At 43.9% G+C, this 141103-nt stretch overlaps 34 non-coding genes and 10 pseudogenes across 34 annotated transcripts; 9 read left to right on the top strand and 35 right to left on the bottom strand.

The window, feature by feature from the left end:
- The first annotated feature begins 1809 nt into the window (after window positions 1-1809).
- trnaf-gaa (transfer RNA phenylalanine (anticodon GAA)) lies at window positions 1810-1882 on the top strand. Its single transcript has one exon. It is a non-coding gene; the product is annotated as a tRNA-Phe (tRNA).
- Window positions 1883-11316: 9434 nt separating this feature from the next.
- Window positions 11317-11398, bottom strand: trnal-aag (transfer RNA leucine (anticodon AAG)). The gene has a single exon. It is a non-coding gene; the product is annotated as a tRNA-Leu (tRNA).
- A 23698-nt stretch (window positions 11399-35096) lies between these two features.
- On the bottom strand, window positions 35097-35205 carry LOC147264627 (5S ribosomal RNA; annotated as a pseudogene).
- Window positions 35206-35515: 310 nt separating this feature from the next.
- On the bottom strand, window positions 35516-35634 carry LOC147264626 (5S ribosomal RNA). The gene has a single exon (XR_015113587.1). It is a non-coding gene; the product is annotated as a 5S ribosomal RNA (ribosomal RNA).
- Window positions 35635-35943: 309 nt separating this feature from the next.
- On the bottom strand, window positions 35944-36062 carry LOC147264625 (5S ribosomal RNA). The gene has a single exon (XR_015114439.1). It is a non-coding gene; the product is annotated as a 5S ribosomal RNA (ribosomal RNA).
- Window positions 36063-36371: 309 nt separating this feature from the next.
- Window positions 36372-36490, bottom strand: LOC147264624 (5S ribosomal RNA). Its single transcript, XR_015113883.1, has one exon. It is a non-coding gene; the product is annotated as a 5S ribosomal RNA (ribosomal RNA).
- A 310-nt stretch (window positions 36491-36800) lies between these two features.
- Window positions 36801-36919, bottom strand: LOC147264623 (5S ribosomal RNA). Its single transcript, XR_015115521.1, has one exon. It is a non-coding gene; the product is annotated as a 5S ribosomal RNA (ribosomal RNA).
- Window positions 36920-37228: 309 nt separating this feature from the next.
- Window positions 37229-37347, bottom strand: LOC147264622 (5S ribosomal RNA). Its single transcript, XR_015113354.1, has one exon. It is a non-coding gene; the product is annotated as a 5S ribosomal RNA (ribosomal RNA).
- Window positions 37348-44319: 6972 nt separating this feature from the next.
- Window positions 44320-44438, bottom strand: LOC147264621 (5S ribosomal RNA; annotated as a pseudogene).
- A 310-nt stretch (window positions 44439-44748) lies between these two features.
- On the bottom strand, window positions 44749-44867 carry LOC147264620 (5S ribosomal RNA). Its single transcript, XR_015114505.1, has one exon. It is a non-coding gene; the product is annotated as a 5S ribosomal RNA (ribosomal RNA).
- Window positions 44868-45176: 309 nt separating this feature from the next.
- On the bottom strand, window positions 45177-45295 carry LOC147264619 (5S ribosomal RNA). The gene has a single exon (XR_015113882.1). It is a non-coding gene; the product is annotated as a 5S ribosomal RNA (ribosomal RNA).
- Window positions 45296-45605: 310 nt separating this feature from the next.
- On the bottom strand, window positions 45606-45724 carry LOC147264618 (5S ribosomal RNA). The gene has a single exon (XR_015112671.1). It is a non-coding gene; the product is annotated as a 5S ribosomal RNA (ribosomal RNA).
- Window positions 45725-46033: 309 nt separating this feature from the next.
- Window positions 46034-46152, bottom strand: LOC147264617 (5S ribosomal RNA). The gene has a single exon (XR_015113576.1). It is a non-coding gene; the product is annotated as a 5S ribosomal RNA (ribosomal RNA).
- A 309-nt stretch (window positions 46153-46461) lies between these two features.
- LOC147264616 (5S ribosomal RNA) lies at window positions 46462-46580 on the bottom strand (annotated as a pseudogene).
- A 310-nt stretch (window positions 46581-46890) lies between these two features.
- LOC147264615 (5S ribosomal RNA) lies at window positions 46891-47009 on the bottom strand. The gene has a single exon (XR_015114627.1). It is a non-coding gene; the product is annotated as a 5S ribosomal RNA (ribosomal RNA).
- A 310-nt stretch (window positions 47010-47319) lies between these two features.
- On the bottom strand, window positions 47320-47438 carry LOC147264614 (5S ribosomal RNA). The gene has a single exon (XR_015113565.1). It is a non-coding gene; the product is annotated as a 5S ribosomal RNA (ribosomal RNA).
- A 309-nt stretch (window positions 47439-47747) lies between these two features.
- On the bottom strand, window positions 47748-47866 carry LOC147264613 (5S ribosomal RNA). Its single transcript, XR_015114600.1, has one exon. It is a non-coding gene; the product is annotated as a 5S ribosomal RNA (ribosomal RNA).
- Window positions 47867-48175: 309 nt separating this feature from the next.
- Window positions 48176-48294, bottom strand: LOC147264612 (5S ribosomal RNA; annotated as a pseudogene).
- Window positions 48295-48604: 310 nt separating this feature from the next.
- Window positions 48605-48723, bottom strand: LOC147264611 (5S ribosomal RNA). Its single transcript, XR_015113280.1, has one exon. It is a non-coding gene; the product is annotated as a 5S ribosomal RNA (ribosomal RNA).
- Window positions 48724-49031: 308 nt separating this feature from the next.
- On the bottom strand, window positions 49032-49150 carry LOC147264610 (5S ribosomal RNA; annotated as a pseudogene).
- A 308-nt stretch (window positions 49151-49458) lies between these two features.
- LOC147264609 (5S ribosomal RNA) lies at window positions 49459-49577 on the bottom strand. Its single transcript, XR_015115651.1, has one exon. It is a non-coding gene; the product is annotated as a 5S ribosomal RNA (ribosomal RNA).
- Window positions 49578-49887: 310 nt separating this feature from the next.
- On the bottom strand, window positions 49888-50006 carry LOC147264608 (5S ribosomal RNA). Its single transcript, XR_015113593.1, has one exon. It is a non-coding gene; the product is annotated as a 5S ribosomal RNA (ribosomal RNA).
- Window positions 50007-50315: 309 nt separating this feature from the next.
- LOC147264607 (5S ribosomal RNA) lies at window positions 50316-50434 on the bottom strand (annotated as a pseudogene).
- A 309-nt stretch (window positions 50435-50743) lies between these two features.
- On the bottom strand, window positions 50744-50862 carry LOC147264606 (5S ribosomal RNA; annotated as a pseudogene).
- Window positions 50863-51171: 309 nt separating this feature from the next.
- LOC147264605 (5S ribosomal RNA) lies at window positions 51172-51290 on the bottom strand. The gene has a single exon (XR_015114854.1). It is a non-coding gene; the product is annotated as a 5S ribosomal RNA (ribosomal RNA).
- A 310-nt stretch (window positions 51291-51600) lies between these two features.
- Window positions 51601-51719, bottom strand: LOC147264604 (5S ribosomal RNA). The gene has a single exon (XR_015114703.1). It is a non-coding gene; the product is annotated as a 5S ribosomal RNA (ribosomal RNA).
- Window positions 51720-52028: 309 nt separating this feature from the next.
- On the bottom strand, window positions 52029-52147 carry LOC147264603 (5S ribosomal RNA; annotated as a pseudogene).
- A 310-nt stretch (window positions 52148-52457) lies between these two features.
- LOC147264602 (5S ribosomal RNA) lies at window positions 52458-52576 on the bottom strand. Its single transcript, XR_015114573.1, has one exon. It is a non-coding gene; the product is annotated as a 5S ribosomal RNA (ribosomal RNA).
- Window positions 52577-52885: 309 nt separating this feature from the next.
- Window positions 52886-53004, bottom strand: LOC147264601 (5S ribosomal RNA). Its single transcript, XR_015114897.1, has one exon. It is a non-coding gene; the product is annotated as a 5S ribosomal RNA (ribosomal RNA).
- Window positions 53005-53314: 310 nt separating this feature from the next.
- On the bottom strand, window positions 53315-53433 carry LOC147264600 (5S ribosomal RNA; annotated as a pseudogene).
- A 310-nt stretch (window positions 53434-53743) lies between these two features.
- Window positions 53744-53862, bottom strand: LOC147264599 (5S ribosomal RNA). Its single transcript, XR_015112847.1, has one exon. It is a non-coding gene; the product is annotated as a 5S ribosomal RNA (ribosomal RNA).
- Window positions 53863-54171: 309 nt separating this feature from the next.
- On the bottom strand, window positions 54172-54290 carry LOC147264598 (5S ribosomal RNA; annotated as a pseudogene).
- Window positions 54291-72098: 17808 nt separating this feature from the next.
- Window positions 72099-72171, bottom strand: trnak-uuu (transfer RNA lysine (anticodon UUU)). Its single transcript has one exon. It is a non-coding gene; the product is annotated as a tRNA-Lys (tRNA).
- Window positions 72172-72414: 243 nt separating this feature from the next.
- trnaf-gaa (transfer RNA phenylalanine (anticodon GAA)) lies at window positions 72415-72487 on the bottom strand. The gene has a single exon. It is a non-coding gene; the product is annotated as a tRNA-Phe (tRNA).
- Window positions 72488-76362: 3875 nt separating this feature from the next.
- Window positions 76363-76435, top strand: trnaf-gaa (transfer RNA phenylalanine (anticodon GAA)). Its single transcript has one exon. It is a non-coding gene; the product is annotated as a tRNA-Phe (tRNA).
- Window positions 76436-76678: 243 nt separating this feature from the next.
- trnak-uuu (transfer RNA lysine (anticodon UUU)) lies at window positions 76679-76751 on the top strand. The gene has a single exon. It is a non-coding gene; the product is annotated as a tRNA-Lys (tRNA).
- An 8721-nt stretch (window positions 76752-85472) lies between these two features.
- Window positions 85473-85554, bottom strand: trnas-aga (transfer RNA serine (anticodon AGA)). The gene has a single exon. It is a non-coding gene; the product is annotated as a tRNA-Ser (tRNA).
- A 19504-nt stretch (window positions 85555-105058) lies between these two features.
- LOC147264592 (5S ribosomal RNA) lies at window positions 105059-105177 on the top strand. The gene has a single exon (XR_015112849.1). It is a non-coding gene; the product is annotated as a 5S ribosomal RNA (ribosomal RNA).
- A 310-nt stretch (window positions 105178-105487) lies between these two features.
- LOC147264591 (5S ribosomal RNA) lies at window positions 105488-105606 on the top strand. Its single transcript, XR_015114852.1, has one exon. It is a non-coding gene; the product is annotated as a 5S ribosomal RNA (ribosomal RNA).
- Window positions 105607-105917: 311 nt separating this feature from the next.
- LOC147264590 (5S ribosomal RNA) lies at window positions 105918-106036 on the top strand. Its single transcript, XR_015114851.1, has one exon. It is a non-coding gene; the product is annotated as a 5S ribosomal RNA (ribosomal RNA).
- Window positions 106037-107061: 1025 nt separating this feature from the next.
- trnaf-gaa (transfer RNA phenylalanine (anticodon GAA)) lies at window positions 107062-107134 on the bottom strand. Its single transcript has one exon. It is a non-coding gene; the product is annotated as a tRNA-Phe (tRNA).
- Window positions 107135-110680: 3546 nt separating this feature from the next.
- trnas-gcu (transfer RNA serine (anticodon GCU)) lies at window positions 110681-110762 on the top strand. Its single transcript has one exon. It is a non-coding gene; the product is annotated as a tRNA-Ser (tRNA).
- Window positions 110763-132486: 21724 nt separating this feature from the next.
- trnaf-gaa (transfer RNA phenylalanine (anticodon GAA)) lies at window positions 132487-132559 on the top strand. Its single transcript has one exon. It is a non-coding gene; the product is annotated as a tRNA-Phe (tRNA).
- A 243-nt stretch (window positions 132560-132802) lies between these two features.
- Window positions 132803-132875, top strand: trnak-uuu (transfer RNA lysine (anticodon UUU)). Its single transcript has one exon. It is a non-coding gene; the product is annotated as a tRNA-Lys (tRNA).
- The last annotated feature ends 8228 nt before the right edge of the window (window positions 132876-141103 follow it).

Below are 141103 nucleotides of genomic sequence, written 5' to 3'. Positions count from 1 at the left end.
ACAGCAGCACGAGCCTCATTTCATACACATGCATCCACCACCTCACTACCAAAGGCCAGTTGGACCTCGACAGACAGGTGAGTTTCAAGTGTTAGACAAAGGTCTTTAAGATGTTCTAATTAATTCGATAACATTTGAGATTGAACTCTATGGAATTACAACCAACAAGTAGTCAAACACCTGATCAGATGCTCCTTCATGAGGCTGAGAAGAATCAATCTAAACTGGGATGAAGAAAATTAATTGAGAAGAGAAACCTACTGATTGGATGACATGGACCCACCTCATCCATGTCAGCCTTGTTGGAGCAGAAAGAGGTGGATCAGAGGAATCAGTGGATCAAGACTCAGGTGTCAGATGAAGAATCTCTTTATTCACAATGGAGTCAGAGAAATCTTCCAACGTGAGAGAACCTGACAGACCATTTTATACCAAAGACAGGCTGTGTGTGTGTGTGTGTGTGTGTGTGTGTGTGTGTGTGTGTGTGTGTGTGTGTGTGTGTGCGCGCGCGCGTGTGCGTGTGCGTGTGTGTCTGGTTGACTCACTAAATTCATAATTGAAGTGATTATTTAATTCATAAACAAAACATTTGTCTAAAAGTCATGATCAAATTAATGTGAAATCTGAGCAATGAGGGTTTGAAAATGTTCAAATGAGCCAAAACAATGTCCTGGGTTCCAACCAGGGACCTTTAGATCCACACCAAACTTCCCTGACCTCATAGAAACTGGAACATTTTAACAAATAAATTCAAATTCAACTCAGCAGCAACTCTAGAACAGTCAGAGCACTTGCTAATTCCCCTGTTAGCTCCAGATCAGACAATGCAGGCTCACCTTCACGCTTGGTTTTACAACCGTCACCAGTTGAATCTTCTCTGGTTCAACAAACTCTGGGGACTCAAGACACAAGTCAGCACCGGTGCAGGTCCAGATCCAGATGTTAGCTGATGGGGGCAATGGTTTAAGGGAGCTCCAGGTAACTGGTTTGAACTGGTCCCTCATCTCTGTGAGTAGAAACCATCTGAGGTGGAGGGTGAAGATCTGCTTTGTCCTCCTGATCTCCCAGTAAAGCCAGTATAGATGTTGAGCTTGGAGGAGTTGATGGCCTCCTTCATCTTCTTGTTGGAGATTTTTGCTAAACTCAGCACCACCATTGATCAGAGGAAAGTCCACTTGTCAGCTGGACACTGGAGTTTCTAGTGACCTGCAGGATCTTAGTTGTGGTGGCAGCAGGCCTGTTCTAAGAGCTTTGCTCACATTCATGATCAGGCTTCATAATGGTTCTGGACCACTGAGTGATAGAAACTGATCCTGGGGCAGCAGAAGACAAATATAGAGAAGAAAAGACAAAAGACAGAGAGAAAGGAGGGAGTGAATGACAAAAAGATGGGAACAAGATGAGGGTGAAAGACAAGCAGAGAAAAAGACAGAGGGACAGGGGGATGGAAGACAGACACACAACCAACAACAGCAACAGCAGCAATAATAGTATTGATATTGTCCTGTTATTGATGTTTTCATGTGAAAGTGGCATATTTAAGATAAAAGACACTGTTAGAACAGAAAGATCCAGAAAACCCACCAACCAGAGGTGTGTCTGGTACAGATGTGGAATTATTGGCTCACACAATGTTGAGGCAACTGGGAAGAAGACAAACAAAAAAAGGCTTGTGTGATTCAGACATTCATCAAAAATGGTCCTGTAGAACTGTTCAATGTGTCATGACTTCAGAAGCTCAAATCCTCTCTAAGTTCTAGTGAGAGTGGAAGAGATTATAAAATGAGAGAAGCAGGGCCCTCACTCAGAGCTGAAACAGCTCAGTTGGGAGAGCGTTAGACTGAAGATCTAAAGGTCCCTGGTCCGATCCCAGGTTTCAGCAGAGGAACAGCATTGACTTTACTTTCCAGTGGAGGAACTGCAGACATGAAGGAAACTACCATCTTGTCCTGTGCATTCTTATGACATTCAAGACATTTTTGGAGCCTCTTGTTGGATTTTGCCACAGAGAATCAGAGCCAATCAAAAGCATGGTGGACTTTAACATGGAGGATTGAACAAGTCAAGAAAGCAGCAGTTTGACCTTCACAGGTATTTCTTTTCCTGTCTAAATGCTGTAGAACGAGCCTGAGTAGCTCAGATGTTAGAAAATCAGACTTTTAATCTCAGGGTCCAGGGTTCAAGTCCCTGTTCAGGTGCTGTGGATGTTCCAGTGTTTGACAACATGGTACTGAATAAAGTTTGGTGTTGAACAAACTGTCAACGTGGAAGTGTTTTTGTCTTGCCACTGTGAGACTGTTGCTAGAAAAGTGACCAACAATAATTTCATGATGCATGCAATTAACAAAACACCTACATTAATGGTCGCAGGGGGGCTGGAGCCTATCCCAGCATCTACAGGTGAGAGGCAGGGTTCACCCTGGACAGGTCGCCAGTCCATCACAGGGCCAACAATACAGAGATGAAAAACCATTCACACTCACATTCATACCTACGGTCAATTTAGAGTGTCCAATCAGCCTCTTCCCAAATTAAATGTCTTTGGATGGTGGGAAGAAGCCGGAGTACCTGGAGAGAACCCACGAATGCATGGGGAGAACATGCAGACTCTACACAGAAAGATTCTGCACCCGAGCCTGGACTCAGAACCAGTGCACCATGGGAGATCCCCCAGAAACCCAGAACCTTCTTGCTGTGAGGCCGCAGTGCTAACCACTGCAACATCATGCCACCGTGGTCTTATATACTTTTCTCAATTGCGTTTCTTTCTTGTCCTCCTGAGATCAAAGACAGAATTCTAGTTACTGTCAAATCCCTGATGACATCATCAGGAATTCTGACTTTGATCTGGAGACTCTTGCTTTAATCTGAATTTGATCTGACTAAAGTTTTAGTTTAGGTTGCATGATACCGACCACCTCATTTCTCCTGATAAACTGGTGACCTGTCCAGGGTGAACCCTGCCTCTTGCCCAATGTCACCTGGGATCGCCCGCCCCCCCCCTGACCCTTAAAGGATAAGAATAGAAAGTGGATGGAGGGATGGAATCAGCTGATATGATCCACATTCTAATTGTTCCTTTCCCTCTTTAGAAGTCATGGAGAATAGTAGTGTATATAATAATGTATATACAACCTTGGAGTATCTTTCCAAAGCTTTTAGTATTTCATCTTGTTTCTACTTGTAGTTTTAGTGTCTGGATCTTTTCTTTTTATATCCTGCTGTCTGCTCTTTGCTTTTGGAGCTTCCTTCAACAACTACCAAGCCTCCTGGGTACTGTAGGAAACATGGTCAAGTTCTTCTTACTTTTGCAGTCACGTCCTGCTCACATTGGTCTGTCTTCATTTTGACTCCTCCCACTGCCACAATGACCAGCCTTTATACACTTGGTGACTGGGGCCCTGGTTGCTGCAGGCCTCAACACCAGCCTGTGGTTGTGAGCAGGGCAGAACAGAACTGACAGTATCTCACATGCAGGACCTGGGTCAGATCCTGGTGCCAGCTGGGGCACCGCTTTAACCTGGACCCCCTGGAAGATTTTCTCTAGGAACTCGCCTTTTTGGTTCCGTCAAGGCCTGTGAGGATGGCGAAGAGTGATCCACCACCAGGCAGCACAGTCAGCTGCAGCCATTTTTTTCCACTAGAATCAAGTATGATAGTGAAAGGCAAGGCAAGGCAATTTTATTTGTAGAGCCCGTTCTCACAAACAGTTTGTCTCAAAGGGCTTCACATGGCATCATAACAACATCCTCTGCACTTAGACCCTCACATCGACTGAGGAAAAACTCCATAGAAAACCCTTTTAACAGGGAAAAATCTGAGAAACCTCAGGGTGAGCAACAGAGGAGGGATCCCTCACCCAGGACGGACAGACGTGCAGTAGATGTTGCTACAGACAAGAAAACAGTTTACAATGCAAAATGTGGGAAACACGGAAATGTTAACAGTTGAAGAAGGAAGCTTCTGGAAGGGGAGGAAGGGAGAGCAAGCCAGCTTGATGGGGGACTGGATGGCAGACTGGTTCATGGAAGGGGAGCGCAGGCCGGTGTAACAGTAGGGAATAAAAGGGGGGGGTGGGGGGGCGATGCAGGCGGCGGTTGGAGCTCTGGTGGATCTGTGGAAACAGAGAGACTGCGAGACACCAAGGCCAAACTGCAAAGTGCAACAAGTAATGGAAATACAGTTCCAAAAATGTGCAGGGAGGAGAGGAGGAGAGAGGGGGAGAGGAGGAGAGGGGGGGGGAGAAGAGAGGAGAGGAGAGGAGAGGAGAGGAGGGAAGGGCTCCATGTAACCTGATGTGTCCCCCAGCAGTCTAAGCCTGTAGCAGCATAGCTATCAATGGTTCAGAGCTACCTGAACCAGTCCTAACTGAAGGCTCTGTCATAGAGGAAGGTCTTAAGCCTGGACTTAAACGTAGTTAAAGTGTCTGCCTCTCTGACCCATGGAGAGAGCTGGTTCCAAAGTAGAGGAGCCCGGTAACTAAAGGCTCTACCTCCCAGTCTGTTTTTATTGATACTGGGAATCACTAAAAGACCTGCATTCTGGGAGCGGAGTGCTCTGGTCGGACAGTAGGGACTAATGAGCTCTTTCAAATATGATGCAGCTTTATCATTAAGAGCCTTATAAGTCAGCAGAAGGATTTTGAAGTCGATTCTAGATCCTACAGGAAGCCAGTGGAGAGAAGCTAAAGTGGGAGAGATGTGTTCTCTCTTCTTAACTCCCGTCAAAACCCTTGCTGCAGCGTTCTGGACCAGCTGGAGACTCTTTAGAGAGTATTTAGGACATCCTGACAAGAGAGAGTTGCAGTAGTCCAGCCTAGAAGTGATAAATGCATGCACCAGTTTCTCAGCATCACTCTGGGAAAGGATATTCCTAATCTTAGCGATACTTCGCAGATGGAAGAAGGCGGTCCTGGTCACATGCTTTATGTGGGAGCTGAAGGAAAGGTCCTGGTCAAAAATGACCCCAAGGTTCCTTGCAGTTGTACTCGGGGTCAAGGTGATGCCATCGAGAGTAGTGATCTGATTAGAGAGTGTGTCCCTGAGGTGTTTAGGTCCAAAAGAAAGACTGGTGAGTACTTGCTAACTAACACTTCCTGTTTTTATTGCTATTCTTCCATGAATGTGCTCATGTTGGTTTGTCCCCAACCACAGTTTCAAAGCCATGATGACATCTTTCATTAACAATCAGATTTTTTCTCTATTTGGACAAATAAGGTTTCAACTGACATGGCTGGCCAACGTCCTGGAGTTAATTCAGTCTGTAGAACCAGGTTCTGGTTCCTTCTTTTACTAGGCAGGAACGGGCAGCAGATCCAAGATCAGTAGGTGCAGATGTCTGCTTTGACTGGTAGGAGGAAAGAGAGCAGGAGAGCTGGTCAGAGACAAAGACAGATAATGAAGAAGGACTGCTGTATTCTGCTAGCACATGCTAGTCACAGTCAGAGATAATGAGTCTCAGCAGGTAAAGATTCATCACTGATTTCAGAAGATAATTGGACGTTCACTGGAAGATTATGAATGTTTGTGGGTCAGAGGTGAAAAGAGTACAAGTGCACCTGTTGTGTGTGATGGGGCACCAACATGCAAGAAGTTGTCATCCATTTTGAATGAAACAGTGAAACTTCAAGTAAAGAATTGAAATTATTTAATTAACAATGAGGCCTCTGTCATAAAACAAAAGGAACAATGACTACATCACCATTTCCACCTCTTTTTAACAGATTCACATTTCAAAACAATCAGGTTTATTTTGCTCCTTTCTTTCAGCAGAGGATGGTTTTGTTCCATCAACCTCTGGGTTCTTGGCCCAGCACGCTTCCTCTGCTCCACTCTGCTCTACCATTTATTGAACAGGCCTTGATTTAGAAGAGCAGGATTGTGACAAGAACAGGAATGTGAGTGTTGAAGGTTTCACAATTTGCTCTGTAGCAGGCCTAAGCAGGTAAAGATTCATCTCTGATTTCAGAGGAGGATTTGAAGAATTTGTTGTTGCTGAACTGTTTATGTTTCAATTTCTGGACGTTCACTGGTGGAATGTTTGTGGGTCAGAGGTGAAAAGAGTACAACTGCACCTTTTTTGTGTGATGGGGCACCAACATGCAAGAAGTTGTCAAACATTTCCAGCAAAACAGCATGAAACTTCAAGTAAAGAATTAAAATTATTGAATTCAGTGTTTAACTACCAGGCCTCTGGAATAAAACACCAGGAACAACTGACTACCTCACCATTGACTTCACACTGATAACCAGGAGGTAACGTGGTAGTCAGAGCAGCGATGCTCAGGTCTGTGGACTCAGAGGAGGATTCTTCTTTTGGTCCTGGGTTTGAAGACATCAGCAGCCTTGTTTGAGTCAACTGGGATGTTCCTCTCAATAGACAGCAGCATGAAATCAGAGAGCCTGTCTTCTCCATGTCTCCTCCTGAGCTGGTCCTGGATCAGCTTCAGTTTGGAGAGTCTCCGTTATACTGAAGCAGAGTGTTACATATGCACTGACAGTCTTGTACATAGGAGGTGGCTGTCACTGCTTAGTAATAAGGAACAATGGCAGTTACAAAAGAAAGGTACTTTTATGTTGAAGTTCCATTAAGGAAGTGTGCTTTTGTTTTTTTGGTGTGTGTGGGTTGTAAGAGTGACTGGCAGAAGAAACTAAACGTTCGGTTGACGCTCCCGTCTCTCTCATTCATTTTCTGGACATAATATTGGCGACGAGGATGGCTGATTTTAGTATAAATTTACCCCCACCTGCGCCTTTCCTTGCACTGCCCGGCGACCCACCAGTTGCGTGGGGGAACTGGATGGAGAACTTTGCGGTGTATTTGGACGCTTTGGGCTGTGAAGGCATGCCTGACAGAAGGAAGTTGGCACTCCTGCGCCATTGTCTCGGCGTGGAGGGGCAGCGGATTTTTCGCACTCTGGGCTCGCCAGCGACGTATAATGAAGCTGTGGGTCTATTGACGGAACACTTCAGCGGCCAACAGAGAATCCTGCTTCGGCGCTATAAACTGAGAAAGCGACTACAGAGACCCGGTGAGTCGGTCCGAGATTACGTCACTAACCTGAGGGACATGGCCCGCTCGTGCGATTACGGCGCGCTGCTGGAACAAATAATCCGAGACCAGTTTATTGAGGGAGTGCTGTGTGAAAAGACGAGAGAGAAGCTGCTGCTTGAACCGGACAGTTTGACGCTGGACAGAACGGTGGAAATCGCGCTGCAAGTTGAGACGGCCGTTGAATGCACGGCGCTGCTGGCGAATGCGCGCCCCCTGGCGGACCGACCCGCGCAGCAGTTACAGCCGGCGTATTACGCTGACTACAGTGATCGCTCCGACGATGGCCAGCATCACTCGGAAGACAGTTTCCCGGTGCAACTTGCACGGAGGCAGAGTGGAAAGTGTGTCTGTGGCAACTGTGGCTCCACCTCACACAGTTCTGGGGCACAAAATTGCCCTGCCAGAGGGCAAAAGTGCAGAAACTGTTTAAAACAAAATCATTTTTCCAAGATGTGCCGCTCTTCCCCAGCACCTCTGCCAACCACCAGAGGGCCCGCCCTTGCTTACAACAGCCACACAGAGATTAGGAATGTGTCTACAGCGCGGGCTGCATTCAAAACGTGCTCAGTGCAATTGGCCGATGTGACGCTTCCGTTACTGATGGACACGGGCGCGGCTGCCTCTCTCCTTAATGCCTCCACTTATTACCGTTTCTTCTCACACCTACCACTGGAACAGCCTGCTGCCGCTCTGTGCGGCTACGACAGCTCCAGGATTGACGTCCTGGGTGTGCTTCGCATCCCAGTTCACTACGGCTCCAAGCACTTACCGTCCTTTCCCTTTCATATTGCCAAACGAGGGGCTAACCTCCTAGGTCTGGACCTGTTCACGGGCCTGGGATTCACACTGACGGATGACGCTGGCTCCCCCATTAACCACGTTGACTCCGCCTGGCAGCAGAAGTGGCCTGCCCTTTTCGACGGTCTGGGCTGTGCCACGGCTTTCACTCACAGGCCTCTGGTGAACCCGGATGTCTCACCAGTGGTCCAGCCCCTGCGCCGGATTCCTCTTGCTTTGAGAGATGATGTCACCCGGGAGCTGGAGTCCCTCCTGGAGTTGGGGATCATTGAACAAGTGAATGCCGCCCCATGGATCTCCAACCTCGTCATTGCAAGAAAGAAATCCGGAGGGATCAGGATTTGTGTGGACCTCCGTCTGGTGAATAAGGCCGTCATCCCTGACAGGTACCCGCTGCCAACTTCGGAAGAGCTCACAGCACTGTTCTACGGCTCTACAGTCTTCACGAAGCTCGACCTACGCCAGGGCTATCTGCAGGTGCCACTTCATCCAGCGAACAGAGACCTTACGGCTTTTGTCACGCACGCCGGGGTCTTCCGGTATACGAGGATGCCGTTTGGCCTGAGCTCTGCCCCAAGTTGCTTTCAGAAGGTCATGACCACCATCCTGGCAGGCATACCTGGGGTGGCCATCTTCCTTGACGACATCGTGGTCCATGCTGCGGACATGGACACGCAGAACAGACGCCTTCAGAGAGTGGCCCGGGCTCTCATGGAGAACCACCTGACGCTGAATGTGGAAAAGTGCTGTTTTGCTGCGCCGGCCATCGACTTTGTGGGGTTCAGTCTGTCAGCCAAAGGGATCTCTCCCCTCCAGTCCAATGTGGATGCCATCCACAAGATTCCGGAGCCAGTCTCAGCCTCCCAGGTCGCTTCATTTTTGGGCATGACTGCCTACTACCTCCGGTTCCTGCCACACTACTCTCAGACTACTGCTCCCCTACGCCAGCTGCTCAAGAAGGACGAACCATGGGACTGGACGGCTGCATGCTCGGAGGCGGTGCGGACGTTGAAGGAGCAGCTCACAACGCCCCCCGTTTTGACCCATTTCAGCCCGGACTGCCAGACGTTTGTCACTTGTGATGCTTCAGCTCGGGCCATCGGAGCGGTCTTGTTGCAGCTGCAGGGTGGGGTGGAGAGACCTGTCGCCTTTGCCTCCAGGGCTCTGACGCCAACAGAACAGCGCTACTCCGTGGGTGAACACGAGGCACTTGCGTGTGTTTGGGCTTCGGAACGGTGGCATCTCTACCTGTACGGGCGCCGCTACGTCCTTCGAACGGATCACCAGGCCCTGACCGCCCCGCTGATGACTTCGGGCTCAGGCCACAAGCCCCTGCGCCTGCACAGGTGGGCGGAACGTCTGAGGAAGTACGACTACGAGCCAAAGTTTACCCCAGGGAGGGACAACGTGGTCGCTGACCTGCTCTCACGGTCTATTGATGGCCCAGCGCCAGTCGTCTCGCAGGCTAACAACTCAGAACCGGACCTCGTCCAGATGCTTTACCCACCTCTCCAGCCAGCAGTGTCTCTGGAGGAGCTCCAGAAGGAGTCGGAGTGCGACCCGATGCTGACCACCCTACGCACGTACATACGCTCAGGATGGCCGGCTAAAGTCCCTGATGAGCTCACCCCATTTTCCAGGGTCCGTGACGAACTCTCCTGCTGGAGCGATGTGTGTGTGTCCAGGGGCCTTTGCACAGTGGTCCCCCTATCACTGCGTGGGCGTGTGCTGTCAATGGCGCATGAAGGACACCTCGGCATTGTGAAGCTCAAGCAGCGGTGCAGGGACCTGGTTTGGTGGCCTGGCATCGACCGTGACATAGAGGCGCTGGTTCGGGATTGTGCACCATGCCTGGTCAGCGGCAAGACCGGACCTCCAGCGCCAACGCCCCTACAACCAGTGCCATGTCCCTCCCGCCCGTGGGACCATCTTCAGCTTGACGTCTGCGGCGAGATCCATGGACGAGGGATCCCTCACCATCAGCGCTTCCTGGTGGTCCTGTACGACCTTCACTCAAAGTGGCCTGAGGTGTTCCCGACTGGCACCGTTACAACCCGGGTCGTCACAGATGTCTTGGAGGGACTTTTTGCACGCTGGGGTCGGCCTCGGGCCATCACGACGGACAACGGGCCCCAGTTTGTCTCCGCAGACTTCTCAGCGTTCCTCAGGGAGAGGGGGATAAAGCACATCCGCACTGCCTACTACAATCCCCAGGCAAATGGGGGCGTTGAACGCCTTAATCAAAGTCTGAAGAATGGCATTCGGGCACACATGGCCCAGGGGTGTGGTTTTCAGACTGCACTCACTCAGACCCTGATGCACTACCGGGCTAGCCAACACGCCACAACTGGAGCCTCTCCAGCATTCCTAATGCTGGGTCGAGAAATGCAGCTGCCGCTCGACAGACTCAGGGTGCAAGGCACAGCAACACCTGCAATTGGCCGCTCCCATGCGCAAATCAAAGCGTCCGTCAAAAGGTGCCAGCGTCAAATGCAGAAGCACTTCAACCAAAAGCGCAGAGTTAAAGGGACCGCTCTCCGAGTCGGTGACTGGGTCCGAGCTATGCGGCCCCACCGGTGCAACAAGATGGCGTCATACTGGTCTCAGCCTCTCCAAATCCGTCGCCAGCTGGGTCCAGCCACATTCATGCTCAGCGATGAGTCTCGCTGGCATGCGAAACGATTGAAGAAAGTGCCACGCCCAGGGGAAGGGGTTCACGACGCACATCCAGCAGTCCTGCCACCTGCGCCTCATATGGACACTTACCATCATCCTCCTGGTCCTCAGCCGGTGCTCAACGATGCTCCAGGACCAGCCCGGGTGGTTCCCCCGGCCATCTTTGAGAGGCCTCAGCCAGAGGTCGAAGAAGGCCGTCCAGTGAGGCACGGGGCTCGCCCTGTTTACTTGAAGGACTTTGTCACAGAATTCCATACATAAAACAGACTCTGTTGCTTTTAGTGTGAGCCGGTCAATTAGATGTTCTATGCTTTTGTTGTGGGGGGGGGAAATGTTACATATGCACTGACAGTCTTGTACATAGGAGGTGGCTGTCACTGCTTAGTAATAAGGAACAATGGCAGTTACAAAAGAAAGGTACTTTTATGTTGAAGTTCCATTAAGGAAGTGTGCTTTTGTTTTGTTGGTGTGTGTGGGTTGTAAGAGTGACTGGCAGAAGAAACTAAATGTTCGGTTGACGCTCCCGTCTCTCTCATTCATTTTCTGGACATAATACAGAGGTCACTGGCAGTGTTGCATATACTGGGAGGAGCCTGTGGCTCTGGTTACACTGTGCCCATGTTGTTGGCTTGAAGGCAGCTCAGCGTTACTGCACATTGTTGTTTTGGACAGTTCAAGATGAGGAGAACTCCTCAAGTTCAGGACATTTTCTTCCCACGAGTGATAAAAGCACCCAACCCCTCCAGCCCAGAGAGGCCTGCCACACCTCTCCAGTGACCTAGGATACGATGGCAGTGGTGGGATTTGAACCCACGCCTCCTCAGAGACTGGAGCCTTAATCCAGCGCCTTAGACCGCTCGGCCACACTACCTCACTGTGATATTTAGTGAGTTGGTCTGCTAAACGCATGTTGAAGAGGAAGTAACAATGATATAAAACTTATTCTGAAGGGGGACCCCTTTCCTCCCACGGTCACAGGAAGTGACGACAGCACCGCTAGACGCAGCTGGGAAAGAAATGGTAAAAGGACTCAATTTGTACAGCTCCTTTCTACCTCAGCACGCCACGCTAGCAAACCCCCTTTTGTTTGGTTTGGTTGTTGTTTAGTGACTGTGGATGAACACACAGGAGAAGTTGTGCATGAATTTGTGTTCCCTGTTCACTTGAATATGCAGGAGTATGAGGTGGAAATAATCCTGTTTATTTTTGTTCTTATTTCAGAACTGAGTATCTGGTTCCAGAACAGCTGATCTGAGTTGCTTCAATCAACTGTAAGTACGTTCACCTTGAGTTGCACACGTGCACAACCACGACAAAATGCCATCATCAGTGGAGCCCCGACACCACGAGTCACCATGACAACTACGAACAAAATAACAAGTTCTTTCACGCCAATTCATTGAAAGAAGACCTTCATGTATTTATGGATCCATCACAAATATGAGCCTTCCCAGTCTGTCAGGTGGTAGAATTCAGTCACCACCAATAACAGGAGAGTCAGAGTTTAGAAATCAAAGACAGACATTAAAGTCTCTCTGATAAAACAAAAATATTGTGAAGTATACTGGAAAAGAATATTGCAATATATTAAATATGATATTTCCATGGAGGGGCAGTTTTACATTTTTATTCTTGGATGCATTATATTTTAGAATCAGAAAGGCAGTTACAATGACATCATCAAGACAAAACCTGGTGCTGACAAAGGTGAGGAGAACAATTTTCACAATCAATCCCAAATTTAGGCCTGAAGATAGAAAATAATATTAGCTAGCTAGCAACGTTAGCTAGTTAACGTTAGCAAGCTGTCAATATTTAGCACCATCAAATAGTTCAAACAAGGTCAACAGCTGTTAGAATGATGGTCACATGATTTCACCTTCCTCCTGTGTGACCTGTTTGGAGGTTTTAAATGCATCAAAGAAGCACATCAATTTGTTTATTGCATCAAGGCTTTCTGACTTTGGCAGGAACCTCTAGTTCAACAAAATAAAACAAACAAATGTTTTTCACTGAACGATAAAATAGTGAGGGTCTGTCTGGACCCAGTGATCAAAATAAGATGATAAAGAAACAATTAGAGCCAAACCTGAAGTCAGAAGTGCACTGTCAGCAACCCACTGACAGCAGCTCCTCTCCCAGTCATGGGAGCTTCAGGGGATCCTAATTTGGCCTCGTTTTCCCATCGACCTGCACAACAACAAAACAAACAAAGACGGCCATGTCCAGTGTGGTCCTGGATATGACGACTGGACTGCAGGGTCCCAGTATCACTGTGACAATTCTTTTACCAGCTATGACCTTGGACAAGAACTTCTCAGGAGGAAACTTATCATGGTGGCACAGTGAAGAAAACTAGACCTGAGCTGCCTGCTGAAATCTTGCAGGTGAAGGACAGAGCTCCACCTCTTTGACAGACACCACCACTGTTGGCTCATGTTGTCAGTTTTTGACACACACGCATCTAAACACACACACATACACATGCATGTTCTTACACACAGAGACTTTTCCTCTGTTTTTCTTTTTTAATGGTTTTGAACCAGTAGTTGGTTTCTGTTGGTTTGATTTGCTTGACCGGTTGTTGTTTGTTTGACCTTGCAAATCCATATTTTGGGTTCTGGCCTGTTCTGCTTTTCATTTTGTGTTTGTATTAAAGTTCTGTTGCTGAAAAAGAGACTTTTTTCCTTTTTCTTGAAGTAAATATATGAGGGTGGAAACTGACCCATAACACCATGGATGTTACAATAGTTAATAATGTTAAAATGAAGAATAAATAAAACCAATCCATGTCAGAGATGTGTTCTAACACCCCTCAGTAATGGTCAGCAAACACAACAACCTTTTCTTTATATCTATGATTTTCTTGAGGTTCATTTTATCATTTTTTAACTGAAATCGAGGGTTTACTGACTAAAAAAAAGGTCCAGAGGCCCACAACAAAATATTCAAATCAATATTTCCATGATAAGGAAGCCTAACAAGGTAACCAAGAGATGGGAAACAACTTGGATGATAGAAAATTGTTTTAGTTTATTTGACAGCTGATTGAGGACGTGGGTCAAAACTGACCTGTTAACATCAGAGATGGGAACAGAAAGCTAACACAAGAGGAAGGTTGAAGCTATGAAAAAGGAGTTTGATAAAAATCTTGAACTGACAGTAGAAATATCCTTTTGTGTGTTTACCTTTGTTGACAGAAGTCACTTTAGCTTGGCAGCAGTGTTAATTTTGAAAGGAAAATTTTTCATTGACTACACTTTATTTAACTTAAATACTATACTATACTAATAAGTACTGACAACGAAAATTAAAACAAAATCACTGTTCACTATAAGCTGACGACTAAAAACGTGATGAAAAGGATGACGGCGGCCGGCCGGACTCTCAGGGTTACAACCATCCTTAATGCCTTGATTTCTTTTCTTTTGAACCAATAAATCATCTCAAAACAAATTTGACCTCTCAGTCTGACTTTTTGATTGGCGGCCCCGACCCCACACCCGCCCCGCCCTCCGCGGTGTGTCAGTGCACGTTGCAGAGACGCTGTGTAGACGAGCAGCAGACCTTCACCTGTGGCGGCAGCGTGGAAAGTTGGAAGAAAAAGACGAGCGGATTTATGGACGCATTTCTGTTATCATCCTGCTGAACAGAAGATGGAGTGTGTTGTTCCTGACAAGGATGGGGAGCGTTGTGGATCTTAGATTAGTGGAAAAAACACGACCAGTTTGAAAAGACACCTGAAGGCCCGCCATCCCGCAGCTGGAGCTTTACTCTTGTGGCTTGTCAGTCAAATACAGAAAATAAACAAGAACTTGCACTTTTTCTAACAGGCTTCTGACGTTTCATTATTATGATCATGATCCTTATTGACAAGAGCAATGTGCTTCAATCTCAGTTTAAATGACAGTTTCATGTTTGCTTTGTATGGAGTTTTATAGAACATCACATATCCGTTTGTAACATCTCAGGAAAATAAAACATTGCTTCAGACTAAAATGAGACTAAAACTTAAGACAAAAGACTAAATTTTAACTAAAACTGTTCTAAACTAAAAGGCTAAGATGGGAATTTAACTGAATCCAGTCTTCGATGACTGACGATAACTAAGACGAAAGTAAAAATTCTTGTCAAAAAGAATCTCTGCTAGCTTGACAAATAAGTGGCACAAACTGGGTTCAAGCTGGACTTTGGACACTGGTATCTGCAACAACTCCCATCAACTCCTAATCTAGCATCTCTGCTGTGGTCAAACTATTTTACAGAACATTTGACAGACCTGTGGAGCAGTGAGGACAGACATGAGTTGATCCACATGATCCACTGAAGCGCCATTTTACCCTGCCACTGAGGTCACCAACATGAGCTGGAGTTGGGAATCTTGAACTGAACCTGGTATCACAGCGACACCTACTGCTGCAAAATGGAACAACAACATTGAACCCAAGTACAGGATTGGAGGGAGACTGATGGTCGCTGTTTGGGTTTTTGAAGAACAAGGAGGGCGTTGGTTCAAGCTGGATTCTCAGAGACTGTTTCCCCAACCTCTACATTGGCATCTACACTGTCATCCAGTCATGTGACTGAAGTCATCCAGTCATGTGACTGAAGTCATCCAGTCATGTGACTGAAGTCATCCATTCATGTCAGTGATGTCACTTGGCAGGACTGTCATTGCCGTCTCATTCTAGAAAAGAATCCAGACTCCACATGTGGCTCCCATGATAACTGATGGACCTCTGGTTGGAGGCTGGACGATGATGTTTGGACTTGAAGGAAAACTCCTTGTCCAAATTCCATTGTGTTCAAATTTAAAGTCCCACAATAAGAAGTAGCTGAATCTGACAGGTGAAGGTTTGGAACTCCAAGATGGTTGATGTTTTCTTGACTTGATGCTCTGACTGTCAGGGTAGATGACAGCTTCTTTCTGCTGCTGCATCTGAGTGGCTATGATTGGAGGTTTTACCTCCCAAGTTTGTCTGGTTCCAGGGGAAATTTTAAAATTCCAGTCCCCAACCTTGGCTGTTCTGAAACTCTTCTCCTGAATCACTCCTGAGCTGCAGCAAGGAAAAAATACCAGTGCCCAACCAGATCAACTTCATGGCTGCTAACAGCCTCAGACACTTGATTTCCATCAATCTGGAGCCAAGAAGGCCCTCACCTGTGGTTCTCCTCCAGGAGGGTCCAGGTTCTGCCATTGTGGCTCCTTGTGCCACTGCCAGAGAGCCTCAGCTGCACACTGCAACATTTCAAAGGGAGATTTACATTCCTTCAAATGTCCTGACATCTTATTCCAATGGTTCTGTTCCATCTTTATATTTCAAAATAAATCACACAATGAAAGCTGCCACAGCTGGTTTAAGAGAGAGAACACGCTAAGAGATTTGAAACCAGTAAAATATGCTTTTCTGTGTGCAAACTAGTGAGGGGCATGGAAGGATATTTTACCACCAATACAGAACCCAAACTTTAGTCATGTGATGAGATGGTGACTCTGATTATGAAGTTAATGGACAAAATGTGAATTGAAAGAAAATGCATTTCTTCAGTAGACTTTGATCCAACATTTGTAGTTAGATTTTGGTGGCTGCTCCATGTTGGAGGAAACCAGGCCGATGTTGGAACGTCACAGGGAAACTCATTTGCCTCCTCTGCTGCCAGTTCAACCCACTTTGGCAGACGACCACTCACTCCCATCAGTGGAGAGCAGCTTCAACTTGGTTTGGAAGTTTCTATTGTGGATGCATAGGAATGTGGAGAAAACATCCTTTGTCAGAAGTGGGATTTGAACCCACGCCTCCAGGAGAGACTGCGACCTGAACGCAGCGCCTTAGACAGCTCGGCCATTCTGACAGAAACTTAGAGTTGCAGACTGCAATATGAAATTAATTAATTCATTGACAAAGTAGAATTTTTCCACAGGAGCTACTGGCTCCTGAGTTGTTGCATTTATTGTTAACATTAAACACACAGTCTGTGTTCATGGCAGTAAGAAATGAATTTCATTTTTCTAAAGGACAAGAAATGAACCAGAACATTAGAACCACATAATATCTCTTTATCAGTTTGTTCCATGGGACACATTCCAGAAAGGAAGGTCCCCCTGAGACTTGAACTCTGACCACTGAATCAGAGTCCAGAGTGCTCACCATTTCACCATGGAACCAAACACAAGGAGGAGTTTCCTCAAAATACAACTTGACATCACCTGCAATCCAAACTGTTGCTATTTGGAGGTTCATCTTGCTCTTGTTCCAGACTACATTGCCAAAAGGAACATGAACCACAAGGAAATCATGGAACTCCAGATTTATTCAGGACTTTCTAACGACATCGTATGACCTGTGAGCAAAGACTGGCCAGGCCTTCCTTAATTTATCAGCTAATTACTGCTTACTTACTTGACTGTGATGATCCCTGAGATCCAAGGAGGACAGAGGAAAGAAGGATCCCGTTGGAGATCTCCTACCTTCTTCCTACACTTCACTAACTACTTTGATGTCAGGAATATGATGTACTTTACTCAAATGACTTATGAGTATTCTGTTTGACAAGAAGGAAGTCAGAGGTTCATAACCTCCCTTGTTGGTGGTGCCCTCAACCTGCTGAGAGCATCACTTAGTTATCTACAGAGAAACATAGCAGCTCTTCTGAAGGCTGCAGGAAACCTGCTGGAACTGAGACTTGGACTCAGGTCACTGGATTCAAAGTCCAGGGTGCTAACAGGTCCACCATGGCATCTGGGCTTTACTTACCGTGTAAAAAGGACCACAGTGGTCGTCTGGTTTTAATTTTCACAAACAAATACGGTTTAAAACTTGTAGACAGTGACACAGGGCTCTTATTTGAAGGGCCATGGGATGTGAAATATCCCAAACCTCTGAGATCAGAGCGCTCACTTTGATCTCAGGGTCCTGACCTTGGGGGTTCTTCCTTTGGTCTTCAAATACTTGGTTGGTAATTGGTTGGTTTTTATTGGCATAACTTTCGACTTGCATGGAAAAAAGAGAATCACAGTCAATGTAAACCCAGCAGACAGTGTTTATTTCTAATGAATCAGACAATCGCACAAATGAGAATTAAAGGGAAAAAAATGGTTTAAAAAAATCATTCACCACTCTGAAGCTTTTGAAAGTTCATTTGAAGGTTTAAAGGCGGTGGTGAGGAGGACACCCTGATCCTCCCTGTCGTCACTGCCAGGATTCTTTCTTCTGGTGCTGTGGTTCTTCTGATGAAGGGCGGCATGATGTTTGCTGTCTCAGGCTCCACCAAATGTCCTCTTTAGGACGCCACAATGTGGCCTCTTCAGTGCTCCATCTTCCCTGCATCGGAGACACAAGGGTTTCTCCTGGTGCCGACCCTATCATCCTTCTACCGAATGGTGCGGCGATGGATCCTCAGAGGACGCTGGGATCCTTCTTCTCATCAGTGCCACAGTTTTTCATGGAGGGAACAACAGGAGCTTTTTAGTCATGTTTTGCTCTGTGTTTCCTGCTCAGAGCATCAGGATCTGTGACGCCATCTTGTGGTAGTGGGTCATCATCTTGTTGTGTGATAGTGGATTCATTCATCTGCTATTTCAACACATTCAAGTTCATTATCCCTACATGTCAAAATACATTTGGTGTGGAGTTTTACTTTCTGGCCTCAATCATAATGTGTGCATTTATTCTTCATGAACATTTCTCAGCTTTGTAAGTTTATGATATTTTGTCTTCCTCTGTTTTCTATTCCATTGTTGTTGATGATTCTATTGCAGGTTTGAGTTCCCTGTTGACTGAAGCAGAAACAGGAACAAAAAGCTGGAGGTGGTCAGAGCTCCAAGTTGGGACGCTGATATTAAAGTAGGAGATGAACACATCCAGGTTAGCCATCACTCTCAGAACCTGCTACTTTACCTCTTCAGAATGTAGCAGCATAGCATAGCTTCATCTCACCAGTTAGTGGCCCACTTTGATGTCTGGGATATGAGGTTAAAGGTTCTTTACAGCTCTGAATGAAGGGTTTATAAAGTGTTAACAATGCCATGAATAACACAAGCATTCAGTAATCCTTGATAAAAGGAGACTCACCATCAAGTTGGACCAGTTGAAGAACAAAAGGACTTCTCCACTATCACATTTATCCTCACTGGTCCATACTTGGGGACCTCTGTACAAAATGGAGAGTTGAGGAAATGGGCTTGTTGTGGCCCTGCGGTCCACAGACCTCCTGTACAGTCACCAAGCGCTGGCAGACACAATCGTAATGGAACCAATTATTTTACAATGACAGAAACAAGTAAGAAATAAGGCATTACAGCTTTGAAGGAACTTGTCCAGCACTGGTTTGTGAGTGGGTGTTGTCCTGTATTGGCAGGAAAAACTCCTTGAAATGTTTTCTCTTCAAAAGAAATGTGTCCTTCTCATGTTGAGCTGTGGACATCAGCTGACTGCTTTTCTTGCCACTGCCTTGCTGGCAGGAAAAGCCTGAGCAGAAATGAAGAGTGAGTTCAAGGCAGTAGATTTCACTCCATAGTTTAGGCCTTCATCCAGCAAGGAACCATAAATGATGATGTCAGCACTCCTCCAGCACTGCGATGCAGCTTAGAGAGGTCGGAGAATCACATGACTTCTCTCACTGGTTATTGATGTTTATCTGTGTCTATATATAATTTATGTCATGTATATATTTGTATATTAATGTTATTCATGTTACATAAAACATGTTAAACACGGAACGGCGTGGACACAACAAATGAGCTGGTTCAGAGACACGAGGCAAAAAAAGCTGGATGAACTCTTCTTCATTCCAAAAATGACTTCACCCTTGAACACTGACGTCAGGTCATTTTATAGGGTCCTCCATTTTTTCATTTATGTGACGTTGCATATTAGGAAATAATTAATTATAAAAAAAATAATATATTTTGATGAAAACTATATTTGATCAGGAAAACTACATTGGGTCAAATAAATCCATTGTTAGTGACGGTGTTACTAATTTTAACTTTAGTGCTCTGGTGCTGATTGCCTCATTAAGATCTTCATGAAGAAATAAACTGAGATTTGTAAAAATGATTTTTTTTACAGAGTTGGCAGTTTGAGCATTGAATCTTTCTTTGTGTTGAGAACAAACCCTCAAAGCCTTCATGTTTCAGTTTGCTTCACAGCTAACAGACAAACACCTCTTAGCCTGGTTCTGGTAGTCCAGGTTTAAACACCAACACAAGGATTTTATGCTGATTTCTTCACATGCAGCTGAAATCTAGACTTCAAGTGTTCATGTGAGGTTACAGCTTCACGCCTATTTAGTTTTCAACAAATATTAAGTCACTTTAATGCATTGAGCTTCCTGACGAACTTTAGTCTCAGTAGCTGAATCTGTTAGGGGGAAGGCAGTGTGGACCGGCAGGAGCCTCCTACAAAATGCAATGGAGAGAAGAAGAAATCCTGAGGAGTCGCTATGAGATTGAAGTGTTAAAGACGTGGCTCCTTTGGTGGTGATAGGATTTGAGCTATTGACTCTATTTTTAGTTTATTTCAATGTTATTGCAAACATCAGCTGCTCACTTATCAGCTAGCAAGTAAACAACAGTATTGTTCAGTGTGCTAGCTGAAGTAGACCGAGCGGTCAGTTGAGTCTTTATTTCCATGTGTGCTCATGGTAGCAGGGGTTTAGATTTCTAAATGTAACCCTTTTACTACCGGCTCCAATATTAAAACCCACCTTAGGCTTACAGGGAACACTTTAACTCATTTCAAATATCTTGTATGGTAAAAGTCCCATCTGGAATAATTAATATCAATCTAGGGCAATGTATTATTCTCACTCTTAAATATTCAAATGGAGGCTATGGGGAGAACACTTGACCTTTAAACTCTGCTGTAAAGCTTCAGTAACAACACACAAATTCAATGAAACCAACACAAGATTTCAGTTTAGAAAATGTATTAAAAGCTTGCAGAAAAACACATTCAAACCTTGAATAAACAAGACTATAGAAAATAAAAAGAACCCCGGGGTATATTGTTTGTCTTTCTTTCAACTGTCTAATTTTATTTCGAGTGCACTCATGTTTACTTTCGTTGGCCCGCTTTAGTTGGAGCTCATGATGGAAACCTTTTCCAGATCCCCCCCCCCCCCCCCCCCGTGTGTAGGTGACGTCAACAATACCGGACCGCAGCCGATGAATCCCTCGCTCGTTGAGGCAGCAGCGGCACATCCTCCGTTAACGACTCTCTCCCGAGGCGACTATCCCAAGCTCCTGTCCCGTCCGTGCAGCGGCGTCTCCCTTCAGCGTGGACAGCGTTAGCCTAGCTCCCGCTAGCTTCTGTAACTGGACTTGCCTGGTGCTCAACAAAACACAATCGGTGGCGGAGAATCCGACTCACGCACTCCGATCACGTCGGTCAATTACAGTTCACAGTCCGTTACCGATAAAAACTCCTCTCCGACGACACACAGTCTCCAAACTCCGATAACGTTACGCCATTAACACGATGCTCCTTCTTCCTCGCGCGCGTTTCTCCCGGAAGTGTAAACACTAAAGGTCATGAACTCACGCACGTAACCTAACGTAATAGAATTACTTTAACATTTTTGAAAGACATTCACACCCCATGAAATGATGTTTTTTTTTAAAGTTACTAATTTTAAACACATTTTATACATTTTAATATCTTCTTCATAACAAATACTAATTTATGTAAATTTTAGCTTAACCATGAACTGGCATTTTATTCTTAACTTATTCCTATGAAAATCATGAAATAAATACCACTGATTTATCGGAGTATTACATAAACCTAGGATTAAATTAAAGCTGCAGTCAGCGTTGTTTGGGCCTGAGCCTCCTCCCGCCCACCGGGGCCGAGCAGCAGGGGTCGCCCTGAATCCAGTGATGAATTTTATGAAAGTCTTGGGACTTGTACACTGCAAGCAATTGCTGTATGTTGGCCCTGCGATGGACTGTCGAACTGTCCAGGGTGAACCCCGCCTCTCGCCCGTTGATGCTGGGATAGTCTCCAGCCCCCCCGCGACCCTTAATAGTAAGGAATAAGCGGAAGACAACGATGGACGATAAAGCCTTAAGTAGCGAGTAAGGCGATTGTTAAAGGTACCTGAAGCTGGTAGACTTTAGCTGAAGTTAATGCTAATGCTACCTGACATTCTTGCTAGTTTATGAACTTTAATGGCAGGAGAATAAAGGGAACTATGTTCTTTTTCTGTACTGCATCAAACATGGAGGTGAGTTTAGTGTCATTTTGTGTATAAAATACTATCACAACATACAGACACAAGGTTTGATGAAACTTCACTATTTGAGGACATTTTTTTAAATATATTTTTTCTTTTTTTTGGGGGGGGGGGGTGAATGTCCTGTATTATTTTGTTTAATTTGTGCTTTTCTTTTCCTGATAGTTCATGGTAGCATTATCAGCTTTAGTCAGTAGAGGGCAGTATGCCCCCTATTGTTGTTTAGTTTGATGTGTCAAATTAATTTGACCTTGTCTGCTGCCTCTTGCAGGTTTCAACTTGAATGAGAAAGTTTTTTATTATCCACCAGTAGCGGCTGGCTCATAGGGGGCGCTGGGGCGCCGCCCCACCAGATGTGGAGAGGAAAATCTCTACATGTATTTATACATATATATGTGCATATGTTTACAATTATTAGCGTCAATGTCAGCCTTACTTAATTGTGCGTGTCTACATGCAATATGGGTCATTTAAACAACATTTACGCCAACTGACTCATTCAATTAATAGTGAATTTACTCTGATAGACTGTATAATTTGTCTTTAGGGGCGCTCGTCAAAGCGCCCCAGACCTGCAATTAATTAGCCAATCCTGTATGGTTGCTCGGGAAAAATAATGAATAATTGGTCAATCAACATCGCCAAATTTAACGGCGTAGGGGCGCCCCTACGCCAACGTGAAGTGCGTGAAGGTTTGGATTGCTAAAGCTAGCTGAGGAGCCCGCGATATTCTTTTTGCGTAGTGAGATTCCCAGATTTCCGATGCCCTACGAAAAAAAATACCGCGAGAAGTGAGTGACAGAGAAAATGGCGACAACAACGATCGAAGTTCAAGAGCAGCAGTTTCCACCGATTTCGGTGAGATCCCTTTTAAATTTCCCTTTTGCGAGGAGGACCATGGCGGAAAAAATCCGCATTAAGGAGCTGGGACCGGACAAGCCTGAAATCAACATCCAGCAGCAGTCCAAGGAAAAGGCTAAATCCTACAACAGGACTTTTTGCCGGAGCTGGTTTCAGCGCAAGCCGTGGCTGACGGGTTGTGGTGCAGCCAACGCACTTTTTTGCTTCCCCTGCATCCCTTTCAGGAGTGACCGGTGTGATTCAGCATGGACACAGACAGGAATCACTGACCTGAAGCACCTCTCCGAGCGGATTAAGAAACACGAAAGAGCAAAAATTCACATGGAAAACTGCGTGAAGCTAGCGGTTCTTGGGAAGATTAGCATAGCAACGCAGCTCGATGACAGTCACCGCATCGCTGTCAGGAAGCACAATGATGACGTAGATAAGAACCGTAACATCTTATCTAAGATAATTAACTGTTAAATTCTGTGGTGCTTTTGAACTGGCTCTGCGGGGACATGACGAAAGTGATACCTCTGACAACGCTGGAATATTCAGAGGTCCAGTTGACTTGATGGCATCCATTGATCGGTACTTGAGGGAGCACCTTGAAAATGCAACCGTTTTTAAAGGCACCTCGAAGACAGTACAGAACGAGCTCCTGGACTGTATGCTGGCAGTTTTGAGAGAACAGATCCTGGATGAAGTTAAATCGGCAGACTTTTTAGCGATCCAGGCTGATGAAACTACTGACGTTTCAACACAGTGTCAGTTAGTCTTAGTTCTGAGATACATTGACGACCGCCACAATATTCAAGAGCGGTTCTTTGAATTTTTGAAACTGCCCAACACCTGTGCGGATGCAATAGCCAGTGCTTTATTGGAGAGGCTGCACAGCATCCTTTCTGAGGGACAAGAAAAGAAGCTGATTGCCCAGGCCTGTGATGGGGCAGCTGTGATGAGGGGTGCCAAAGGAGGAGTGCAGCGAAAGGTACAAGACATCTATCCAAACGCTCACTATGTTCACTGCTATGCCCATCAGTTAAACCTGATACTGCAGCAAGCAACCTCCCACATCCCTCAGATCAGTCACTTTTTTTCTGACATGGGGGGATTTGCTTCTCTTTTCTCTAAGCCAAGCAAGAGAACTGCAGTGCTTGATGAGAAGTTTGCGCACCGACTTCCAAGTGCATCATCAACACGTTGGAACTTCAACAGTGGTGTTAACACAGTTTATGAGCACAAGAAGGATCTGGTGAATTGCTTTCAGGCTATCCGGAACAGTGAAGGGTTTGATAGCCAGACAAAGAGAGAAGCTGGTGGCTATGTGAGAATGCTGGAAGATGAAACTTTTTGTTTTTTACTGGCCCTGTTCCACAAAATCATGCCACATGTGGACATCCTTTACAACCAGCTGCAGAAGAGAAACATTGATGCTGTCTACATGGCAGGAGTCACCCAGACATTCACTGACCACATGCAGGCTATCAGGTATGCTAAATTAATTAATTTGTAGCCTAACCTAAATTTCTCTGTATATGTAGACTTAAATGCTTATATATCATCTTATTTAAAGAATTGATTTATCTGTATAATATAATTGACAGTAATGACATCCACCTTTGGTTTTGTTAATGTATCCCTAACCAGTTTTTAGAACTTACTCATGAAACTTATGTGTTGGGTCAGGGAGGATGTGCCTACTCTGGCTGAGGATGAGGAGTTCAGGGGACCTGCTCAGGAGCCACCCGCAAAGAGACGCAGAACCTTGGGAGAAGACACACTGCACCATTTGGCACTGGAGGTAAGAACTTGCTTCTTAGTGTGATTTGAATCACATTATTAAATAAAATCAAAATAAGATGTTGGCCATATGATACAGTGGTCCAGACTTAAATGTATATTCTTTTATGATGATATGAATCATTACAGTATGTTTATTACATAATATAGGCTAGCTCATCAGGTCAATGTATGAAGACAAGTGAAGATGCAATAATTCCTATTTTGTATAATTATATCATTGCATAGGTATGTGACACCATTGTGAGCCATGCCAAGGAGAGATTTAGTTTCACCAAGCATCTTGTCAGCGCCACACTCCTGCAAGGAGACCTGTTCCCACAGCACAGCCGAAAGTTCCCAGATTCAGCACTGAAAACCACAGTGGAAGCCTATCCCTCATTGGACAAGGCCAGACTTCAAACAGAGCTGTCTCTGATCTACGGGAACGAAGAGTTTCAGAGTCGCAGTGGTGCACTGGCTCTCTATCAGGTTTTGATGGAAAATAACCTTCAAGACACGTTCACTGAAACTGTAAGTCTGCTCAACATCCTCATCACCACACCAATGACAACGTCAGAATCTGAGAGGTGCTTCTCGACTTTGAAGAGGATAAAAACTTTTCTTACAAATACCATGGCACAAGATCGGCTCAACGCTCTGGCTATGCTCTCCATTGAGAAAAAACTGACACGAAACATTCCTGGTTTCAACACCAGGGTCATTGAGAAATTTGCCTCCCAGAAAGAGAGACGAGCAAAGTTCCTGTACAAATAACTGCTGAATTCAAACACACACCCAGAAAGACTGAAACAAATAGACAGAGAGACAGAGGGAGAGAGACAGGTAGACGAAGAGAGAAAGAGAGACGGACACAAAGAGAGAGAGACAGAGAGAGACACACACACTAAGAGACAAACAAACAGAGATAGAGACACAGAGAAAAGGACACAAAGACGGAGACACAGAGAAGGAGACAGAGACAGACACAGATGAACAAAGAGAGAGACAGAGAGAGAGAGACACACACATTGTTGATTTGTATTGTATAGATTAAGCTCAAATCACCTTCTGTAAAGTTAACATCATTGTATAATATTTGATCTCATAAAATTGACTGTAGTTGTAAATTGTTGTTGTTTTTTTTGTCTTTGAAACTGTCGATTTTAAGAAGGAAAGTAAATACTATTTTAAAACATTTAATAATTGTCCGGCTGCTCTTTTTGAATGATTATACTAGACTAGGCACGGAAATGTTTTTGGCACACCAGCCCCACCAAGAATTTTTTTCACCAGCCACCACTGGCTTCTGTCATTTAGTTTCCAGGAAATGTTGATGATACACTGGGATTTCTTGTTCTCCTGCTGTCACTGTCAAGTGCCAGCTTAACATGTGAGAGGTAGCAGGATCCATGCATGTGTTCATGTTTACAGCTGACAAGGAGGAAACCTTGGAGGATTTCAGGGACTTTTAGCAGTGGTTCACACTTCAGGTGTGAAAGCTTCTGAGTATAAAATTTTAAGTGAGCGAGCCAGGAGTTGAACCTAGAATCTTCTGACAGTAGTCAGTCATGCTATCCATTGCACCACCAGCCCTGTGAAAACCTCTTCATGTTCATGTGTACTTGATTTTATAGACAATCCAAACGATCTGGTGGAATTTTCAGGGGACACAATGGTGCAGTGGTCAGCACTGTGGCCTCACAGCAAGAAGGTTCCAGATTCGAGCCCCAGCTGTGTGGAGTCTGCATGTTCTCCCTGTGTCTGTGTGGGTTCTCTCTGGTACTCCAGCTTCCTCCCACAGTCCAAAGACATCAAGAGGGGACGAGGCTGATTGATACTCTAAATTGACCGTAGGTGTGACTGTGAGTGTGAATGGTTGTCTGTCTCTATGTGTTGGCCCTGTGATGGACTGGTGACATGTCCAGGATGAACCCCGCCTCTTGTCCGAAGGCTGCTTGGATAGGCTCCACCCCCACACACAAACCTTGACATATAATCAGTGGAGAAAAGGAAATTTATCTACACTCATGACTTCATCTGTTTTGAGGACTGAACTGGATATAAACTCTGAGAATTCAGAGTAAGGACCAGGAGGGTGGGACACAATAATAGACAGGAGTAAATGTGGAGTCTGGGTTCTTTTCTAGAATGTGATGGCAATGACAGTCCTGCCAAGTGACATCACTGACATGAATGGATGACTTCAGTCACATGACTGGATGACTTCAGTCACATGACTGGATGACTTCAGTCACATGACTGGATGACAGTGTAGATGCCAATGTAGAGGTTGGGGAAATAGTCTCTGAGAATCCAGCTTGAACCAAAGCCCTCCTTGTTCTTCAAAAACCCAAACAGCGACCATCAGTCTCCCTCCAATCCTGTACTTGGGTTCAATGTTGCTGTTCCATTTTGCAGCAGTAGGTGTCGCTGTGATACCAGGTTCAGTTCAAGAGTCCCAACTCCAGCTCATGTTGGTGACCTCAGTGGCAGGGTAAAATGGTGCTTCAGTGGATCATGTGGATCAACTCATGTCTGTCCTCACTGCTCCACAGGTCTGTCAAATGTTCTGTAAAATAGTTTGACCACAGCAGAGATGCTAGATTAGGAGTTGATGGGAGTTGTTGCAGATACCAGTGTCCAAAGTCCAGCTTGAACCCAGTTTGTGCCACTTATTTGTCAAGCTAGCAGAGATTCTTTTTGACAAGAATTTTTCCTTTCGTTTTAGTTATCGTCAGTCATCGAAGACTGGATTCAGTTAAATTCCCATCTTAGCCTTTTAGTTTAGAACAGTTTTAGTTAAAATTTAGTCTTTTGTCTTAAGTTTTAGTCTCATTTTAGTCTGAAGCAATGTTTTATTTTCCTGAGATGTTGCAAAGGGATATGTGATGTTCTATAAAACTCCATACAAAGCAAACATGAAACTGTCATTTAAACTGAGATTGAAGCACATTGCTCTTGTCAATAAGGATCATGATCATAATAATGAAACGTCAGAAGCCTGTTAGAAAAAGTGCAAGTTCTTGTTTATTTTCTGTATTTGACTGACAAGCCACAAGAGTAAAGCTCCAGCTGCGGGATGGCGGGCCTTCAGGTGTCTTTTCAAACTGGTCGTGTTTTTTCCACTAATCTAAGATCCACAACGCTCCCCATCCTTGTCAGGAACAACACACTCCGTCTTCTGTTCAGCAGGATGATAACAGAAATACGTCCATAAATCCGCTCGTCTTTTTCTTCCAACTTTCCACGCTGCCGCCACAGGTGAAGGTCTGCTGCTCGTCTACACAGCGTCTCTGCAACGTGCACTGACACACCGCGGAGGGCGGGGCGGGTGTGGGGTCGGGGCCGCCAATCAAAAAGTCAGACTGAGAGGTCAAATTTGTTATGAGATGATTTATTGGTTCAAAAGAAAAGAAATCAAGGCATTAAGGATGGTTGTAACCCTGAGAGTCCGGCCGGCCGCCGTCATCCTTTTCATCACGTTTTTACTCGTCAGCTTATAGTGAACAGCGATTTTGTTTTAATTTTCGTTGTCAGTACTTATTAGTCTAGTATAGTATTTAAGTTAAATAAAGTGTAGTCAATGAAAAATTTTCCTTTCAAAATTAACACTGCTGCCAAGCTAAAGTGACTTCTGTCAACAAAGGTAAACACACAAAAGGATATTTCTACTGTCAGTTCAAGATTTTTATCAAACTCCTTTTTCATAGCTTGAACCTTCCTCTTGTGTTAGCTTTCTGTTCCCATCTCTTATGTTAACAGGTCAGTTTTGACCCAAGTCTTCAATCAGCTGTCAAATAAACTAAAACAATTTTCTATCATCCAAGTTGTTTCCCATCTCTTGGTTACCTTGTTAGGCTTCCTTATCATGGAAATATTGATTTGAATATTTTGTTGTGGGCCTCTGGACCTTTTTTTTAGTCAGTAAACCCTCGATTTCAGTTAAAAAATGATAAAATGAACCTCAAGAAAATCATAGATATAAAGAAAAGGTTGTTGTGTTTCCTGACCATTACTGAGGGGTGTTAGAACACATCTCTGACATGGATTGGTTTTATTTATTCTTCATTTTAACATTATTAACTATTGTAACATCCATGGTGTTATGGGTCAGTTTCGACCCTCATATATTTACTTCAACAAAAAGGCAAAAAATTCTCTTTTTTTTCAGCAATAGAACTTTAATACAAACACAAAATGAAAAGCAGAAATGGAGTGACTGCAGGAACAGGAGCTCCATGGAGCTCAAAGGAGTGATCACTCTCAACTTTGAGCAGTCCTGTTCAGAGTTTTCCAACAGGGCTTTGAGAGACCAAGAGTTCCCCAGAGCTGCAAGGAGGAACAAGAAGGAGACTTGGAAAAAGAAGGGAGGGAAACCTGCTGATGTGTTATGAACTTAAGTCACATAAAGTTCTCCATTTATTGAGTTTGTATTTTAAAACTTAAATGTGCAGTTCAGTGTTGAACAATAAAGAATGTGTTTATTGGTGATAAAGCATTTCAAGCTTTAAGTAGGAGGAATTGCTTTCTTGATCACCCCTTGACTAAAAACACCTACAAAATAAAACACACCACTGCTGTGGGCACCCACCTCATGGGAGTCAGGCCCCTGGTGGTCATGGCCCCCAGGAGCCGTGGTGGGCGTCCCTGATTTTCATTTCTAAAAGGTGGCAACCTGACAGCAAACAAACCCATCCTCTGAACCAGGAGTCTCAGTTGAGGCTGCATCTGAAACCAAAGACTGTGTATGAATAACTGTCAACCCACATTCTTTGTCTGGACTAAAAGTTAATTAGTTAACAGTTGGCTAAGCTACCTGTGGTCAACTACTGATTTAAAAAAGGTCCAGAGGCCCACAACAAAATTTTCAAATCATCCAGTCATGTGACTGAAGTCATCCAGTCACGTGACGAAAGCCATCCAGTCACGTGACTGAAGCCATCCATTCATGTGACTGAAGTCATCCATTCATGTGACTGAAGTCATCCATTCATGTCAGTGATGTCACTTGGCAGGACTGTCATTGCCGTCACATTCTAGAAAAGAATCCAGACTCCACATGTGGCTCCCATGATAACTGATGGACCTCTGGTTGGAGGCTGGACGATGATGTTCTGACTTGAAGGAAAACTCCTTGTCCAAATTCCATTGTGTTCAAATTTAAAGTCCCACAATAAGAAGTAGCTGAATCTGACAGGTGAAGGTTTGGAACTACAAGATGGTTGATGTTTTCTTGACTTGATGCTCTGACTGTCAGGGTAGATGACAGCTTCTTTCTGCTGCTGCATCTGAGTGGCTATGATTGGAGGTTTTACCTCCCAAGGTTGTCTGGTTCCAGGGGAAATTTGAAAATTCCAGTCCCAACCTTGGCTGTTCTGAAACTCTTCTCCTGAATCACTCCTGAGCTGCAGCAAGAAAAAATACCAGTGCCCAACCAGATCAACTTCATGGCTGCTAACAGCCTCAGACACTTGATTTCCATCAATCTGGAGCCAAGAAGGCCCTCACCTGTGGTTCTCCTCCAGGAGGGTCCAGGTTCTGCCATTGTGGCTCCTTGTGCCACTGCCAGAGAGCCTCAGCTGCACACTGCAACATTTCAACAGGAGATTTACATTCCTTCAAATGTCCTGACATCTTATTCCAATGGTTCTGTTCTATCTTTATATTTTAAAATCAATCACACAATGAAAGCTGCCACAGCTGGTTTAAGAGAGAGAACACACTAAGAGATTTGAAACCAGTAAAATATGCTTTTCTGTGTGCAAACTAGTGAGGGGCATGGAAGGATATTTTACCACCAATACAGAACCCAAACTTTAGTCATGTGATGAGATGGCGACTGTGAAGAGTGATTATGAAGTTAATGGACAAAATGTGAATTGAAAGAAAATACATTAAAAAATACTAAATAAACAAATAAATAAAAGAAGGAGCACAAATGACATTTTTCTGCACAAATTTACTGGTATTAGACTGCATTTTTGGTTCATGAGTAGATGAAAGAGTATCACATATATATTATATACATGTGATACATGCACGTGGCTTTGGACGAAAGCTGAAAGAAATTGTAGAATTATTTAAACGTACCAAGTGGACTGTTTCAGGTTTCTTGAAGATGCTTCAGCTCTCATCCAAGAGGCGTCTTCAGTTTTCTTCACTGATGGGAGGATTTATAGCTCTGTGGGGGCGGGACCTTCTACAGAGGTGATTGACACATGTGAGCTCTGGGTGTCTGAGTTGTTTTGGTCAGGTTGTGAAAGGGAAGTTGACTCAACTGGTATCTGTGTCAGTTAAAAGCCTCACAGTAATTCCATAATGTTGGAGTAGAAACCAGAGTCGCTCACAATGAGGATGGGATTCAAACCCACGCGTGCAGAGCACAATGGATTAGCAGTCCATCGCCTTAACCACTCGGCCACCTCGTGTGCTGACAGCAACCCTGAGCTTTTAAACACCTGAACTCTTTGGAGCCTATTTGTCAGAAATGGACCCAGCAGGAGCCACTGAACACAACTCTGACATAATCAGGCTTCTTCCCAGCAGCATCGTGCTACAGAAGGCAGAATACAGACCATCGATACATCATCAGAGTGAACACCAGCTGATGTTTACAAGTTTAATTCACCTTTTACTACAAAATGACATCCAAGCTCAGATTCTCTTGTCCTGATTGAACAAGTAAATGTTTAAGAAGATGAGAGTACCAGACTTTTTCATCCAAGGAAACAAGCATCCTATCACTGTCCTATGCAGAGTTTCTTTAAAAAAAAAAAGTGAGACAACCTCAAGATTTTCTGTTTCCTCTTGTTGGATTTTGCCACAGAGAATCAGAGACAATCAAAAGCTTGTTGGACTTTAACGTTGGAGGACTGAACAAGTCATGACATCATCAGTTTTACCTTCACAGGTGCTTCATTTACTTTACTTTCAATTTTACAGAGGTAGAACCTGAAATCAAAGCTGTCCATCAAAAGAAGTGAAAGCTTCCCAGGCTGTGATGTTCTTGTCTACAAACTGTCTTGTATGGAGCTTCAATCTTTAATAAAAAGAATAAAAAGAAGATAACACTTGTTGTGATTTGGCGCTTTAAAAATAAAACTTACGACTTACATGGAAACTGTCTGGGGGGGGGGGGGTGGAGCCTCCATCAGGTATGTGTTTGATGTCTGAATTCTTTCTCTGATGTCTGAATTCTGTCTTTGATCTCTGGGTTCTGAGCATTGATCTCCTGCTTCAGTCTTTGATCTCTGACTGATCCTAAACTAATCAAAGGATCACATCAGCATATTGGTCCAGTCTACAGATGGTGATTTTACCTATTTGAAGCCTTATTTTGTGTTTGATGGACATTTTTAAAATCATTAATGACTTTTTGACTGAACATCCTGGACACTGTGGTGCCTGATGAGGAGACAACTTGGGTACAAAGTTGAAGAGGAGGGTTTTTGGAGAGGGGATATTTTTGCAGTGTTCCAAGTCAATAATAACTGTGGCAAATATCATCATTTTTCAAAATGTCCTCACGAAGATGGTTTGAAATTCTGTCTCTCCCTCATCCTCAGCTGCTGCAGCACTTTAAAGAAAACCTTTGACTCGTGGATCTAAAAAGATCAGATGTTGTCTCCTCCAGAACATCAACACTTTAACGTTGTTGGCAGGACTCCAACCTGAGCAGGGAGACCCCAATGGATTTCTAGTCCATCGCCTTCACCACTCGGCCACAACAACCACATTCACACACACATTTGTAAAAGATTCACATTGACACAACTCTTTAAAATTGTGTCACAAGCCCATTTGTGTGAGGTCCTATTTTCTCTTTTTCCGCATTCCTTTGTTTCCAGGTCTCTAATAAGTGCAGAATTACAAAGACAAGCAAGCTGGATCCATCCTGGGCAGGTGATAGGAGCCATTGACCACTGGCCAGAGACCCTGGCACAGACTTTGGGGAGTGGTGAGAGAGAGCATTTCTACAATTATATTATACATTTATAGAATTCTACAATCCTACAATTTCATTGAGCAGACGCTTTTGTCCAAAGCCACTTGCATATTTTTTCGGTGAGTTTGGCTCCTGAGCTCAAGACAGTTGTGACTCAAAAAGGACAGCTTCAAATGCAGCTGTGAAGCCTCATTGTCAGCTGGGAGGAACGACAGGTGTCTCCCTCTAGTGGCTCCTCACAGCAACACGAGCCTCATTTCATTCACATGCATCCACCACCTCACGACCAAAGGCCAGTTGGGCCTCCACAGACAGGTGAGTTTCAAGTGTTGGACAAAGGTCTTTAAGATGTTCTTATTAATTCTATAACATCTGAGATTAAAATCTATGGAATTACAACCAACAAGCAGTCAAACACCTGATCAGATGCTCCTTCATGAGGCTGAGAAGAATCAATCTAAACTGGGATGAAGAAAATTAATTGAGAAGAGAAACCTACTGATTGGATGACATGGACCCACCTGATCCATGTCAGCCTTGTTGGAGCAGAAAGAGGTGGATCAGAGGAATCAGTGGATCAAGACTCAGGTGTCAGATGAAGAATCTCTTTATTCACAATTGAGTCAGAGAAATCTTCCAACGTGAACGTGACAGACCATTTTATACCAAAGACAGGCTGTGTGTGTGTGTGTGTGTGTGTGTGTGTGTGTGTGTGTGTGTGCGTGTGTCCCTACTGACTGGAAACTGAATAATAACCAGACTTATTTTTGTTATTGACCAAGTCTGGGTGACTCACTAAATTCATAACTGAAGTGATTATTTAATTAATAAACAAGACATTTGTCCAAAAGTCATGATCAAATTCATGTAAAATCTGAGCAACGAGGGTTTGAAAATGTTCAAATGAGCCAAAACAATGTCCTGGGATCCAACCAGGGACCTTTAGATCCACACCAATCTTCCCTGACCTCATAGAAACTGGAACATTTCAACAAATAAATTCAAATTCAACTAAGCAGCAACTCGAGAACAGTCAGAGCACTTGCTAATTCCCCTGTTAGCTCCAGATCAGACAATGCAGGCTCACCTTCACACTTGGTTGTACGACCGTCACCAGTTGAAGCTTCTCTGGTTCAACAAACTCTGGGGACTCAAGACACAAATCAGCACCGGTGCAGGTCCAGATCCAGATGCTAGCTGATGGGGACAATGGCTTAAGGGAGCTCCAGGTAGCTGGTTTGAACTGGTCCCTCATCTCTGTGAGTAGAAACCATCTGAGGTGGAGGGTGAAGATCTGCTTTGACCTCCTGATCTCCCAGTAAAGCCAGTATAGATGTTGAGCTTGGAGGAGTTGATGGCCTCCTTCATCTTCTTGTTGGAGATGTTTGCTAAACTCAGCACCACCACAGATCAGAGGAAAGTCCACTTGTCAGCTGGACACTGGAGTTTCTAGTGACCTGCAGGATCTTAGTTGTGGTGGCAGCAGGCCTGTTCTAAGAGCTTTGCTCACATTCATGATCAGGCTTCATAATGGTTCTGGACCACTGTGTGATAGGAGCTGATCCTGGAGCAGCAGAAGACAAATATAGAGAAGAAAAGACAAAAGACAGAGAGAAATGAGGGAGAGAATGACAAAAAGATGGGAACAAGATGAGGGTGAAAGACAAGCAGAGAGAAAGACAGGGGGACAGGGGGATGGAAGACAGACACACAACCAACAACAGCAACAGCAGCAATAATAGTTTTGATATTGTCCTGTTATTGATGTTTTCATGTGAAAGTGGCATATTTAAGATAAAAGACACTGTTAGAACAGAAAGATCCATAAAACCCACCAACCAGAGGTGTGTCTGGTACAGATGTGGAATTATTGGCTCACACAATGTTGAGGCAACTGGGAAGAAGACAAACAAAAGAGGCTTGTTTGATTCAGACATTCATCAAAAATGGTCCTGTCGAACTGTTCAATGTGTCATGACTTCAGAAGCTCAAATTTTTCAAATTTTATTTATATTGCACCAAATCACAACAAAACTTATCTCATGACACTTTACAGGTAGAGCAGGTCCAGTACCAAACTGCTTCAATGAATCTACACCCAACAATTCTCCATCAGCAAGCACATCCTGCAAAAGCGGCGACAAAAACCTTCCTTTTAACAGGCAGGAACATCGAGCAGATCCAGGCTCAATGGGGACGGCCTTCTGCTTTGACCGATTGGGGGAAAAGAGAACAGGAACAAAACAGATAATGGAGGAAGACGGATATGTAGAAGGAAAGAGAGGGACAGAGATAAAGAGAGAGAGAGACTGATGGAAAGACGGTGATGTGAGTAGGTGGAGCTACGGGTGGCAGCTTGAGCCTCTTCAGCTCTGCAGCCTCCTCCAGCAGCACCCAGATCTGGAATGAGAGGAGCCAAAAAGGCTCCAGAAAAGGAGACAAGTTAGTAATACCTATGAGTATAATTAATGTATGACACATATAGGAGGAGAGAGAGGAGTAGAGAGAAGCCCAGTACACTGCATCTGCCATCTTTCTACTTCAAATTAAATAGGTGTCCTGTCAATAAAAGAAAAGAAAGTTGATGTCATCGAGAGAAAAGTACTGCATCTGCCATCTGTCTACTTCAAATTAACCACTGCATGACATTCCATTCCAAAGCTGCAGAGGGCGCTTCAAGAAAAGGTGTGTGAGGGAAGCTCGCTCATGCTGGTCCCCAAAGACTCAAAGCTGCCCTTTCCTCACAAAGAAACAAAAAAGCTTACAGCACCAGGTATTCCCAGGCGGTCTCCCATCCAAGTACTAACCAGGCCCGACCCTGCTTAGCTTCCGAGATCAGACGAGTTCAGAATGGTATGGCCGTAAGCCCCTGACTCTCACACACATGGGCTCTATATCCATTTCACTCACTTTACAACCTCAGAAAAAAAGTGACGTGCAAAAGCCTCACGGTCTTTTCAAACGCCAAATAGGTGTCCTGTCAATACAAAGAAAAGAATGTTGATGTCATCTAGAGAAAAGTACTGCATCTGCAATCTGTCTACTTCAAATTACACACTGCATGACATTCCATTCGAAAGCTGTGGAGGGCGCTTCAAGAAAAGGTGTGTGAGGGAAGTTCGCTCATGCTGGTCCCCAAACACTCAAAGCTGCCCTTTCCTCACAATGAAACAAAAAAGCTTACAGCACCTGGTATTCCCAGGCGGTCTCCCATCCAAGTACTAACCAGGCCCGACCCTGCTTAGCTTCCGAGATCAGACGAGATCGGGCGTGTTCAGAGTGGTATGGCCGTAAGCCCTTGACTCTTACACACATGGGCTCTATATCCATTTCACTCACTTTACAACCTCAGAAAAAAAGTGAAGCGCAAAAGCCTCAGGGTCTTTTCACACGCCAAATAGGTGTCCTGTCAATAAAAAAAAAGAATGTTGATGTCATCTAGAGAAAAGTACTGCATCTGCCATCTGTCTACTTCAAATTAACCACTGCATGACATTCCATTCCAAAGCTGTGGAGGGCGCTTCAAGAAAAGGTGTGTGAGGGAAGCTCGCTCATGCTGGTCCCCAAAGACTCAAAGCTGCCCTTTCCTCACAAAGAAATAAAAAAGCTTACAGCACCTGGTATTCCCAGGCAGTCTTCCATCCAAGTACTAACCAGGCCCAACCCTGCTTAGCTTCCGAGATCAGACAAGATCGGGCGTGTTCAGAGTGGTATGGCCGTAAGCCCTTGACTCTGACACACATGGGCTCTATATCCATTTCACACAATTTACAACCTCAGAAAAAAAGTGATGCGCAACAGCCTCAGGGTCTTTTCACACGCCAAATACGTGTCCTGTCAATAAAAGAAAAGAATGTTGATGTCATCGAGAGAAAAGTACTGCATCTGCCATCTGTCTTCTTCAAATTAACCACTGCATGAAATTCCATTCCAAAGCTGCAGACGGCGCTTCAAGAAAAGGTGTGTGAGGGAAGCTCGCTCATGCTGGTCCCCAAAGTCTCAAAGCGGCCCTTTCCTCACAATGAAACAAAAAAGCTTACAGCACCTGGTATTCCCAGGCGGTCTTCCATCCAAGTACTAACCAGGCCCGACCCTGCTAAGCTTCCGAGATCAGACGAGATCGGGCGTGTTCAGAGTGGTATGGCCGTAAGCCCTTGACTCTCACACACATGGGCTCTATATCCATTTCACTCACTTTACAACCTCAAAAAAAATGTGATGTGCAACAGCCTCACGGCCTTTTTACACACCAAATAGTTGTCCTGTCAATACAAAGAAAAAAATGTTGATGTCATCTAGAGAAAAGTACTGCATCTGCAATCTGTCTACTTCAAATTAACCACTGCATGACATTCCATTCGAAAGCTGTGGAGGGCGCTTCAAGAAAATGTGTGTGAGGGAAGCTCGCTCATACTGGTCCCCAAACACTCAAAGCTGCCCTTTCCTCACAATGAAACAAAAAAGCTTACAGCACCTGGTATTCCCAGGCGGTCTCCCATCCAAGTACTAACCAGGCCCAACCCTGCTTAGCTTCCGAGATCAGACGAGATCGGGCGTGTTCAGAGTGGTATGGCCGTAAGCTCTTGACTCTCACACACATGGGCTCTATATCCAATTCACACACTTTACAACCTCAGAAAAAAAGTGATGCGCAACAGCCTCAGGGTCTTTTCACACGCCAAATCGGTGTCCTGTCAATAAAACAAAAGAATGTTGATGTCATCTAGAGAAAAGTACTGCATCTGCAATCTGTCTACTTCAAATTACACACTGCATGACATTCCATTCGAAAGCTGTGGAGGGCGCTTCAAGAAAAGGTGTGTGAGGGAAGCTCGCTCATGCTGGTACCCAAACACTCAAAGCTGCCCTTTCCTCACAATGAAACAAAAAAGCTTACAGCACCTGGTATTCCCAGGCGGTCTCCCATCCAAGTACTAACCAGACCCGACCCTGCTTAGCTTCCGAGATCAGACGAGACCGGGCGTGTTCAGAGTGGTATGGCCGTAAGCCCTTGACTCTGACACACATGGGCTCTATATCCATTTCACACAATTTACAACCTCAGAAAAAAAGTGATGCGCAACAGCCTCAGGGTCTTTTAACACGCCAAATACGTGTCCTGTCAATAAAAGAAAAGAATGTTGATGTCATCGAGAGAAAAGTACTGCATCTGCCATCTGTCTTCTTCAAATTAACCACTGCATGACATTCCATTCCAAAGCTGCGGAGGGCGCTTCAAGAAAAGGTGTGTGAGGGAAGCTCGCTCATGCTGGTCCCCAAACACTCAAAGCGGCCCTTTCCTCACAAAGAAACAAAAAAGCTTACAGCATCTGGTATTCCCAGGCGGTCTTCCATCCAAGTACTAACCAGTCCGGACCCTGCTTAGCTTCTGAGATCAGAAGAGATCGGGCGTGTTTTTTTTTTTTTTTTTTTTTTTTTTTGTCTTTTATTATCAAAAATACATCATACATTTTTACCAACTGTACATTCTTATTTACATGACAAAATTTAACAATTATATAAAAAATAAATTCCTTCAGGAAAGAAATCTTACCAAAAAAAAACCCCCACCCTTGATACACCTCGAACTTGATGACAACACCATCAGAGTTTTTTTTTTTTTTTTTTTAATTAAGTTAAATTTAGACAAATAAACCAACACTATGTGCCTACAGCCACTGGAGCAATGCAGGTCATTCCAAAAAAAAATAAATAAAAATTAAAGAGAGACAAAAAAAAACTCATGGGACTAAAAAGAACAAATTCCTGTCGTGAAGTGTCACACACACAATTTTTTTTTTTTTTTTTATAAATGAAATTTTATCAAAATGAAATGTTAAACACACCAAAAACATAAACCACCCAATTTGCTCACCCCTTTATTAAATTTGAAAAATACTTTGCTTTATAAAAAAAAGAGACTACTTAGCTGGGAATTTGAAGAGAAAACATACCATTGTCAATCTTGTTTATTTCAATTTTGCCATTTGCTATGTTGAAAAATGTGTTTTTCCTGCAGAAAGTGTTTTCAAAAATATCCTTGTCCATGTCATGTAAGATTTGTAGGTGCGTCAAGAGTGTTGTGTAAAAAACCCCAAATATGTTTATTTTCTTCTTTTCATAGAGAGCGTAGTTTCTAGTTGTCCATATTGATTTTTTTGCAAAAGTGAGTATGGTATTTATGAGAGTCCTGTTCTGATCCTTTTGTTTCAGTGTTGTACCAAAGAGAAGAGTCCATGTCCATAGTGTTTCATCTGTCAAACTGAAATTGCAGTGCTCTTGCTCTATGCATTCCTGAATTTATCCGATTCCTTGCAGTTGATGAATAGATGCTCCTGGTCTTCCGGTTCTTTATTGCAGATTTGGCATGTCCTACTGTAGTTTTCCTTATTAATCTGGTGTAATTTGATTACTGTGAAAATTCTCCTGTGTCTGATATTGAATTCTAGCTTGAAAGTATTGCTGTCCATGTAAGGTATGTTAAGGTTTTGCCAGATTTTTCCTATCGGTATTCCCTTGAATAATTGTGCCCAGTGTTTTTCTGCTTTTGGAGTGCGTTTCATTGAGTTAATCCCTATGGTGTACCAGTCCTTTGTTTTCACCTGTGACAGCTCTTTCCCTGTGTACTGTGTGACAAGCTCAAGCGGTGGGAGTTCGGGGTCTGCTCTCGATTTGTCCGTGATGATTAAGTTTCTCCACAGTGAGGTTATGTTTCTGTTGATTTTGTTACCTAGTCCATTTAGGTAATCCTTTCTGCACGGTGTCCCTGTTTTTTTGAGTTGGGTTGTGACTTTCCTGAGACTGAACAGACCCCTTTCCCCCACCACTTGACCGACCCTTGTTATATTATGTTGCTGAAGTGCCCTGCATTTAAGTGTCCTACCATTGTGTGTGAAAAAGGTGCTTTCGAGAAAAGGTAACTGCAGCACATGACTTTTCTGACTGCACTTAGGCCTGAGGTGGGGCAGGAATTTGCCCCATGCCTCTAGCACCTCCTGGTAGAACATCGGTAGCGAGCCATGGCTTTTCCCAGGAAGGAGGTGATAAAGAGGGAGTTTCTCCCCCTCCCCGTACTCAGCCAGGTAGCCCGCCATTGTGTCCTCCCAGGGGTACTGCCTGTTCGAATCGAGAAAATTTCTAACTAATTTGGCCCTGAGTGCATCTTTTTTTGCACTGATGTCAATTAGTCCTAATCCCCCCTCCCTTTTATTAGCAATTATCACCCGATGAGCGATCGAATTTCCCTTTCCCCTCCAAAGGAAGGAGGAGATCGCTTCATTTAGCGAATTTAGTGCCCACTGCGGTAGCTCACAGGCCCCCAAAACATGATTAATTTTTGACAGTATTAAGGCATTGATGACAATTACCTTTCCTCTCAGGCTTAAACCCCTACTTCTCCATAAATTAAGTGTATTTTCTACCTTTTTTACAAGTTCTCTCCACCCTAAGTCCCTGGCTTCCCCTTCATTTTTACCAATGTATACACCCAGTATTTTCCTGTATTCTTTAGTGCTAAAACCCCAATTATTTTTTAAACTATTTTTACCAAATTCCATCATTTCTGACTTATTTCTGTTAACCTTAGCTCCTGATGCTTTTTCATATCTTTCTAGATGTTTTATAATATAATTTAAATTTTCTTCATTTTTAAACATTATATTGATATCATCCGCAAATTGTGCTATTTTAACGACTTTGTCTCTATATGTTTTTATACCTATAATATTCTTATCATTCATTATACTTAAGGCTAGTGGCTCAGCAACAATACTGTATAAAAGAGCTGAAAGCGGGCATCCTTGCCTTACCGATCTTTTTAATTTGATCTTTTCTGTTAGTTGTCCATTTATCTTTATTTGACTGTATGCGTTATCGTATAATAATTTAATCCATCTAATAAAGCCTTCACCGTATCCAAATCTTTTTAAAGTTTTATATAAGAAAAGATGTTCTACTCTGTCGAATGCTTTCTCCAAATCAATTCCGAGCAGATACCCCCCCTGTGCTGCCATTGTCCTGACGGTATCCTTTATTGTAAGGATCGTATCTATGATGTCTCTATCTGGTATGCCGTATGCCTGTGTATTACCAATAATGGTTCCTATTGTAAGTTTAAGCCTGTTTGCCAGTGTTTTGGTCAGTATCTTGTAATCTGTATTGAGTAAACTTATTGGTCTATAGTTTGTTATATCCTGTTTTGAACCTTTATTTTTGTAGATAAGTGAAATTATTCCTGCAGTGAATGTATTGGATGTTCTCTGTTCCCGTTCCATTGAGTGGTACAATGACAGCAACAGGGGAGCTATCTGCTCTTTGAAACAAATATAAAATTCTGCTGTTAAACCATCTACCCCTGGACTTTTGTTTTTATTTAAGCTATCTATTGCCGTCTTTATCTCATTAATAGTAATTTGTGCATCAGACCATTCCTTATCCTCCACTGAAATACTAGTTTGGATATTTGATAACAACTTGTCTACCTCTTCGCTATTGCTATATCCATTATCAAATAATTCTTTATAAAACTCTGTAGTTACTCTTAGTATATTTTCTTGATCGTCATATTCTTTTCCAGTTATATCATTGATTTTTTCTATTATAGTTTTGTTTTGTTTTTGCTTTTCGAGCCCCAAAAAATATGCGGTGCATTTTTCTCCTTCTACTAAATTTTTAACTCTGCTTCTTATCATTGCACCTCTGCATTTTATTTTTTCTATGTTTCCTAGTTTTGCTTTATATAATTCATAGTTTTCTGTGTTTCTGTTAGGTTCTTTATCAAATAATGCTATTTCATGATTGATTAATTTTCTTAGTCGATTTTCTTCCAGCTCCTCTCTCCACTTTTTCTCTTTACTATAATTTATACTACTTCTTTTAATTCTTTGCTTTAGAATTTCCCACTTTTCTATAAAATTATTTTCTATTTTCATTTCAATTTTTGCATAATCAAGCAGTTTTGTGATTTTTTTAACGTAAGTTGAATCTGCCAGGAGGCTGGAGTTGAGGCACCAGGTACCTCCCCCCCTGAAACCTCCTGCAGCACCCAAGTAACACTCAATTGTTGCGTGATCACTCCATGCGTTATAATTATATTGTATTTTATTGATCTGTTTTGTTGCTTCAGGGGCCGCTAGACATAAATCTATTCTGGCTTGTTTCATTTTTCCCTGCACAACCTGTCTTCTGGAGTACTCTTTCTTGAATGGGTTGTGAATTCTCCATACATCTGTCAAATTGTGAATATTCATTAAATTATATAGCTCAGTTCTGCTTGTGTCATTCTTGTATACATTGTTAATTGATATATCATCCTTAGTTAATGCGATATTGAAATCTCCTATTATTATGGTTCTATGATCTATCCATCTGCTTATACTATTTAGAAACATTTTCCTTTCCTTTTCACAGTTACTGGCATATATGTTAACAATTCTGTATGTTCTATTGTTTATGCAAACATCTATAATAAGTATTCTACCTTTCTTGTCATGATATATTAACTTGCTATTGGTACTTATAGTCTTTTTTACTAAAATAGCTACGCCACAAGATTTACTTGTGCCGTTGCTAAAAAAGACATCTCCTTCCCACATTTTGCTTGCTGCCACCACGCTATCCCCTTCCCACCTTGTCTCCTGTAAGCAGAGAATGTCACACTTGCTTTTAAGTAAGATGGCGGTCATCCTGCCATAAGTGCGGAGTCCATTGACATTAAGGGAGTGCAGCAGAAACATGGTCAGACCAAAAAAACCTTTAAACAGCCAATTTTCCCTCAAGACTTTTTACCTCTCCCTCCTTCTTTCTTCTGTTTTTTCTTCATCGCAGCATCTTTTATTGAGGTGTGCTTTTTCCGAATATTTTTGATTGTGGCAAAGTCCATTTCCGAGTCACTGTTTGATCTACTCTGAGGAGGGAAGGTGGAGGGCACATTTAAGGTAGGTACCCTGGTGGATGTGGCTGCCGCCGGCTGCAATTCTCTTGGGGTATCCCCCACCTCCATTGATTCCAGGAGTTGAGAAGGCTCCGGCTCCTTTTCGGACCCGTTTCCTCCTCCATCCTTTCCTCTCTGCTGTGGGCCTGAGTCAGTGCTCATGTCATTCAGACTTGAACCAAGCCTTGTGCCTGGGCTCTGCACCACTTTAGGAGGGCTCTGGGTTCTCTGAGGGGCGTAACCCTCACCGGCAGCCTGCTTGGCGGCGCCACTACCCACCTCGTCATCTTCCTCCTCATCCTCCGTTCCTCCCTCACTTAAACCTTCCATCTCACTGTACAGCTCCTCAGATCCAGATTCCACCACAATATCCTCATCACTATAATTACAATTACATTCATCAATTTTGTTCCAACACACCTCACATTTCTGTATCTTATTAGGTTTCCTGTTGCACTCCCTTGCATAATGCCCCTGGACACCACACTTATGGCAGGAGAACTCAGGACAGTCCCTTAGGATGTGCCCCGGCTGGAGGCACATCCTACACACCCTAGCCTGCCTATCATGTATGACCCTGAAATATTCCGGTCCCATTGCTGTGTCAAACCGTGCTGAATAAGGCAGAGATTGGACTTTATCTGTAAACTTTACTTTGAGAAACCGCGTCCCATCAGCAATTTGCGTACCCGGCCACATCCTCCTCCTTATAGTTGATGCAGCTGAGACTCCCCACCCTTCTAGCTTTTGAAAAATTTCCTCATCTCTGATGTAAGCTGGTAAGCTTAAAAAAGAAACCATGAGTTCATCATTACACAGATCTTTGACATGCACTGTGTTGTCCCCAATTTTGAAACCATCTAGGATTCTCTCTTTCCCTTTGATGTGTGACATGGTAATTTCATATTTCTGCGGCCCTGTCGCCCTACAGGCTATTAAACCTCCACACAGTGCTCTTATGCATCTCATTAATTCGAGAACTGGGACTTCATCCTGCCCAGTTACCTCGACACTGACCGTCAGTTCTCTGTCATACTTGTGGTCGCCACCCGCAGATTTCGCCGCTCCATGTCGCTGCTGCAGCTGCCTTTCCCCACCAGACGCCGCATCTCTTTCCGCCGCCAATTCTCTCTCACTCTCCGTCGCCTCTCCAGTAGCTCCTCGCTGCCCAGGTCTTCTCGGAACCACGTCTTCAGCTGTGTTCTTCAGGCCACCAGCTCTCGTTGCCTGTGGACCGGCTCCAGCGCTCATCTCCTCTGAATCAGCCGCTGCTCGCCGTCTTTCCCCCGCTGTCGCTGCGGAAGCCGCTCTCGCATTTCCCTCCGGCAGTTTTCCTTCCGACTTCTTCATGTTTCGTTTCTGATTGTTTCTTTTAACAAGCAACCATTTTTCATTTTCTTCACCTGTTTGTGCGTTTTTGTCAAGTCCGTTTTCCATGCTCGTAATCTGAAATCCGTTTGCAGAGTTCAAATCCATTTGGTCCGTCCGAAAGTTTTCCATTAGGAAAAAAAGAAAAAAAAACTCAAATTGACCTCCCCCGATCAGTATAAAAACTGTCGGGGGGAAAAAATGTTCACTCTAAAAACGAACCAAAAATGCACGGAAAATAAGGAAGAACAATGAAAAAGGCTGAAAAAAACGAAAGAAATGGGAAAAGCGGAGTCCGCGACCTCCGTGTGTGGTGCTGTCAGCGTACCGTCTGATTGGCGCATGCGTGTTCAGAGTGGTATGGCCGTAAGCCCTTGACTCTCACACACATGGGCTCTATATCCATTTCACACACTTTACAACCTCAAAAAAAATGTGATGTGCAACAGCCTCACGGTCTTTTCACACGCCAAATACGTGTCCTGTCAATAAAAGAAAAGAATGTTGATGTCATCGAGACAAAAGTACTGCATCTGCCATCTGTCTACTTCAAATTACACGCTGCATGACATTCAATTTCAAAGCTGCAGAAAGGCGCTTCAAGAAAAGGTGTGTGAGGGAAGCTCGCTCATGCTGGTCCCCAAAGTCTCAAAGCGCCCCTTTCCTCACAATGAAACAAAAAATCTTACAGGACCTGGTATTCCCAGGCGGTCTTCCATCCAAGTACTAACCAGGCCCGACCCTGCTAAGCTTCCGAGATCAGACGAGATCGGGCGTGTTCAGAGTGGTACGGCCGTAAGCCCTTGACTCTCACACACATGGGCTCTATATCCATTTCACTCACTTTACAACCTCAAAAAAAATGTGATGTGCAACAGCCTCACGGTCTTTTTACACACCAAATAGTTGTCCTGTCAATACAAAGAAAAGAATGTTGATGTCATCCAGAGAAAAGTACTGCATCTGCAATCTGTCTACTTCAAATTACACACTGCATGACATTCCATTCGAAAGCTGTGGAGGGCGCTTCAAGAAAAGGTGTGTGAGGGAAGCTCGCTCATGCTGGTCCCCAAACACTCAAAGCTGCCCTTTCCTCACAATGAAACAAAAAAGCTTACAGCACCTGGTATTCCCAGGCGGTCTCCCATCCAAGTACTAACCAGGCCTGACCCTGCTTAGCTTCCGAGATCAGAAGAGATCGGGCGTGTTCAGAGTGGGATGGCCGTAAGCCCTTGACTCTCACACACATGGGCTCTATATCCATTTCACACACTTTACAACCTCAGAAAAAAAGTGATGCGCAAAAGCCTCAGGGTCTTTTCACACGCCAAATACGTGTCCTGTCAATAAAAGAAAAGAATGTTGATGTCATCGAGACAAAAGTACTGCATCTGCCATCTGTCTTCTTCAAATTAACCACTGCATGAAATTCCATTCCAAAGCTGCAGAGGGCGCTTCAAGAAAAGGTGTGTGAGGGAAGCTCGCTCATGCTGGTCCCCAAAGACTCAAAGCGGCCCTTTCCTCACAATGAAACAAAAAAGCTTACAGCACCTGGTATTCCCAGGCGGTCTTCCATCCAAGTACTAACCAGGCCCGACCCTGCTAAGCTTCCGAGATCAGACGAGATCGGGCGTGTTCAGAGTGGTATGGCCGTAAGCCCTTGACTCTCACACACATGGGCTCTATATCCATTTCACTCACTTTACAACCTCAAAAAAAATGTGATGTGCAACAGCCTCACGGTCTTTTTACACACCAAATAGTTGTCCTGTCAATACAAAGAAAAGAATGTTGATGTCATCTAGAGAAAAGTACTGCATCTGCAATCTGTCTACTTCAAATTACACACTGCATGACATTCCATTCGAAAGCTGTGGAGGGCGCTTCAAGAAAAGGTGTGTGAGGGAAGCTCGCTCATGCTGGTCCCCAAAGACTCAAAGCTGCCCTTTCCTCACAATGAAACAAAAAAGCTTACAGCACCTGGTATTCCCAGGCGGTCTTCCATCCAAGTACTAACCAGGCCCGACCCTGCTTAGCTTCCGAGATCAGACGAGATCGGGCGTGTTCAGAGTGGTATGGCCGTAAGCCCTTGACTCTCACACACATGGGCTCTATATCCATTTCACACACTTTAACCCCTTAGAAAAAAAGTGATGCGCAAAAGCCTCAGGGTCTTTTCACACGCCAAATCGGTGTCCTGTCAATAAAACAAAAGAATGTTGATGTCATCGAGAGAAAAGAACTGCATCTGCCATCTGTCTTCTTTAAATTAACCACTGCATGAAATTCCATTCGAAAGCTGTGGAGGGCGCTTCAAGAAAAGGTGTGTGAGGGAAGCTCGCTCATGCTGGTCCCCAAACACTCAAAGCTGCCCTTTCCTCACAATGAAACAAAAAAGCTTACAGCACCTGGTATTCCCAGGCGGTCTCCCATCCAAGTACTAACCAGGCCCGACCCTGCTTAGCTTCCGAGATCAGACGAGATCGGGCGTGTTCAGAGTGGTATGGCCGTAAGCCCTTGACTCTCACACACATGGGCTCTATATCCATTTCACACACTTTACAACCTCAGAAAAAAAGTGATGCGCAAAAGCCTCAGGGTCTTTTCACACGCCAAATCGGTGTCCTGTCAATAAAAGAAAAGAATGTTGATGTCATCGAGAGAAAAGAACTGCATCTGCCATCTGTCTTCTTCAAATTAACCACTGCATGAAATTCCATTCCAAAGCTGCAGAGGGCGCTTCAAGAAAAGGTGTGTGAGGGAAGCTCGCTCATGCTGGTCCCCAAAGTCTCAAAGCGCCCCTTTCCTCACAATGAAACAAAAAAGCTTACAGGACCTGGTATTCCCAGGCGGTCTTCCATCCAAGTACGAACCAGGCCCGACCCTGCTAAGCTTCCGAGATCAGACGAGATCGGGCGTGTTCAGAGTGGTATGGCCGTAAGCCCTTGACTCTCACACACATGGGCTCTATATCCATTTCACTCACTTTACAACCTCAAAAAAAATGTGATGTGCAACAGCCTCACGGTCTTTTTACACACCAAATAGTTGTCCTGTCAATACAAAGAAAAGAATGTTGATGTCATCCAGAGAAAAGTACTGCATCTGCAATCTGTCTACTTCAAATTACACACTGCATGACATTCCATTCGAAAGCTGTGGAGGGCGCTTCAAGAAAAGGTGTGTGAGGGAAGCTCGCTCATGCTGGTCCCCAAAGACTCAAAGCTGCCCTTTCCTCACAATGAAACAAAAAAGCTTACAGCACCTGGTATTCCCAGGCGGTCTTCCATCCAAGTACTAACCAGTCCCGACCCTGCTTAGCTTCCGAGATCAGAAGAGATCGGGCGTGTTCAGAGTGGTATGGCCGTAAGCCCTTGACTCTGACACACATGGGCTCTATATCCATTTCACTCACTTTACAACCTCAAAAAAAATGTGATGTGCAACAGCCTCACGGTCTTTTTACACACCAAATAGTTGTCCTGTCAATACAAAGAAAAGAATGTTGATGTCATCTAGAGAAAAGTACTGCATCTGCGATCTGTCTACTTCAAATTACACACTGCATGACATTCCTTTCGAAAGCTGTGGAGGGCGCTTCAAGAAAAGGTGTGTGAGGGAAGCTCGCTCATGCTGGTCCCCAAACACTCAAAGCTGCCCTTTCCTCACAATGAAACAAAAAAGCTTACAGCACCTGGTATTCCCAGGCGGTCTCCCATCCAAGTACTAACCAGGCCCGACCCTGCTTAGCTTCCGAGATCAGACGAGATCGGGCGTGTTCAGAGTGGTATGGCCGTAAGCCCTTGACTCTCACACACATGGGCTCTATATCCATTTCACACACTTTAACCCCTTAGAAAAAAAGTGATGCGCAAAAGCCTCAGGGTCTTTTCACACGCCAAATCGGTGTCCTGTCAATAAAACAAAAGAATGTTGATGTCATCGAGAGAAAAGAACTGCATCTGCCATCTGTCTTCTTTAAATTAACCACTGCATGAAATTCCATTCCAAAGCTGCAGAGGGCGCTTCAAGAAAAGGTGTGTGAGGGAAGCTCGCTCATGCTGGTCCCCAAAGACTCAAAGCGGCCCTTTCCTCACAAAGAAACAAAAAAGCTTACAGCATCTGGTATTCCCAGGCGGTCTTCCATCCAAGTACTAACCAGTCCCGACCCTGCTTAGCTTCCGAGATCAGAAGAGATCGGGCGTGTTCAGAGTGGTATGGCCGTAAGCCCTTGACTCTCACACACATGGGCTCTATATCCATTTCACACACTTTACAACCTCAGAAAAAAAGTGATGCGCAAAAGCCTCAGGGTCTTTTCACACGCCAAATCGGTGTCCTGTCAATAAAACAAAAGAATGTTGATGTCATCGAGAGAAAAGAACTGCATCTGCCATCTGTCTTCTTCAAATTAACCACTGCATGAAATTCCATTCCAAAGCTGCAGAGGGCGCTTCAAGAAAAGGTGTGTGAGGGAAGCTCGCTCATGCTGGTCCCCAAAGTCTCAAAGCGCCCCTTTCCTCACAATGAAACAAAAAAGCTTACAGGACCTGGTATTCCCAGGCGGTCTTCCATCCAAGTACTAACCAGGCCCGACCCTGCTAAGATTCCGAGATCAGACGAGATCGGGCGTGTTCAGAGTGGTACGGCCGTAAGCCCTTGACTCTCACACACATGGGCTCTATATCCATTTCACTCACTTTACAACCTCAAAAAAAATGTGATGTGCAACAGCCTCACGGTCTTTTTACACACCAAATAGTTGTCCTGTCAATACAAAGAAAAGAATGTTGATGTCATCCAGAGAAAAGTACTGCATCTGCAATCTATCTACTTCAAATTACACACTGCATGACATTCCATTCGAAAGCTGTGGAGGGCGCTTCAAGAAAAGGTGTGTGAGGGAAGCTCGCTCATGCTGGTCCCCAAAGACTCAAAGCTGCCCTTTCCTCACAATGAAACAAAAAAGCTTACAGCACCTGGTATTCCCAGGCGGTCTCCCATCCAAGTACTAACCACGCCCGACCCTGCTTAGCTTCCGAGATCAGACGAGATCGGGCGTGTTCAGAGTGGTATGGCCGTAAGCCCTTGACTCTGACACACATGGGCTCTATATCCATTTCACACACTTTACAACCTCAGAAAAAAAGTGATGCGCAAAAGCCTCAGGGTCTTTTCACACGCCAAATACGTGTCCTGTCAATAAAAGAAAAGAATGTTGATGTCATCGAGAAAAAGGAATGCATCTGCCATCTGTCTTCTTCAAATTAACCACTGCATGAAATTCCATTCCAAAGCTGCGGAGGGCGCTTCAAGAAAAGGTGTGTGAGGGAAGCTCGCTCATGCTGGTCCCCAAAGTCTCAAAGCGCCCCTTTCCTCACAATGAAACAAAAAAGCTTACAGGACCTGGTATTCCCAGGCGGTCTTCCATCCAAGTACTAACCAGTCCCGACCCTGCTTAGCTTCCGAGATCAGAAGAGATCGGGCGTGTTCAGAGTGGTATGGCCGTAAGCCCTTGACTCTGACACACATGGGCTCTATATCCATTTCACACACTTTACAACCTCAGAAAAAAAGTGATGCGCAAAAGCCTCAGGGTCTTTTCACACGCCAAATACGTGTCCTGTCAATAAAAGAAAAGAATGTTGATGTCATCGAGAAAAAGGAATGCATCTGCCATCTGTCTTCTTCAAATTAACCACTGCATGAAATTCCATTCCAAAGCTGCAGAGGGCGCTTCAAGAAGAGGTGTGTGAGGGAAGCTCGCTCATGCTGGTCCCCAAAGACTCAAAGCGGCCCTTTCCTCACAATGAAACAAAAAAGCTTACAGCACCTGGTATTCCCAGGCGGTCTTCCATCCAAGTACTAACCAGGCCCGACCCTGCTTAGCTTCCGAGATCAGACGAGATCGGGCGTGTTCAGAGTGGTATGGCCGTAAGCCCTTGACTCTCACACACATGGGCTCTATATCCATTTCACTCACTTTACAACCTCAAAAAAAATGTGATGTGCAACAGCCTCACGGTCTTTTTACACACCAAATAGTTGTCCTGTCAATACAAAGAAAAGAATGTTGATGTCATCCAGAGAAAAGTACTGCATCTGCAATCTATCTACTTCAAATTACACACTGCATGACATTCCATTCGAAAGCTGTGGAGGGCGCTTCAAGAAAAGGTGTGTGAGGGAAGCTCGCTCATGCTGGTCCCCAAAGACTCAAAGCTGCCCTTTCCTCACAATGAAACAAAAAAGCTTACAGCACCTGGTATTCCCAGGCGGTCTCCCATCCAAGTACTAACCACGCCCGACCCTGCTTAGCTTCCGAGATCAGACGAGATCGGGCGTGTTCAGAGTGGTATGGCCGTAAACCCCTTACTCTTACACACATGGGCTCTATATCCATTTCACACACTTTACAACCTCAGAAAAAAAGTGATGCGCAACAGCCTCAGGGTCTTTTCACACGCCAAATACGTGTCCTGTCAATAAAAGAAAAGAATGTTGATGTCATCGAGAGAAAAGTACTGCATCTGCCATCTGTCTTCTTCAAATTAACCACTGCATGACATTCCATTCCAAAGCTGCGGAGGGCGCTTCAAGAAAAGGTGTGTGAGGGAAGCTCGCTCATGCTGGTCCCCAAAGTCTCAAAGCGCCCCTTTCCTCACAATGAAACAAAAAAGCTTACAGGACCTGGTATTCCCAGGCGGTCTTCCATCCAAGTACTCACCAGTCCCGACCCTGCTAAGCTTCCGAGATCAGAAGAGATCGGGCGTGTTCAGAGTGGTATGGCCGTAAGCCCTTGACTCTGACACACATGGGCTCTATATCCATTTCACACACTTTACAACCTCAGAAAAAAAGTGATGCGCAAAAGCCTCAGGGTCTTTTCACACGCCAAATACGTGTCCTGTAAATAAAAGAAAAGAATGTTGATGTCATCGAGAGAAAAGTACTGCATCTGCCATCTGTCTTCTTCAAATTAACCACTGCATGACATTCCATTCCAAAGCTGCGGAGGGCGCTTCAAGAAAAGGTGTGTGAGGGAAGCTCGCTCATGCTGGTCCCCAAAGACTCAAAGCGGCCCTTTCCTCACAAAGAAAAAAAAAAGCTTACAGCATCTGGTATTCCCAGGCGGTCTTCCATCCAAGTACTAACCAGTCTCGACCCTGCTTAGCTTCCGAGATCAGAAGAGATCGGGGGTGTTCAGAGTGGTATGGCCGTAAGCCCTTGACTCTGACACACATGGGCTCTATATCCATTTCACACACTTTACAACCTCAGAAAAAAAGTGATGCGCAAAAGCCTCAGGGTCTTTTCACACGCCAAATACGTGTCCTGTCAATAAAAGAAAAGAATGTTGATGTCATCGAGAGAAAAGTACTGCATCTGCCATCTGTCTTCTTCAAATTAACCACTGCATGAAATTCCATTCCAAAGCTGCAGAGGGCGCTTCAAGAAAAGGTGTGTGAGGGAAGCTCGCTCATGCTGGTCCCCAAAGACTCAAAGCGGCCCTTTCCTCACAATGAAACAAAAAAGCTTACAGCACCTGGTATTCCCAGGCGGTCTTCCATCCAAGTACGAACCAGGCCCGACCCTGCTAAGCTTCCGAGATCAGACGAGATCGGGCGTGTTCAGAGTGGTATGGCCGTAAGCCCTTGACTCTCACACACATGGGCTCTATATCCATTTCACTCACTTTACAACCTCAAAAAAAATGTGATGTGCAACAGCCTCACGGTCTTTTTACACACCAAATAGTTGTCCTGTCAATACAAAGAAAAGAATGTTGATGTCATCCAGAGAAAAGTACTGCATCTGCAATCTGTCTACTTCAAATTACACACTGCATTACATTCCATTCGAAAGCTGTGGAGGGCGCTTCAAGAAAAGGTGTGTGAGGGAAGCTCGCTCATGCTGGTCCCCAAACACTCAAAGCTGCCCTTTCCTCACAATGAAACAAAAAAGCTTACAGCACCTGGTATTCCCAGGCGGTCTCCCATCCAAGTACTAACCAGTCCCGACCCTGCTTAGCTTCCGAGATCAGAAGAGATCGGGCGTGTTAAGAGTGGTATGGCCGTAAGCCCTTGACTCTCACACACATGGGCTCTATATCCATTTCACACACTTTACAACCTCAGAAAAAAAGTGATGCGCAAAAGCCTCAGGGTCTTTTCACACGCCAAATCGGTGTCCTGTCAATAAAACAAAAGAATGTTGATGTCATCGAGAGAAAAGAACTGCATCTGCCATCTGTCTTCTTCAAATTAACCACTGCATGAAATTCCATTCCAAAGCTGCTGAGGGCGCTTCAAGAAAAGGTGTGTGAGGGAAGCTCGCTCATGCTGGTCCCCAAAGTCTCAAAGCGCCCCTTTCCTCACAATGAAACAAAAAAGCTTACAGGACCTGGTATTCCCAGGCGGTCTTCCATCCAAGTACTAACCAGGCCCGACCCTGCTAAGCTTCCGAGATCAGACGAGATCGGGCGTGTTCAGAGTGGTACGGCCGTAAGCCCTTGACTCTCACACACATGGGCTCTATATCCATTTCACACACTTTACAACCTCAAAAAAAATGTGATGTGCAACAGCCTCACGGTCTTTTTACACACCAAATAGTTGTCCTGTCAATACAAAGAAAAGAATGTTGATGTCATCCAGAGAAAAGTACTGAATCTGCAATCTGTCTACTTCAAATTACACACTGCATGACATTCCATTCGAAAGCTGTGGAGGGCGCTTCAAGAAAAGGTGTGTGAGGGAAGCTCGTTCATGATGGTCCCCAAACACTCAAAGCTGCCCTTTACTCACAATGAAACAAAAAAGCTTACAGCACCTGGTATTCCCAGGCGGTCTCCCATCCAAGTACTAACCAGGCCCGACCCTGCTTAGCTTCCGAGATCAGAAGAGATCTGGCGTGTTCAGAGTGGGATGGCCGTAAGCCCTTGACTCTGACACACATGGGCTCTATATCCATTTCACACACTTTACAACCTCAGAAAAAAAGTGATGCGCAACAGCCTCAGGGTCTTTTCACACGCCAAATACGTGTCCTGTCAATAAAAGAAAAGAATGTTGATGTCATCGAGAGAAAAGTACTGCATCTGCCATCTGTCTTCTTCACATTAACCACTGCATGACATTCCATTCCAAAGCTGCGGAGGGCGCTTCAAGAAAAGGTGTGTGAGGGAAGCTCGCTCATGCTGGTCCCCAAAGACTCAAAGCGGCCCTTTCCTCACAAAGAAACAAAAAAGCTTACAGCATCTGGTATTCCCAGGCGGTCTTCCATCCAAGTACTAACCAGTCCCGACCCTGCTTAGCTTCCGAGATCAGAAGAGATCGGGGGTGTTCAGAGTGGTATGGCCGTAAGCCCTTGACTCTCACACACATGGGCTCTATATCCATTTCACACACTTTACAACCTCAGAAAAAAAGTGATGCGCAAAAGCCTCAGGGTCTTTTCACACGCCAAATACGTGTCCTGTCAATAAAAGAAAAGAATGTTGATGTCATCGAGACAAAAGTACTGCATCTGCCATCTGTCTACTTCAAATTACACGCTGCATGACATTCAATTTCAAAGCTGCAGAAAGGCGCTTCAAGAAAAGGTGTGTGAGGGAAGCTCGCTCATGCTGGTCCCCAAAGTCTCAAAGCGCCCCTTTCCTCACAATGAAACAAAAAAGCTTACAGGACCTGGTATTCCCAGGCGGTCTTCCATCCAAGTACTAACCAGGCCCGACCCTGCTAAGCTTCCGAGATCAGACGAGATCGGGCGTGTTCAGAGTGGTACGGCCGTAAGCCCTTGACTCTCACACACATGGGCTCTATATCCATTTCACTCACTTTACAACCTCAAAAAAAATGTGATGTGCAACAGCCTCACGGTCTTTTTACACACCAAATAGTTGTCCTGTCAATACAAAGAAAAGAATGTTGATGTCATCCAGAGAAAATTACTGCATCTGCAATCTGTCTACTTCAAATTACACCCTGCATGACATTCCATTCGAAAGCTGTGGAGGGCGCTTCAAGAAAAGGTGTGTGAGGGAAGCTCGCTCATGCTGGTCCCCAAACACTCAAAGCTGCCCTTTCCTCACAATGAAACAAAAAAGCTTACAGCACCTGGTATTCTCCGGCGGTCTCCCATCCAAGTACTAACCAGGCCCGACCCTGCTTAGCTTCCGAGATCAGACGAGATCGGGCGTGTTCAGAGTGGTATGGCCGTAAGCCCTTTACACTTACACACATGGGCTCTATATCCATTTCACACACTTTACAACCTCAGAAAAAAAGTGATGCGCAACAGCCTCAGGGTCTTTTCACACGCCAAATACGTGTCCTGTCAATAAAAGAAAAGAATGTTGATGTCATCGAGAGAAAAGTACTGCATCTGCCATCTGTCTACTTCAAATTACACGCTGCATGACATTCCATTCCAAAGCTGCGGAGGGCGCTTCAAGAAAAGGTGTGTGAGGGAAGCTCGCTCATGCTGGTCCCCAAAGACTCAAAGCGGCCCTTTCCTCACAAAGAAACAAAAAAGCTTACAGCATCTGGTATTCCCAGGCGGTCTTCCATCCATGTACTAACCAGTCCCGACCCTGCTTAGCTTCCGAGATCAGAAGAGATCCGGCGTGTTCAGAGTGGTAAGGCCGTAAGCCCTTGACTCTGACATACATGGGCTCTATATCCATTTCACTCACTTTACAACCTCAGAAAAAACGTGATGCGCAACAGCCTCAGGGACTTTTCACACGCCGAATAGGTGTCCTGTCAATATAAAGAAAAGAATGTTGATGTCATCTAGAGAAAAGTACTGCATCTGCCATCTGTCTTCTTCAAATTACACGCTGCATGACATTCAATTTCAAAGCTGCGGAAAGGCGCTTCAAGAAGAAGTGCGTGAGGGAAGCTCGCTCATGCTGGTCCCCAAAGACTCAAAGCTGCCCTTTCCTCAAGCTGAAGTTAAAAGAATTGCAAATTAATCCTTCACAGGTACTTGTTCACAGAGATGGATGAAATAAAAATTGAATATATTCTAGTATTATAAAAATACAATGAACTAAATTATTAACAATGAGTAAGAGGATTTTCAAAACAAAACAAACAGTGTCTTTCTTGGTTCTGAACTTTCGTTTCACTGAAAATAAAAATCTTTTTTAGTTGGATAGTTTCACATGAAATACCCTCAAGTCATCCTTTACACCTCAATTGTAAGGAAAAAAAGTTTCCTCTACAAAAGATAACCCTTTTGTTTTTTAAAAATATACATCATATTTAATCCCTTTCAGAATCCTTAAGTTACCTTCTAAACCGGTATTCTTTAATTTACAACAACTAAAACTCAATATTTTACCTGTGGGCACACACACATTCATATGAAACACCTTAAATTTAATTTTTACCTGTTTCAGGCCTGTTTATTGAAGCTCGTGTGCGGTCGGGGCTTCACAACTGTAATGGCCGCTTCACTCGCAGCTGAGCACACAATAAAAGCAAGTGCATGTGTTTGTTAGTCCTCACAAATCCAGGGTTTTATTAGAAGGGGGAGAACGGGAATGGAGGATGAGAGTCTGAATGGTAATGGCAATGGCGGTGGAAGTCACAATCCAAACACTCACACGCAATGGCGGGACAGCGAAAGTCACGAAGAAGAAAACACAGCAGGACAGGGCACAGCAGAACAGCAGAGCCATCGGATGGAAACCCGTCTCTCTCTCTCCAATGTCCGTCTCCTTCAAGCATATTATCTTAATTTAGCCACAATTATCAAACATTATCTCGTGTCGAATTCGCATTACCTTTACTTTCGCTCCAAACATATTACAACGCTAAAGCTACGATCTGCAGGCACATTAGCACGGAATGCTATCCCTAGCTAGCACGTCGCTAACCATGTACACATCCAGTCTCTTTTCACTATAACAGTTAGATAAAGCGCAAATACAGGCATAAATATTCACCTCTCGAAGGTCACACAGAAGTTTATATCAGGACCACCAGTCGTCGACCTCCAAAATAAACTTAAATGCTCTCCACACAAACGATGCGTCCCCTCTCAACTCTCTGATCATTGCCTCTGTTTCTCTCCCCATGCGCGCTAACTACTCACCTCACAAACCTGCGCCACTAGTCCCACCCCTTACACAGGAACTTTCCTCTCATTGGCTTTTGCGGTCTTAATACACCCAAAGATAAGACAGGAATGAAATGATTGACAGGTAACAATTGAGGTTACATATAAACACGGCTTCTTCCCCTCTCCTTATTCTCAGATCACTGATCTTTTACAGACTCAGAGAACTTAAAGACCTGCATATGAATTTATTTTTTAACTGTAAATAGTTTTTCTTTTTAAATGTTACATATTATATTTATGCTTTTAACCTGCTCACATTATAACCAATTTTAAAGATCATGAACTCTATTTATTTTTGAACTTTTTAACACATCTCTTTATGCTTTTTATGCGATGTAATTTATTTGATTTTTGTACAGGGCTACGTGTTGTATGATAACAAGAGTGTATATTGTTTACAATGTGTTACAGTCAATGGGTGGCACGGTGGTACCGTTGTTAACAGTGTCGCCTCAAAGCAAGTTCAAGTCCTGGCTCGAGCACAGGTTCTTTCTGTGTGGTGTGTGCATGTTCTCTCCGTGCCTGCGTGGGTATTCTGTCTGCAATGGACTGGCTACCTGTCCAGGGTGAAACCTGCCTCTCACCTGAAAGCCACTGGGAAAGGCTCCAGCCTCCCCCTGCAACCCTTAACAGAAATAAGCTGGGATGCATGGAAGTATAGAAAGCGGATACAATGAAGCGCATACAAATTTTTCGAATGCATGAAAAAGTCTCACCTTTTGTTTTTTTCATATTGGTTAGTTTGGAAGCATGGAATTTCTGACAAAGCCTAAGTTTGTATTGTTTATTCACTGATTTTTCTGACAATTTACAAACAAAGCTCTCAAAACTGAGAGGACAAGCAGTGGTGTTTAAGATCAACACCCAACATGGGGCTTGAACCAACAACCCTGAGACTAAGAGTCTCATGCTCGACTGACTGAGCTAATCAGGTTACGTCAGTGTAAGTCCCATAGCATGAAGCGGTCAGAGTGAGAGACTCACAGTCCTGTGAGTGATCACCCACCCACCCATCCATCCATCCATCCATCCATCCATCCGTCCATCCATCCATCCATCCATCCATTTTTCCGCTTATCCTGTTAAGTGTCACAGGGTGGGGCTGGAGCCTATCCCAGAGGGGACATTACCTTGGACAGGTCAGTGGTCCATCGCAGTCCACCGCAGCCAACAAATATTGACAGACAACCATTCACACTCACAGCCATACCTACGGTCAATTTAGAGTTGCATTTCCATTTGCATGTCTTTGGACTGTGGAAGGAAGCTGGAGTGCCTGGAGAGAACCAGCACAGGGAAAACATGCAGACACTCTCAGGATTTATTCCAATGAAGCGCCTAAAAAAGGAGTGTTGGAACTCACTCAGATGAATGAGACATTATAAGCCATCAAATATATACATGTAGATATAGTGTTGGAGATCCAAAAAAACAGGGAGAAAAGAGAAGAGAAGAAGAAGAAGAAAAAAACAGCTTCTTTGACCAGATAACATAGTTGTCTATTTCAATGTTTGAGGTCTGAAAAAATAACTGATTAACTGTGAAATGTGATGGACAGGCAAGTACTTACTAGGATCAGGGCAGCTGGAAAATAGGCTCCTGCATCTGTAGGCAATATCAGAGACAAAGAAAAATCAACACAAATGAGCAGGCACTTGAACGATGCTAAAACCACTCTTTTTTAAACAAATACAACCACAGCTCCTGATCTATGGCCTTAAGTACACTGTAATCATGCCATCAGACAGACTCATGCCAGAGCAGTAGCCTAGCACAAGATGGAGGAACGTAATTGCATGTAAACACAGTCAGTGTGCACTCATCTTAATATGAACCGACTTAACTGTTGTGTGACACGTATATTGTGTGTACTGTAAAATGGTTCAGACTATCAGAAAGCTTCATGAATTCACAGGCAAAATACAGATGTCGCACACATTAATTTGTGGAGGCTCGAGATGTAAAAAGTAAAGTCAACTCTCTGTGTTTTTTGGACTAATTTGCAAGCATTTTCAACATTTTGGCTAGCTGCTAAATCTGGCTAGCATGATGTGCACCGAGTGTAATTATCAATGCAAATGTGGCAGGATGAGAGGTCCCATCCTAGCAGTGAGACTGGTTGGTGATGCCTGACTTGGCTTGTACCATCATTAGCCAACCAGTGTGAGGCGCTGCTCTATAAATAGGGGCAGCATCTACCTGGTCAATCTCTTGCTCTTGGGGTCCGCGGTCCTCCCACTTCCTGGTCACCTCGCTTCCGCCTCTGATCGCCTCACGTCTGCCTTCTCGCCACCGTCTGTGCTGGTATGTAGCAGTAGCTCCCTGTAGCTCGTGTTGCATGCTGATCATGCACGTTTTTCATATTCACGTGTTTAATTGTAGGCGTCCGGCTTTTGGGACACGGTCCCTTAATCGCCGCTAGTGGGGAAACACCCCCCCCCCCCCCCCCCCGCCGATCTGACGTGCAGAGGCTGTTTGCCACAGCATACTAGCTGTGAAACCCTTTGCTCTGCATGCGTGCGATCTACACCTGATTGGCACAGCTGGTGAGCCGTGACACTGAGGAAGAACTAGCTGCTGCTTTGCTACCGGGCGCTGTCTTGCCAGACTATCCTGCTTTGCTAGATGCTCCTGCTTTGCTCTGGCTGCTGTTTTGTTAGACTACCCTGCTTTGCTCTGGCTGCTGTTTTGCTGCAGACTACCCTGCTTTGCTCTGGCTGCTGTTTTGCTACAGACTACCCTGCTTTGCTCTGGCTGCTGTTTTGCTACAGACTACCCTGCTTTGCTCTGGCTGCTGTTTTGCTACAGACTACCCTGCTTTGCTCTGGCTGTTTGGCTACAGACTACCCAGCTTTGTTACAGGCTCCTGCTCTATTAGCCTGCTCTGCTACTAGCCTGTTCTGCGACCTACTGGCCATCTACACATGTTTTGCTTGTTTGTTTGTTCACTGTTTACTGTGTTCACTGGAGTGCTCTGCTTCTGTGTTAATGAATTGGAATCCGCTGTGTTGAACTGGAGGTTGTTGCAGTAATTCACCTTGTTTAACCAGGGTCTGCCAGATCCTGATGTCCACCGTGTGGCGCCACTGAACTCTACTTCATGGTGCTCTGAAGGTTTGGATCTGCATTGTTTCCCATTCCTCCGCTTGGGCTTCAGGGTGTAGCAAGCTGCTGGACGGCTATCCGTTAGCTCCCTGGTCTAGCAATGGAGAAATGAACTTGTTTCTGGTTATTTTGGGTTGTATTATTTTTCCTTGCTAATTTGTTTTTAATAATTAAATCTTGTTTCTCGAATTAATTTTTAAATTGTGGTTTGAGTTTGGTTCTGGTTTGTGTTTTTTTTTTTTTTAGTTTTGGTGTTAAATTATAATTCTTGTCATTTCGTTTCAGGTACTGGGAGCTCACGGTCCTGGCGTCGCTTTTCCTCTTGTGTGCTGTGCACCCCTGTTTTGCTTTAATCATGTGTTTTTAAATGTGATGTCCCAATTGATCAGGGTGTCTTCTGCCTTGGGATCCCTCCCCCCCACTGGTAAGCTCCAGACTTGTTTAGATTCATTCTTGTTCTCTTTTTAATCTGCTGGCCTGTTTACAATAAAATATTTTTGTCATGGAACCACGTCTCCTGCCAATTAGTAAATGAACCTGTGAGTGCGTTTTGGTCAGTACGTTAACTATTTCCTTGGGCGAAATTCCCAAGGTGGCGTTGTCCGGCTTTGGTCACTATTATATTTTAATAAGTGCACCCCCCACTCGTGTGTGTCGCCACACAAACTGGAAACTTCACTTAGCCTCCACTGGCCTACAGACTTTGCGCCAATGTCTACAATAAATGCAATCGCTACTCACCAAATGACTGTGATTGAGATGGATGATAACCAAGGCTCTGGCCTCACGTGCAGATCAGGAGATTCTCCTTGCGTCCATCAGGCAAAGATACTGCATGATACTGTTTTATTTACAGTGAAGTACTGTATTTTAGCATTACAGCATAGTTCTGTTAAACAGTCATGGGGTGTAATTTAACAGATTCCTATTAGAATTAACAGCAAAGTACTGTATTTTTATAAACAGGGTGATACTGTTGAAATCTTGTAGTACACTGCAAGCAATTGCTGTAAATGTACAAGTCCCACCGCTTTCATAAAATTCATCACTGGATTCAGGACGACCCCTGCTACTCGGCTGCGGTGGGCGGGAGGAGGCTCAGGCCCAAACAACACTGACTGCAGCTTTAATTTAATCCGAGGTTGATGTAATACTCTGAGAAATCAGTGGTATTTATTTCATGATTTTCATAGGAATAAGTTAAGAATAAAATGCCAGTTCATGGTTAAGCTAAAATTTACATTAGTATTATGAAGAAGATATTAAAATAATATTGGTTTAAAATTTAACTTTCAAAAAAACATCATTTCATGGGGTGTGAATGTCTTTCAAAAATGTTAAAGTAATTCTATTACGTTAGGTTACGTGCGTGAGTTCATGACCTTTAGTGTTTACACTTCCGGGAGAAACGAGCGCGAGGAAGGAGCATCGTGTGAATGGCGTAACGTTATCGGAGTTTGGAGACTGTGTGTCGTCGGAGAGGAGTTTTTATCGGTAACGGACTGTGAACTGTAATTGACCGACGTGATCGGAGTGCGTGAGTCGGATTCTCCGCCACCGATTGTGTTTTGAGCACCAGGCAAGTCCAGTTACAGAAGCTAGCGGGAGCTAGGCTAACGCTGTCCACGCTGAATGGAGACGCCGCTGCACGGACGGGACAGGAGCTTCGGATAGTCGCCTCGGGAGAGAGTCGTTAATGGAGGACGCGTCACTGCTGCCGAAGGAGCCGGAGGATGTGCCGCTGCTGCCGAATCACGGAGGTCTGTTGCTGCGGGCTGCTGCGAGCGGGACGGTTGCTGCCACAACGAGCGAGGGATTCATCGGCTGCGGTCCGGTATTGTTGACTTCACCGACACACGGGGGGATCTGGTAAAGGTTTCCATCATGAGCTCCAATTAAAGCGGGCCAACGAAAGTAAACAAGAGTGCACTCGAAATAAAATTAGACAGTTGAAAAAAAGACAAACAATATACCCCGGGGTTCTTTTTATTTTCTATAGTCTTGTTTATTCAAGGTTTGAATGTGTTTTTCTGCAAGCTTTTAATACATTTTCTAAACTGAAATCTTGTGTTGGTTTCATTGAATTTGTGTGTTGTTACTGAAGCTTTTCAGCAGAGTTTAAAGGTCAAGTGTACTCCCCATAGCCTCCATTTGAATATTTAAGAGTGAGAATCATACATTGCCATAGATTGATATTAATTATTCCAGATGGGACTTTTACCATACAAGATATTTGAAATGAGTTAAAGTGTTCCCTGTAAGCCTAAGGTGGGTTTTAATATTGGAGCCGGTGGTAAAAGGGTTACATTTAGAAATCTAAACCCCTGCTACCATGAGCACACATGGAAATAAAGACTCAACTGACCGCTCGGTCTACTTCAGCTAGCACACTGAACAATACTGTTGTTTACTTGCTAGCTGATAAGTGAGCAGCTGATGTTTGCAATAACATTGAAATAAACTAAAAATAGAGTCAATAACTCAAATCCTATCACCACCAAAGGAGCCACGTCTTTAACACTTCAATCTCATAGCGACTCCTCAGGATTTCTTCTTCTCTCCATTGCATTTTGTAGGAGGCTCCTGCCGGTCCACACTGCCTTCCCCCTAACAGATTCAGCTACTGAGACTAAAGTTCGTTAGTAAGCTCAATGCATAAAAGTGACTTAATATTTGTTGAAAACTAAATAGGCGTGAAGCTGTAACCTCACATGAACACTTGAAGTCTAGATTTCAGCTGCATGTGAAGAAATGAGCATAAAATCCTTGTGTTGGTGTTTAAACCTGGACTACCAGAACCAGGCTAAGAGGTGTTTGTCTGTTAGCTGTGAAGCAAACTGAAACATGAAGGCTTTGAGGGTTTGTTCTCAACACAAAGAAAGATTCAATGCTCAAACTGCCAACTCTGTAAAAAAAAACATTTTTACAAATCTCAGTTTATTTCTTCATGAAGATCTTAATGAGGCAATCAGCACCAGAGCACTAAAGTTAAAATTAGTAACACCGTCACTAACGATGGATTTATTTGACCCGATGTAGTTTTCCTGATCAAATATAGTTTTCATCAAAATATATTATTTTTTTTATAATTAATTATTTCCCAATATGCAACGTCACATAAATGAAAAAATGGAGGACCCTATAAAATGACCTGACGTCAGTGTTCAAGGGTGAAGTCATTTTTGGAATGAAGAAGAGTTCATCCAGCTTTTTTTGCCTCGTGTCTCTGAACCAGCTCATTTGTTGTGTCCACGCCGTTCCGTGTTTAACATGTTTTATGTAACATGAATAACATATTAATATACAAATATATACATGACATAAATTATATATAGACACAGATAAACATCAATAACCAGTGAGAGAAGTCATGTGATTCTCCGACCTCTCTAAGCTGCATCGCAGTGCTGGAGGAGTGCTGACATCATCATTTATGGTTCCTTGCTGGATGAAGGCCTAAACTATGGAGTGAAATCTACTGCCTTGAACTCACTCTTCATTTCTGCTCAGGCTTTTCCTGCCAGCAAGGCAGTGGCAAGAAAAGCAGTCAGCTGATGTCCACAGCTCAACATGAGAAGGACACATTTCTTTTGAAGAAAAAACATTTCAAGGAGTTTTTCCTGCCAATACAGGACAACACCCACTCACAAACCAGTGCTGGACAAGTTCCTTCAAAGCTGTCATGCCTTATTTCTTACTTGTTTCTGTCATTGTAAAATAATTGGTTCCATTACGATTGTTTCTGCCAGCACTTGGTGACTGTACAGGAGGTCTGGGGACCGCAGGGCCACAACAAGCCCATTTCCTCAACTCTCCATTTAGTACAGAGGCCCCCAAGTATGGACCAGTGAGGATAAATGTGATAGTGGAGAAGTCCTTTTGTTCTTCAACTGGTCCAACTTGATGGTGAGTCTCCTTTTATCAAGGATTACTGAATGCTTGTGTTATTCATGGCATTGTTAACACTTTATAAACCCTTCATTCAGAGCTGTAAAGAACCTTTAACCTCATATCCCAGACATCAAAGTGGGCCACTAACTGGTGAGATGAAGCTATGCTATGCTGCTACATTCTGAAGAGGTAAAGTAGCAGGTTCTGAGAGTGATGGCTAACCTGGATGTGTTCATCTCCTACTTTAATATCAGCGTCCCAACTTGGAGCTCTGACCACCTCCAGCTTTTTGTTCCTGTTTCTGCTTCAGTCAACAGGGAACTCAAACCTGCAATAGAATCATCAACAACAATGGAACAGAAAACAGAGGAAGACAAAATATCATAAACTTACAAAGCTGAGAAATGTTCATGAAGAATAAATGCACACATTATGATTGAGGCCAGAAAGTAAAACTCCACACCAAATGTATTTTGACATGTAGGGATAATGAACTTGAATGTGTTGAAATAGCAGATGAATGAATCCACTATCACACAACAAGATGATGACCCACTACCACAAGATGGCGTCACAGATCCTGATGCTCTGAGCAGGAAACACCGAGCAAAACATGACTAAAAAGCTCCTGTTGTTCCCTCCATGAAAAACTGTGGCACTGATGAGAAGAAGGATCCCAGCGTCCTCTGAGGATCCATCGCCTCACCATTCGGTAGAAGGATGATGGGGTCGGCACCAGGAGAAACCCTTGTGTCTCCGATGCAGGGAAGATGGAGCACTGAAGAGGACATTTGGTGGAGCCTGAGACAGCAAACATCATGCCGCCCTTCATCAGAAGAACCACAGCACCAGAAGAAAGAATCCTGGCAGTGACGACAGGGAGGATCAGGGTGTCCTCCTCACCACCGCCTTTAAACCTTCAAATGAACTTTCAAAAGCTTCAGAGTGGTGAATGATTTTTTTAAACCATTTTTTTCCCTTTAATTCTCATTTGTGCGATTGTCTGATTCATTAGAAATAAACACTGTCTGCTGGGTTTACATTGGCTGTGATTCTCTTTTTTCCATGCAAGTCGAAAGTTATGCCAATAAAAACCACAAGTATTTGAAGACCAAAGGAAGAACCCCCAAGGTCAGGACCCTGAGATCAAAGTGAGCGCTCTGATCTCAGAGGTTTGGGATATTTCACATCCCATGGCCCTTCAAATAAGAGCCCTGTGTCACTGTCTACAAGTTTTAAACCGTATTTGTTTGTGAAAATTAAAACCAGACGACCACTGTGGTCCTTTTTACACGGTAAGTAAAGCCCAGATGCCATGGTGGACCTGTTAGCACCCTGGACTTTGAATCCAGTGACCTGAGTCCAAGTCTCAGTTCCAGCAGGTTTCCTGCAGCCTTCAGAAGAGCTGCTATGTTTCTCTGTAGTTAACTAAGTGATGCTCTCAGCAGGTTGAGGGCACCACCAACAAGTGAGGTTATGAACCTCTGACTTGTAGGAAGAAGGTAGGAGATCTCCAACAGGATCCTTCTTTCCTCTGTCCTCCTTGGATCTCATGGATCATCACAGTCAAGTGGAGACCCAAGCTCCTGGATGGATGTGGCACTCAGGAATTGCTGAGTTTTCCAGTGGATTTTGTTCCACCCATGGTTCAGGAGCAGGATTCCTCCTGGTTAACCTTGTATCTGTGGACCCCAACTGTGTGGTTTTGGAGAATTTTTCATGTCATGTCAAGAAATCAGGCTGGTGGGTTTTTCAATGAGAGAAATTCAGGTAACTTAATTATGTGGCATGTTTGTTGAAGCAGTAATTAACTGATAAATTAAGGAAGGCCTGGCCAGTCTTTGCTCACAGGTCATACGATGTCGTTAGAAGGTCCTGAATAAATCTGGAGTTCCATGATTTCCTTGTGGTTCATGTTCCTTTTGGCAATGTAGTCTGGAACAAGAGCAAGATGAACCTCCAAATATCAACAGTTTGGATTGCAGGTGATGTCAAGTTGTATTTTGAGGAAACTCCTCCTTGTGTTTGGTTCCATGGTGAAATGGTGAGCACTCTGGACTCTGAATCAGTGATCAGAGTTCAAGTCTCAGGGGGACCTTCCTGTCTGGAATGTGTCCCATGGAACAAACTGATAAAGAGATATTATGTGGTTCTAATGTTCTGGTTCATTTCTTGTCCTTTAGAAAAATGAAATTCATTTCTTACTGCCATGAACACAGACTGTGTGTTTAATGTTAACAATAAATGCAACAACTCAGGAGCCAGTCGCTCCTGTGGAAAAATTCTACTTTGTCAATGAATTAATTCATTTCATATTGCAGTCTGCAACTTTAAGTTTCTGTCAGAATGGCCGAGCGGTCTAAGGCGCTGCGTTCAGGTCGCAGTCTCTCCTGGAGGTGTGGGTTCAAATCCCACTTTTAACAAAGGATGTTTTCTCCACATTCCTATGTATCCACAATAGAAACTTCCAAACCAAGTTGAAGCTGCTCTCCACTGATGGGAGTGAGTGGTCGTCTGCCAAAGTTGGTTGAACTGGCAGCAGAGGAGGCAAACGAGTTTCCCTGTGACGTTCCAACATCGGCCTGGTTTCCTCCAACATGGAGCAGCCACCAAAATCTAACTACAAATGTTGGATCAAAGTCTACTGAAGAAATGCATTTTCTTTCAATTCACATTTTGTCCATTAACTTCATAATCAGAGTCACCATCTCATCACATGACTAAAGTTTGGGTTCTGTATTGGTGGTAAAATATCCTTCCATGCCCCTCACTAGTTTGCACACAGAAAAGCATATTTTACTGGTTTCAAATCTCTTAGTGTGTTCTCTCACTTAAACCAGCTGTGGCAGCTTTCATTGTGTGATTGATTTTAAAATATAAAGATGGAACAGAACCATTGGAATAAGATGTCAGGACATTTGAAGGAATGTAAATCTCCTGTTGAAATGTTGCAGTGTGCAGCTGAGGCTCTCTGGCAGTGGCACAAGGAGCCACAATGGCAGAACCTGGACCCTCCTGGAGGAGAACCACAGGTGAGGGCCTTCTTGGCTCCAGATTGATGGAAATCATGTGTCTGAGGCTGTTAGCAGCCATTAAGTTGATCTGGTTGGGCACTGGTATTTTTTCTTGCTGCAGCTCAGGAGTGATTCAGGAGAAGAGTTTCAGAACAGCCAAGGTTGGGGACTGGAATTTTCAAATTTCCCCTGGAACCAGACAACCTTGGGAGGTAAAACCTCCCATCATAGCCACTCAGATGCAGCAGCAGAAAGAAGCTGTCATCTACCCTGACAGTCAGGGCATCAAGTGAAGAAAACATCAACCATCTTGTAGTTCCAAACCTTCACCTGTCAGATTCAGCTACTTCTTATTGTGGGACTTTAAATTTGAACACAATGGAATTTGGACAAGGAGTTTTCCTTCAAGTCCAAACATCATCGTCCAGCCTCCAACCAGAGGTCCATCAGTTATCATGGGAGCCACATGTGGAGTCTGGATTCTTTTCTAGAATGTGACAGCAATGACAGTCCTGCCAAGTGACATCACTGACATGAATGGATGACTTCAGTCACATGACTGGATGACTTCAGTCACATGACTGGATGACAGTGTAGATGCCAATGTAGAGGTTTGGGAAATAGTCTCTGAGAATCCAGCTTGAACCAACACCCTCCTTGTTCTTCAAAAACCCAAACAGCGACCATCAGTCTCCCTCCAATCCTGTACTTGGGTTCAATGTTGCTGTTCCATTTTGCAGCAGTAGGTGTCGCTGTGATACCAGGTTCAGTTCAAGAGTCCCAACTCCAGCTCATGTTGGTGACCTCAGTGGCAGGGTAAAATGGTGCTTCAGTGGATCATGTGGATCAACTCATGTCTGTCCTCACTGCTCCACAGGTCTGTCAAATGTTCTGTAAAATAGTTTGACCACAGCAGAGGTGCTAGATTAGGAGTTGATGGGAGTTGTTGCAGATACCAGTGTCCAAAGTCCAGCTTGAACCCAGTTTGTGCACTTATTTGTCAAGCTAGCAGAGATTCTTTTCACTGTGTGTTAATTTTGACAAGAATTTTTCCTTTTGTTTTAGTTATCGTCAGTCATCAAAGACTGGATTCAGTTAAATTCCCATCTTAGCCTTTTAGTTTAGAACAGTTTTAGTTTAAATTTAGTCTTTTGTCTTAAGTTTTAGTCTCATTTTAGTCTGAAGCAATGTTTCATTTTCCTGAGATGTTGCAAAGGGATATGTGATGTTCTATAAAACTCCATACAAAGCAAACATGAAACTGTCATTTAAACTGAGATTGAAGCACATTGCTCTTGTCAATAAGGATCATGATCATAATAATGAAACGTCAGAAGCCTGTTAGAAAAAGTGCAAGTTCTTGTTTATTTTCTGTATTTGACTGACAAGCCAAAAGAGTAAAGCTCCAGCTGCGGGATGGCGGGCCTTCAAGTGTCTTTTCAAACTGGTCGTGTTTTTTCCACTAATCTAAGATCCACAACGCTCCCCATCCTTGTCAGGAACAACACACTCCATCTTCTGTTCAGCAGGATGATAACAGAAATGCATCCATAAATCCGCTCGTCTTTTTCTTCCAACTTTCCACGCTGCCGCCACAGGTGAAGGTCTGCTGCTCGTCTACACAGCGTCTCTGCAACGTGCACTGACACACCGCGGAGGGCGGGGCGAGTGTGGGGTCGGGGCCCGCCAATCAAAAAGTCAGACTGAGAGGTCAAATTTGTTTTGAGATGATTTATTGGTTCCAAAGAAAAGAAATCAAGGCATTAAGGATGGTTGTAACCCTGAGAGTCCGGCCGGCCGCCGTCATCCTTTTCATCACGTTTTTACTCGTCAGCTTATAGTGAACAGCGATTTTGTTTTAATTTTCATTGTCAGTACTTATTAGTATAGTATAGTCCATCCACTGTCATCTTCCACTTATTCCTACACATTAAGGGTAGCGGGGGGGCTGGAGCCTATCCCAGCGTCAACGGGCGAGAGGCGGGGTTCACCCTGGACAGGTCGCCAGTCCATCGCAGGGCCAACATAGAGAGACCTTTTTTTAGTCAGTAAACCCTCGATTTCAGTTAAAAAAATGATCAAATGAACCTCAAGAAAATCATAGAAATAAACAAAAGGTTGTTGTGTTTCCTGACCATTACTGAGGGGTGTTAGAACACATCTCTGACATGGATTGGTTTGATTTATTATTCATTTTAATATTATTAACTATTGTAACATCCATGGTGTTATGGGTCAGTTTCCACCCACATATATTTACTTCAAGAAAAAGGAAAAAAGTCTCTTTTTCAGCAAATGAACTTTAATACAAACACAAAATGAAAAGCAGAACAAGCCAGAACCCAAAATATGGATTTGCAAGTTCAAACAAACAACAACCAGTCAAGCAAATCAAACCAACAGAAACCAACGACTGGTTCAAAACCAGTAAAAAACAAAAACAGAGGAAAAGTCTCTGTGTGAAAGAACATGCATGTGGATGTGTGTGTGTCAAAAACTGACACACTTCATTTTTTGACAACATGAGCCAACAGTGGTGGTGTCTGTCAAAGAGGTGGAGCTCTGTCCTTCACCTGCAAGATTTCAGCAGGCAGCTCAGGTCTAGTTTTCTTCACTGTGCCACCATGATAAGTTTCCTCCTGAGAAGTTCTTGTCCAAGGTCATAGCTGGTAAAAGAATTGTCACAGTGATACTGGGACCCTGCAGTCCAGTCGTCATATCCAGGACCACACTGGACATGGCCGTCTTTGTTTGTTTTGTTGTTGTGCAGGTCGATGGGAAAACGAGGCCAAATGAGAATCCCCTGAAGCTCCCATGACTGGGAGAGGAGCTGCTGTCAGTGGGTTGCTGACAGTGCACTTCTGACTTCAGGTTTGGCTCTAATTGTTGCTTTGTGGTCTTATTTTGATCACTGGGTAAAAACCGATACTTACTCTTTTATAATTTAGTGACAAAAATGTTTTTGCTTTATTTTGTTGAACTGGAGGTTCCTGACAAAGTCAAAAAGCAATAAACAAATTGATGTGCTTCTTTGATGCATTTAAAACCTCCAAACAGGTCACACAGGAGGAAGGTGAAATCATGTGACCATCATTCTAACAGCTGTTGACCTTGTTTGAACTATTTGATGGTGCTAAATATTGACAGCTTGCTAACGTTAACTAGCTAACGTTGCTAGCTAGCTAATATTATTTTCTAACTTGAGGCCTAAATTTGGGATTGATTGTGAAAATTGTTCACCTCACCTTTGTCAGCACCAGGTTTAGTCTTGATGATGTCATTGTAACTGCCTTTCTGATTCTAAAATATAATGCATCCAAGAATAAAAATGTAAAACTGCCCCTCCATGGAAATATCATATTTAATATATTGCAATATTCTTTTCCAGTATACTTCACTATATTTTTGTTTTATCAGACAGACTTTAATGTCTGTCTTTGGTTTCTAAACTCTGACTCTCCTGTTATTGGTGCTGACTGAATACTACCACCTGACAGAATGGGAAGGCTCATATTTGTGATGGATCCATAAATATATGAAGGTCTTGTTTCAATGAATTGGTGTGAAATAACTTGTTATTTTGTTCGTGGTTGTCATGGTGACTCGTGGTGTCGGGGCTCCACTGATGTTGGCATTTTGTCGTGGTTGTGCACGTGTGCAACTCAAGGTGAACGTACTCACAGTTGATGGAAGCAACTCAGATCAGCTGTTCTGGAACCAGATACTCAGAGTTTCCCATCTCAGAGTGTCAACTCAGGAGTGATTGAGGAGAAGAGTTTCAGAACAGCCACAGTTGGGGGACTTCCATCCAGCCATCCATTTTCTATCCCTGTAAGGGAGTTCAGGGATCTGGAGCTGCTTCGTTCAGGTGGATCCAGAACACAAGATGGGTGTCAGTCAGGACACCAGAAGGAGACCAGCATCTGGAAGGTGAAGTGCTTTAATCTGACACTGTTGTGTCAACAGTTCTGAAATAAGAACAAAAATAAACAGTATTATTTCCACCTCATACTCCTGCATATATTCAAGTGAACAGGGAACACCAATTCATGCACAACTTCTCCTGTGTGTTCATCCACAGTCACTGAACAACAACCAAACCAAACAAAAGGGGGTTTGCTAGCGTGGCCTGCTGAGGTAGAAAGGAGCTGTACAAATTGAGTCCTTTTACCATTTCTTTCCTGGGTGCTTCTGGCAGTGCTGTCGTCACTTCCTGTGACCGTGGGAGGAAAGGGGTCCCCCTTCAGAATAAGTTTAATATCATTATGTTACTTCCTCTTCAACATGCCTTTAGCAGACCAACTCCCTGAATAGCACAGTGAGGTAGTGTGGCCGAGCGGTTTAAGGTGCTGGATGAAGACTCCAGTCTCTGAGGAGACAAAACTTCTTGCATGTTGGTGCCCCATCACACACAACAGGTGCACTTGTACTCTTTTCACCTCTGATCCACAAACATTCCACCAGTGAACGTCCAGAAATTGAAGCATAAACAGTTCAGCAACAATGAATTCTTCAAATCCTCCTCTGAAATAAGAGATGAATCTTTACCTGCTGAGGCCTGCTTCAGAGAAAATTATGAAACCTTCAACACTCACATTCCTGTTCTTGTCACAATCCTGCTCTCCTCAATCAAGGCCTGTTCAATAAATGGTAGAGCAGAGTGGAGCAGAGGAAGCGTGCTGGGCCAAGAACCCAGAGGTTGATGGAACAAAACCATTCTCTGCTGAAAGAAAGGAGCAAAATAAACCTGATTGTTTTGAAATGTGAGTCTGTTAAAAAGAGGTAGAAATGGTGATGTAGTCAGTTGTCCCTTTTGTTTTATTACAGAGACCTCATTGTTAATTAAATAATTTTAATTCTTTACTTGAAGTTTCATGCTGTTTCGACTGAAAAAGGCGAGTTCCTGGAGAAGATCTTCCAGGGCGTCCAGGTTAAAGCAGTGCCCCAGCTGGCACCAGGATCTGACCCAGGTCCTGCATGTGAGATACTGTCAGTTCTGTTCTGCCCTGCTCACAACCACAGGCTGGTGTTGAGGCCTGCAGCAACCAGGGCCCCAGTCACCAAGTGTATAAAGGCTGGTCATTGTGGCAGTGGGAGGAGTCAAAATGAAGACAGACCAATGTGAGCAGGACGTGACTGCAAAAGTAAGAAGAACTTGACCATGTTTCCTACAGTACCCAGGAGGCTTGGTAGTTGTTGAGGGAAGCTCCAAAAGCAAAGAGCAGACAGCAGGATATAAAAAGAAAAGATCCAGACACTAAAACTACAAGTAGAAACAAGATTAAATACTAAAAGCTTTGGAAAGATACTACAAGGTTGTATATACATTATTATATACACTACTATTCTCATTGACTCCTAAAGAGGGAAAGGAACAATTAGAATGTGGATCAGATCAGCTGATTTTAATGTTAAGTCCATCCCTCCATCCACTTTCTATTCTTATCCTTTAAGGGTCACGAGGGGGGGGGGGGGGTCCCAGGTGACATTGGGCAAGAGGCAGGGTTCACCCTGGACAGGTCACCAGTCCATCAGGAGAAATGAGGTGGTCAGTATCATGCAACCTAAACTAAAACATTAGTCAGATCAAATTCAGGTTAAAGCAAGAGTCTCCAGATCAAAGTCAGAATTCCTGATGATGTCATCAGGGCTTTGACAGTACCTAGAATTCTGTCTTTGATCTCAGGTGGACATGAAAGAAACACAATTGAGGAAAGTATAAGAGAGCACATTCAGCTTCATTAGAAACTCTTGAACTGTTGAACAGTAGAATTTGTTTGAAACAGTTTACAACACTGAGTGACAGGATTGAAGAGGGAAGACTTTTCTACTTCAAATTTAATTCTAACTTCAAAGTCAAGTCAAGTCAATTTTATTTATAAATGCCAAATCACAACAGAAGTTATCTCATGACACTACAAGTTTATCTCATGAGATCGGTACCCTGGAAGGTATCACCTTGATGCTTGATGTTCCTGCCTGTTAAAAGGCTTTGTCACCACTGTTGCAGGATGTGCTTGCTGATGGAGAATTGTTGGGTGTGGATTCATTGAAGGAGTTTGGTACTGGACGTGCTCTACCTGTAAAGTGTCATGAGATAACTTTTGTTGTGATTTGGTGCAATATAAATAAAATTAACTTGACCAGTGTTATTTGTGGTCTTTCGTTAATTGCATGCCACATGAAATTATTATTGGTCACTTTTCTTGCGACAGTCTCACAGTGGCAAGACAGGAACACTTCTACTTCTGATGATGACAGTTTGTTCAACACTGAACTTCATCCAGTACCATGTTGTCAAACACTGGAACATCCACAGCACCTGAACAGGGACTTGAACCCTGGACCCTCAGATTAAAAGTCTGATGCTCTACCGTCTGAGCTACTCAGGCTCTTTCTACAGCATTTAGACAGGAAAAGAAACACCTGTGAAGGTCAAACTGCTGCTTTCTTGACTTATTCAATCCTCCATGTTAAAGTCCAACATGCTTTTGATTGGCTCTGATTCTCTGTGGCAAAATCCAACAAGAGGCTCCAAAAATGTCTTGAATGTCATAAGAATGCACAGGACAAGATGGTAGTTTCCTTCATGTCTGCAGTTCCTCCACTGGAAAGTAAAGTCAATGCTGTTCCTCTGCTGAAACCTGGGATCAGACCAGGGACCTTTAGATCTTCAGTCTAACACTCTCCCAACTGAGCTATTTCAGCTCTGAGGGAGGGCCCTGCTTCTCTCATTTTATAATCTCTTCCACTCTCACTAGAACTTAGAGAGGATTTGAGCTTCTGAAGTCATGACACATTGAACAGTTCTACAGGACCATTTTTGATGAATGTCTGAATCACACAAGCCTTTTTTGTTTGTCTTCTGCCCAGTTGCCTCAACACTGTGAGAGCCAATAATTCCACATCTGTACCAGACACACCTCTGGTTGGTGGGTTTTATGGATCTTTCTGTTCTAACAGTGTCTTTTATCTTAAATATGCCACTTTCACATGAAAACATCAATAACAGGACAATATCAATACTATTATTGCTGCTGTTGCTGTTGTTGGTTGTCTGTCTGTCTTCCATCCCCCTGTCTTTCTCTCTGCTTGTCTTTCACCCTCATCTTGTTCCCATCTTTTTGTCATTCTCTCCCTCCTTTCTCTCTGTCTTTTGTCTTTTCTTCTCTATATTTGTCTTCTGCTGCCCCAGGATCAGCTTCTATCACTCAGTGGTCCAGAACCATTCTGAAGCCTGATCATGAATGTGAGCAAAGCTCTTGGAACAGGCCTGCTGCCACCACAACTAAGATCCTGCAGGTCACTAGAAACTCCAGTGTCCAGCTGACAAGTGGACTTTCCTCTGATCTGTGGTGGCGCTGAGTTTAGCAAACATCTCCAACAAGAAGATGAAGGAGGCCATCAACTCCTCCAAGCTCAACATCTATACTGGCTTTACTGGGAGATCAGGAGGTCAAAGCAGATCTCCACCCTCCACCTCAGATGGTTTCTACTCACAGAGATGAGGGACCAGTTCAAACCAGTTACCTGGAGCTCCCTTAAGCCATTGTCCCGTCTCCCCCCCCCCCCCCCCCCCCACACACACACACACAGCCTGTCTTTGGTATAAAATGGTCTGTCAGGTTCTCTCACGTTGGAAGATTTCTCTGACTCCATTGTGAATAAAGAGATTCTTCATCTGACACCTGAGTCTTGATCCACTGATTCCTCTGATCCACCTCTTTCTGCTCCAACAAGGCTGACATGGATCAGGTGGGTCCATGTCATCCAATCAGTAGGTTTCTCTTCTCAATTAATTTTCTTCATCCCAGTTTAGATTGATTCTTCTCAGCCTCATGAAGGAGCATCTGATCAGGTGTTTGACTGCTTGTTGGTTGTAATTCCATAGATTTTAATCTCAGGTTTTATAGAATTAATAAGAACATCTTAAAGACCTTTGTCCAACACTTGAAACTCACCTGTCTGTCGAGGCCCAACTGGCCTTTGGTAGTGAGGTGGTGGATGCATGTGAATGAAATGAGGCTCGTGTTGTTGTGAGGAGCCACTAGAGGGAGACACCTGTCGTTCCTCCCAGCTGACAATGAGGCTTCACAGCTGCATTTGAAGCTGTCCTTTATTAGTCACAACTGTCTTGAGCTCAGGAGCCAAACTCACCAAAAACACTTCATCTTGGTCATGTGGTCTGTTTGTCAGGAGATTCCAAATCCAAAATTGTTGACACACAAGAGAAGAAAACACGTCAAAGTTTGTTCATTTTTATGAATCAAACTGAAAATGAACAGAAGAGTGACAATGAAAATGGATTCAAAAATAATAAATAACAATAAATAATGAATAAATACTCAGAATTTACTGGCATTTGACTGCATTTTGTGGTTAATACCTAGATAAAAGAGTAACATATATATTCTATACATGTGAGAAACGTACATGGCTTTGGACAAAAGCATTTGCTCAATGAAATTGTAGGATTGTAGAATTCTATAAATGTATAATATAATTGTAGAAATGCTCTCTATCACCACCCCAACGTCTGTGCCAGGGTCTCTGGCCAGTTGTCAATGGCTCCTATCACCTGCCCAGGATGGATCAAGCTTGCTTGTCTTTGAAATTCTGCACTTATTAGAGACCTGGAAACAAAGGAATGCTGAAAAAGAGAAAATAGGACCTCACACAAATGGGCTTGTGACACAATTTTAAAGAATTGTGTCAATGTGAATCTTTTACAAATGTGTGTGTGAATGTGGTTGTTGTGGCCGAGTGGTGAAGGCGATGGACTAGAAATCCATTGGGGTCTCCCTGCTCAGGTTGGAGTCCTGCCAACAACGTTAAAGTGTTGATGTTCTGGAGGAGACAACATCTGATCTTTGTTAGATCCACGAGTCAAAGGTTTTCTTTAAAGTGCTGCAGCAGCTGAGGATGAGGGAGAGACAGAATTTCAAACCATCTTATGGAGGACATTTTGAAAAATGATTCCAAATCCGAAGTTGTTGATACACAAGAGAAGAAAACACGTCAAAGTTTGTTCATTTTTATGAGTCACACTGAAAATGAACAGAAGAGTGACAGTGAAAATGGATTCAAAAATAATAAATTATCATAAATAATGAATAAATACTCAGAATTTACTGGCATTTGACTGAATTTTGTGGTTAATCAGTAGATAAAAGAGTAACATATATATTCTATACATGTGAGAAACGTACATGGCTTTGGACAAAAGCGTCTGCTCAATGAAATTGTAGGATTGTAGAATTCTATAAATGTAGAATATAATTGTATAAATGCTCTCTATCACCACCCCAACGTCTGTGCCAGGGTCTCTGGCCAGTGGTCAATGGGCTCCTATCACCTGCCCAGGATGGATCAAGCTTGCTTGTCTTTGTAATTCTGCACTTATTAGAGACCTGGAAACAAAGGAATGCTGAAAAAGAGAAAATAGGACCTCACACAAATGGGCTTGTGACAGAAACTAAGATAATTTTGTGAATATCCATCCTCTACAAATGTGTGTCAATGTGATTGTTGTGGCTGAGTGGTGAAGGCGATGGACTAGAAATCCATTGGGGTTTCCCTGCTCAGGTTGGAGTCCTGCCAACAATGTTAAGCTGTTGATGTTCTATGTCAGGGTGAACGTCATACCTGTGCCTGATTCAGTGTGGTGGCTCATACCTGAATTTATCCAAACCAGCTAACTTCTTAACGCCAATCTACACAGTTTCAATCATACAAACCTCAAACTGCAGTAAGAAATTTTCAATTCTCTCATCCACCAACAATCCTCATCAATAAAATCTGGAAGAAGGAACCGCAGAAAGTCTGCGGGAGAACGTAGACGAGTGCTGCCACCGACCCGTCATGGGGAAGACCGGTAACGTGGCTAAACATCAGGAGTCATGAGTTTGCTCAAAAATAATGACTTGGAGTGAGTTCAATGAGTTCATAGCCAACAATTCTCCATCAGCAAGCACATCCTGCAAAAGCAATGATGACAATTTTCCTTTTAAAAAGCAGGAACGTTGCACAGATCCAGGATCAGTGGGAACGGCTGTTTGCTTTAAACGGTTGGGGGGGAAGAGTCGATTTATTGTCGAGTCAATGTTATTTATATTGTGCCAAATCACAAAAAAAGTTATCTCAAGACACTTGACAGGTAAAGCAGGTCTAGAACCACACTCCTTCAATGAATTCATGTATGTGAAGATGTTCAACTTATGTGACAAATTCTCATGACAATGACTCCAGAGAGCCTGTCAGCGTTGACATTCCCCTGGTGTCAGTGAAGTCATGTCAACGAACCTGGGGCCTGTAGTTGGTGTCCATCCTTGATATCCTCCAAACAGGTCATCAAACTTGGTCCTCGTCAGCTTGAAGGACAGCTGGAAACGGCCTTCGTCCAGGCACAGTTTTTGGAGAAAGCGAGTTAAGAAGTTTAGAGTTCCAAGAAGCTTCTTCAGTTCGTTCAGTTTGGTCCTGTAGAACTGTTCAATGTGTCATGACTTCAGAAGCTCAAATCCTCTCTAAGTTCTAGTGAGAGTGGAAGAGATTATAAAATGAGAGAAGCAGGGCCCTCACTCAGAGCTGAAATAGCTCAGTTGGGAGAGCGTTAGACTGAAGATCTAAAGGTCCCTGGTCCGATCCCAGGTTTCAGCAGAGGAACAGCATTGACTTTACTTTCCAGTGGAGGAACTGCAGACATGAAGGAAACTAACATCTTGTCCTGTGTATTCTTATGACATTCAAGACATTTTTGGAGCCTCTTGTTGGATTTTGCCACAGAGAATCAGAGCCAATCAAAAGCATGGTGGACTTTAACATGGAGGATTGAACAAGTCAAGAAAGCATCAGTTTGACCTTCACAGGTGTTTCTTTTCCTGTCTAAATAGTGTAGAAAGAGCCTGAGTAGCTCAGACGGTAGAGCATCAGACTTTTAATCTGAGGGTCCAGGGTTCAAGTCCCTGTTCAGGTGCTGTGGATGTTCCACTTCAGAATTCAGAGTAAGGACCAGGAGGGTGGGACACAATAATAGATAGGAGTAAATGTGGAGTCTGGGTTCTTTTCTAGAATGTGTGGCCAAGTGACATCACTGACATGACTGGATGACTTCAGTCACATGACTGGATGACAGTGTAGATTCCAATGTAGAGGTTGGAGAAATAGTCTCTGAGAATCCAGCTTGAACCAACGCCCTCTTTTTTCTTCAAAAACCCAAACAGCGACCATCAGTCTCCCTCCAATCCTGTACTTGGGTTCAATGTTGCTGTTCCATTTTGCAGCAGTAGGTGTCGCTGTGATACCAGGTTCAGTTCAAGATTCCCAACTCCAGCTCATGTTGGTGACCTCAGTGGCAGGGGAAAATGGCGCTTCAGTGGATCATGTGGATCAACTCATGTCTGTCCTCACTGCTCCACAGGTCTGTCAAATGTTCTGTAAAATAGTTTGACCACAGCAGAGATGCTAGATTAGGAGTTGATGGGAGTTGTTGCAGATACCAGTGTCCAAAGTCCAGCTTGAACCCAGTTTGTGCACTTATTTGTCAAGCTAGCTGAGATTCTTTTCACTGCCAAGCTAAAGTGACTTCTGTCAACAAAGGTAAACATACAAAAGGATATTTCTACTGTCAGTTCAAGATTTTTATCAAACTCCTTTTTCATAGCTTCAACCTTCCTCTTGTGTTAGCTTTCTGTTCCCATCTCTTAAGTTAACGGGTCAGTTTTGACCCACGTCTTCAATCAGCTGTCAAATAAACTAAAAACAATTTTCTATCATCCAAGTTTTTTCCCAAGTTTTTTCAGTTAAAAAATGATCAAATGAACCTCAAGAAAATAATAGAAATATACAAATGTTGTTGTGTTTGCTGACCATTACTGAGGGGTGTTAGAACACATCTCTGACATGGATTGGTTTTATTTATTGTTTCATTTTAATATTATTAACTATTGTGACATCCATGGTGTTATGGGTCAGTTTAGACCCACATATATTTACTTCAACAAAAAGGAAAAAAAGTGTCTTTTTCAGCAACAGAATTTTAATACAAACACAAAATGAAAAGCAGAACAGGCCAGAACCCAAAATATGGATTTGCAAGGTCAAACAAACAACAACCAGTCAAGCAAATCAAACCAACAGAAACCAACTACTGGTTCAAAACCAGTAAAAAACAAAAACAGAGGAAAAGTCTCTGTGTGTAAGAACATGCATGTGTATGTGTGTGTGTTTAGATGCGTGTGTGTCAAAACCTGACACACTTTTTTTTGGACAACATGAGCCAACAGTGGTGGTGTCTATCAAAGAGGTGGAGCTCTGTCCTTCACCTGCAAGATTTCAGCAGGCAGCTCAGGTCTAGTTTTCTTCACTGTGCCACCATGAAAAGTTTCCTCCTGAGAAGTCCTTGTCCAAGGTCATAGCTGGTAAAAGAATTGTCACCAGTGACATTGGGACCCTGCAGGGGGGGGGGGGGGCCCTGGGCTCTGGTGCCGGGGATTCGCGCCGGTCCCCCGGTGGGGTCCTGCGGTGGGGTCCTGCGGTGGGGGGGCTGTGGTCGCCAGGTCACCGGGCACTGGCGGGGCGTGCTGGGGCCTGCCCTGGCGGCTGGGGCATATTTGCCCCCAGACGATGGGAGGAGGGTGGGGAAGGAAGGTTAGGTGGGGTTTGACTGGGAGGGGGGTCGGGGGGGAGGGGGAGGGGGGTCGGGAGGGAGGGAGGTAAGGGGCTGGAGAGTGAGGTAGAGGTGGATTGCCTGGCGCCTGGGACTTGCTGGCCTGGGGCCCTGCCGCTCCCCCGTGGGGGGGGGGGGGGTCGCACCCACATTTGGGAGGGGTTTGCTAACCTCGGCCCATCCTCGGGCGGGCTGGGCCCTGGCGCGGTGTCCTGGACTGCCGCCACTCCGGACAAAGGGAGGATGCTGGGGGACATCTGAGGGATGGGGGCTGACCTCCTTGATGCTGATCGAACTGGGGGCCCTGACCACGGGCTGCTGGCTGGGGGTTCAGCTGTGCACTGGGGGCCTGGGCCCTCCCTGCCCTTGCACTGCACGGTGGTGGGCCCTCTGCCCGGATCTCCGGACAGTGCCCCTTGGTGCTCCTATCTGACCCCTGGACCAGGGAGGCTAGACTCCCTTTCGGCTGGTTGCAGTGGTGACGGGGTGGTCAGCGGGGCCAGTCTGGAAGTTGGCCCCCTGCAGGTCTGGCCCATTCCTCAGCTCCTCTCATTGCCTCTCTGTCCCATCACATCATATCTTATGTATCACTAGGCCTTGAGGGGCTGGACCCCCCAATTTTAATCACATCGTAGACATTTAGGGCTTGGGGGAGTGCATGAGGATGTACTGGGAAACTCTGCCGTCTGCAACCGGCGGGACTCCCATGCCCTGGGTGCCTCCGCCAATTTTAACTACATTCTAGTCATCCACATCATCACATCTACATTCCCATGCACAACACGCACCCTGCACCATGTTGGGATGGGGGGGCAGCTGGGGCAGGGAGTGGGTCCAGTGCTGCCTCCTTTGCTAACTGCACCATTGCAGGCCTGGGGGCCTGGCCGGGGCTCTTTGGGGGAGGTGGTCCTCTGTTCGGAGGCGGTGGGCCTGGTCGTTGTGGTGGGCTGTGGCTGCCCCGCCTGGGTGTGGGGTGTGGGTGGGTGTCGGCCTCGCCGCTGGCGGACCTCTTGGGGGGCTCTGGTCGGGTCTCGGGCCAGAGGGGCCCTGTGCCCCTGGGCTCTGCTCATGCTGTGTGTGTGTGTGTGTGGGGGGGGTGCCCGGCGGGAACAGGGTCATCTCTGCCCCGTCTCTCTGTGGGTTGCTTCTGAGTGGGGGTTGCTGCTCCTATGCTTTCCTATGGGTCCTGGCATGGGTTGGGCCTGTGGCTGTTTCATGGGGAAGGGGTGGCCGGGGGCTCCCCATGTTCTGGGGGTTTCTGGGTGCTCTGGTGACCTGGTCCTGACCTACCTGCTATCCTGGACTGGGGGTGCGAATGTCCTGGCCCCTCACATCAGCTACAGCCAGCTACGCACAGCATCCAAGACAAACCGTAGCACACACACATACACATACACACGCGTATACACACGCGTATACACACATACATGCATGGAGCGCACAACTGACCCATAAACACACACTCAGAAATTTATCTTAAAATTATATTAAACCAAATGGTTTGTTTGTTTGTTTTGTGTTTTTTATTGTTGTTTCTGCTATTGCTGTTGTTGTTTTTGTCTCCCCCCTCCCCCTTGTCTTCGCTGTCCTGTCCCTGTTCTCTCTTCCTGTCCACTCCTGAGCCTCAGTCCGGTAGCTTTATCAATGAACCAATACCATTCCTAATAAAATTAAACATAAATGGCGATAGGAGGAGTTTATCAGATTCCTCCTATGCAGAATAAAACTGCTTCAGTACAACAAGGCACCAGGAACACTGATGCTGCTTGCCTCAGCTACTGAACAGGACAGGTTAAAAAAAAAATAAAAAAATAAAAAATAAACAGTATTATTTCCACCTCATACTCCTGCATATATTCAAGTGAACAGGGAACACAAATTCATGCTCAACATCTCCTGTGTATTCATCCACAGTCACTGAACAACAACCAAACCAAACAAAAGGGGGTTTGCTAGCATGGCGTGCTGAGGTAGAAAGGAGCTGTACAAACTGAGTCCTTTTACCATTTCTTTCCTGGGTGCTTCTAGCGGCGCTGTCGTCACTTCCTGTGACCGCGGGAGGAACGGGGTCCCCCTTCAGAGTAAGTTTTATATCATTATGTTACTTCCTCTTCAACATGCCTTTCACAGACCAACTCACTAACTAGCAAATTGAGGTAGTGTGGCCGAGCGGTTTAAGGGGCTGGATTAAGGCTCCAGTGTCTGAGGAGGTGTGAGTTCAAATCCCACCACTGCCATCATATCCCAGGTTACTGGAGAGGTGTGGCAGGTCTCTCACAGCCTCTCTGTGGGGGAGGTGTTGGCTGCTATATTCACTCGTGGGAAGAAAATATCCTGAACTGGAAGAGTTCTCTTCATCTTGAACTCTCCAAAACAACAATGTGCAGTAATGCTGAGCTACCTTCAAGCCAACAACATGGGCACATCCTCCCAATTTATGTAACACTGCCAGTGACCTCTGCTTCAGTGTAACGGTGACTCTCCAAACTGAAGCTGATCCAGGAGGAGACATGGAGCAGACAGGCTCTCTGATTTAATGCTGCTGTCTATTGAGAGGAACATCCCAGTTGACTCAAACAAGGCTGCTGATGTCTTCAAACCCAGGACCAGAAGAAGAATCCTCCTCTGAGTCCACAGATCTGAGCATCACTGCTCTGACAACCACGTTACCTCCTGGTTATCAGTGTGAAGTCAATGGTGAGGTAGTCAGTTGTTCCTGGTGTTTTATTCCAGAGGCCTGGTAGTTAAACACTGAATTCAATAATTTTAATTCTTTACTTGAAGTTTCATGCTGTTATGCTGGAAATGTTTGACAACTTCTTGCATGTTGGTGCCCCATCACACACAACAGGTGCACTTGTACTCTTTTCACCTCTGACCCACAAACATTCATAGTCTTCCAGTGAACGTCCAATTATCTTCTGAAATAAATGATGAATCTTTACCTGCTGAGACTCATTATCTCTGACTGTGACTAGCATGTGCTAGCAGAATACAGCAGTCCTTCTTCATTATCTGTCTTTGTCTCTGACCAGCTCTCCTGCTCTCTTTCCTCCTACCAGTCAAAGCAGACATCTGCACCTACTGATCTTGGATCTGCTGCCTGTTCCTGCCTGGTAAAAGAAGGAACCAGCACCTGGTTCTACAGGCTGAATTAACTCCAGGACGTTGGCCAGCCGTGTCAGTTGAAACCTATTTGTCCAAATAGAGAAAAAATAAGTCTGATTGTTAATGAAAGATGTCATCATGGCTTTGAAACTGTGGTTGGGGACAAGCCAACAAGAGCACATTCATGGAAGAATAGCAATAAAAACAGGAAGTGTTAGTTAGCAAGCACTCACCAGTCTTGCACTATCATATTTGGGTCTAGTGGAACAAAATGGCTGCTGCTGACTGTGCTGCCTGGTGGTGGATCACTCTTCACCATCCTCACAGGCCTTGATGGAACCAGGAACCAGGATCTTCCTGGAGAAGATCTTCTAGGGGGTCCAGGTTAAAGCGGTGCCCCAGCTGGCACCAGGATCTGACCCAGGTCCTGCATGTGAGATACTGTCAGTTCTGTTCTGCCCTGCTCACAACCACAGGCTGGTGTTGAGGCCTGCAGCAACCAGGGCCCCAGTCACCAAGTGTATAAAGGCTTGTCATTGTGGCAGTGGGAGGAGTCAAAATGAAGACAGACCAATGTGAGCAGGACGTTACTGAAAAGTAAGAAGAACCTGACCATGTTTCCTACAGTACCCAGGAGGCTTGGTAGTTGTTGAAGGAAGCTCCAAAAGCAAGAATTAGCCCCGCTCTCCTGCTCTCTTTCCCCCCAACCGGTCAAAGCAGAAGGCCGTCCCCATTGAGCCTGGATCTGCTCGATGTTCCTGCCTGTTAAAAGGAAGGTTTTTGTCGCCGCTGTTGCAGGATGTGCTTGCTGATGGAGAATTGTTGGGTGTAGATTCATTGAAGGAGTTTGGTACTGGACCTGCTCTACCTGTAAAGTGTCATGAGATAAGTTTTGTTGTGATTTGGTGCAAAATAAATAAAATTAACTTGACCAGTGTTATTTGTGGTCTTTTGTTAATTGCATGCCACATGAAATTATTTATGGTCACTTTTCTAGTGACAGTCTCACAGTGGCAAGACAAGAAAACTTTTACTTTTGATGATGACAGTTTGTTCAACACTAAACTTAATCCAGTACCATGTTGTCAAACACTGGAACATCCACAGCACCTGAACAGGGACTTGAACCCTGGACTCTCAGATTAAAAGTCTGACGCTCTACCGTCTGAGATACTCAGGTTCTTTCTGCAGCACTTAGACAGGAAAAGAAACACCTGTGAAGGTCAAACTGCTGCTTTCTTGACTTGTTCAATCCTCCATGTTAAAGTCCACCATGCTTTTGATTGGCTCTGATTCTCTGTGGCAAAATCCAACAAGAGGCTCCAAAAATGTCTTGAATGTCATAAGAATGCACAGGACAAGATGGTAGTTTCCTTCATGTCTGCAGTTCCTCCACTGGAAAGTAAAGTCAATGCTGTTCCTCTGCTGAAACCTGGGATCGGACCAGGGACCTTTAGATCTTCAGTCTAACGCTCTCCCAACTGAGCTGTTTCAGCTCTGAGGGAGGGCCCTGCTTCTCTCATTTTATAATCTCTTCCACTCTCACTAGAACTTAGAGAGGATTTGAGCTTCTGAAGTCATGACACATTGAACAGTTCTACAGGACCATTTTTGATGAATGTCTGAATCACACAAGCCTTTTTTGTTTGTCTTCTTCCCAGATGCCTCAACATTGTGTGAGCCAATAATTCCACATCTGTACCAGACACACCTCTTGTTGGTGGGTTTTCTGGATCTTTCTGTTCTAACAGTGTCTTTTGTCTTAATCATGCCACCTTCACATGATACAAACACAAAATGAAAAGCAGAACAAGCCAGAACCCAAAATATGGATTTGCAAGGTCAAACAAACAACAACCAGTCAAGCAAATCAAACCAACAGAAACCAACTACTGGTTCCAAAACCAGTAAAAAACAAAAACAGAGGAAAAGGCTCTGTGTGCAAGAACATGCATGTGTATGTGTGTGTGTTCAGATTCGTGTGTGTCAAAAACTGACAACATGAGCCAACAGTGGTGGTGTCTGTCAAAGAGGTGGAGCTCTGTCCTTCACCTGCAAGATTTCAGCAGGCAGCTCAGGTCCAGTTTTCTTCACTGTGCCACCATGATAAGTTTCCTCCTGAGAAGTTCTTGTCCAAGGTCATAGCTGGTAAAAGAATTGTCAGTGATACTGGGACCCTGCAGTCCAGTCGTCATATCCAGGACCACACTGGACATGGCCGTCTTTGTTTGTTTTGTTGTTGTGCAATGTGAGAGAACGTGACAGACCATTTTATACCAAAGACAGGCTGTGTGTGTGTGTGTGTGTGTGTGTGTGTGTGTGTGTGTGTGTAACCATGTTAAATTCTTTTAAATAAATATATTTCAACCTGCTATTATTTGTATGCTGTGTGATTTATGAAACCCAAGACTAACTAAGGTTTACATACTGCAACCTAAAGTATGGTAATGAGGAGAATGATGAAAAATCCACAAGGTGATCAGAAAATAATAAATGAAAAAAAAAATCTCTGAACATGTGTGATTGAAATATGTCAGTGGGACTGGCAGAATCTGGCTTTACCACAAAGTGTCTCATCAAGAGGTCTGTCACATGCGTCTGCTGTGGAGGGTCAATCTGTCTGTCCACATTCAGATCATTGATGCAACAACTCTGCTATGATCAAACTACTCAGGATGAAACAGACCAATGTTGACATCAAGTAGCAACTCAGCAGCTGATCAACAGAGTCCTAAGCACCAGTAGAACCTGTTCATCGTCCCTGGGTGGGCTCGAACCACCAGCCTCTCGGTTAACAGCCGAGCGCACTGACCGATTGAGCCACAGAGACTCTGAGTCTCCTGCTTTTCATGAAGAGTTTTCAAGCTAAATTTCAGAGTGTGAGGTCCACACTGCACATTTGAGGGAACATGAAGGACAGATAAGAGTCTGACTGTCATGGTGAAAGCCTTCAGCACGAGAACTGAAACAACCCCCACAATCTTAACCACCCCAGACCAAACATCATCGTCCAGCCTCCAACCAAAGGTCCATCAGTTATCATGGGAGCCACATGTGGAGTCTGGATTCTTTTCTAGAATGAGACGGCAATGACAGTCCTGCCAAGTGACATCACTGACATGAATGGATGACTTCAGTGCATCCAATTACCAAGTGCACTGCAGCAGTCCTTGTTGCTGTCTGCTGTTGTGTCACAGCAAAGTAAGGAAACAGCCTGACGGTCCTCAGGAGGAAATTCAACAACCTCCAAAGATGGAGGTGAACCTAGACCTGCTCATGTTTGCTGTCCTTGATGAACTTGGGCGGTACTCTGGTGCTGGGATGAGGTCATGGAGACGATCCGGGAGCAGTCCTGATGTTAAATGGACAAAATGTGTCAACATGAAATAAAATTGGAAACCTATTTGAAGCCTTATTTTGTTTTTGATGGACATTTTTTAAATCTCTAATGACTTGTTTTAACTGAACCTACTGGATCCTGTGGTGCCTGATGAGGAGACAACTTGGGTACAAAGTTGAAGAGGAGGGTTTTTGGAGGGGAGGGGATTTTTTTTTCCAGTGTTGTAAATCAAAATAACTACAACGACATGATAGAATTTTCTCAAAATGTCCTGACTAAGATGGATTCCAAACCAAGGGACTAAACCAAACCAATTCCTACTTAACCCTAAGCTCCACCTCAGTTCCAGATGAAACTGGTTGAACATGGAACCGTCCCACTTGGAACATTTCCATCACCTTCACCACCACTGGAGTATCAACAAAGATTTTGGTCAACACCAGAATGGTTGAGACAAGACAACATGCTACCAATCCTCTCTCTCTCCCTCATCATCAGCTGCTACAGCCCTTGAAAGAAAACCTTTGACACATGGACCTACAGTAGGAGCAGATGTTGTCTCCTCTGGAACAGCAGTTTAACGTTGTTGGCAGGACTCGAACCTGCGCGGGGAGACCCCAATGGATTTCTAGTCCATCGCCTTAACCACTCGGCCACAACAACTACACGCCCATGAGCATGAGTAGAGGATTGATATTCAACATTTCATCTTCATCGAAGCACAGTCGATTTTTTTAATCTTCTCACAAACACAAACTATTTGTGTGTGTGTGTGTGTGTGTGTGTTGTTTACCAGCAAGATGAAAACTGTTGTGGTATTTGACAATTCTACAATTCTATTGTTTTTGAATGAAAATCCTGTGAAGGAGAATCATTGAGACATCCTAAAAATGGCTGAGGTCTGCTGAGCTGCAGCAGGTCTGAGCTGCTTTTGATGCCCAGATGATGAGGAGGCAGTGAATGTTGGGTTTGGTGGAGCTGAAAAAAATGCTGCAAGTGTTGAGAGGTCTACTGGTGTCCAGGACTTCCTCTCCAGTTCTCAGCTTCTCCCTGCAGTTCCCACAAACACCACAACAGTCCTGGAACCCCTGCAGATGGTGGAGGACCATGATGACCCCGATGCACCATCAGGGCATCAAAAACCAGTCCTGATGATCAAAAAGGTCCCTCCACTCATTCAGGGTCAACTCTAGAAGAAGCTTCTGGAACAGATGAGCAAACACACTCAACTAGAAATCATGATTTAAACGCAATGTTGATTTTTACAATTTCCTTCAATGTTTTAAAAACCATCAAAGTGGACAGAAGCCCAGATGGTCCAAACCTGTTTCCTGTCTCCTGCCATTGTGCAGAGCCTCTGTTCTGTCCTGCTGCTGTCCAGTTGTCTCTACTGAGCTCCTCTGCTGGTTCCACCTTGAAGAGTGTCTGAGCTAAAATTGAATCTTGAGGAACTTCAACCTTTGATCTAAGAGTTTTGTGTTTGATTTTAGAATTCTTTGTTTGATCTCAAAGACATGGAAGCTCAATCTGGTGTTGAGGAGGCCGTGATCCCATAGTGGTTAATACTCTGTGTTGTGGCCGCAGCAACCCCGGTTCGGCTCCAGGTCACGGCAGCATGAGACAAATTTCTTGCGTGTACTGATGGACACAAACCAAGCTGAAATTTCCCACAATGCAATAAGGTGGTGTTTGGTCAGTGTTGAGCAGGCGTCAGTCTGACAATGATGTCATATTATTTTGTTATCACTTGACCAGACCCAAAAGTAGGCTCCAGGTATCAGTTTCTTCTCAATGCTAATGTCTGCTAGCTTAGCCTGCTACTTTGATGGCTCTGACTACAAAAAGGTCCAGACCCCAGGATATGGTGGTTCCTCCCTAAACGTAGATTCTGTCAGCTCATGTTTTGAAATCAACTCACCATGAACACAAGTAGATTTCAATGGACTGCAAATGTGTCTCATTTAATGGTAAACATGTCAAATATAAATTCCATCACCTGAGGAGGTCTGCTGCTGGAATTAAGCTCCAGATATTCACAAGATATTTTATATCTTAAAATAAAGCATTTTTATATTTGATTTATTATTCATTAGCCTACTTCATGTGGTGTGATTTTATGTGTCCTATATTAAATCGAACTTTGTAAACGATCGTCCCTGAGGATGTTGAATGATGTCAAAAAAGTGTTCTCTCAGCTCTCCTTTCCTCTAAATAGAGGAGTCTCTGCTGAGGTCGTTCCCTGTCAGAGTCCTGACGTCTATTCGGATGCACCGAGAGACTCAGGCAAAAAGAAGACAAGGGCAAGTGAAGTAACCTGAAAATGAGAGGGGAGGTTCGACATCAAACTAAAACAGGAAGAACAGGACACAAATGGGATATCAAAATAAGAGAGACCATGAGACATGACCCCCCAGTTCCTGCTGCTTCCAGCTCTTTATATCGAACCCCTCGTACAGTGGTTGAGAGAGACCACAAATATTAAAGGTGTCCACATAAATGGAGAAGAACACAAGGTGGCGCTGGACGCTGATGATGTTTTAACATATTGAAGTGAGCCCCCTAACACAGGACCTGCATTAATAAAACTCTTTGAAACACTGGGAAGCTCTGCTGGATATAAATTCTCCATTCTAAAACACAGGTTCTGACCTTTAATCACTCACCTCCAGAACACATGGAGGAAACCCTCCACCTGGATTGGGGCCAGAACTCCTTGAAGATGATAGAAGAAGATGGAACTCCATTTCCTTTCTGAGTCTGAGTCACAGGGTTGATAGAGAAAAAAGTAAATGTCCTACCACAAGATCTCTTTCTAGTTCCAGGACCAACTGGAGAAATTGCCTTCAAAACCGTTTCTGAATTGAACAAAATGCTTTCCAGATTTATCTTGCAGGGGAAGAAACCCAGGCTCAAATTTAAACCACGACATGAATGAGCCCCAGTTCCTGCTCTACTGGCCCACCAAAATCTGGAAAAATGTTTCCGTCAAGTCCAAATCTCAATGAATAATTTGGAATGTTAACAGGAGAATATCACTACAAGTCATTTAATGATGTGCTTTTAATCCTGGGTTCAAGCCTCATGAAATGAACCCCAGATTTAAATCCTGGATTCAAAGAGAGTAACAACTTTCTATTCACTTGTGGAAAATGGAAATTTAAAAGATTTGAAAGCCTGAGAAGAGAATATCACTGAGAAAGTCTGACTTTTTAGAATCCTCTTAGGTGAGCAATTATTTTAGAACACGACATCAGAAATGAAACAGACTTTAATGATCCAATGCTGAAAATATTTTTGGCTGCCCATCAAGAAACAAGAAAAACCTCATATTGTATGTTGTTTTCCGTTTGACCTGATTCTTGGTTGTCAACTAACTGGCTCATTGGCTTTCTTGATGGAACAACAAAAGCAAAAGTTGAAGACTTTGAATATCCAGGCCTCTGGCCTGATTCTCAGCTGTCATTTAAATTTCACATGAACTCAGTGTCCAAGCAAATATCTGGTGGGCTAAAATTACGTTTGTTGTTCTGTTGACTTTTTCCACAAGAAGTCTGGAAAAGTATTATAACACAGTTCATGTTCCCAATACTGGACTACGCTGGTGGTTTCTATGGGAACACTGGTGACGGCCCCAGGCCTGGGGTCCTATGCAGTGTTCTGTGTGCAGGGTCCTGTTGGTGGGTGTGTTTGTGTCTTTGCAGGTCTGGAGCAGCCTGGTCATTAGGCTGACTGGGAGGACCAGGCCAGTGTTCCCAGTTAGGCCTGTTTAACCCCGCCTTCCCACACATTTGTCTCCCTTTTGTGCTCAGCCGGCGTGCTGTTGTTGTCCTTTTGTTTTTCCTTGTTTTCCACCAACAACATGCGGTACACATTGACATCACATCCACACACTCAGCTCCACTGCTGACACTGACTTCCACACCTTCCGCTTATTCCTTTCGAGTAAGGGTCGCGGGGGGCTGGAGCCTATCCCAGTGGCTACGGGCGAGAGGCGGGGTTCACCCTGGACAGGTCATCAGTCCATCGCAGGGCCAACATACAGAGACAAACAACCATTCACACTCACATTCAAACCTATGGTCAATTTAGAGAACCCAAGTTGCCTTGTCCCCAAATTGCATGTCTTTGGACGGTGGGAGGAAGCCGGAGTACCACAGAGAACCCACACAGGCACGGGGAGAACATGCAAACTCCACACAGAAAGATCCCGTGCCCGAGCCGGGACTCAAACCCGGAACCTTCTTGCTGTGAGGCCACAGTGCTGACCACTGCACCACCGTGCAGCCCTTCCACACCTCATATGGTTGATTATTTACTTCAATAAATGTTGTTTTTCTGCTACTAGGTTTTGCTGCACCTCTGAGCCGGTCCTAACACATTCAGACATCAATCTTTGTCCTCTCAATGTCTGATATAATAGTCTTTGTAGATTTGTGCTCAGGTGTTTGGATTGAACCCATCATTATTTAATGTAGGAGTCCCAAAGTGTCAGGATTGAGGGTTGTGGATGGTGAGGGAGACCCTAACGCAGACATTTTTGGTGAACAAAACAGGGATCGTGACACAAAGACAACTCCACTGGTCAGTATTTATTTTCAAATGTGTCTGCTTGAATTTCCCTTCATACTTGAAGCAACTTTCAATTCCTTTCAGCTCACAATGCAACCTAGAGTGTAGAGATCATTTGTTTCTATATCTTCCTAGAATCAGCAAAGAAACTGGTCATTGCACATTCATATTTTCCTCAAGTCAGTTTTATCATTTGGAAACCATCTTGAGGATATTTGGAGAAAATTCAATCATTCAGCTGCAGTTACAGTGACTTACAACACTGCAAAAAAAAAAAAAAATCACCCCTCCACAAACACTCTTGTCCAACTTTTGTGCCCAGATTTTCTCCTCATGAGGCACCAAATCAAGTCAAGTCATTTTTATTTGTATGGAACCAAATCCCAACAAAAGTTCTCTCATGACTCTTTACTAGTAGAGCAGGTCCAGCACCAAACTCCTTCAATGAATCTACACCCAACAATTCTCCATCAACAAGCACATCCTGCAACAGCGGTGATGAAAACCTTCCTTTTAACAGACAGGAATGTCGAGCAGATCCAGGATCAGTGGGGACGGCCTTCTGCTTTGTCCGGTTGTATTTAAAGCTCCATCAGATTGGAACAACCTTTCCTCCTCACTTCGGTCTCTCACTTCCTTTCTCATCTTCAAATCATCAAGCATTTTCAAACATCTGCTCTTGTTTCTGATGCACCTCACCTTTTCTCTCCAGGATTCACTCTGTACTTGTTCTTGTTTGTTCTCTGTACTGTACATATGTGGATATTTGTGTATGAATATGCATTGTGTACTTTAATGGTGCAGTATTTATTTAGATGGGTGTTGAAATGTATGAGTATGGGTACACAGGCCCACTCTTATTCTGCAGTGGGATCTCTGATCATACTTTGTATAATACTGGATGGTGAGTGATGGGGTTTGGCTTTGGGGAACATTGTTGGCCTGTACCTGGGTGTATGATGTGTGTGTCCTTGTGTTGAAATGTTTGGTATTTTGTTTAGAATCTACTTTTATTATTGTTGTATTGTTGGTCATTATTTGTCAGGACCCCCTCCAAAATGAGATGGTGCATCTCAAGGGGCTACCCTTGAAATAAAGAATCAAGAATGAAGGTGTATGCTTGTCTTGGTGGACCCTCTGCTCCTCAAGCTGAGTCAACAGATCCCTGTGTTGCCTGAGTCATTGTGTATGGTGGCTGGCATTCGGCGCTTTCACCGCTGCAGCTCGAGCTTGATTGGCTGTCAGGACAGGTGTTATTAAGAATGGTAGAGGTGACAGTTTTGGCAGGACAAGTTGCTCCACATTCAGGAGATGGTGGGAATTTTAAAGGCTGGTGACAAACTCTTTCACTGTGTCGTTCAAAGTCCCTGGTTTCCTTGCAGCTTTGAACTGAGCAGGTGTTCATTCACATATCAGTAACAGGGTGACACTTTATCACAGCAGTGGACAAACATCAGCATTCATCACCCAGCAGCTCCTCTGATCAACAGAACAAGCTAAAGTATTCTGGAGAATGAGGCCATGGATCCCTCTACCTCTCATATGCTAAACTGGCACTCTACCATTTGAGCTAATTCCCCTGCTAATGAGCACTGCAAATAATGCAGCTTGACCTTCATGCATGGTTGGCTGAGCGTCAACAGTTGAAGCGTCTCTGGTTCAACAAACCCTTGGGACCAAGACACAAATTGGAACCTGTGCAGGTCTAGACCCATATTTAAGTTGGTGGAGACAATTGACTGAATGAAAAGATTTGCCCAGAGTCCAGCTGACTTTTCTGAACTGACCCCTCATTTCTGTGTGGAGTAAACATCAGAGGAGGAGGGTGCAGGTTCTGCTTTGACCTCCTGACCTCCTGGGTAAAGCAGCGTAGATGTTGAGCTTGAAGGAGTTGACGGCCTCCTTCATCTTCTCATTGGTTTGCTCAGCATCATGAAGTGTTGCTGAAATTCAACATGTCAGCTGAGGCCAGAGATTCTTGTGTTCCGTGAGTCATTGTGTATCGTCTCTGTTGTTTGAAAGCACAAAGCTGTTCCTGATGGTCCAGTGTGTCATATGTTGGGCTCCCACAGCTGTAACTGGGGTTTGAGCTCCGTTAAGGGAATGGTTTTGTGGAGAGAAGGAAGCACAAGAATTGACAATTTCAGCAGGAAAGGTGACCATTGCTCCACAATGTCAGTCCCAGGGGGAATTCATGCTTCCCCCAGCATGGCCCTGTGATCAACAGAAATGAACTGCCAGTGGAGATCCTCAGTAATCCAGGTCATGGTTTCTCTAGATTTCTGTGTTGTAGTCAGGACACTTGCAAATATCAGCCTCTTTCCTCCATGATCTCTCATTTTTTCTGTTCTCTCCATTTCTCCTCTTCGTTTCTATTCCTTGCTGACTGTTGTTCCTCATTTGTGGCAGAGTTCAGTCAGTGGACCAGACATTTTGCCACTACACTGTCCATCATCAGGGCATTTAACATCCAGGACTGGCTCCCAGATCATTGCCATGACCTCATCCCCTGCACCAGTGGACAGTTCATCAAGGATGGCAAACATGTGGGTCTCAATTCCCCTCCATCTTTGTAGGTTGGTTACATTTCCTCCTCGTCTTCAATACATCTTAAGTTGACATTTTTCTGTTTTTTCTTGGCTGCCAGGCTGTCTTACTTTTCAATGGCACAGCAGCAACGAGGGTTGCTATGGTGCAGTTGGTAAAATCCCTATCTATGGTCTGCAGAAATATGCTGTGAGTTCTTTTTTTTTAACAGAAATTCAAAGACTGACCAAGGACACCAAAGCACAGAATTTAGAGATCAAAGAAAGAAATCAAAGACGGAAAAAGAAGATCAGAAAATGGCACAGATCAATAAGATCCATGGACTCATCAGTGAAGGTTTTCTTTTGGTTCACGGTCACTTTTTGTCATACTGGTGTGATGATGTCAGACCCTTCACATTCAGTTCAAACACTACAAAGTGCAGCGTGTGATGCAGAGGGCGGCAGCCTTGTGCTTGGTTCCGTCATGGTTCTCTGCAATTTTAGCAAACTCACCAAAGACCTCCCTGAAAGCAGGATCATTTTCCCAGAGTTCTTTTTTGACCAAGTACCAATTTGTCCCTCTTTCAAAACAACAAACAAAGATGAGATCAGATGACATGGACGATATGATATGGATGTTATTTATGGCTTTCAAACTCCAAATATTCAATTTTTTCTTCAGGGCTTTTGAGAGGTTCTGGGTAATGAATGAAAATTTAAATTGGACAGAAACGACATGCAGGGTCACTGTGTGTGTTTACGCGTGTGTGTATTTCTTGATTTATCGTGCTGTAGACCATTTCCATCATCAACACTGATCAGGAGTCCTCTTCCTCATGGGGACCAAAGACCGGCCCTGATGCAACACAACGCAGTTTGTCAGTTCTTGCATGAATTTCAGAGTCAAGGTCTGGATTGAGTTTAGTTTCAAATAAAGATTAAGATACATTTGGTTAAGATTAAGATTAAGGTTAGGCTGCACATAGAATGAAGTCGATGGAATGTTCTAATAAGAATAGCTGGGCACACCTGAGTGTGTTTGCATGCAGACTTTCTCTTGTGACAACTGATGTCATTTGGAAACCATCTTGAGGACATTTGGAGAAAGTTCAATCTTTTAGCTGCAGTTACAGTGACTTACAACACTGCAAAAAAAAAAAAAAATCACCCTTCCACAAACACTCTTGTCCAACATTTGTGGCCAGATTTTCTCTTCATGAGGCACCAAATCAAGTCAAGTCAGTTTTATTTGTATCAAACCAAATCACTACAAAAAAAGGCAAACCTCAGCTGTTCTGAAACTCTTCTCCTGAATCACTCCTGAGCTGCAGCAAGAAAAAATACCAGTGCCCAACCAGATCAACTTCATGGCTGCTAACAGCCTCAGACACTTGATTTCCATCAATCTGGAGCCAAGAAGGCCCTCACCTGTGGTTCTCCTCCAGGAGGGTCCAGGTTCTGCCATTGTGGCTCCTTGTGCCACTGCCAGAGAGCCTCAGCTGCACACTGCAACATTTCAACAGGACATTTACATTCCTTCAAATGTCCTGACATCAAGAGATTTGAAACCAGTAAAATATGCTTTTCTGTGTGCAAACTAGTGAGGGGCATGGAAGGATATTTTACCACCAATACAGAACCCAAACTTTAGTCATGTGATGAGATGGTGACTGAGAAGAGTGATTATGAAGTTAATGGACAAAATGTGAATTGAAAGAAAATGCATTTCTTCTGTAGACTTTGATCCAACATTTGAAGTTAGATTTTGGTGGCTGCTCCATGTTGGAGGAAACCAGGCCGATGTTGGAACGTCACAGGGAAACTCGTTTGCCTCCTCAGACTGTGTGGCAGACTGCAATATGAAATGAATTAATTCATTGACAAAGTAGAATTTTTTCCACTGGAGCGACTGGCTCCTGAGTTGTTGCATTTATTGTTAACATTAAACACACAGTCTGTGTTCATGGCAATAAGAAATGAATTTCATTTTTCTAAAGAACAAGAAATGAACCAGAACATTAGAACCACATAATATCTCTCTATCAGTTTGTTCCATGGGACACATTCCAGACAGGAAGGTCCCTCTGAGACTTGAACTCTGACCACTTATTCAGAGTCCAGAGTGCTCACCATTACACCATGGAACCAAACACAAGGAGGAGTTTCCTCAAAATACAACTTGACATCACCTGCAATCCAAACTGTTGCTATTTGGAGGTTCATCTTGCTCTTGTTCCAGACTACATTGCCAAAAGGAACATGAACCACAAGGAAATCATGGAACTCCAGATTTATTCAGGACTTTCTAACTACATCGTATGACCTGTGAGCAAAGACTGGCCACGCCTTCCTTAATTTATCAGTTAATTACTGCTTCAACAAACATGCCACATAATTAAGTTACCTGAATTTCTCTCATTGAAAAACCCACCAGCCTGATTTCTTGACATGACATGAAAAATTCTCCAAACCCACACAGTTGGGGTCGATAGATACAAGGTTAACCAGGAGGAATCCTGCTCCTGAACCATGGATGGAACAAAATCCACTGGAAAACTCAGCAATTCCTGAGTGCCACATCCATCCAGGAGCTTGGGTCTCCACTTGACTGTGATGATCCATGAGATCCAAGGAGGACAGAGGAAAGAAGGATCCTGTTGGAGATCTCCTACCTTCTTCCTACAAGTCAGAGGTTCATAACCTCCCTTGTTGGTGGTGCCCTTAACCTGCTGAGAGCATCACTTAGTTATCTACAGAGAAACATAGCAGCTCTTCTGAAGGCTGCAGGAAACCTGCTGGAACTGAGACTTGGACTCAGGTCACTGGATTCAAAGTCCAGGGTGCTAACAGGTCCACCATGGCATCTGGGCTTTACTTACCGTGTAAAAAGGACCACAGTGGTCGTCTGGTTTTAATTTTCACAAACAAATACGGTTTAAAACTTGTAGACAGTGACACAGGGCTCTTATTTGAAGGGCCATGGGATGTGAAATATCCCAAACCTCTGAGATCAGAGCGATCACTTTGATCTCAGGGTCCTGACCTTGGGGGTTCTTCCTTTGGTCTTCCAATACTTGTGGTTTTTATTGGCATAACTTTCAATTTGCACGCAAAAAGAGAATCACAGTCAATTTAAACCCAGCAGACAGTGTTTATTTCTAATGAATCAGACAATCGCACAAATGAGAATTAAAGGAAAAACAAAAAAAAAGGTTTAAAAAAATCATTCACCAATCTGAAGCTTTTGAAAGTTCATTTGAAGGTTTAAAGGCGGTGGTGAGGAGGACACCCTGATCCTCCCTGTCGTCACTGCCAGGATTCTTTCTTCTGGTGCTGTGGTTCTTCTGATGAAGGGCGGCATGATGTTTGCTGTCTCAGGCTCCACCAAATGTCCTCTTCAGGACGCCACAATGTGGCCTCTTCAGTGCTCCATCTTCCCTGCATCGGAGACACAAGGGTTTCTCCTGGTGCCGACCCGATCATCCTTCTACCGAATGGTGCGGCGATGGATCCTCAGAGGACGCTGGGATCCTTCTTCTCATCAGTGCCACAGTTTTTCATGGAGGGAACAACAGGAGCTTTTTAGTCATGTTTTGCTTGGTGTTTCCTGCTCAGAGCATCAGGATCTGTGACGCCATCTTGTGGTAGTGGGTCATCATCTTGTTGTGTGACAGTGGATTCATTCATCTGCTATTTCAACACATTCAAGTTCATTATCCCTACATGTCAAAATACATTTGGTGTGGAGTTTTACTTTCTGGCCTCAATCATAATGTGTGCATTTATTCTTCATGAACATTTCTCAGCTTTGTAAGTTTATGATATTTTGTCTTCCTCTGTTTTCTATTCCATTGTTGTTGATGATTCTATTGCAGGTTTGAGTTCCCTGTTGACTGAAGCAGAAACAGGAACAAAAAGCTGGAGGTGGTCAGAGCTCCAAGTTGGGACGCTGATATTAAAGTAGGAGATGAACACATCCAGGTTAGCCATCACTCTCAGAACCTGCTACTTTACCTCTTCAGAATGTAGCAGCATAGCATAGCTTCATCTCACCAGTTAGTGGCCCACTTTGATGTCTGGGATATGAGGTTAAAGGTTCTTTATAAACCCTTCATTCAGAGCTGTAAAGTGTTTACAATGCCATGAATAACACAAGCATTCAGTAATCCTAGATAAAAGGAGACTCACCATCAAGTTGGACAAGTTGAAGAACAAAAGGACTTCTCCACTATCACATTTATCCTCTCTCTCTGCGTGGACACAAATGAGCTGGTTCAGAGACACGAGGCAAAAAAAGCTGGATGAACTCTTCTTCATTCCAAAAATGACTTCACCCTTGAACACTGACGTCAGGTCATTTTATAGGGTCCTCCATTTTTTCATTTATGTGACGTTGCATATTGGGAAATAATTAATGATAAAAATAAAATATTTTGATGAAAACTATATTTGATCAGGAAAACTACATTGGGTCAAATAAATCCATCGTTAGTGACAGTGTTACTAATTTTAACTTTAGTGCTCTGGTGCTGATTGCCTCATTAAGATCTTCATGAAGAAATAAACTGAGATTTGTAAAAAAATGTTTTGTTTTTTTTTACAGAGTTGGCAGTTTGAGCATTGAATCTTTGTGTTGAGAACAAACCCTCAAAGCCTTCATGTTTCAGTTTGCTTCACAGCTAACAGACAAACACCTCTTAGCCTGGTTCTGGTAGTCCAGGTTTAAACACCAACACAAGGACTTTATGCTGATTTCTTCACATGCAGCTGAAATCTAGACTTCAAGTGTTCATGTGAGGTTACAGCTTCACGCCTATTTAGTTTTCAACAAATATTAAGTCACTTTTATGCATTGAGCTTACTGACGAACTTTAGTCTCAGTAGCTGAATCTGTTAGGGGGAAGGCAGTGTGGACCGGCAGGAGCCTCCTACAAAATGCAATGGAGAGAAGAAGAAATCCTGAGGAGTCGCTATGAGATTGAAGTGTTAAAGACGTGGCTCCTTTGGTGGTGATAGGATTTGAGCTATTGACTCTATTTTTAGTTTATTTCAATGTTATTGCAAACATCAGCTGCTCACTTATCAGCTAGCAAGTAAACAACAGTATTGTTCAGTGTGCTAGCTGAAGTAGACCGAGCGGTCAGTTGAGTCTTTATTTCCATGTGTGCTCATGGTAGCAGGGGTTTAGATTTCTAAATGTAACCCTTTTACCACCGGCTCCAATATTAAAACCCACCTTAGGCTTACAGGGAACACTTTAACTCACTTCAAATATCTTGTATGGTAAAAGTCCCATCTGGAATAATTAATATCAATCTAGGGCAATGTATGATTCTCACTCTTAAATATTCAACTGGAGGCTATGGGGAGTACACTTGACCTTTAAACTCTGCTGTAAAGCTTCAGTAACAACACACAAATTCAATGAAACAACACAAGATTTCAGTTTAGAAAATGTATTAAAGGCTTGCAGAAAAACACATTCAAACCTTGAATAAACAAGACTATAGAAAATAAAAAGAAGAACCCCGGGGTATATTGTTTGTCTTTTTTTCAACTGTCTAATTTTATTTCGAGTGCACTCTTGTTTACTTTCGTTGGCCCGCTTTAGTTGGAGCTCATGATGGAAACCTTTACCAGATCCCCCCGTGTGTCGGTGAAGTCAACAATACCGGACCGCAGCCGATGAATCCCTCGCTCGTTGTGGCAGCAACCGTCCGGCTCGCAGCAGCCCGCAGCAACAGACCTCCGTGACTCGGCAGCAGCGGCACATCCTCCGGCTCCGTCGGCAACCACGACCCGTCCTCCGACTCCATCGGCAGCAGTGACGCGTCCTCCGTTAACGACTCTCTCCCGAGGCGACTATCCGAAGCTCCTGTCCCGTCCGTGCAGCGACGTCTCCCTTCAGCGTGGACAGCGTTAGCCTAGCTCCCGCTAGCTTCTGTAACTGGACTTGCCTGGTGCTCAACAAAACACAATCGGTGGCGGAGAATCCGACTCACGCACTCCGATCACGTCGGTCAATTACAGTTCACAGTCCGTTACCGATAAAAACTCCTCTCCGACGACACACAGTCTCCAAACTCCGATAACGTTACGCCATTACACGATGCTCCTTCCTCGCGCGCGTTTCTCCCGGAAGTGTAAACACTAAAGGTCATGAACTCACGCACGTAACCTAACGTAATAGAATTACTTTAACATTTTTGAAAGACATTCACACCCCATGAAATGATGTTTTTTTGAAAGTTACTAATTTTAAACAAATTTTATACATTTTAATATCTTCTTCATAATACTAATTTATGTAAATTTTAGCTTAACCATGAACTGGCATTTTATTCTTAACTTATTCCTATGAAAATCATGAAATAAATACCACTGATTTATCAGAGTATTACATCAACCTAGGAATAAATTAAAGCTGCAGTCAGCATTGTTTGGGCCTGAGCCTCCTCCCGCCCACCGTAGCCGAGTAGCAGGGGTCGTCCTGAATCCAATGATGAATTTTATGAAAGCGGTGGGACTTGTACACTGCAAGCAATTGCTGTAAATTTACTACAAGATTTCAATAGTATCACAGTTTTTAAAATTACAGTACTTTGCTGTTAATTCTAATAGGAATCTGTTAAATTACACCCCATGACTGTTTAACAGAACTATGCTGTAATGCTAAAATACAGTACTTCACTGTAAATAAATCAACAGTATCTTTGCCTTATGGACGCAAGGAGAATCTCCTGAGCTGCACATGTGAGGCAAGAGCCTTGGTTTTCGTCATCCATCTCAATCACAGTCATTTGGTGAGTAGCGATTGCATTTATTGTAGACATTGGCGCAAATTCTGTAGGCCAGTGGAGGCTAAGTGAAGTTTCCAGTTTGTGTGGCGACACACACGAGTGGGGGGTGCACTTATTAAAATATAGTAGTGACCAAAGCCGGACAACGCCACCTTGGGAATTTCGCCCAAGGAAATAGTTAACGTACCGACCAAAAGGCACTCACAGGTTCATTTACTACTTGGCAGGAGACGTGGTTCCATGACAAAAATATTTTATTGTAAACAGGCCAGCAGATTAAAAAGAGAACAAGAATAAATCTAAACAAGTCTGGAGCTTACCAGTGGGGGGGAGGGATCCCAAGGCAGAAGACACCCTGATCAATTGGGACATCACATTTAAAAAAAACAACAACACATGATTAAAGCAAAACAGGGGTGCACAGCACACAAGAGGAAAAGAGACGCCAGGACCGTGAGCTTCCAGTACCTGAAACGAAATGACAAGAATTATAATTTAACTCCAAAACTAAACAAAACAAACCAGAACCAAACTCAAAACAATTTACAAATTAATTCGAGAAACAAGATTTAATTATTAAACACAAATTAGCAAGGAAAAATAACCCAAAATAACCAGAAACGAGTTCATTTCTCCATTGCTAGACCAGGGAGCTAACGGATAGCCGTCCAGCAGCTTGCTACACCCTGAAGCCCAAGCAGAGGAATGGGAAACAATGCAGATCCAAACCTTCAGAGCACCATGAAGGACAGTTCAGTGGCGCCACACGGTGGACATCAGGATCTGGCAGACTCTGGTTAAACAAGGTGAATTACTGAAACAACCTCCAGTTCAACACACAGCAGATTCCAATTCATTAACACAGAAGCAGAGCACTCCAGTGAACACAGTAAACAGTGAACAAACAAGCAAAACATGTGTAGATGGCCAGTAGGTCGCAGAACAGGCTAGTAGCAGAGCAGGCTAATAGAGCAGGAGCCTGTAACAAAGCAGGGTAGTCTGTAGCAAAACAGTGGCCAGCGCAAAGCAGGGTAGTCTGGAGCAAAACAGTAGACAGAGCAAAGCAGGGTAGTCTGGAGCAAAACAGTAGCCAGAGCAAAGCAGGGTAGTCTGGAGCAAAACAGTAGCCAGAGCAAAGCAGGGTAGTCTGTAGCAAAACAGTAGCCAGAGCAAAGCAGGGTAGTCTGTAGCAAAACAGCAGCCAGAGCAAAGCAGGGTAGTCTGTAGCAAAACAGCAGCCAGAGCAAAGCAGGGTAGTCTGTAGCAAAACAGCAGCCAGAGCAAAGCAGGGTAGTCTGTAGCAAAACAGCAGCCAGAGCAAAGCAGGGTAGTCTGTAGCAAAACAGCAGCCAGAGCAAAGCAGGGTAGTCTGTAGCAAAACAGCAGCCAGAGCAAAGCAGGGTAGTCTGTAGCAAAACAGCCAGAAGCAAAGCAGGGTAGTCTGGAGCAAAACAGCAGCCAGAGCAAAACAGGGTAGTCTGTAGCAAAACAGCAGCCAGAGCAAAACAGGGTAGTCTGTAGCAAAACAGCCAGAAGCAAAGCAGGGTAGTCTGTAGCAAAACAGCAAGAAGCAAAGCAGGGTCGTCTGCAGCAAAACAGCAGCCAGAGCAAAGCAGGGTAGTCTGTAGCAAAACAGCAGCCACAGCAAAGCAGGGTAGTCTGTAGCAAAACAGCAGCCACAGCAAAGCAGGAGCATCTAGCAAAGCAGGGTAGTCTGGCAAGACAGCGCCCGGTAGCAAAGCAGCAGCTAGTTCTTCCTCAGTGTCACGGCTCACCAGCTGTGCCAATCAGGTGTAGATCGCACGCATGCAGAGCAAAGGGTTTCACAGCTAGTATGCTGTGGCAAACAGCCTCTGCACGTCAGATGGGGGGGGGGTGTTTCCCCACTAGCGGCGATTAAGGGACTGTGTCCCAAAAGCAGGGTCGTCTGTAGCAAAACAGCAGCCAGAGCAAAGCAGGGTAGTCTGTAGCAAAACAGCAGCCAGAGCAAAGCAGGGTAGTCTGTAGCAAAACAGCAGCCAGAGCAAAGCAGGGTAGTCTGTAGCAAAACAGCAGCCAGAGCAAAGCAGGGTAGTCTGTAGCAAAACAGCCAGAAGCAAAGCAGGGTAGTCTGTAGCAAAACAGCCAGAAGCAAAGCAGGGTAGTCTGTAGCAAAACAGCCAGAAGCAAAGCAGGGTAGTCTGTAGCAAAACAGCAGCCAGAGCAAAACAGGGTAGTCTGTAGCAAAACAGCCAGAAGCAAAGCAGGGTCGTCTGCAGCAAAACAGCAGCCAGAGCAAAGCAGGGTAGTCTGCAGCAAAACAGCAGCCAGAGCAAAGCAGGGTAGTCTGTAGCAAAACAGCAGCCACAGCAAAGCAGGGTAGTCTGTAGCAAAACAGCAGCCACAGCAAAGCAGGGTAGTCTGTAGCAAAACAGCAGCCACAGCAAAGCAGGAGCATCTAGCAAAGCAGGGTAGTCTGGCAAGACAGCGCCCGGTAGCAAAGCAGCAGCTAGTTCTTCCTCAGTGTCACGGCTCACCAGCTGTGCCAATCAGGTGTAGATCGCACGCATGCAGAGCAAAGGGTTTCACAGCTAGTATGCTGTGGCAAACAGCCTCTGCACGTCAGATGGGGGGGGGGGGGGTGTTTCCCCACTAGCGGCGATTAAGGGACTGTGTCCCAAAAGCCGGACGCCTACAATTAAACACGTGAATATGAAAAACGTGCATGATCAGCATGCAACACGAGCTACAGGGAGCTACTACTACATACCAGCACAGACGGTGGCGAGAAGGCAGGCGTGAGGCGATCAGAGGCGGAAGCGATGTGACCAGGAAGTGGGAGGACCCCGAACCCCAAGAGCAAGAGATTGACCAGGTAGATGCTGCCCCTATTTATAGAGCAGCGCCACACACTGGTTGGCTAATGATGGTACAAGCCAAGTCAGGCATCACCAACCAGTCTCACTGCTAGGGTGGGACCTCTCATCCTGCCACATTTGCATTGATAATTACACTCGGTGCACATCATGCTAGCCAGATTTAGCAGCTAGCCAAAATGTTGAAAATGCTTGCAAATTAATCCAAAAAACACAGAGAGTCGACTTTACTTTTTACATCTCGAGCCTCCACAAATTAATGTGTGCGACATCTGTATTTTGCCTGTGAATTCATGAAGCTTTCTGATAGTCTGAACCATTTTACAGTACACACAATATACGTGTCACACAACAGTTAAGTCGGTTCATATTAAGATGAGTGCACACTGACTGTGTTTACATGCAATTACGTTCCTCCATCTTGTGCTAGGCTACTGCTCTGGCATGAGTCTGTCTGATGGCATGATTACAGTGTACTTAAGGCCATAGATCAGAAGCTGTGGTTGTATTTGTTTAAAAAAGAGTGGTTTTAGCATCGTTCAAGTGCCTGCTCATTTGTGTTGATTTTTCTTTGTCTCTGATATTGCCTACAGATGCAGGAGCCTATTTTCCAGCTGCCCTGATCCTAGTAAGTACTTGCCTGTCCATCACATTTCACAGTTAATCAGTTATTTTTTCAGACCTCAAACATTGAAATAGACAACTATGTTATCTGGTCAAAGAAGCTGTTTTTTTCTTCTTCTTCTTCTTCTCTTCTCTTTTCTCCCTCTTTTCTTGGATCTCCAACACTACATCTACATGTATATATTTGATGGCTTATAATGTCTCATTCATCTGAGTGAGTTCCAACACTCCTTTTTTAGGCACTTCATTGGAATAAATCCTGAGAGTGTCTGCATGTTTTCCCTGTGCTGGTTCTCTCCAGGTACTCCAGCTTCCTTCCACAGTCCAAAGACATGCAAATGGAAATGCAACTCTAAATTGACCGTAGGTATGGCTGTGAGTGTGAATGGTTGTCTGTCAATATTTGTTGGCTGCGGTGGACTGCGATGGACCACTGACCTGTCCAAGGTAATGTCCCCTCTGGGATAGGCTCCAGCCCCACCCTGTGACCCTTAACAGGATAAGCGGAAAAATGGATGGATGGATGGATGGATGGATGGATGGATGGATGGATGGATGGGTGGGTGGGTGATCACTCACAGGACTGTGAGTCTCTCACTCTGACCGCTTCATGCTATGGGACTTACACTGACGTAACCTGATTAGCTCAGTCAGTCGAGCACGAGACTCTTAGTCTCAGGGTTGTTGGTTCAAGCCCCATGTTGGGTGTTGATCTTAAACACCACTGCTTGTCCTCTCAGTTTTGAAAGCTTTGTTTGTAAATTGTCAGAAAAATCAGTGAATAAACAATACAAGCTTAGGCTTTGTCAGAAATTCCATGCTTCCAAACTAACCAATATGAAAAAAACAAAAGGTGAGACTTTTTCGTGCATTCGAAAATTTGTATGCGCTTCATTGTATCCGCTTTCTATACTTCCATGCATCCCAGCTTATTTCTGTTAAGGGTTGCAGGGGGAGGCTGGAGCCTTTCCCAGTGGCTTTCAGGTGAGAGGCAGGTTTCACCCTGGACAGGTAGCCAGTCCATTGCAGACAGAATACCCACGCAGGCACGGGGAGAACATGCACACACCACACAGAAACAACCTGTGCTCGAGCCAGAACTTGAACTTGCTTTGAGGCGACACTGTTAACCACGGTACCACCGTGCCACCCATTGACTGTAACACATTGTAAACAATATACACTCTTGTTATCATACAACATGTAGCCGTGTACAAAAATCAAATAAATTACATCGCATAAAAAGCATAAAAAGATGTGTTAAAAAGTTCAAAAATAAATAGAGTTCATGATCGTTAAAATTGGTTATAATGTGAGCAGGTTAAAAGCATAAATATAATATGTAACATTTAAAAAGTAAAACTATTTACAGTTAAAAAATAAATTCATATAAAGGTCTTTAAGTTCTCTGAGTCTTGAAAAGATCAGTGATCTGAGAATAAGGAGAGGGGAAGAAGCCGTGTTTAAATGTAACCTCAATTGTTACCTGTCAATCATTTCATTCCTGTCTTATCTTTGGTTGTATTAAGACCGCAACAGCCAATGAGAGGAAAGTTACTGTGTAAGGGGTGGGACTAGTGGCGCAGGTTTGTGATGTGAGTCGTTAGCGCGCATGGGGAGAGAAACAGAGGCAATGATCAGAGAGTTAAGAGGGGAGGCATCATTTGTGTGGAGAGCATTTAAGTTTATTTTGGAGGTCGACGACTGGTGGTCCTGATGTAAACTTCTGTGTGACCTTCGAGAGGTGAATATTTATGCCTGTATTTGCGCTTTATCTAACTGTTATAGTGAAAAGAGACTGGATGTGTACATGGTTAGCGACGTGCTAGCTAGGGATAGCATTCCGTGCTAATGTGCCTGCAGATCGTAGCTTTAGCGTTGTAATATGTTTGGAGCGAAAGTAACCAAGAACCAAGAAAGACACTGTTTGTTTTGTTTTGAAAATCCTCTTACTCATTGTTAATAATTTTGTTCATTGTATTTTTATAATACTAGAATATATTCAATTTTTATTTCATCCATCTCTGTGAACAAGTACCTGTGAAGGATTAATTTGCAATTCTTTTAACTTCAGCTTGAGGAAAGGTCAGCTTTGAGTCTTTGGGGACCAGCATGAGAGACCTTCCCTCACGCACTTCTTCTTGAAGCGCCTTTCCGCAGCTTTGAAATTGAATGTCATGCAGCGTGTAATTTGAAGTAGACAGATGGCAGATGCAGTACTTTTCTCTAGATGACATCAACATTTTTTTAATTGTATTGACAGGACACCTATTTGGCGTGTGAAAAGACCATGAGGCTGTTGCACGTCACTTTTTTTCTGAGGTTGTAAAGTGAGTGAAATGGATATAGAGCCCATGTGTGTAAGAGTCAAGGGCTTACGGCCATACTATTCTGAACTCGTCTGATCTCGGAAGCTAAGCAGGGTCAGGCCTTGTTAGTACTTGGATTGGAGACCGCCTGGGAATACCAGGTGCTGTAAGTGTTTTTTTTTCTTTGTGAGGAAAGGGCAGCTTTGAGTCTTTGGGGACCAGCATGACCTAGCTTCCTTCACACACCTTTTCTTGAAGCGCCTTTCCGCAGCTTTGAAATTGAATGTCATGCAGCGTGTAATTTGAAGTCGACAGATGGCAGATGCAGTACTTTTCTCTGGATGAAATCAACATTATTTTCTTTTATTGACAGGACACCTATTTGGCCTGTGAAAAGACCGTGAGGCAGTTGCACATCACTTTTTTCTGAGGTTGTAAAGTGAGTGAAATGGATATAGAGCCCATGTGTGTCAGAGTCAAGGGCTTACGGCCATACCACTCTGAACACGCCCGATCTCGTCTGATCTCGGAAGCTAAGCAGGGTCGGGCCTGGTTAGTACCTGGATGGGAGACTCCCTGGGAATACCAGGTGCTGTAAGCTTTTTTGTTTCTTTGTGAGGAAAGGGCAGCTTTCACTCTTTGGGGACCAGCATGACCGAGTTTCCCTCACACACCTTTTCTTGACGCGCCTTTCTGAAGCTTTGAAATTGAATGTCATGCAGCGTGTAATTTGAAGTAGACAGATGGCAGATGCAGTACTTTTCTCTCGATGACATCAACATTCTTTTCTTTTATTGACAGGACACCTATTTGGCGTGTGAAAAGACCCTGAGGCTGTTGCGCATCACTTTTTTTCTGAGGTTGTAAAGTGAGTGAAATGGATATAGAGCCCATGTGTGTCAGAGTCAAGGGCTTACGGCCATACCACTCTGAACACGCCCGATCTCGTCTGATCTCGGAAGCTAAGCAGGGTCGGGTCTTGTTAGTACTTGGGTGGAAGACCGCCTGGGAATACCAGGTGCTGTAAGCTTTTTTGTTTCTTTGTGAGGAAAGGGCAGCTTTGAGTCTTTGGGGACCAGCATGAGCGAGCTTCCCTCACACACCTTTTCTTGACGCGCCTTTCTGAAGCTTTGAAATTGAATGTCATGCAGCGTGTAATTTGAAGTAGACAGATGGCAGATGCAGTACTTTTCTCTCGATGACATCAACATTCTTTTCATTGTATTGACAGGACACCTATTTGGCGTGTGAAAAGACCGTGAGGCTGTTGCACATCACTTTTTTTCTGAGGTTGTAATGTGTGTGAAATGGATATAGAGCCCATGTGTGTCAGAGTCAAGGGCTTACGGCCATACCACTCTGAACACGCCCGATCTCGTCTGATCTCGGAAGCTAAGCAGGGTCGGGTCTTGTTAGTACTTGGGTGGAAGACCGCCTGGGAATACCAGGTGCTGTAAGCTTTTTTGTTTCTTTGTGAGGAAAGGGCAGCTTTGAGTCTTTGGGGACCAGCATGAGCGAGCTTCCTTCACACACCTTTTCTTGAACCGCCTTTCTGCAGCTTTGAAATGGAATGTCATGCAGCGTGTAATTTGAAGTAGACAGATGGCAGATGCAGTGCACTGGGCTTCTCTCTACTCCTCTCTCACCTCCTATATGTGTCATACATTAATTATACTCATAAGTATTACTAACTTGTCTCCTTTTCTGGAGCCTTTTAGGCTCCTCTCATTCCAGATCTGGGTGCTGCTGGAGGAGGCTGCAGAGCTGAAGAGGCTCAAGCTGCCACCCATAGCTCCACCTACTCACATCACCGTCTGTCCATCAGTCTCTCTCTCTCTTTATCTCTGTCCCTCTCTTTCCTTCTACATATCAGTCTTCCTCCATTGTCTGTTTTTTCTTGTTCTCTTTCCCCCCAACCGGTCAAAGCAGAAGGCCGTCCCCATTGAGCCTGGAACTGCTCGATGTTCCTGCCTGTTAAAAGGAAGGTTTTTTTCGCCGCTGTTGCAGGATGTGCTTGCTGATGGAGAATTGTTGGGTGTAGATTCATTGAAGGAGTTTGGTACTGGACCTGCTCTACCTGTAAAGTGTCATGAGATAAGTTTTGTTGTGATTTGGTGCAATATAAATAATATTAACTTGACTAGTGTCATTTGTTGTCTTTCGTTAATTGCATGCCACATGAAATTATTATTAGTCACTTTTATCTCACATGCTGATGCTCTACCGTCTGAGCTACTCAGGTTCTTCCTACAGCATTTAGACAGGAAAAGAAACACCTGTGAAGGTCAAACTGCTGCTTTCTTGACTTGTTCAATCCTCCATGTTCAAGTCCACCATGCTTTTGATTGGCTCTGATTCTCTGTGGCAAAATCCAACAAGAGGCTCCAAAAATGTCTTGAATGTCATAAGAATGCACAGGACAAGATGTTAGTTTCCTTCATGTCTGCAGTTCCTCCACTGGAAAGTAAAGTCAATGCTGTTCCTCTGCTGAAACCTGGGATCGGACCAGGGACCTTTAGATCTTCAGTCTAACGCTCTCCCAACTGAGCTATTTCAGCTCTGAGGGAGGGCCCTGCTTCTCTCATTTTATAATCTCTTCCACTCTCACTAGAACTTAGAGAGGATTTGAGCTTCTGAAGTCATGACACATTGAACAGTTCGACAGGACCATTTTTGATGAATGTCTGAATCAAACAAGCCTTTTTTGTTTGTCTTCTTCCCAGTTGCCTCAACATTGTGTGAGCCAATAATTCCACATCTGTACCAGACACACCTCTGGTTGGTGGGTTTTCTGGATCTTTCTGTTCTAACAGTGTCTTTTATCTTAAATATGCCACTTTCACATGAAAACATCAATAACAGGACAATATCAAAACTATTATTGCTGCTGTTGCTGTTGTTGGTTATGTGTCTGTCTTCCATCCCCCTGTCCCCCTGTCTTTCTCTCTGCTTGTCTTTCACCCTCATCTTGTTCCCCATCTTTTTGTCATTCTCTCCCTCATTTCTCTCTGTCTTTTGTCTTTTCTTCTCTATATTTGTCTTCTGCTGCTCCAGGATCAGCTCCTATCACACAGTGGTCCAGAACCATTATGAAGCCTGATCATGAATGTGAGCAAAGCTCTTGGAACAGGCCTGCTGCCACCACAACTAAGATCCTGCAGGTCACTAGAAACTCCAGTGTCCAGCTGACATTAGTCTTTCCTCTGATCTGTGGTGGTGCTGAGTTTAGCAAACATCTCCAACAAGAAGATGAAGGAGGCCATCAACTCCTCCAAGCTCAACATCTATACTGGCTTTACTGGGAGATCAGGAGGTCAAAGCAGATCTTCACCCTCCACCTCAGATGGTTTCTACTCACAGAGATGAGGGACCAGTTCAAACCAGCTACCTGGAGCTCCCTTAAGCCATTGTCCCCATCAGCTAACATCTGGATCTGGACCTGCACCGGTGCTGATTTGTGTCTTGAGTCCCCAGAGTTTGTTGAACCAGAGAATCTTCAACTGGTGACGGTCGTACAACCAAGTGTGAAGGTGAGCCTGCATTGTCTGATCTGGAGCTAACAGGAGAATTAGCAAGTGCTCTGACTGTTCTAGAGTTGCTGCTTAGTTGAATTTGAATTTATTTGTTGAAATGTTCCAGTTTCTATGAGGTCAGGGAAGATTGGTGTGGATCTCAAGGTCCCTGGTTGGATCCCAGGACATTGTTTTGGCTCATTTGAACATTTTCAAACCCTCGTTGCTCAGATTTTACATGAATTTGATCATGACTTTTGGACAAATGTTTTGTTTATTAATTAAATAATCACTTCAGTTATGAATTTAGTGAGTCACCCAGACTTGGTCAATAACAAAAATTAGTCTGGTTATTATTCAGTTTCCAGTCAGTAGGGACACACACACACACACACACACAGCCTGTCTTTGGTATAAAATGGTCTGTCACGTTCACGTTGGAAGATTTCTCTGACTCAATTGTGAATAAAGAGATTCTTCATCTGACACCTGAGTCTTGATCCACTGATTCCTCTGATCCACCTCTTTCTGCTCCAACAAGGCTGACATGGATCAGGTGGGTCCATGTCATCCAATCAGTAGGTTTCTCTTCTCAATTAATTTTCTTCATCCCAGTTTAGATTGATTCTTCTCAGCCTCATGAAGGAGCATCTGATCAGGTGTTTGACTGCTTGTTGGTTGTAATTCCATAGATTTTAATCTCAGATGTTATAGAATTAATAAGAACATCTTAAAGACCTTTGTCCAACACTTGAAACTCACCTGTCTGTGGAGGCCCAACTGGCCTTTGGTAGTGAGGTGGTGGATGCATGTGAATGAAATGAGGCTCGTGTTGCTGTGAGGAGCCACTAGAGGGAGACACCTGTCGGTCCTCCCAGCTGACAATGAGGCTTCACAGCAGCATTTGAAGCTGTCCTTTATGAGTCACAACTGTCTTGAGCTCAGGAGCCAAACTCACCGAAAAAATATGCAAGTGGCTTTGGACAAAAGCGTCTGCTCAATGAAATTGTAGGATTGTAGAATTCTATAAATGTAGAATATAATTGTAGAAATGCTCTCTATCACCACCCCCAACGTCTGTGCCAGGGTCTCTGGCCAGTGGTCAATGGCTCCTATCACCTGCCCAGGATGGATCAAGCTTGCTTGTCTTTGTAATTCTGCACTTATTAGAGACCTGGAAACAAAGGAATGCTGAGAAAGAGAAAATAGGACCTCACACAAATGGGCTTGTGACACAATTTTAAAGAATTGTGTAAATGTGAATCTTTTACAGATGTGTGTGTGAATGTGGTTGTTGTGGCCGAGTGGTGAAGGCGATGGACTAGAAATCCATTGGGGTCTCCCTGCTCAGGTTGGAGTCCTGCCAACAACGTTAAAGTGTTGATGTTCTGGAGGAGACAACATCTGATCTTTGTTAGATCCACGAGTCAAAGGTTTTCTTTAAAGTGCTGCAGCAGCTGAGGATGAGGGAGAGACAGAATTTCAAACCATCTTCGTGAGGACATTTTGAAAAATGATGACATTTTGCCACAGTTATTATTGACTTGGAACACTGCAAAAATATCCCTTCTCCAAAAACCCTCCTCTTCTACTTTGTACCCAAGTTGTCTCCTCATCAGGCACCACAGTGTCCAGGATGTTCAGTCAAAAAATCATTGGTGATTTTAAAAATGTCCATCAAACACAAAATAAGGCTTCAAATAGGTAAAATCACCATCTGTAGACTGGACCAATATGCTGATGTGATCCTTTGATTAGTTTAGGATCAGTCAGAGATCAAAGACTGAAGCAGGAGATCAATGCTCAGAACCCAGAGATCAAAGACAGAATTCAGACATCAGAGACAGAATTCAGACATCAAACACATACCTGATGGAGGCTCCACCCCCCCCCCCCAGACAGTTTCCATGTAAGTCGTAAGTTTTATTTTTAAAGCGCCAAATCACAACAAGTGTTATCTTCTTTTTATTCTTTTTATTAAAGATTGAAGCTCCATACAAGACAGTTTGTAGACAAGAACATCACAGCCTGGGAAGCTTTCACTTCTTTTGATGGACAGCTTTGATTTCAGGTTCTACCTCTGTAAAATTGAAAGTAAAGTAAATGAAGTACCTGTGAAGGTAAAACTGATGATGTCATGACTTGTTCAGTCCTCCAACGTTAAAGTCCAACAAGCTTTTGATTGTCTCTGATTCTCTGTGGCAAAATCCAACAAGAGGAAACAGAAAATCTTGAGGTTGTCTCACTTTTTTTTTAAAGAAACTCTGCATAGGACAGTGATAGGATGCTTGTTTCCTTGGATGAAAAAGTCTGGTACTCTCATCTTCTTAAACATTTACTTGTTCAATCAGGACAAGAGAATCTGAGCTTGGATGTCATTTTGTAGTAAAAGGTGAATTAAACTTGTAAACATCAGCTGGTGTTCACTCTGATGATGTGTCGATGGTCTGTATTCTGCCTTCTGTAGCACGATGCTGCTGGGAAGAAGCCTGATTATGTCAGAGTTGTGTTCAGTGGCTCCTGCTGGGTCCATTTCTGACAAATAGGCTCCAAAGAGTTCAGGTGTTTAAAAGCTCAGGGTTGCTGTCAGCAGACGAGGTGGCCGAGTGGTTAAGGCGATGGACTGCTAATCCATTGTGCTCTGCACGCATGGGTTCGAATCCCATCCTCGTCGTGAGCGACTCTGGTTTCTACTCCTACATTATGGAATTACTGTGAGACTTTCAACTGACACAGATACCAGTTGAGTCAACTTCCCTTTCACAACCTGACCAAAACAACTCTGACACCCAGAGCTCACATGTGTCAATCACCTCTGTAGAAGGTCCCGTCCCCACAGAGCCATATATCCTCCCATCAGTGAAGAAAACTGAAGATGCCTCTTGGATGAGAGCTGAAGCATCTTCAAGAAACCTGAAACAGTCCACTTGGTACATTTAAATAATTCTACAATTTCTTTCAGCTTTTGTCCAAAGCCACGTGCATGTATCACATGTATATAATATATATGTGATACTCTTTCATCTACTCAGGAACCAAAAATGCAGTCTAATACCAGTAAATTTGTGCAGAAAAATGTCATTTGTGCTCCTTCTTTTATTTATTTGTTTATTTAGTATTTTTTAATGTATTTTCTTTCAATTCACATTTTGTCCATTAACTTCATAATCACTCTTCACAGTCGCCATCTCATCACATGACTAAAGTTTGGGTTCTGTATTGGTGGTAAAATATCCTTCCATGCCCCTCACTAGTTTGCACACAGAAAAGCATATTTTACTGGTTTCAAATCTCTTAGCGTGTTCTCTCACTTAAACCAGCTGTGGCAGCTTTCATTGTGTGATTGATTTTAAAATATAAATATGGAACAGAACCATTGGAATAAGATGTCGGGACATTTGAAGGAATGTAAATCTCCTGTTGAAATGTTGCAGTGTGCAGCTGAGACTCTGGCAGTGGCACAAGGAGCCACAATGGCAGAACCTGGACCCTCCTGGAGGAGAACCACAGGTGAGGGCCTTCTTGGCTCCAGATTGATGGAAATCAAGTGTCTGAGGCTGTTAGCAGCCATGAAGTTGATCTGGTTGGGCACTGGTATTTTTTCTTTCTGCAGCTCAGGAGTGATTCAGGAGAAGAGTTGCAGAACAGCCAAGGTTGGGGACTGGAATTTTCAAATTTCCTCTGGAACCAGACAACCTTGGGAGGTAAAACCTCCAATCATAGCCACTCAGATGCAGCAGCAGAAAGAAGCTGTCATCTACCCTGACAGTCAGAGCATCAAGTCAAGTAAACATCAACCATCTTGTAGTTCCAAACCTTCACCTGTCAGATTCAGCTACTTCTTATTGTGGGTCTTTAAATTTGAACACAATGGAATTTGGACAAGGAGTTTTCCTTCAAGTCCAAACATCATCGTCCAGCCTCCAACCAGAGGTCCATCAGTTATCATGGGAGCCACATGTGGAGTCTGGATTCTTTTCTAGAATGTGACGGCAATGACAGTCCTGCCAAGTGACATCACTGACATGAATGGATGACTTCAGTCACATGACTGAATGACTTCAGTCACATGACTGGATGATTGAAAATTTTGTTGTTGGCCTCTGGACCTTTTTTAAATCAGTAGTTGACCACAGGTAGCTTAGCTAACTGTTAACTAATTAACTTTTAGTCCAGACAAAGAATGTGGGTTGACTTGTTATTCATACAAAGTCTTTGGTTTCAGATGCAGCCTCAACTGAGACTCCAAGTTCAGAGGATGGGTTTGTTTGCTGTCAGGTTGCCACCTTTCAGAAATGAAAATCAGGGACGCCCACCACGGCTCCTGGGGGCCATGACCACCAGGGGCCTGACTCCCATGAGGTGGGTGCCCACAGCAGTGGTGTGTTTTATTTTGTAGGTGTTTTTAGTCAAGGGGTGATCAAGAAAGCAATTCCTCCTACTTAAAGCTTGAAATGCTTTATCACCAATAAACACATTCTTTATTGTTCAACACTGAACTGCACAATGAACTTTTAAAATACAAACTCAATAAATGGAGAACTTTATGTGACTTAAGTTCATAACACATCAACAGGTTTCCCTCCCTTCTTTTTCCAAGTCTCCTTCTTGTTCCTCCTTGCAGCTCTGGGGAACTCTTGGTCTCTCAAAGCCCTGTTGGAAAACTCTGAACAGGACTGCTCAAAGTTGAGAGTGATCACTCCTTTGAGCTCCATGGAGCTCCTGTTCCTGCAGTCACTCCATTTCTGCTTTTCATTTTGTGTTTGTATTAAAGTTCTATTGCTGAAAAAAAGAGACGTTTTTTGCCTTTTTCTTGAAGTAAATATATGAGGGTCGAAACTGACCCATAACACCATGGATGTTACAATAGTTAATAATATTAAAATGAATAATAAATCAAACCAATCCATGTCAGAGATGTGTTCTAACACCCCTCAGTAATGGTCAGGAAACACAACAACATTTTGTTTATTTCTATGATTTTCTTGAGGTTCGTTTGATCATTTTTTAACTGAAATCGAGGGTTTACTGACTAAAAAAAGGTCCAGAGGCCCACAACAAAATATTCCCATCAATATTTCCATGGATAAGGAAGCCTAACAAGGTAACCAAGAGATGGGAAACAACTTGGATGATAGAAAATTGTTTTTAGTTTATTTTACAGCTGATTGAAGACGTGGGTCAAAACTGACCCGTTAACATCAGAGATGGGAACAGAAAGCTAACACAAGAGGAAGGTTGAAGCTATGAAAAAGGAGTTTGATAAAAATCTTGAACTGACAGTAGAAATATCCTTTTCTATGTTTACCTTTGTTGACAGAAGTCACTTTAGCTTGGCAGTGAAAAGAATCTCTGCTAGCTTGACAAATAAGTGGCACAAACTGGGTTCAAGCTGGACTTTGGACACTGGTATCTGCAACAACTCCCATCAACTCCTAATCTAGCATCTCTGCTGTGCTCAAACTATTTTACAGAACATTTGACAGACCTGTGGAGCAGTGAGGACAGACATGAGTTGATCCACATGATCCACTGAAGCGCCATTTTCCCCTGCCACTGAGGTCACCAACATGAGCTGGAGTTGGGACTCTTGAACTGAACCTGGTATCACAGTGACACCTACTGCTGCTAAATGGAACAGCAACATTGAACCCAAGTACAGGATTGGAGGGAGACTGATGGTCGCTGTTTGGGTTTTTGAAGAACAAGGAGGGCGTTGGTTCAAGCTGGATTCTCAGAGACTGTTTCCCCAACCTCTACATTGGAATCTACACTGTCATCCAGTCATGTGACTGAAGTCATCCAGTCATGTGACTGAAGTCATCCATTTATGTCAGTGATGTCACTTGGCAGGACTGTCATTGCCGTCACATTCTAGAAAAGAACCCAGACTCCACATTTCCTCTTATCTATTATTGTGTCCCACCCTCCTGGTTCTTACTCTGAATTCTCAGAGTTTATATCCAGTTCAGTTCTCAAAACAGATTCAGTCATGAGTGTAGATTAATTTCCTTTTCTCCACTGATTATATGTCAAGGTTTGTGTGTGGGGGTGGAGCCTATCCCAGCAGCCTTCGGACAAGAGGCGGGGTTCATCCTGGACAGGTCACCAGTCCATCACAGGGCCAACACACAGAGACAGACAACCATTCACACTCACAGCCACACCTACAGTCAATTTAGAGTATCAATCAGCCTCGTCCCCTCTTGATGTCTTTGGACTGTGGGAGGAAGCTGGAGTACCAGAGAGAACCCACACAGACACAGGGAGAACATGCAGACTCACACAACTGGGGCTCGAATCTGGAACCTTCTTGCTGTGAGGCAACAGTGCTGACCACTGCACCATTGTGTCCCCTGAAAATGCCACCAGATCGTTTGGATTGTCTATAAAATCAAGTACACATGAACATTAAGAGGTTTTCACAGGGCTGGTGGTGCAATGGATAGCATGACTGACTACTGTCAGAAGATTCTAGGTTCAACTCCTGGCTTGCTCACTTAAAACTTTATACTGAGAAGCTTTCACACCTGAAGTGTGAACCACTGCTAAAAGTCACTGAAATCCTCCAAGGTTTCCTCCTTGTCTGCTGTAAACATGAACACATGCATGGATCCTGCTACCTCTCACATGTTAAGCTGGCACTTGACAGTGACAGCAGGAGAACAAAAAATCCCAGTATGTCATCAACATTTCCTGGAAACTAAATGATAGAAGCTGTTGAATTTCTGTATCAGAACAAGGAGAAAGGAGCCCCAATGAAAGAGTGATGATTCTTTATTTTGATTTTGTTCTTCACTCCTACACAAGAGAGGGAAAGTGTCGGCTGGCTGGGAGCAACTGCCTGCTTCAGAATGGGACGACCCTCAGGACTTTCCAGTGAGAGCTGCAAAGCTTTCACTTTATCAATGGAATCACTGGGAAAAGAAACTCATCCTGTCAGATGAAGGCCAAATAGTTTTGCTTCACTGTGTTGAGGGAGGGTTTGTTCAGATGATTCTAGAAGAATAAATCAAAACATCATCATTTAACATGAAGAAGAAGTGAATGCAGAGTTTTATTGATGGTTTCAGGAATCAGCCTCTGGGTTCGTGGTGCTCCAATCTTCAGACAACTGAAAGTGATGAAACCACCTGTGTTGAGTTGTCTTCCATCATGGAAAACTGAAAGGAAAAACTCACACAATTAAACATTCATTGGTTGACAGTTAGCTGAGCTACCAGTGGTCAAACCTGCAGCTGAGGGAACAAACAAGAGCAGGCTAACATTTGTATTTTAATTTTATGTATGCAAAGAATCAGAAAGGCAGTTACAATGACATCATCAATACAAAACCTTGGGCTCACAAAGATGAAGTGAACAATTTCCACAATCAATCCCAAATTTAAGGACTGAAGTTAGAAAATAATATTAGCTAGCTAGCTAACGTTAGCTCGTAAATGTTAGCAAGCTGGCAATATTTAGCACCATCAAATAGTTCAAACAAGGTCAACAGCTGTTATAATGATGGTCACATGATTTAAAAGATTAAAAACAACTCTCTGTATCAATGTAAGATAGAGTTACATAAATGAATAGAACATTACTCACTGACTGAAAATTGAAAAAGCACCAGACTTCGGTCCAGAGCTTGGTTCTAACGTGACTTGACACCACTTTTTAGGGCCTGAGCCAGAAGGAACTTCTGGAAAAGACTCCATTATTTTCCCACTTTTTTTTCTTCTTGCAATCAACACTGCCCAGAGTTCATCTGCAGGAAATAAAATTCACACATTTGATAAAGTTTGGTCAGATGGTGCAGACAGACTTAACACCCAGAGAGGTGAGCAGGTTTTGGACCAAGTTGAAGCTTGTGAAGTATTTGAGACAGAAAATGGCAGAAAGCTGTGGCTGTGTTCTGGTTCTGCATGTTTCAGATTTATTCCCCTTCCAGTAATGACTTATTTCCAGCTCTGCTCTCCCTCAACTACTGTTTAGTGTCATATTTATTTTGCTGACTACTTCATTGACATGTGGTCAAAATGTCTTGTGTTTCCTGAAATTAACTGAGTGCTGCTCAGTAAAGTTGACATGACTTGAGATTCTATTCCTGCTTGGTCCATTTCAACATTCTTATCCTTCCTAGCATTGGAGATAAAGTATCAGTAGGGGCTGTACTTGATTAGTACTGCATATAGTACACATCAGTCACTGCCATTACGCAGTGGAATAGAAGCTGAAATACTGTTTACCAGCAAGCTGAAAACTGTTGTGGTATTTGACAATTCTATTGTTTCTGAATGAAAATCATGTGAAGGAGAATCATTGAGACATCCTAAAAATGGCTGAGGTCTGCTGAGCTGCAGCAGGTCTGAGCTGCTTTTGATGCTCAGATGATGAGGAGGCAGTGAATGTTGGGTTTGGTGGAGCTGAAAAAATGCTGCAGGTGTTGAGAGGTCTGCTGGAGTCCAGGACTTCCTCTCCAGGTCTCAGCTTCTCCCTGCAGTTCCCACCAACACCACAACAGTCCTGGAACCCCTGCAGATGGTGGAGGACCATGATGACCCCGATGCACCATCAGGGCATCAAAAAGCAGTCCTGATGATCAAAAAGGTCCTTCCACTCATTCAGGGTCAACTCTAGAAGAAGCTTCTGGAACAGATGAGCAAACACTCTCAACTAGAAATCATGATTTAAACACAATGTTGATTTTTACAATTTCCTTCAATGTTTTAAAAACCATCAAAGTGGACAGAAGCCCAGATGGTCCAAACCTGTTTCCTGTCTCCTGCCATTGTGGAGAGCCTCTGTTCTGTCCTGCTGCTGTCCAGTTGTCCCTACTGAGCTCCTCTGCTGGTTCCACCTTGAAGAGGGTCTGAGCTAAAATTGAACCTTGGGGAACTTCAACCTTTGATCTAAGAGTTTTGTGTTTGATTTTAGAATTCTTTGTTTGATCTCAAAGACATGGAAGCTCAATCTGGTGTTGAGGAGGCCGTGATCCCATAGTGGTTAGGACTCTGTGTTGTGGCTGCAGCAACCCCGGTTCGGCTCCAGGTCACGGCAGCATGAGACAAATTTCTTGCGTGTACTGATGGAAACAAACCAAGCTGAAATTTCCCACAATGCAACAGGGCGGTGTTTGGTCAGTATTGAGCAGGCGTCAGTCTGACAATGATGTCATTTTATTTTGTTATCACTTGACCAGACCCAAAAGTAGGCTCCAGGTATCAGTTTCTTCTCAATGCTAATGTCTGCTAGCTTAGTCTGCTACTTTGATGGCTCTGACTAAAAAAAGGTCCAGACCCCTGGATATGGTGGTTCCTCCCTAAACGTAGATTCTGTCAGCTCATGTTTTGAAATCAACTCACCATGAACACAAGTAGATTTCAATGGACTGCAAATGTGTCTCATTTAATGGTAAACATGTCAAATATAAATTCCATCACCTGAGGAGGTCTGCTGCTGGAATTAAGCTCCAGATATTCACAAGATATTTTATATCTTAAAATAAAGCATTTTTATATTTGATTTATTGTTCATTAGCCTGCTTCATGTGGTGTGATTTTATGTGTCCTATATTAAATAGAACTTTGTAAACGATCGTCCCTGAGGATGTTGAATGATGTCAAAAAAGTGTTCTCTGAGCTCTCCTTTCCTCTAAATAGAGGAGTCTCTGCTGAGGTCGTTCCCTGTCAGAGTCCTGACGTCTATTCAGATGCACCGAGAGACTCAGGCAAAAAGAAGACAAGGGCAAGTGAAGTAACCTGAAAATGAGAGGGGAGGTTCGACATCAAACTAAAACAGGAAGAGCAGGACACAAATGGGATATCAAAATAAGAGAGACCATGAGACATGACCCCCCAGTTCCTGCTGCTTCCAGCTCTTTATATCGAGCCCCTCGTACAGTGGTTGAGAGAGACCACAAATATTAAAGGTGTCTACATAAATGGAGAAGAACACAAGGTGGCGCTGGACACTGATGATGTTTTAACATATTGAAGTGAGCCCCCTAACACAGGATCTGCATTAATAAAACTCTTTGAAACACTGGGAAGCTCTGCTGGATATTAATTCTCCATTCTAAAACACAGGTTCTGACCTTTAATCACTCACCTCCAGAACACATGGAGGAAAACCTCCACCTGGATTGGGGCCAGAACTCCTTGAAGATGATAGAAGAAGATGGAACTCCATTTCCTTTCTGAGTCTGAGTCACAGGATTGATAGAGTAAAAATAAATGTCCTACCACAAGATCTCTTTCTAGTTCCAGGACCAACTGGAGAAATTGCCTTCAAAACCGTTTCTGAATTGAACAAAATGCTTTCCAGATTTATCTTGCAGGGGAAGAAACCCAGGCTCAAATTTAAACCACTACATGAATGAGCCCCAGTTCCTGCTGTACTGGCCCATCAAAATCTGGAAAAATGTTTCCGTAAAGTCCAAATCTCAATGAATAATTTGGAATGTTAACAGGAGAATATCACTACAAGTCATTTAATGATGTGCTTTTAATCCTGGGTTCAAGCCTCATGAAATGAACCCCAGATTTAAATCCTGGATTCAAAGAGAGTAACAACTTTCTACTCACTTGTGGAAAATGGAAATTTAAAAGATTTGACAGCCTGAGAAGAGAATATCACTGAGAAAGTCTGACTTTTTAGAATCCTCTTAGGTGAGCAATTATTTTTGAACACGACATCAGAAATGAAACAGACTTTAATGATCCAATGCTGAAAATATTTTTGGCTGCCCATCAAGAAACAAGAAAAACCTCATATCGTATGTTGTTTTCCGTTTGACCTGATTCTTGGTTGTCAACTAACTGGCTCATTGGCTTTCTTGATGGAACAACAAAAGCAAAAGTTGAAGACTTTGAATATCCAGGCCTCTGGCCTGATTCTCAGCTGTCATTTAAATTTCACATGAACTCAGTGTCCAAGCAAATATCTGGTGGGCTAAAATGACTTTTGTCGCTCTGTTGACTTTTTCCACAAGAAGTCTGGAAAAGTATGATAACACAGTTCATGTTCCCAATACTGGACTACGCTGGTGGTTTTTATGGGAACACTGGTGACGGCCCCAGGCCTGGGTCCCATGCAGCGTTGTGTGTGCAGGGTCCTGTTGGTGGGTGTGTTTGTGTCTTTGCAGGTGTGGAGCAGCCTGGTCATCAGGCTGACTGGGAGCACCAGGCCAGTGTTCCCAGTTAGGCCTGTTTAACCCCGCCTTCCCAGACATTTGTCTCCCTTCTGCGCTCAGCCGGCGTGCTGTTGTTGTCCTTTTGTTTTTCCTTGTTTTCCACCAACAACATGCAGCACACACTGACATCACATCACACACTCACCTCCACTGCTGACACTGACTTCCACACCTCACATGGTTGATTATTTACTTTAATAAATGCTGGTTTGCTGCTACCAGGTTTTGCTGCACCTCTGAGCCGATCCTAACACATTCAGACATCAATCTTTGTCCTCTCAATGTCTGATATAATAGTCTTTGTAGATTTGTGCTCAGGTGTTTGGATTGAACCCATCATTATTTAATGTAGGAGTCCCAAAGGCAACTCCATTGGTCAGTATTTATTTTCAAATGTGTCTGCTTGAATTTCCCTTCATACTTGAAACAACTTTCAATTCCTTTCAGCTCACAATGCAACCTAGAGTGTAGAGATCATTTGTTTCTATGTCTGCCTAGAATCAGCAAAGAAACTGGTCATCGCACATTCATATTTTCCTCAAGTCAATTTTATCATTTGGAAACCATCCATCCATCGTCGTCTTCTGCTTATTCCTTACTAGTAAGGGTCGCGGGGGGGCTGGAGCCTATCCCAGCATCTACGGGCGAGAGGCGGGGTTCACCCTGGACAGGTCGCCAGTCCATCGCAGGGCCAACATAAAGAGGCGAACAACCATTCACACTCATACCTACGGTCAATTTAGAGTGTCCAATCAGCCTAGTCCCCAAATTGCATGTCTTTGGACTGTGGGAGGAAAGCAGGGTACCCGGAGAGAACCCACGCAGGAACGGGGAGAACATGCAAACTCCACACAGAAAGATCCCGCGCCCGAGCCGGGACTCGAACCCGGAATCTTCTTGTTGTGAGGCCACAGTGCTAACCACTGGACCATCGTGCAGCCCCATTTGGATACCATCTTGAGGATATTTGGAGAAAGTTCAATCATTCAGCTGCAGTTACAGTGACTTACAACACTGCAAAAAAAAAATCATCCCTCCACAAACACTCTTGTCCAACTTTTGTGCCCAAATTTTCTCCTCACGAGGCACCAGATCAAGTCAAGTCATTTTTATTTGTATGGAACCAAATCACAACAAAAGTTCTCTCATGACTCTTTACGAGTAGAGCAGGTCCAGCACCAAACTCCTTCAATGAATCTACACCCAACAATTCTCCATCAGCAAGCACATCCTGCAACAGCGGTGATGAAAACCTTCCTTTTAACAAACAGGAATGTCGAGCAGATCCAGGATCAGTGGGGATGGCCTTCTGCTTTGTCCGGTTGTATTTAAAGCTCCATCAGATTGGAACAACCTTTCCTCCTCACTTCGGTCTCTCACTTCCTTTCTCATCTTCAAATCATCAAGCATTTTCAAACATCTGCTCTTGTTTCTGATGCACCTCACCTTTTCTCTCCAGGATTCACTCTGTACTTGTTCTTGTTTGTTCTCTGTACTGTACATATGTGGATATTTGTGTATGAATATGCATTGTGTACTTTAATGGTGCATGGAAGCAGAATTTATTTAGATGGGTGTTAAAATGTATGAGTATGTGAAGACTGTACTTTGCAATGGGATCTCTGATCATACTTTGTATAATGCTGGATGGTGGCTTTGGGGAACATTGTTGACAGCATTCACCACTGGAGCCTACTTTGATTGCCAGTCAGGTGTTATTCAGGATGGAATATTGGCAGGACAAGTTGCTCCACATTCACTTTCAGCCAAGCCAGGAGTTGAACCTGGAATCTTCTGATCCGAAGTCAGACGCGTTGTCCATTGTACCACCAGCCCTAAAGAGCGGAGGGGTCTTATACAAAAAGAGTCTACACATTCAGATGTATGACAGAAAATGTAAATGATATGGCGCCATTTTCTGTTTTTGTGCTGTCTGATTTTATAAATATAACATTTATCATATATTTATTTATTATAAATATTTGTAAGACGAAAATAAGAAAGACAACCTGCATCATCACAGTCATGAAGACCTCAACACGGTTGAAGAGAAAGTCTTGGGGTGGATTCTTGTGTTTTGCAGCATCCTTGATGTGTCTGCATAGAATGCATTGGTGTTGTGGACCCACATCCACCAAGAGTGGAACCAAGAGAAGCAAGTGGAGAATGTTTCTGGAGGAGCTGGGAAATTCCCTGGTCAAGCCACACATTGAGGGAAGGGAACGAATGCCCCGAGACCCAGACGCTGCAGCCTTGCTCAGACAGCTGCAGAGCTCACCCAGCACTCCATCCATGCCATCAGCAACACAGAGAGCATCCACACCAGCATCCTCCTCAGCAGCCCTGCCTCAACACCAACCAGAACAGCCACAGCCACAACCCACTCAGGCCACCAGATTCCAGAAGAAAGAGGAGTCAGGTCTGCCCAAGCAGTCAGGACAGCAGGACAAACGGATTGTGGTTCAACTGCAAACACACACACACACACACACACACACACACACACACACACACACACACACACACACACACACACACACACATGTTTTTGCACCAAGAGACTTTTCCTCTGTTTTTGTTTTTTACTGGTTTTGAACCAGTAGTTGGTTTCTGTTGGTTTGATTTCCTTGACATGTTGGTGCCCCATCACACAAAAAAGGTGCAGTTGTACTCTTTTCACCTCTGACCCACAAACATTCCACCAGTGAACATCCAGAAATTGAAGCATAAACAGTTCAGCAACAACAAATTCTTCAAATCATCCTCTGAACCGAGAGCCACAGGCTCCTCCCAACATATGCAACACTGCCATTGAACTCTGCTTCAGTGTAACGGTGGTCGAAGGGTCAACATTGAACCTGTTGTATGACTTGAAAATTGTATCAGAGATCTCTGAGCAGGGCTAAATATATGAAAGTGTTGTCATTAACAGGTTGTGCATTTCTGTAGGTCCAAACATATCCTGGAGTCCACCAATGCCAGTTGTGACCTTGTGGGCTCCGGCTCCAGCGCTGTCAGTGAAAAATGACTGGCAATCCATTGTCTCCTGGTGAGTCCTGCTGTGTTGGTAGGATGCATCAAATCACTGTGGGAACAAGAGACACAGTGACTGAACTGTAGCCCTTCCATCCATCCATCCATCCATCCATCCATCCATCCATCCATTCATTCATTCATTCATCCATCCATCCATCCATTCATCCATCCATCCATCCATCCATCCATCCATCCATCATCCATCCATCCATCCATCCATCCATCCATTCATTCATCCATCCATCCATCCATCCATCCATCCATCCATTCATTCATTCATTCATCCATCCATCCATCCATCCATCCATCCATCCATCCGATAAAAGTTAATTTGACAGCACAACAGAAAATCCTAGTATATCACTGACATATTCTGTAAAAGAAATGATAGAAGCTGTTGAATTTTTAGAATGAGAAAAAATGTCCCCCAATGAAAGAGTGATGATTCTTTATTTTGATTTTGTTCTTCACTCCTACACAAGAGAGGGAAAGTGTCGGCTGGCTAGGAGCAACTGCCTGCTTCACAATGGGAGGAGCCTCAGGACTTTCCAGTGAGAGCTGCAAACTTCCACCAGCGCCCACTGCCAGCACGTCTTCATGATGGAGCTGAGAAGAACACAACAACATAAGAGCACTGGAGAGGAGCACAACACTTCTTTGCTTCCTTGCCACTCTCATATCTGTCTGTACCATCTGGAGCTGGGGGGAGGAGCTTCACAAGTTTTTTTTCTTGTTTTTTTTTCCAAAAGGGAATGACATGACTTACTCTGTATATTAGTATATGAACTACTGAGAATGTTCATCCCCAGTTTTAAGTTAGAATTAAATGTTAAGTAGAAAAATCTTCCCTCTTCAATCCTGTCACTCAGTGTTGTAAACTGTTTCAAACAAATTCTACTGTTCAACAGTTCAAGTGTTTCTAATGAAGCTGAATGTGCTCTCTTCTACTTTCCTCAATTGTGTTTCTTTCATGTCCTCCTGAGATCAAAGACAGAATTCTAGGTACTGTCAAAGCCCTGATGACATCATCAGGAATTCTGACTTTGATATGGAAACTCTTGCTTTAATCTGAATTTGATCTGACTAATGTTTTAGTTTAGGTTGCATGAGACTGATGCCCCCCCCCCCCCGACCCTTAAAGGATAAGAATAGAAAGTGGATGGAGGGATGGACTTAACACTGAGATCAGCTGATCTGATCCACATTCTAATTTTTCCTTTCCCTCTTTAGGAGTCAATGAGAATAGTAGTGTATATAATAATGTATATACAACCTTGGAGTATCTTTCCAAAGCTTTTAGTATTTCATCTTGTTTCTACTTGTCGTTTTAGTGTCTGGATCTTTTCTTTTTATATCCTGCTGTCTGCTCTTTGCTTTTGGAGCTTCCTTCCCAACAACTACCAAGCCTCCTGGGTAGTGTAGGAAACATGGTCAAGTTCTTCTTACTTTTGCAGTCACGTCCTGCTCACATTGGTCTGTCTTCATTTTGACTCCTCCCACTGCCACAATGACCAGCCTTTATACACTTGGTGACTGGGGCCCTGGTTGCTGCAGGCCTCACCACCAGCCTGTGGTTGTGAGCAGGGCAGAACACAACTGACAGTATCTCACATGCTGGACCTGGGTCAGCGCCTGGTGCCAGCTGGGGCACCGCTTGAACCTGGACGCCCTGGAAGATCTTCTCCAGGAACTCGCTTTTTTGGTTCCATCAAGGCCTGTGAGGATGGTGAAGAGTGATCCACCACCAGGCAGCACAGTCAGCAACAGCCATTTTTTCCCACTACAATCAAGTATGATAGTGAAAGACTGGTGAGTACTTGCTAACTAACACTTCCTGTTGTTATTGCTATTCTTCCATGAATGTGCTCATGTTGGTTTGTCCCCAACCACAGTTTCAAAGCCATGATGACACCTTTCATCAACAATCAGACTTATTTTTTTCTCTATTTGGACAAATAAGGTTTCAACTGACACGGCTGGCCAACGTCCTGGAGTTAATTCAGCCTGTAGTACCAGGTGCTGGATCCTTCTTTTACTAGGCAGGAACAGGCAGCAGATCCAAGATCAGTAGGTGAAGATGTCTGCTTTGACTGGTAGGAGGAAAGAGAGCAGGAGAGCTGGTCAGAGACAAAGACAGATAATGAAGAAGGACTGCTGTATTCTGCTAGCACATGCTAGTCACAGTCAGAGATAATGAGTCTCAGCAGGTAAAGATTCATCACTGATTTCAGAAGATAATTGGACGTTCACTGGAAGACTATGAATGTTTGTGGGTCAGAGGTGAAAAGAGTACAAGTGCACCTGTTGTGTGTGATGGGGCACCAACATGCAAGAAGTTTTATACATTTTGAGCGAAAAAGCGTGAATCTTCAAGTAAAGAATTAAAATTATTTAAGTAACAATGAGGTCTCTGTAATAAAACAAAAGGGACAACTGACTACCTCACCATTTCCACCCCTCTTTATCAGATTCACATTTCAAAACAATCAGGTTTATTTTGTTCCCTTCTTTTAGCAGAGGATGGTTTTGATCCATCAACCTCTGGGTTCTGGGCCCAGCACGCTTCCTCTGTAAATCCATATTTTGGGTTCTGGCTTGTTCTGCTTTTCATTTTGTGTTTGTATTAAAGTTCTATTGCTGAAAAAAGTTTTTTTTTGCCTTTTTAAACACACACACACAAACACACACACACACACACACACACACACTTCCAGTGACTAATCCATATTTTCATCACTTAAACCACCACTGGAGTATTGAAAGAGATTCCACATGTTGGTCAACCAGAGAAGCTTCACCTGGTGACGCTCATCCAACCATGCATGAAGGTCAAGCTGCATTATCTGCTGTGCTCATTAGCAAGGGAATTAGCTGAAATGGTCAGTAACAGTAACAGGGTGACACTTTATCACAGCAGTGGACAAACATCAGCATTCATCACACAGCAGCTCCTCTGATCAACAGAACAAGCTGAAGTATTCTGGAGAATGAGGGCATGGATCCCTCTACCTCTCACATGCTAAGCTAGCCCTCTACCATTGGAGCTAATTCCCCTGCTAATGAGCACTGCAAATAATGCAGCTTGACCTTCAGATCTGAGGGAAGAAAACCTTGAAACATTCATTCATCTTCTTCCACTTATTCCTGTTCAGGGTCTCGGGGGGCTGGAGCCTATCCCAGTGTCTACGGGCAAGAGGCAGCGTTCACCCTGGACCAGTCACCAGTCCATCACAGGGACAACATACAGGGACAAACAACCATTCACACTCACACTCATACCTACAGTCAATTTAGAGAATCCAATCAGCCTTGTCCCCAAATTGCATGTCTTTAGACTGTGGGAGGAAGCCGGAGTACCAGAGAGAACCCACGCAGGCACGGGGAGAACTTGCAGACTCTACATAAGAAGATACTGCGCTCGAGCCGGTACTCGAACCCAGAACTTTCTTGCTGTGAGGCCACAGTGCTAACCACTGCACCACCCTGCAGCCCCCTTGAAACATGATGATGTTATTATTTATGTCTTTAATGCACCCAAACCTTTATTTTTCTGGGGTTTTGAGTGGTTCTGGGTCATGAATCAAAATTTGAATTGGACAAAAATTTCATGCAGGGTCACTGGGGCCACATGTTTCATGTTCTCAACAGATTGAAACTGTAGAGTGTGTGACATGTGGTGTGTTTGTCAAGTTCATCAAGGACAGTAAACATGAGCAGGTCTAGATTCACCTCCATCTTTGGAGGTTGTTGAATTTCCTCCTGAGGACCGTCAGGCTGTTTCCTTACTTTGCTGTGACACAACAGCAGACAGCAACAAGGACTGCTGTAGTGCACTTGGTAAAATCACCATCTGTAGACTGGACCAATAGGCTGATGTGATCCTTTGATTAGTTTCGGCGGATCAGTCAGAGATCAAAGACTGAAGCAGGAGATCAATGCTCAGAATTCAGAGATCAAAGACTCCTCGAGCGTTGCCCTCTCTTGTCTTTGGGCCTGGATGTTAATGAATGTTTTACACATTTCTTTTTAAGAAAAAACTTGCATTACATTTCAAGGAGTTTTTCCTGCCAATACAGGACAACACCCACTCACAAACCAGTGCTGGACAAGTTCCTTCAAAGCTGTAATGCCTTATTTCTTACTTGTTACTGTCATTGTAAAATAATTGGTTCCATTACGATTGTGTCTGCCAGCGCTTGGTGACTGTAAAGGAGGTCTGGGGACCACAGGGCCAAAACAAGCCCATTTCCTCAACTCTCCATTTAGTACAGAGGTCCCCAAGTATGGACCAGTGAGGATAAATGTGATAGTGGAGAAGTCCTTTTGTTCTTCAACCGGTCCAACTTGATGGTGAGTCTCCTTTTATCAAGAATTACTGAATGCTTGTGTTATTTATGGCATTGTAAACACTTTATAAACCCTTCATTCAGAGCTGTAAAGAACCTTTAACCTGATATCCCAGACATCAAAGTGGGCCACTAACTGGTGAGATGAAGCTATGCTATGCTGCTACATTCTGAAGAGGTAAAGTAGCAGGTTCTGAGAGTGATGGCTAACCTGGATGTGTTCATCTCCTACTTTAATATCAGCGTCCCAACTTGGAGCTCTGACCACCTCCAGCTTTTTGTCCCTGTTTCTGCTTCAGTCAACAGGGAACTCAAACCTGCAATAGAATCATCAACAACAATGGAATAGAAAACAGAGGAAGAAAAGATATCATAAACTTACAAAGCTGAGAAATGTTCATGAAGAATAAATGCACACATTATGATTGAGGCCAGAAAGTAAAACTCCACACCAAATGTATTTTGACATGTAGGGATAATGAACTTGAATGTGTTGAAATAGCAGATGAATGAATCCACTATCACAAGATGGCGTCACAGATCCTGATGCTCTGAGCAGGAAACACCAAGCAAAACATGACTAAAAAGCTCCTGTTGTTCCCTCCATGAAAAACTGTGGCACTGATGAGAAGAAGGATCCCAGCGTCCTCTGAGGATCCATCGCCTCACCATTCGGTAGAAGGATGATAGGGTCGGCACCAGGAGAAACCCTTGTGTCTCTGATGCAGGGAAGATGGAGCACTGAAGAGGCCACATTGTGGCGTCCTGAAGAGGACATTTGGTGGAGCCTGAGACAGCAAACATCATGCTGCCCTTCATCAGAAGAACCACAGCACTTCAGTCATGTGACTGAAGTCATCCATTCATGTCAGTGATGTCACTTGGCAGGACTGTCATTGCCGTCACATTCTAGAAAAGAATCCAGACTCCTCATGTGGCTCCCATGATAACTGATGGACCTCTGGTTGGAGGCTGGATGATGATGTTTGGACTTGAAGGAAAACTCCTTGTCCAAATTCCATTGTGTTCAAATTTAAAGTCCCACAATAAGAAGTAGCTGAATCTGACAGGTGAAGGTTTGGAACTCCAAGATGGTTGATGTTTTCTTGACTTGATGCTCTGACTGTCAGGGTGGATGACAGCTTCTTTCGGCTGCTGCTGCATCTGAGTGGCTATGATTGGAGGTTTTACCTCCCAAGGTTGTCTGGTTCCAGGGGAAATTTGAAAATTCCAGTCCCCAACCTTGGCTGTTCTGAAACTCTTCTCCTGAATCACTGCTGAGCTGCAGCAAGAAAAAATACCAGTGCCCAACCAGATCAACTTCATGGCTGCTAACAGCCTCAGACACTTGATTTCCATCAATCTGGAGCCAAGAAGGCCCTCACCTGTGGTTCTCCTCCAGGAGGGTCCAGGTTCTGCCATTGTGGCTCCTTGTGCCACTGCCAGAGAGCCTCAGCTGCACACTGCAACATTTCAACAGGAGATTTACATTCCTTCAAATGTCCTGACATCTTATTCCAATGGTTCAGTTCCATATTTATATTTTAAAATCAATTACATGATGAAAGCTGCCACAGCTGGTTTAAGTGAGAGAACACACTAAGAGATTTGAAACCAGTAAAATATGCTTTTCTGTGTGCAAACTAGTGAGGGGCATGGAAGGATATTTTACCACCAATACAGAACCCAAACTTTAGTCATGTGATGAGATGGTGACTGAGAAGAGTGATTATGAAGTTAATGGACAAAATGTGAATTGAAAGAAAATACATTAAAAAATACGTTTTTTTCTGCACAAATTTACTGGTATTAGACTGCATTTTTGGTTCATGAGTCGATGAAAGAGTATCACATATATATTATATACATGTGATACATGCACGTGGCTTTGGACAAAAGCTTAAAGAAATTGTAGGATTGTAGAATTATTTAAACGTACCAAGTGGACTGTTTCAGGTTTCTTGAAGACGCTTCAGCTCTCATCCAAGAGGCGTCTTCAGTTTTCTTCACTGATGGGAGGATTTGTGGCTCTGTGGGGGCGGGATCGTCTCCAGAGGTGATTGACACATGTGAGCTCTAAGTGTCAGATTTGTTTCAGTCAGGTTGTGAAAGAGAAGTTGACTCAACTGGTATCTGTGTCAGTTAAAAGCCTCACAGTAATTCAATAATCTAGGAGTAGAAACCAGAGTCGCTTACGACCAGGATGGGATTCAAACCCATGTGTGCAGAGCACAATGGATTAGCAGTCCATCGCCTTAACCACTCGGCCACCTCGTCTGCTGATGGCAATCCTCACCTTTTTAACAACTGAACTCTTTGGAGCCTATTTGTCAGAAATGGACCCAGCAGGAGCCACTGAACACAACTCTGACATAATCAGGCTTCTTCCCCTTCGTGCTACAGAAGGCAGAATACAGACCATCGATACATCATCAGAGTGAACACCAGCTGATGTTTACAAGTTTAATTCACCTTTTACTACAAAATGACATCCAAGCTCAGATTCTCTTGTCCTGATTGAACAAGTAAATGTTTAAGAAGATGAGAGTACCAGACTTTTTCATCCAAGGAAACAAGCATCCTATCACTGTCCTATGCAGAGTTTCTTTAAAAAAAAAAAGTGAGACAACCTCAAGATTTTCTGTTTCCTCTTGTTGGATTTTGCCACAGAGAATCAGAGACAATCAAAAGCTTGTTGGACTTTAATGTTGGAGGACTGAACAAGTCATGACATCATCAGTTTTACCTTCACAGGTGCTTCATTTACTTTACTTTCAATTTTACAGAGGTAGAACCTGAAATCAAAGCTGTCTGTCAAAAGAAGTGAAAGCTTCCCAGGTTGTGATGTTCTTGTCTACAAACTCTGTCTTGTATGGAGCTTCAATCTTTAATAAAAAGAATAAAAAGAAGATGACATTTGTTGTGATTTGGCGCTTTAAAAATAAAACTTACAACTTACATGGAAACTGTCTGGGTGGGGGGTGGAGCCTCCATCAGGTATGTGTTTGATGTCTGAATTCTGTCTCTGATGTCTGAATTCTGTCTTTGATCTCTGGGTTCTGAGCATTGATCTCCTGCTTCAGTCTTTGATCTCTGACTGATCCTAAACTAATCAAAGGATCACATCAGCATATTGGTCCAGTCTACAGATGGTGATTTTACCTATTTGAAGCCTTATTTTGTGTTTGATGGACATTTTTAAAATCACTAATGACTTTTTGACTGAACATCCTGGATCCTGTGGTGCCTGATGAGGAGACAACTTGGGTACAAAGTTGAAGAGGAGGGTTTTTGGAGAAGGGATATTTTTGCAGTGTTCCAAGTCAAAAATAACTGTGGCAAAATGTCATCATTTTTCAAAATGTCCTCACTAAGATGGTTTGTAATTCTGTCTCTCCCTCATCCTCAGCTGCTGCAGCACTTTAAAGAAAACCTTTGACTCGTGGATCTAACAAAGATCAGATGTTGTCTCCCCCAGAACATCAAAACTTTACCTTTGTTGGCAGGACTCCAACCTGAGCAGGGAGACCCCAATGGATTTCTAGTCCATCGCCTTCACCACTCGGCCACAACAACCACATTCACACACACATTTGTAAAAGATTCACATTTACACAATTCTTTAAAATTATGTCACAAGCCCATTTGTGTGAGGTCCTATTTTCTCTTTTTCAGTATTCCTTTGTTTCCAGGTCTCTAATAAGAGCAGAATTACAAAGACAAGCAAGCTTGATCCATCCTGGGCAGGTGATAGGAGCCCATTGACCACTGGCCAGAGACCCTGGCACAGACGTTGGGGATGGTGATAGAGAGCATTTCCACAATTATATTCTACATTTATAGAATTCTACAATCCTACAATTTCATTGAGCAGACGCTTTTGTCCAAAGCCACTTGCATATGTTTTTGGTGAGTTTGGCTCCTGAGCTTGAGACAGTTGTGACTCATAAAGGACAGCTTCAAATGCAGCTGTGAAGCCTCATTGTCAGCAGGGAGGAACGACAGGTGTCTCCCTCTAGTGGCTCCTCACAGCAACACGAACCTCATTTCATTCACATGCATCCACCACTTCACTACCAAAGGCCAGTTGGGCCTCGACAGACAGGTGAGTTTCAAGTGTTAGACAAAGGTCTTTAAGATGTTCTAATTAATTCTATAACATTTGAGATTAAAATCTATGGAATTACAACCAACAAGCAGTCAAACACCTGATCAGATGCTCCTTCATGAGGCTGAGAAGAATCAATCTAAACTGGGATGAAGAAAATTAATTGAGAAGAGAAACCTACTGATTGGATGACATGGACCCACCTGATCCATGTCAGCCTTGTTGGAGCAGAAAGAGGTGGATCAGAGGAATCAGTGGATCAAGACTCAGGTGTCAGATGCAGAATGTCTTTATTGACAATGGAGTCAGAGAAATCTTCCAACGTGAGAAAACCTGACAGACCATTTTATACCAAAGACAGGCTGTGTGTGTGTGTGTGTGTGTGTGTGTGTGTGTGTGTGTGTGTGTGTGTGTGTGTGTGTGTGCGTGTGCGCGCGTGTGCGTGTGCGTGTGTGTCTGGGTGACTCACTAAATTCATAACTGAAGTGATTATTTAATTAATAAACAGAACATTTGTCCAAAAGTCATGATCAAATTCATGTAAAATCTGAGCAACGAGGGTTTGAAAATGTTCAAATGAGCCAAAACAATGTCCTGGGATCCAACCAGGGACCTTTAGATCCACACCAATCTTCCCTGACCTCATAGAAACTGGAACATTTCAACAAATAAATTATAATTCAACTAAGCAGCAACTCTAGAACAGTCAGAGCACTTGCTAATTCCCCTGTTAGCTCCAGATCAGACAATGCAGGCTCACCTTCACGCTTGGTTGTACAACCGTCACCAGTTGAATCTTCTGTGGTTCAACAAACTCTGGGGACTCAAGACACAAGTCAGCACCGGTGCAGGTCCAGATCCAGATGTTAGCTGATGGGGGCAATGGTTTAAGGGAGCTCCAGGTAACTGGTTTGAACTGGTCCCTCATCTCTGTGAGTAGAAACCATCTGAGGTGGAGGGTGGAGATCTGCTTTGACCTCCTGATCTCCCAGTAAAGCCAGTATAGATGTTGAGCTTGGAGGAGTTGATGGCCTCCTTCATCTTCTTGTTGGATACTTTTGCTAAACTCAGCACCACCATTGATCAGAGGAAAGTCCACTTGTCAGCTGGACACTGGAGTTTCTAGTGACCTGCAGGATCTTAGTTGTGGTGGCAGCAGGCCTGTTCCAAGAGCTTTGCTCATATTCATGATCAGGCTTCATAATGGTTCTGGACCACTGAGTGACAGGAGCTGATCCTGGAGCAGCAGAAGACAAATATAGAGAAGAAAAGACAAAAGACAGAGAGAAAGGAGGGAGTGAATGACAAAAAGATGGGAACAAGATGAGGGTGAAAGACAAGCAGAGAGAAAGACAGAGGGACACGGGGATGGAAGACAGACACACAACCAACAACAGCAACAGCAGCAATAATAGTATTGATATTGTCCTGTTATTGATGTTTTCATGTGAAAGTGGCATATTTAAGATAAAAGACACTGTTAGAACAGAATGATCCAGAAAACCCACCAACAAGAGGTGTGTCTGGTACAGATGTGGAATTATTGGCTCACACAATGTTGAGGCAACTGGGAAGAAGACAAACAAAAGAAGCTTGTGTGATTCAGACATTCATCAAAAATGGTCCTGTAGAACTGTTCAATGTGTCATGACTTCAGAAGCTCAAATCCTCTCTAAGTTCTAGTGAGAGTTGAAGAGATAAAAAAATGAGAGAGGCAGGGCCTTCACTCAGAGCTGAAATAGCTCATTTGGGAGAGCGTTAGACTGAAGATCTAAAGGTCCCTGGTCCGATCCCAGGTTTCAGCAGAGGAACAGCATTGACTTTACTTTCCAGTGGAGGAACTGCAGACATGAAGGAAACTAACATCTTGTCCTGTGTATTCTTATGACATTCAAGACATTTTTGGAGCCTGTTGTTGGATTTTGCCACAGAGAATCAGAGCCAATCAAAAGCATGGTGGACTTTAACATGGAGGATTGAACAAGTCAAGAAAGCAGCAGTTTGACATTCACAGGTGTTTCTTTTCCTGTCTAAATGCTGTAGGAAGAGCCTGAGTAGCTCAGACGGTAGAGCATCAGACTTTTAATCTGAGGGTCCAGGGTTCAAGTCCCTGTTCAGGTGCTGTGGATGTTCCAGTGTTTGACAACATGGTTCTGGATAAAGTTTGGTGTTGAACAAACTGTCAACGTGGAAGTGTTTAATGTCACCTACATTAATGGTTGCAGGTGGGCTGGAGCCTATCCCAGCATCTACGGGCGAGAGGTGAGGTTCACCCTGGACAGTTCGTCAGCCCATCACAGGGCCAACATACAGAGACGAACAACCATTCACACTCACTCCTTTGGTCAATTTAGAGCGTCCAATCAGCCTCGTCCCCAATTGCATGTCTTTGGACGGTGGGAAAAAGCCGGAGTACCTGGAGAGAACATGCAGACTCTACACAGAAAGATTCCGCACCCGAGACGGGACTCAAACCCAGAACCTTCTTGCTGTGAGGCCACAGTGCAAACCACTGCAACAACATGCCGCCGTGCTCTCATATACTTTTCTCAATTGTGTTTCTTTCTTGTCCTCCTGAGATCAAAGACAGAATTCTAGTTACTGTCAAAACCCTGATGACATCATCAGGAATTCTGACTTTGATCTGGAGACTCTTGCTTTAATCTGAATTTGATCTGACTAAAGTTTTAGTTTAGGTTGCATGATACCGACCACCTCATTTCTCCTGATGGACTGGTGACCTGTCCAGGGTGAACCCTGCCTCTTACCCAATGTCACCTGGGATCGCCCCCCCCCCCCCCCCCCCGTGACCCTTAAAGGATAAGAATAGAAAGTGGATGGAGGGATGGACTTAACACTGAAATCAGCTGATATGATCCACATTCTAATTGTTCCTTTCCCTCTTTAGAAGTCATGGAGAATAGTAGTGTATATAATAATGTATATACAACCTTGTAGTATCTTTCCAAAGCTTTTAGTATTTCATCTTGTTTCTACTTGTAGTTTTAGTGTCTGGATCTTTTCTTTTTATATCCTGCTGTCTGCTCTTTGCTTTTGGAGCTTCCTTCAACAACTACCAAGCCTCCTGGGTACTGAAGGAAACATGGTCAAGTTCTTCTTACTTTTGCAGTAACGTCCTGCTCACATTGGTCTGTCTTCATTTTGACTCCTCCCACTGCCACAATGACCAGGCTTTATACACTTGGTGACTGGGGCCCTGGTTGCTGCAGGCCTCAACACCAGCCTGTGGTTGTGAGCAGGGCAGAACAGAACTGACAGTATCTCACATGCAGGACCTGGGTCAGATCCTGGTCCCAGCTGGGGCACCGCTTTAACCTGGACGCCCTGGAAGATCTTCTCCAGGAACTCGCCTTTTTGGTTCCGTCAAGGCCTGTGAGGATGGCGAAGAGTGATCCACCACCAGGCAGCACAGTCAGCTGCAGCCATTTTTTTCCACTAGACTCATGTATGATAGTGAAAGGCAAGGCAAGGCAATTTTATTTGTAGAGCCCGTTTTCACAAACAGTTTGTCTCAAAGGGCTTCACATGGCATCATAACAACATCCTCTGCCCTTAGACCCTCACATCGACTGAGGAAAAACTCCATAGAAAACCCTTTTAACAGGGAAAAATCTGAGAAACCTCAGGGTGAGCAACAGAGGAGGGATCCCTCACCCAGGACGGACAGACGTGCAGTAGATGTTGCTACAGACAAGAAAACAGTTTACAATGCAAAATGTGGGAAATATGGAAATGTTAACAGTTGAAGAAGGAAGCTTCTGGAATGGGAGGCAGGGAGAGCAAGCCAGCTTGATGGGGGACTGGATGGCAGACTTGTTCATGGAAGGGGAGCACAGGCCGGTGTAACAGTAGGGAATAAAAGGGGGGGGGGGCAATGCAGGCGGCGGTTTGAGCTCTGGTGGATCTGTGGAAACAGAGAGACTGCGAGACACCAAGGCCAAACTGCAAAGTGCAACAAGTAATGGTAATGACAGTTCCAAAAATGTGCAGGGAGGAGAGGAGGAGAGAGGGGGAGAGGAGAGGAGAGGAGGGAAGGGCTCCATGTAACCTGATGTGTCCCCCAGCAGTCTAAGCCTGTAGCAGCATAGCTATCAATGGTTCAGAGCTACCTGAACCAGTCCTAACTGAAGGCTCTGTCATAGAGGAAGGTCTTAAGCCTGGACTTAAACGTAGTTAAAGTGTCTGCCTCTCTGACCCATGGAGAGAGCTGGTTCCAAAGTAGAGGAGCCCGGTAACTAAAGGCTCTACCTCCCAGTCTGTTTTTATTGATACTGGGAATCACTAAAAGACCTGCATTCTGGGAGCGGAGTGCTCTGGTCGGACAGTAGGGACTAATGAGCTCTTTCAAATACGATGCAGCTTTATCATTGAGAGCCTTATAAGTCAGCAGAAGGACTTTGAAGTCGATTCTAGATCCTACAGGAAGCCAGTGGAGAGAAGCTAAAGTGGGAGAGATGTGTTCTCTCTTCTTAACTCCCGTCAAAACCCTCGCTGCAGCGTTCTGGACCAGCTGGAGACTCTTTAGGGAGTATTTAGGACATCCTGACAAGAGAGAGTTGCAGTAGTCCAGCCTAGAAGTGACAAATGCATGCACCAGTTTCTCAGCATCACTCTGGGAAAGGATATTCCTAATCTTAGCGATACTTCGCAGATGGAAGAAGGCGGTCCTGGTCACATGCTTTATGTGGGAGCTGAAGGAAAGGTCCTGGTCAAAAATGACCCCAAGGTTCCTTGCAGTTGTACTCGGGGTCAAGGTGATGCCATCGAGAGTCGTGATCTGATTAGAGAGTGTGTCCCTGAGGTGTTTAGGTCCAAAAGAAAGACTGGTGAGTACTTGCTAACTAACACTTCCTGTTTTTATTGCTATTCTTCCATGAATGTGCTCATGTTGGCTTGTCCCCAACCATAGTTTCAAAGCCATGATGACATCTTTCATTAACAATCACTTATTTTTTCTCTATTTGGAAAAATAAGGTTTCAACTGACATGGCTGGCCAACGTCCTGGAGTTAATTCAGCCTGTAGAACCAGGTTCTGGTTCCTTCTTTTACCAGGCAGGAGCGGGCAGCAGATCCAAGATCAGTAGGTGCAGATGTCTGCTTTGACTGGTAGGAGGAAAGAGAGCAGGAGAGCTGGTCAGAGACAAAGACAGATAATGAAGAAGGACTGCTGTATTCTGCTAGCACATGCTAGTCACAGTCAGAGATAATGAGTCTCAGCAGGTAAAGATTCATCACTGATTTCAGAAGATAATTGGACGTTCACTGGAAGACTATGAATGTTTGTGGGTCAGAGGTGAAAAGAGTACAAGTGCACCTGTTGTGTGTGATGGGGCACCAACATGCAAGAAGTTGTCATCCATTTTGAATGAAACAGTGAAACTTCAAGTGAAGAATTGAAATTATTTAATTAACAATGAGGCCTCTGTCATAAAACAAAAGGGACAATGACTACCTCACCATTTCCACCTCTTTTTAACAGATTCACATTTCAAAACAATCAGGTTTATTTTGCTCCTTTCTTTCAGCAAAGGATGGTTTTGATCCATCAACCTCTGGGTTCTTGGCCCAGCACGCTTCCTCTGCTCTACCATTTATTGAACAGGCCTTGATTTAGAAGAGCAGGATTGTGACAAGAACAGGAATGTGAGTGTTTAAGGTTTCACAATTTGCTCTGAAGCAGGCCTAAGCAGGTAAAGATTCATCTCTGATTTCAGAGGAGGATTTGAAGAATTAATTGTTGCTGATCTGTTTATGCTTCAATTTCTGGACGTTCACTGGTGGAATGTTTGTGGGTCAGAGGTGAAAAGAGTACAAGTGCACCTGTTGTGTGTGATGGGGCACCAACATGCAAGAAGTTGTCAAACATTTCCAGCAAAACAGCATGAAACTTCAAGTAAAAAAATTAAAATTATTGAATTCAGTGTTTAACTACCAGGCCTCTGGAATAAAACACAAGGAACAACTGACTACCTCACCATTGACTTCACACTGATAACCAGGAGGTAACGTGGTTGTCAGATCAGCAATGCTCAGGATTGTGGACTCAGAGGAGGATTCTTCTTCTGGTCCTGGGTTTGAAGACATCAGCAGCCTTGTTTGAGTCACAAATTTAGGCCTGAAGTTAGAAAATAATATTAGCTAGCTAGCTAATGTTAGCTAGTTAACGTTAGCAAGCTGGCAATATTTAGCACCATCAAATAGTTCAAACAAGGTCAACAGCCGTTATAATGATGGTCACATGATTTCACCTTCCTCCTGTGTGACCTGTTTGGAGGTTTTAAATGCATCAAAGAAGCACATCAATTTGTTTATTGCTTTTTGACTTTGTCAGGAACCTCCAGTTCAACAAAATAAAGCAAAAACATTTTTGTCACTAAATTATAAAAGAGTAAGTATCGGTTTTGACCCAGTGATCAAAATAAGACCACAAAGCAACAATTAGAGCCAAACCTGAAGTCAGAAGTGCACTGTCAGCAACCCACTGACAGCAGCTCCTCTCCCAGTCATGGGAGCTTCAGGGGATTCTCATTTGGCCTCGTTTTCCCATCGACCTGCACAACAACAAAACAAACAAAGACGGCCATGTCCAGTGTGGTCCTGGATATGACGACTGGACTGCAGGGTCCCAGTATCACTGTGACAATTCTTTTACCAGCTATGACCTTGGACAAGAACTTCTCAGGAGGAAACTTATCATGGCGGCACAGTGAAGAAAACTGGACCTGAGCTGCCTGCTGAAATCTTGCAGGTGAAGGACAGAGCTCCACCTCTTTGACAGACACCACCACTGTTGGCTCATGTTGTCAAAAAAAGTGTGTCAGTTTTTGACACACACACATCTAAACACACACACATACACATGCATGTTCTTACACACAGAGACTTTTCCTCTGTTTTTGTTTTTTACTGGTTTTGAACCAGTAGTTGGTTTCTGTTGGTTTGATCTGCTTGACTGGTTGTTGTTTGTTTGACCTTGCAAATCCATATTTTGGGTTCTGGCCTGTTCTGCTTTTCATTTTGTGTTTGTATTAAAGTTCTGTTGCTGAAAAAGAGACTTTTTTCCTTTTTCTTGAAGTAAATATATGTCGGTTGAAATTGACCCATAACACCATGGATGTTACAATAGTTAATAATATTAAAATGAATAATAAATCAAACCAATCCATGTCAGAGATGTGTTCTAACACCCCTCAGTAATGGTCAGGAAACACAACAACATTTTGTTTATTTCTATGATTTTCTTGAGGTTCATTTGATCATTTTTTAACTGAAATCGAGGGTTTACTGACTAAAAAAAGGTCCAGAGGCCCACAACAAAATATTCAAATCAATATTTCCATGGATAAGGAAGCCTAACAAGGTTACCAAGAGATGGGAAACAACTTGGATGATAGAAAATTGTTTTTAGTTTATTTGACAGCTGATTGAAGACGTGGGTCAAAACTGACCTGTTAACATCAGAGATGGGAACAGAAAGCTAACACAAGAGGAAGGTTGAAGCTATGAAAAAGGAGTTTGATAAAAATCTTGAACTGACAGTAGAAATATCCTTTTGTGTGTTTACCTTTGTTGACAGAAGTCACTTTAGCTTGGCAGCAGTGTTAATTTTGAAAGGAAAATGTTTCATTGACTACACTTTATTTAACTTAAATACTATACTATACTAATAAGCACTGACAACGAAAATTAAAACAAAATCGCTGTTCACTATAAGCTGACGAGTAAAAACGTGATGAAAAGGATGACGGCGGCCGGCCAGACTCTCAGGGTTACAACCATCCTGAATGCCTTGATTTCTTTTCTTTTTAACCAATAAATCATCTCAAAACTAATTTGACCTCTCAGTCCGACTTTTTGATTGGCAGCCCCGACCCCACACCCGCCCCGCCCTCCGTGGTGTGTCAGTGCACGTTGCAGAGACGCTGTGTAGACGAGCAGCAGACCTTCACCTGTGGCGGCAGCGTGGAAAGTTGGAAGAAAAAGACGAGCGGATTTATGGACGCATTTCTGTTATCATCCTGCTGAAAAGAAGACGGAGTGTGTTGTTCCTGACAAGGATGGGGAGCGTTGTGGATCTTAGATTAGTGGAAAAAACACGACCAGTTTGAAAAGACACCTGAAGGCCCGCCATCCCGCAGCTGGAGCTTTACTCTTGTGGCTTGTCAGTCAAATACAGAAAATAAACAAGAACTTGCACTTTTTCTAACAGGCTTCTGACGTTTCATTATTATGATCATGATCCTTATTGACAAGAGCAATGTGCTTCAATCTCAGTTTAAATGACAGTTTCATGTTTGCTTTGTATGGAGTTTTATAGAACATCACATATCCCTTTGCAACATCTCAGGAAAATGAAACATTGCTTCAGACTAAAATGAGACTAAAACTTAAGACAAAAGACTAAATTTTAACTAAAACTGTTCTAAACTAAAAGGCTAAGATGGGAATTTAACTGAATCCAGTCTTCGATGACTGACGATAACTAAAACGAAAGGAAAAATTCTTGTCAAAATTAACACACAGTGAAAAGAATCTCTGCTAGCTTGACAAATAAGTGCACAAACTGGGTTCAAGCTGGACTTTGGACACTGGTATCTGCAACAACTCCCATCAACTCCTAATCTAGCATCTCTGCTGTGCTCAAACTATTTTACAGAACATTTGACAGACCTGTGGAGCAGTGAGGACAGACATGAGTTGATCCACATGATCCACTGAAGCGCCATTTTCCCCTGCCACTGAGGTCACCAACATGAGCTGGAGTTGGGACTCTTGAACTGAACCTGGTATCACAGCGACACCTACTGCTCCTAAATGGAACAACAACATTGAACCCAAGTGCAGGATTGGAGGGAGACTGATGGTCGCTGTTTGGGTTTTTGAAGAACAAGGAGGGCGTTGGTTCAAGCTGGATTCTCAGAGACTATTTCCCCAACCTCTACATTGGCATCTACACTGTCATCCAGTCATGTGACTGAAGTCATCCATTCATGTCAGTGATGTCACTTGGCAGGACTGTCATTGCCATCACATTCTAGAAAAGAACCCAGACTCCACATTTCCTCCTATCGATTATTGTGTCCCACCCTCCTGTTCCTTACTCTGAATTCTCAGAGTTTATATCCAGTTCAGTTCTCAAAACAGATGAAGTCATGAGTGTTGATAAATTTCCTTTTCTCCACTGATTATATGTCAAGGTTTGTGTGGGGGGGTGGAGCCTATCCCAGCAGCCTTTGGACAAGAGGCGGGGTTCATCCTGGATGTGTCACCAGTCCATCACAGGGCCAACACATAGAGACAGACAACCATTCACACTCACAGCCACACCTACAGTCAATTTAGAGTATCAATCAGCCTCGTCCCCTCTTGATGTCTTTGGACTGTGGGAGGAAGCTGGAGTACCAGAGAGAACCCACACAGGAACAGGGAGAACATGCAGACTCACACAATTGGGGCTCAAATCTGGAACCTTCTTGCTGTGAGGCCACAGTGCTGACCACTGCACCATTGTGTCCCCTGAAAATGCCACCAGATCGTTTGGATTGTCTATAAAATCAAGTACACATGAACATGAAGAGGTTTTCACAGGGCTGGTGGTGCAATGGATAGCATGACTGACTACTGTCAGAAGATTCTAGGTTCAACTCCTGGCTCGCTCACTTAAAACTTTATACTGAGAAGCTTTCACACCTGAAGTGTGAACCACTGCTAAAAGTCCCTGAAATCCTCCAAGGTTTCCTCCTTGTCTGCTGTAAACATGAACACATGCATGGATCCTGCTACCTCTCACATGTTAAGCTGGCACTTGACAGTGACAGCAGGAGAACAAGAAATCCCAGTGTGTCATCAACATTTCCTGTAAACTAAATGACAGAAGCCAGTGGTGGCTGGTGAAAAAAATTCTTGGTGGGGCTGGTGTGCCAAAAACACTTCCGTGCCTAGTCTAGTATAATCATTCAAAAAGAGCAGCCGGACAATTATTAAATGTTTTAAAATAGTATTTACTTTCCTTCTTAAAATTGACAGTTTCAAAGACAAAAAAAACCAACAACAATTTACAACTACAGTAAATTTTATGCGATCAAATATTATACAATGATGTTAACTTTACAGAAGGTGATTTGAGCTTAATCTATACAATACAAATCAACAATGTGTGTGTGTGTGTCTCTCTCTGTCTCTCTTTGTTCATCTGTGTCTGTCTCTGTCTCCTTCTCTGTGTCTCCGTCTTTGTGTCCTTTTCTCTGTGTGTCTCTATCTCTGTTTGTCTGTCTCTTAGTGTGTGTGTCTCTCTCTCTTTGTGTCCGTCTCTCTTTCTCTCTTCGTC

Source organism: Aulostomus chinensis, chromosome 4 (genome assembly GCF_037954235.1).
Source record: "Aulostomus chinensis isolate RoL2024-O1b breed Wild chromosome 4, RoL_Achi_v1.0, whole genome shotgun sequence".
In the NCBI taxonomy this organism is placed as follows: Eukaryota; Metazoa; Chordata; class Actinopteri; order Syngnathiformes; family Aulostomidae; genus Aulostomus; species Aulostomus chinensis.
The sequence above is the reverse complement of the archived record's forward strand: the minus strand, read 5'-3'. Positions and strand labels throughout refer to the sequence as shown.